Source organism: Dreissena polymorpha, chromosome 13 (genome assembly GCF_020536995.1).
Source record: "Dreissena polymorpha isolate Duluth1 chromosome 13, UMN_Dpol_1.0, whole genome shotgun sequence".
In the NCBI taxonomy this organism is placed as follows: Eukaryota; Metazoa; Mollusca; class Bivalvia; order Myida; family Dreissenidae; genus Dreissena; species Dreissena polymorpha.
In genome coordinates this window covers 7,277,805-7,396,004 of record NC_068367.1, presented here as the reverse complement: position 1 = coordinate 7,396,004, position 118,200 = coordinate 7,277,805, and the positions used below count along the sequence as shown (strand labels likewise).

Sequence of the window (118,200 nt, the reverse complement as noted above, 5' to 3'; positions counted from 1 at the left end):
TTGGCAGGCAATGATGCACATTCTGTCCAATGGATCTTCCGATCAATGTTAATTTCACCTTGGGGTTAACCTTCAAATATAAAATATAAATGTTCTTATTAATATGGGGAAAGAAATCTGTTCATAATGACAAGAAATAGGTATAAATAAATTTTAAGATGACAATAACCATAAAATACAGCCTAATAATTCAAATGGTGTTTTTTTCCTTAAAATTGCATTACATTTACTCATCCATTTACATTTCCCAGTGACAATACATAAATATGATAATGATCATAATTAATTAAATTAAAAAGAGATGCAGAAATGAAAATACAAACCTGTTACAGCTGTTCTTCAGTATTCCAAAAAAGGCAGACAGACTGCTCAAACACTGTATGCATCACTCTTTAGCAACATTTCATATTACTTTCCAAATGATATAAATACATAAGTATTTTAAGAAAGTGTTTCTAATGGAAAAACTAATGATTCTGTTTGTTAAATTTCTTTAACTTTATTTTAACAAGTTAAACCAGTACATTGTCCACCATGTTTCATGTTTCAATCTAACAGGTAAACTTTCTGTATTTGAATTCAGCCAATTAGAAAAGGCTGTTATATCTTATAACCAATAGATTTGCAGCAAACATACCCAACATCTGATGTACAACACATGCTTGGCTTATCAGATAAGATTGTTATTTGACAACCTGGACTGGCTGAGTTTGATATTGTGAAAAAAACAGTGTGTATACCACTTGGACAGGGTTAAGGAATTTAAACTTGTAGAAATTGCTTTGAAAGTCACAACTACACCTACTTCTGCAGAACTACTACTTTAATTACTATATCATCAACAACACCACCACCAACAACAACAGCAACAATAACAGCAGCAACAGCAACAACAACAGCAGCAACAACAACAGAAGCAACAGCAGCAACAACAACTGCTACTACAGCAACAACTGCTACTACTGCTACTTCTATTGCTACTACTATTGCTACAGAAACTGTTTATGCGGCTACTTCTACTTCTACTACTACCACCACAACCTCTACTGATATAAAAAACACTACTGCTACTACATCAATTACTACAACAACAACACCTACTACAACAACAACTACTACTACTACTAATACAGCTACTTCACTCTACAACTTCCACTACTACTGCTGCTGCTGCTGTCGCTACTATGAAGTCTATTTGGCTATTTGTAAGTGTAAGGTGTTCTTTATGTGTTCTTATTCCCCATTAGAACTTTTGTAGAACTGGTTTTTTAAAGCGTTCTAGATGTGTTTCTAGAACTACATTTGAAAACATTTTTAGAAATGTTTCACCATATTTTGTCCTTGAAATGTTCTAAAAAGGTTCTTGAAATATTGAAACAGTTTCAGTCCCTAAGCCATTTTCCACAAATGTTCTGAATTTATTCTAAAAAAACTGTTTTGGAACAATTCCAGAACATACGTTTTAGAACACCAAATATGGAACAGTTCCAGAACTGTTCCAATTTCTAGAACAAATTTATAATTATCTTATTGGCATTTTCTTTTAAATACAAAATACATGATGCAAATAAATTCATACATGTATTAAACTACAAATAATTTCAGACAACCAGCGAACATTTGTCTAGTTATTTTCATTGATTTCCATCCAAGAAAATGTATAAGTTATTTTCCATAACGATTTCCGTTGAAAAAAATGGCTAAGTCCATACATGGTGTTTTCCATACATCCGTGGAAATGCTGGAATTTTGTCGAGATTCGTAGAATTCCATAACAGCTTCAGATGGAAAATTGGCAAGTGGATGGAATTTCCATCAAATTCCATGGATTTCCATCGATTTCCGTAGAATTCCATAATATTTTCTATGGAATTTCATAGAAAGTGCTAATGACTATGGCAGATCCTACAGACGGGTAAGTATTAATTATCCAACACCTACGGGTTCGAAACCCAAATTTTCTTTTGTTTGTAGACAATATATTGTTTAAATAACCAATATGTTACTGACCCTCTACTGAAGAATTTTCACATGACAACCACTTTCCCAATTGATCTACTATGATTTATCGTATATAATACTGTTTGTTTGATATCTGTGTAATTATCTTATACATATGCTCACATGTTATTACAAAATGTCATTGTTTTGTAACCTGTGAAAACAAATAAAGTTCTGTTCTGTTCTACATTGTATTGTATTAAATATGACATTGCACTACATGAATATTTTTTTGAATATAATAGAACAGAACACATAGTTTATTCGAGTATACATAGCACAAAAATATAAATTACAGCAAAGCACATTTATAAACTGAATGAGTCGTAATTATTTACATTACAATATATAGCAGCACTGTTACTTTTTTAAATACGGATCTCCAAATGTTTTCACATTTCGTTTTCTACAAATGGTAAGCGCTATAGCTACCATAACTAACACCTGATTTATCACAATTACATAATGAGGGAATGAAATACATTGTTAATTTAAGACTCATGCTATTTAATTTAACGGTCAATTGCCTCAAATATATATATATATATATGACCCGCCTATAAAAGATACTCATATTAATTGATTGGATTGTGATTATGAAGTCAATGAAAAAAAATATCTTGATTTTGTATGAGTAACTACTATTATTCAACTGACTCACCTGTTTTTCACGTTCGATGCTGCCCAACCCGAGCATAAATCACATTGTACCGCGTGTTGCCGAGGACGTACTTCAGTGCTGCATCTTATGCATGGAAAATCCATGTTGCACACACTACTTCCCGTTCACAACTATTAAACTATTCACAGTTTCAAACACTATAATCTTACACTTTATAAGACAAAATGTTGAATGTTATATAAAAATCACTATTAAAAAATCATGTTTTTATAGGTCCGACACTAGATCTATGCACTGGTCTGACTTTTGACTGCATTTATTTTACATTAATATATATACTTATGGTGCTAATTGCTTTAATCACCTACCCTTTGTCGGATTATGATGCGTGATATACTTACATTATTGATTCAGGGTACTTTCTTTGATGATTATATAATGGTCACCAATTAAACTACTCAACACCTAGTGTTCCGCTAATATGGGGGAAAAACGACCAGGTGCGAAACGACCAGGGCGGAAACGTCTTGGGGGCGAAACATCCGAGGACCCTTTAACCACCCACTTTGAATCTTCTTTGCAACAAACTTATTGTTGATTTACACATTGTAGTAAATACACATGTTTTCATCACGCAATATTTCATGTGCTGAAAGAATTTCAAGACATTTGACACTAGAATTATAAGTCTTAATGTTGCTGAATTATACCTAAAAATTTAGCTCAATTTAAGTTGCTGAAACCAAATGTTTACAAAAAGAAACTTCCTGTGCTCCAAATAACTTGCTGTGCTCCAACCAATCAAAAGTGGTTTGTTTTCAAATAGATTGTGCCAGAACCAATCAAAATTCTATAAACACCCCCTTTGTTTTGGCTAGATGGAGCACTGATAGGGATTAGTGTTTATGATGCTAATCAGAGGCGTATTTAGGTGGGGGGCTAGGGGGCTAAAGCCCCCCCCCCCCCAGCTGGCTGGCTAGACACTTTTTTTTAATAAAAATGAGCCCCATACAGTTTCAAACCGATTGTGTATTTCCTGTCATTTGTCCGTAATTAAGCCATAAACAGCTGTCGATTTGTGTGATTAGCCCCCAGGCATGTGTACAGACGATCTAACCTTTGTCAGCTAAAGTGCACGTTTCATTGACTGTAAGTAATAAACTGCGCTATTTGATTGGCTGAAGAAGATACATTCAACTAATGAAATTCATCCATACATTTAGCTATAGATAAATGTTTACAAATGGCTGCCGCATGAAACTTGTGAAAAACAATCTTTCAATTTGTAGCAATTAACGAGTTTAGACGAACGCAATGGACAATCATTATTATTTTCTCAGTAATTTCTTTGATGAATTTAATTGGTATTAGCTCTTTAGAGTGATAATCCTTTTGAGTAACAAGTTATTGCCAGTGAAATTCAACTGCACACTTAATGAATGGCAATTTATTTATTTTTTATTTGTTTTTTTTTACAAATCGGGCTAACTGCTCATGTTCATCCATAGTTTTTAAAATTAAAAGACTCAAAAATAAAGAATTACTTTGCTATATGACACTAAATCATTTTCTTAAAGCGTGACAACATCGAGGCAGCAACACCCGCATTAAACTACACAAGAAACCTAACGACTCCCTTTGTTGACACTTTTGGGAACGAAATGGACACCCAATTAAATGATTTGCAGACTAAGGCAGCCATGGGATTGAAGTTTATACCTGAACAAATGTGCTCCTCTCCTGTCAGTGCTAGTGAACTTGAATGGTTCAATGATGATCTCCCTTCCCCTCAGTCCCTCCCTGCCGAGTTGCACTTTATATGGCAGGCTAGGTGGAAAGGTGTACCCAACCCACCTACTTCCCTTCAGGGCTCTGTTGCACATTGTGATTCCCAGCTGTTCCCCACCATTTACACTGTTTTGTCCATATCATGTGTGTTCCCTGTCACATCATGCGAGTGTGAAATGAGTATCAGTGCCAAAGGACTTGTTAAGACAAAACTAAGATCATCAATGGGTCAGGACAGGTTGTCCGCTGTGTGCCTGCTTTCCATTCAGAGGGACATGGACATAAACATTTTAATGCTGTACCTAAGTTGACCTAGTAGGATATCCAACAAGGTTAAATAGGAGGTCAACCCATCTAACTCCGTTAAAAAAGTTATGGATAAAGATAAAGTCTCCCACCACTTTAGTGGTTTGAGAGACATTTGATTTACCCCTGTGTGTCTGTCTGTCCGTGTGTCTGTCACACTCGATGTGTGAACTCAAGTTCTTTTTTGTTTCACATGCACTTTTATCATGCAAAATGCTGATTAGATAGCAGGAAATCGCATCATTTCAAGGTGCCATTTGAAAAAAATTTGACGACAGAAGGGGACACCCCTCCCGCACCCTCCACTGTTGAGCCCCCCCCTCTCAAAATTTTCTGGATACGCCTCTGCTAATTGATCTCTTATCTGATCCTGATCTTATCTGATATTTATTGAATAATACTCAGCATACTTAGCATATTATATTTAATTGTGAATATTTCAATATAACATACTGAATGGTGTTCGGAAATAAATATAATATTATAAATATTATTTAAATTGTCTTTTAAAATGTATGTTATTAGTCAATTAGGTAGACATTAATTCAATTGGGGTTAAATATCAGTGTAAGAAAGTTCAAATACTTGTTTTTAGCATAGGTGCGTTTACGCACCTATGCTTATGGTATATACCACATTTCAAAAATCCACATCGAATGGTTACCCTTTATGAAGCCTTACCTGATCAAAATAAGACGAAATATCTATTTAATTTAGTATATGGTCATTCTTACAATTTTTTTTTGGAAACGTTTTTCTAACGTTTTCTTCCAATAATATTGCTGACACCGTTTTTAGTGAATGTTTCTAAGACCGTTTTATGTCAAAAAATCTTCTTATAACCTAAAACAAATTTCGTTCGTAAAACAATTCTATCTGCACTATAAATCTCAATCTCCTACGCAGTGGCCTCCCTTATACTAGAAGTTACTGACCGGGCGAAGCAAGGGAAGTAACTGCTGTGAGGAGTTTCTATAAAAATCTTCATTTAGAAATCTGTATTCAGAACTCAATCTGTTGTGCACGTCTGCATCTTACGCTTACCACAAGTTTTACGACAAATTCTTGACGCAGACGAATAGGGTAGCGTCTATTTTCATTTGTGAAAACAATAGTTTGATACAGATCTGTCCGTGCTTAAATTTTGAAAGGCTTGGGTAATTATTTTTCATAAGCGTTTCAAACACTGATGTAAATGGAAAGATTATCTATTTAAATAGTCGGTAATTGTTTGAAATTATTGATTTGAGAAATTCGCGGATGGCGATATCGAACTACATTATACCACGTGACGCCATTCTTCCCTGTATCTTGCACCTATGCTTTTAACGCCATCGGCGCTCTCGTTTTATGTTGTGGAGATATAATTGATTTTGGCAAGCCCACATAATTTTTTTGACACTTTCAATATTTTTAATTATTTACCCACAGCCTGATTTAGTTGTACTTTTCCCTTTAAAAACTACTCTACTGATTCACATATTTTATGAGCAGATAAATTGCAATAATAAGACCATAAACATTATGTGAAGATAAAAAAGAATTCAGTGCAATCCTCCTATTAAACACTATATCTCTGTCCTTTAACTTCAGTTATTTGCTATAGTGTTGCTCTTTTTTATAAAGATGCACTAAAACTACACTTGTACAGAAAGAATTTTTTTTTGCAAATCAGAAGATACACTAATATGCACAAAAAATGCACTTCATTTAAAAAATGCACATATTGCATAAAAAGATGCACTTTGTCTACAGAAGATACACTTAAAGTACAGTAAAATACACTTAAAGATAATGAAAATACAGAAAAAATGCACTTAAGTGCACTTAATTATGAAAATAATGCAGAAAAAATACACTTTTCGGTAAAAATGCAGAAAAAATACACTTTTTAAAGCGTATTTTGTTTAAAAGTGTATTTCATTTTGAGAAGGGAATCAATCAGCATTTTTTTTCCATTACGGAATATATCTAAAAACAGACATTTAGTAAATGTCTGTTTTTAGATATATTCCGTAATGGAAAAAATTTTACTATTGTATGCTAGAAGCTTGATTGTAAGCTTTATTGCTGAAATAAATGTTGTTGTTGAATTTGATAGATCTCATGCTTGTTTATCTGTCTTCTTTAAAAACGCTGTGTCTAGTTTTGATACATATCGGGTATTAAAATAGTATTAAAATAATACAAGACACTAGATACAGATCGTTGAAGGTTGTATCAAAATAAGGTACATGAAAATTACTTTTGTCACAATTACTGGTAATTACTTTTACTATTACACACTAAAACTTTATATACATATATCAAATGGTAACATTTACGTTTATAATAAGTTTAATACACATAAAGTATTACATTTGCAAATTAGACAGACAGCGATTTTCCTTGTCCAATTGGGAAAAGTACCCGTACCGGTCCAATTGGGAAAAATTGAGTCGTGAAAACCTCAAAATTGGAAAAAAATCGAGTCGTGAAATCCTTAAATTGGGAAAATCGCGTCGTGAAGTTTGGGTCTTATTGAATACATCATACTTAATTGAACATACCCATTAAAAGAATCATTTGCAGGCATGCCTTAATGACCATTAAGTAATTAAGTTGAAATAAATAACAAAATATTATAAAGAACACACAAAATCAATTACAAGTTGTTTTAATCTCTTGTTAAGCAATGTCTCTGTCTTCCATTTTTTTGAAAATTTCAACAATCTTTGAAGTTTGATCATCTATCAGTTGCTGGCATACCTCTCTGCACAGCATCATTAGTGCTGTCAATGTGTCGTGTGATAGACGGTCCCGATTGTTTGTGCAAAGATTGTTCATTAGACTTAACACCCTTTTCCACAGAGGCAAGGTTACAAACCGACATAAAACAGTACGCTGGCTGCCTGACAAAAGAACCGGAAACAGTAACGACATTATTGATTGCACACGCTGAATAATAAAACCCCAAATTAATCGAGCGCGTGGTTACACACAACTATACGATTTTCTTTGTTCGCTCGCCGAAAGTTGGGTTTTGTTACGAAAATTTCAGTCGTTTTGAGAAAAAATTCAGACGTCGATTGGGATTTTTTCAGATGCCGATTTGGGAATTTGGGAATTTTTGCTTGATTGGGAAAGTACCGTTTACCGGTACTTTATAAAGAAGGAGGAAAATCGCTGACAGATAAAACATTATTTCTAGTGAACCCTAAAAAACATCAATTATCACTAATTTTACGAGGAGAATAAGAGGTTAACAAGTTGCTGGTTCCCCAACGAGCCCCAAACTTTATTTTGGTATTCCATGTTAAGTTTTCATCATTTTTGCTTATTACACTTAATTAGTGCTGTATATTTTGCAATCATATTATCTAAATTTAATAGTTGTAATTTGCCAACAAGTAAAGAAAGAGATTATACAGAGATTTGAAAGTTGAATTTATGTCATTTGTATATTAATAAATAATTCTTATTCAATTGAATAGTAAAAGCAAGTTAACGACCTATCTCACCTTCTTTTTGTCTATGTAAGTGGAAATTAATAACATTGTTTGGCCTAAATACCCATCAGAATTTCTACGAATTGTCGGAATAGTTCTATAATACAGACGTTTGTTTAATTTTATAAAACTTTTTCTATCATAAAGAGTTGTACACATTAGCGTTTAGCAATTTAATGAACTGAAATCGATAAAACGTATAATCGTACTATTTAATCGCTTAAAAGTTTCCCTACGGTTACCTTCCCAAACTTTCGATGGGCGAGTACCCTATTTATAGTAGGGGGACCTACGTACGTTCAATCATAATACAATTTTGAAACGGATATTGCAATAGTTTTTAATCACTACACACGTGCATGTGCATGTATGTATTATACATATGAAATGCCATAGCGTGTAAAATAAACTGTATTTGTAGACTAATGACTTAGGCACCACGCCTCATGTTCAGTGTTATCGTACTATTTGCCCTTCCTAGCTGTATAATCATCACTATCATTATCACCGTGATTGATATTATCATCATTATTAGTATTATCATTATCACTATCATAATCCCACCTTTATGTTACTGACCCTATACTGGAGATTTTTCATGTAACAACTCTTTTTTCACAATATCTACTTTGATTTATCATATAGACTACTGTTTGTTTGATATTTGTGACATTCTCTTATAAGTAAGCTCACAAGTTATTACAAATTGTTATTGTTTTGTAAACTGTGAACACTAATAAGATACTGTTCTATCAAGTTATTATTTAATTAACTCATTTTTACATAAAAGTTTACACCAAATGCTTTACGTTCTAAAGTAGATACATGAAGATACTTTATACCATTTCAAGTATGCCCTTATTCAATTAGTTACCATGTTTTGCTTGCCGATATACTTTGAAACTTTGAATTATATTTATTATTCCATATGAGCAACAGGAAAATGCACATTCGTAACATTTGAAATAAATATTAGCAAATACATAATGAGCCCTGCTCTGTGAAAAGGAGTTTAAATGCATGTGCGTACAGATTCGTCCCAGATTAGCCTGTGGAGTCCGCACAGTCTTATCAGGGACGACAATTTCCGCTTTTATGACATTTTTCGTTTAACGAAAGTCTCTTCTAAGCGAAAATCGAGTTTATGTGGAAAGTGTCGTCCCTAATTAGCCTGTGCGGACAGCACAATCTATTTTAGGACGACACTTTACGCACATGTACATTAAACCCCTTTTCACAGATCGAGTCTCTAGTATTTTATTAACCGGTGTATCATCATTCCAACGTTCTAATATTGATTCATTGAATAAATATATATAGACTGTCGTTTTAAACGTGCGGGGTAAGAACTATACTGCTAAAAATGTTATAATATATTATACATATATCTTATAACATAAAGCAAATTATGCTCTAACTGGAATTTAAATTCTCGTAGCTGTTCTGTTGTTTTATAGTCCTAGATGCTCGGATTCTTACCACATATTTTTTTTTAAACAAATAAATCATATTGTACGGTCATTACACACTTCCGAACAGACGGCACTTCTCTTTTTGTGTTAAGATTTTATTTTTAGTGGCTGTAAATCTAACCAATTATTTTGTTGACAGATAAATGTTATTGTGTGTGTATAAATAATGAGAAGATGTACAAGCAATGTACGTCTAACTTATTCCCGTCGGCGAGTTATATACAAAATTAATTTATGTTCTTATTTAAATAATAAATACAATGATTTACAGTTATTTATACATTTAAACTCTGTTCTTAGATACAAATCCAGTTGTTAAATAACGGCAGCATTTGCAACACATTCTTGATTATCGTCACATCAAACTGATAATTGTCGCGGAAATTGATGGACATTAATTAGCACGGGGTCTCTTAACTCCAATACTACTACTACTAATTATTATATCTTGAATGTTTGTAGTAGGCCGATTGGCTTATATTTAAGTTAATATAGTTCAACAATATATCGCGAAAAACACTCAATAGCAAAACATGCTCGGTTCTTTATACCATTTACAATCTCATAACATATTCGTTAATGTATATTTAATAAAATTGGGCCGGTGAAATCTTTGTATTGTACACATTCCCGCGCCTTTTTTTTAAATAAATATTATAGCGCAGTAATTAACGTTGCTTAAACTCGGGTCGCCCTTAATCTCATTTATGTATTTCGAGGTTTCAATTCACAAATAAAAGCACATTTAGTTATCATAGGTGTGCGCTAACGTTTCTATCTTTTATTTTATTTTAAACGGAATCGTATATAGTATACATATGCGATATATAATTATTGTGTATTTCCAAATACATGTAAATTACAAATGCTATATATATATATATATATATATATATATATATATATATATATATATATATATATATATATATAAACAGAGTTTTTAGGAAGATTCTGTATAAACAGTGACACTAATATAGTTAAAAAAATACTTACGGAAAAGAAGGGTAGCACCTCTTGGATGGCATCTTCTTTCGCGAACTCATGAGTCTTGTATCCCGGATAGGCGAATACACTGAATTCACTCTTACTGAGATAGTCGGACAAATACTTTGCCTGACTATGACCTATTACCAGAGGCATTCTTAAAGCACACAAAGTATCAACAATATATTAACTAATAAATACTCGAATAAATTTACAAAAAGGCAATATTGCTGACAATCGCAACGCAATTTTTAAACCAGGGTTTTTTCTCCACTTTTTGGGAAGATAGCCCATGGCTTTGGAATTGAGAATTTTATCGGCATTTTCATGAAATTGGGAAAATAAATTCATTAGCCTTTTTTTCTCACGAAAAGTCCACTGATTAGGGAAATACTAAATTTGATATAACTCTTTATAATCATTCAAATTAAAAGAACAAAATCATATAATACTTTTTTAGATGTAATTGAATTAAAATTGAGATAAAATACGCATAAGACACTTCTTTCTAAAAAAAAATTATTTTTTTTTGGAAATTGGGAATTTTTTGCCACATTTTGGGAAAAAAGTATACTTTTTGGGATTGGGAACATAGCCGAATTTCGGCTATAAAATCAGGCCAAAAAAAACCCTGTAAACAGTAAAGCTTTATGGGATGTTCTGAACGCAATGTACAGAATGGTTGTAATTGTACAAGTTTTGAACTGATGGAGTCCACCTTCCAGCTCTGCTGACACTTAACTTGTGTATAAAGGACAAAACGTGGAACAATTTTTTTTTGCTATAAAAACACAAGAACTGCAGAGTAAGTATATTCTACAATTCTGCTATGGTGTCGCGCAGGGGGATTGTGGATATTTTTCGAGACCAGTATAGAAAATGTTAACACCTGTTGAAGCCATATGACAAGTGTGACCGGATATTAATAATTAAGCTAGATGTTTTGTGTTGTTTTTCTTAGAACATGGATTGTGTGTGTTAATTCTTAAAAAACTGTGGAAATATATATTAGTTTTCAGCGTTATCTATATCGTTTGCGTTTTCTTGCATACGGTATGTACATAGAAGAAACACGCAAACAACAATCAAACAGCGCCGTGGCATTACCAAGGAAATAATAATTTCAGCAAATATTTATAGTTGTTTAAAGTTTTTTGTTTGTAACACAACACAAATATAAGTATTAATTTGCTTATTTTACACGTCATTTCAACACCTAAAACTTAGCATTACACCCGTATAACATTTCACGCGGACTTTAAATAAAAATCCTGCCTTCTTTTTTTTATTCACTTTCTTTAACGAGTATTATTTTTACACGACACACATTTATTTGCAATTAACAGACTAATGACTAATTTATGAATATTTCTGTAAATACGTTACATTTAAGATTTGACAATCGTGTCATTTACATAAAAACGCAGAAATACCTATATATTTCCTGTCTTTTTTAATTGTATATGAAATTGCAAAGAAAAAAAACACCCGTAACATATTACCCACTGACTTCAACCGGTTTTAAATATTTTCTTTTTTATTAAACTATCGGTTCTATGGATAATAATGGATAATAATGCTACTATATTTAATAAAATATCACATTTACAAGTGTTGCGCATCTTAGTGACGTGTTAATAATGATTTAAATCCATTTCATTAAAGCGGTATCCCGTCTGCATTTTCCTTCTTTGTCCATATCGTATGCAATTTCCTTCTTTGTTCATATCGTATGCAGTTTTTAACGTTATCTATATTGTATGCATAATCCGTAAGCGTTTTAGTGACGGCCGGATTTTAGCTATTGTTTGTGCTACAAAGTCCATGCAAAGTCACCAAGAGGACTCTGAGGACTGAGGACTCTGCCTTAAAGGCACAATTTGAACAACCTTTGTGGATGTTACATACTTAATATTGAAGCTCTGGGCCCTGTTGCAAAAGAGATTTTAAGTTATTTTACTATATGTTTATACAAAAAAATGTCCTCCCTCCCTTTATTTCTATACTTAGAAAATTTCATACAGAAATTCCTTTAAGCAAACAGCGCAGACCCTGATGAGACGCAGCATCATGCTGCGTCTCATCTGGGTCTACGCTGTTTGCCAAGGCCTTTTTCTAGACGCTAGGCATAAATGGGTTAAGCAATTAGAATTTGATTGATATCATGTAGAATGTTAAAAACAATAGCATACAGAAAATGGATTAAAAACTAGGACAATCTTTAACATCCACTCTTGAAGTGCATAATTTTTTACCTTTGATTTTTTATTGCTTAATTTATATAAATAACTTTCAAATATTGTTTTATTTAAATGGATGAATGATAAATAAAGACATTACACTTTAGAGATGATTTACTATGTATAAATTACTGTCATAAATCAGAAAAACAGCCAGCTCACACCGTAACTGCAAATCAAAGAGAACTTACCTGTGAATGGGTAAAAGGTGCCTTCCTCACATCGAAATGCAATTCCTGGTAAAAAGTTGTCACTTTCTGACGGACACCAAAAATTTCTCAAACATCCATCTGAAAACAAGGCACAGTAAAATGTGACCTGACTTTACACTATAAGAAAACCAAAAGTTTTAAACATTTAAGGGGATGATTAAAACCCTTAAGGTTAAAAACAGTTTGTTAAAACTTATGTGGTTAAAACTGTTGAAACTCAGGCCTTTTCCTTCTGCTATCTTGGTAAAAATTATGTGGTTAAAAGTGTTGAAACTCAGGCCTTTTCCTTCTGCTATCTGATCAATTGTCAGATCAGTTCCAATTACAAAATATGCATATTGTTATCTAATTCATACCAAACAATTCCAAAATGTAAAAAACATTATAGTTCAGTTTTCTCAAAAAAGCCTGTATAACTACAATTGTGCAATGCTTTACTGCAGATTTTCAGGCAGACAATACATTTGAATATCCACTAATTTAACTGTTGTTGACAAGGATGAGCATTATTTTGGCCAATTTCAAAGAAGGCACATGTTGCATTCATTCTTAATAGAAATTGCGTTACCGGATGTATGCACATTGAATGGCAATACCTGCCTGTCTATTGAATGTCACATAAAATGATATCCAAACATGGAGTTTATTATTACTTCACCTCCACGCTGTATATGTGTGTTTACGTCCATGAAATTGTTAGTAGTGTGTTTATTAAATTCTAAAAAGCATAAAAATCATTATTGGCAAGATATTCTGATTAATCTGTAAGATGCATGTGTTTTTTTTATTAGAGAATGAAGAAAAATAATGTTTTGGGCTGTAATGCCACAATGCCAATAAGTCTCAGTGCTTTATAACTTGGCATCGAGTTTTGATAAAATATTTTGATGTTTTATATTTTCTGTTGAACAGTGCAGTTGTTTTTTATTTAGGTTTTGGTGATGGGAAAGTGACAGAGAATGTCAAACGTCTAAGATGACTCCAGTATACCTGGTTGTCATTTTTAAATTAAGACAGTAGGGACCTAATACAATCCGTAATATTCGAGCAATAAAGCAGTATTCGGAAAGCATTCAGAAATGATTGGATATTTACATTGAAGTCCAGAAATAATACTTAAAACACGAAGTAAATGAGTGCATTTTAATGAAAGACCTAGAAACACAGTGTTTTTGTTTTATTTTGGAACTTAAAGTGATATTATGCACATTTTTATCGATGCTGATTCAGCATCGTCTTAGTTACCATACCATCAAAAAATTCTTCACAATGGCGACCTATGTAAAAGACCGAGCCAGTCCGATTGAGATAGCGCAGTTTTTTCTAATCAGCATAACTCGTTCATTAGAATTGATAACATTCTCTGGCAGATACTTAAACGCGGACCAGTCTGCGGACGATATACATTATAATTTATAATCTATATCGTTCGCAGATTGGTCCGCGTTTTAGTGCGACCCACGTTCTCCAGCAGAGTTGTCGTTTGTGTCTAAACGTAAAACAATGGCTGCGTTCAATTTCGTGTGAAAACTTTCATACAGCATACAACGGCTTCAGTTTGGCTATTTAGAAACTGTCACTTAGGATATATGAGTTATTTATTAACTAAATCTCGGCTTATGTCAACAATGGATTGAAATCGAAAGATATATTCGATATGAATGCAGGACTTTCTGGATCTGAAGACTTGACAGCTTGACTGGTATTTTTAGTTATCAATTTAAGTCACATTTTGCTTTGGATATTGTATTCAAGCATTTTGCGACTTATTGAATGATTATGATACCCTATATCAACATTTGCAGATCACCAAGCTGTCCTGAAAAAATTGATTACAAAGTCTTCACTCAAATTACTGATTTGTATTATTTCTTCTTTCTATTTTAGTATTTGATATCATTTTAAAGTCAAATGAAATGTGTCACAGTAAAAGAGACATTAAGGCGATTGCGGCCAGTTTGGATCTAGATCAGCCTGCAGTCGCTTGAAAGCTGTTTGCTTAAAAGCGGTTTTATGACAATAACAAATACCCTAGGTTTCCACGTATAGCGCGCAGTGTTTTACCTCCAAAATTCAAATTAAAAAGCTGGTGCGCGCTAAACATTGATACAATGCTTTCCTGGCTGCTAAATTGGTAAAAAATATGTTGTGTAATCGTAAATAATCAAAATGGCCGCTATGTTTTTTCCAGAAAACTACCACCCTATAATCGTACAGACTGAGGGGCCATTGTCGAAAGAACAAGAAGTTGCTACTGGTAGATATGAATGCGGTAGAAGAAGTTTTGGTCAAAAAAAAATTTGTTTGAATAAACTTGCGGAAATTTTGTTGTTTGTGTTTTTACACATTTCTTATTGATGAATTCCGATGGGGACTGTTGTCGACATTCCGGAGAGTAGGCAAGGGTAGGTGCGAATGAGGTCTTTTTTGCAGGTAAGGGTAGGTGTTAAAGGGGGTCATTTTGCACTCCGTAATTGGCAGATGTTATTGAGTAATATGTGCCACGACGCTAACTGACATTTGAGACACTAATTGACACTGGAGAACATGAAGATATGCAATTGCATTTTGGGTGTATAAATATTGAACGTTCAACAGCGGTGTACCTCAACAACTGTATCCCTGTCTCCCATGCGACATTCAAATTTACCGGTAATGCCCATGCTTTACCCGAGGAAAAATCACACGATGTACACTAATTCTTATTTTCTCACGTTTTTCACGAAATGCACTTGGACTGTTAATCTTTTACTAGCAAATTACAAAATTGTCAGAAAAGTATCGTGCTATGCAACCCATGCTCCTAATCATAATGTTTCCTATTTTCAATGCCCTGGATTATTGGATTGTGCAATAGTAAAATGGGGGCCATTTTCGGTCTGATTTGGTGGTTTTAATGTCTTTAAATATTTTTTTCTCCATTGTTGCATTTAAAAAAAACAGCCTGCACGCTATACACGGGAGCGCGCTATGCGTGGAAACCTACGGTAGTTTAATTGGATACTGATTAGACTGACCTTTCCCTGTGACCTGGCTCAAATAATGGTATTGTCATTAATCAAATGATTTTATTCTGAACATTTATCAAGTGGTTTTTTTTGGTCCCTCGGGATCAATGACTCCAGCACTTTCATGTTGAGAATTGAATACTGCTTAAGGCGATGCTCGGGGGCGTGAGAGATGTTGCATCTTCCATTATCTCTCATGAACTGACTCAAGAATACCGAGTCAGCAATAATTGATTAAATATTTGGTTTGGTTGCTCTGACGAGAGATCGAAAAATTTCAGTATCTTCCTAAAGGCCTAGTGGTAGAGCATCGTCTTTGATTGCAGAAGGTTGTGCTGCAGGTTTGATCCCCAGAAGCAACATTGAAAACTAGCCAACTTTGTTATCTATAAGGCTGCTAAACCTGATATACTAAGATAATGCTAATTTTCTCTCACATTGACATGATGGTCATCATTTATATAATATAAAAACTCACAGCAGTAGTTAACAATGGGACGATAATTAATGAACGCATCTTTCATTTGTCTTTGACACTTTTTAGAGTTTGACATTGCCTAGATTGAAATATGTGACTTGACTTTACCAGCACTCTTGTGACAGAGCTAAAGTGTAAATGTACCATTGAAGATCACCTAAATCCAGATTTGCTATTATAGATGTGTGGAAAGTTTTAAGCTTGTTACAAGTAAGCAAAAATGGGTCATTACCGAGAGGCCACAACTGATCTATGACTGTTTTAAAACAAGATAAATCAGTGCCCGATTTAGATTTCATTACAAAGTTAAATAAAAACTAATTTCAGAAGACTGGTAACTTTAAGTTTAACCTTAAATGTTACCATTGTGTCAGACCAGGGCCTTTATTTTGAAATCTAGGACATGCATGGTCAGATGATGTCATTAAAGATTATACAATTTTTCAAACACATACAAATGTAAACATGTATGATCTGTAACTATAAATGTAGATGTTATAAATAGTAAAAAGCACTAAGTCAGAAGGCATTTGACTGCTGGTGCATTGGCACACCAAGTGGCTCTGTTGCAATGGTTTGATGGACTGCTTGGATGTGTAGTTACATTATTAAAATGATTATATACAGTATATCAAATTGTATTATTTCACATATGTTTGCATCTAGTATACTTATATTGATAATATTTACAAAATTAATGTATATGAATGATAAACTTGACTGAAATCATTTCAATGATACTGAAATCCTGACAGTACTTTATACTGATAATTATTTAATTATGTTGCTTGATACAATCATGTACAATCATGTACATATATATCAAATGAGATCATACTGTTACTTTAGTGATGAATTTCAGTGATTAATTTAAAATGTAAGTCACCCCCATCTCTCTCTCGCAGCGCGCATACCTAAAGGTCCTGCTGTGTACCAATCCAGATCCAAAAATATTATACATAATTATGTATCATGTTTGTTTAGAGGGGATGATTTTCCCTCTGTTGTATCATTGTATTGTTTTACTTTTTTAATCAGTGTATTTAACCCTTTCCCACTTAGAAGCAAAGTGCAAATTGCTACGTGCAAACAGCATAAAACCAGAACAGCCTGCAATTAACTTGCAGTCTGTTCAGGTTTTATGCTGTTTGCTGCTCATCAGTTTCTAAGGGTTGGAAATAAAGCCTTTCAAACTTTAATCTAGTAAGAAAGGTATTGAAACAAGCGCTGTTTGTAAAACATGCATGCCCCCCATATGGGCTGTCCATTGTAGTGGCAGCCATTGTGTGAATACGATTTTTGTCACTGTGACCTTGAACTTTGACCTAGTGACCTGAAAATCAATAGGGGTCATCTGCGAGTCACGATCAATGTACCTAAGAAGTGTCATGATCCTAGGCAAAAGCGTTCTTGAGTTAATATCCGAAAATCATTTTACTATTTCAGGTCACCGTGACCTTGACCTTTGACCTTGTGACCTCAAAATCAATAGAGGTCATCTGCAAGTCATGATCAATCTACCTATTAAGTTTCATGATCCTAGGCGTATGTGTTCTTGAGTTATCATCCGAAAACCATTTTACTATTTCTGGTCACCGTGACCTTGACCTTTGACCTAGTGACCTCAAAATCAATAGGGGTCATCTGTGAGTCATGATCAATCTACCCATGACGTTTATGATCCTAGGCGTATGCGTTCTTGAGTTATCATCCGGAAACCATTTTACTATTTCAGGTCACCGTGACCTTGACCTTTGACCTAGTGACCTCAAAATCAATAGGGGTCATCTGCAAGTCATGATCAATCTACCCATGAAGTTTCATGCTCCTAGGGGTATGCGTTCTTGAGTTATCATTCAAAAACCATTTTACTATTTCTGGTCACCGTGACCTTGACCTTTGACCTAGTGACCTCAAAATCAATAGGGGTCATCTGCGAGTCATGATCAATGTACCTATGAAGTTTCATGATCCTAGGCCCAAGCATTCTTGAGTTATCGTCTGACAACCACCTGGTGGACGGACCGACCGACAGATCGACAGACCGACAGACCGACCGACAGACCGACATGAGCAAAGCAATATACCCCCTCATATTCGAAGGGGGGCATATTAAATTTAACTTTGTAAGGGACAACAAATCGTCAAAATACATATATAAGCAGGGATCTTTTTTTTTCGGTTTTGTCGGTCCTAGACCGATTGGGGTCATGAAAGACCGATTGAAAATCCCAAACAGTCGGTCCGATTCTGTTTGCTAAAGTTCCCATGTCATTACACCGTGTACATGCTAACATACCCTAATGACATTCTTATCTCTTTTATGTGTGATAAACCATTCGCTGCAGTCTCTTAACCGGTCAGGGCCGGTTTATTGCACGTGAGACAAAGAATCAAAAACTTGTGAACAGCGGATTAAAGACGCATCCAAAAAGACGCGTCTGAAAAATAGTGCTGTAACTTAACAAAACATGCCGATACATTTTCCACCAGCGTAATAATCCGGTAATATAATTATGAATGAAAGTCGCTGATCTGATCGCCAGAACAGCCGAAAGTTATTTTTATGGGCGGAACTTCACATAAAATAGTTCACAAGAAAAATGTTATGCATTGAATTAATCTTTAGTAAAACCTTGTTAGAATCGATAATAATTCGTGTACTTTATACTTTGTTGTTGATTGAATAACTCACGACCGTAAAATTAGATGCGTGGTTTCAAATGTTTTGCTCTCGCGATTAAATCCTTACACATCTAAACTATCAGCTATAATGTACACAAATACTTTCTTAATTATTTGGTGTGTTATTGTCAGTAGCTAACCTACGCACAGACATTTGTTTGGTTCAGTGCATGCTTGCAAGCTATTATGGAGTCGACAACAATTTAAAACATCGGTATAGACTAACACAGATTAAATATTGACATCGATGAAAAAGTCTGATAAAACAGCACACGAAACAACAATGAAATAGCAAATGATAAAACCAGTTGAGAAAAATTGTTCTGTTTAAAAAAATGCCTAAAGGAATTTTACTTGTACATTTATTATACCACCTTCATGTCAATGGCAAAATCAATGGTATATATTTTAACGTACTTTGTCATGATTTCGGACATAAATTTTTCGGATACTTTTTCCCAATTTATATCCGGACCGATTGATGTTGCGGGAAAATATGATCCCTGTATATAAGTGGTAAAAGGTTAAAGATTTATAAACATAGCTCCAGCATTAGAGCTTCAGGCAATGAATATTTCACCCCCTGATATTTTTTCTAATTGATATTTTAGCTAGTTCCTATATTCAATACAGTCAAATATACGTTAAGTAGTATCTGTACACATTATAAGATTAAATTTGTACATTAAATATTATTTTTTAGTGTTAAAAAGATATGGTACAAGTGTTCATGCTAGATGAATAAAGAGCCTTAGTATTGTATTGTATTGTAAACATATACACAATCATGCAGTTACATGATAGCAATAAATTATAACAAAGCCACCCATACTTTAGAGGTCATTGGCAAAGCCTATGGTAAAATATGTGAACACATAGTGTGTAATCGCCCTCTTGTGCCAGCAAAAACAACAGATTGACAGGTTGTCATTTTTGACAGTTCTACATGTACTTTAGCTTTCATTTTGTGATGTCAAACTATCAACAATTATGTGGCGGAGAAAAATATCGCCATTGCTTATTTTCTGTACATTTCTTCATTAAACTTACATTAATACATGATTTACTTCATTAATTCAAATGACAAGCTTCCACTTTGTTTACATAGTTCGCTTACATTTTGATGTGCATAGGTAGGACCGCATTACCGCTTACGAAATGTGTATGTCGTACCATTTGGGTCGAAAGTCAACAAGACCTACTTGGTGACAAGAGACATGCACTAGCTGTGACGTACAATATGTTTTTCATGTACTGTAATGTAACGGGTTATAATGGGTATATTTCAGTAAAATGTATATGCAATGTATTTTATTATTATGAGTTTATTTTATGAAAGGATAATGGGTATATTTCAGTAATATGTAACGAACAGAAAAATATAAGAATCGTGACTCGCAAAATGCATATAAACAATTAGTAGGTACATTAAGCGGGAAGAAGCGACATTCCGATAGGTATATTTCAGTAATATGTAAAGAACAGAAAAATATAAGAATCGTGACTCGCAAAATGCATATAAACAATTAGTAGGTACATTAAGCGGGAAGAAGCAACATTCCAATGCGTTTTCCAGGTGTGAATACAAATTGGAGATGTCAAATTAAATGGAGACCCGCGAGTACAGAGGCGTAAAAGTCCGGTGGGACGATATGTCATCTGTCCATGAACGCCAAGATGCACACGTTTGACGCCCATTACTTGATGACAGGCGTGGGTCACGAATTAGGCGAGTACGTAACGAAATTGGTATAAATACCTCGTCAAAATATGCAGAAAAAATCTTGCCTTCTCGTAGGAAATATTCATTTTGAGTTATTTACCTTGATTTTGAAATTATTTATTTTACTTCCACTAAGTACATAGACATTCGATTACGTGACAGTACAAAATGAAATACACTTCGAAGTATATATTTGTACGTCGAAGTACAATTTGTACTTCGACGTACAAATTTACTTAACAGCCGATCAAAACACTTGTGTCAGGGGCCGCTTTTCCTTCAGATTTATTCATAATAAATGTTTGAAGGTGCCTTTTCAGGCTTTGGTAAATTGACAAAATTGAAAAAAATTGTTTCAGATTTGCAAATTTTCCTTCAAGTTATGATATTTGTGAGGAAACAGTAAAACTGAACATTTACCATGCTCTAAAATATCCAATATGTGCATCTTTTGACGATTTAAAAACCTGAAAATTATAAAGCGCTGCAACGCGAAACAATTGAATAATTTGGAGAATTCTGTCGTTGTCATTGTTTTTTTTTACACTATGAGGATTGCATATATAAAGTAGCAAATACATTGGACATGGTACGAGAGCGGATGGTCTATTGGATAGAGCCAGTCTGCGAAATAAGCGCACGCCCGGTGGCCTGGGCGTGTAAATTATAGCTCAGGCCTATTAAAATTGCCATATTGTACGCCCGTCGGGCCAGTAGAAATTCCGTGTGTTAATGTTGTTTACATTTTTAAGTGTGATAAACGTCATTATTTTGTGAGTACTTCCCGAAGATTTCCGACAGAACTTCGTTAAACTTTGCCTAAAATACGAGATTTAAATGCGTTTCGATTGGTCCATACATTCAACTGTCATTTTCGAGTCGTAACCCAGGCCACGTGGTGAACAATTTAAACTGGTTATTTACTATTGGCATATGTCATGCCTTGTGTTTACTGCTGAAGGAAACCAATCGACGTCCGCGGCTTGCATTTCCGGAATAAACATCGCTTTACTTTGTAACCTTGTGTGTGTGTTTATTTCCAAAGTTGTAAGTCCCTACGCGCATAAGGCTACATAATGCTTAAATACGTAGTTAAAGCGAAGCCTGGCAAAAACTGCCCACTACTGATCGTAAGTCAACAAATGACTATAAAAATCACGGAAACATGAATTTCAAGAAAAGTGGTTAAAAATTAGTGATGAAGGAGAAGCTACTTCTGTAAGACAGAGTTTAGTAAGCTATGCTTAAAAACACAACATAAGAAAAAAGTCAACATGTTTGATAAAAGTATGCCATCTTATGATCTATGCCTTCACTTGTCAAGTAAACTTCTTGAAAATAACTATCAGGTTGCTTGTTTTACAGGATATGGTTTCTGACAAAGAGGATCTCCAGGATTGCATTGATGATGAGATGAACGTAGAAGTTGTTTATCACATGTTAAAGACTTATGATTAATAAAGGACATAATTAGTTAATTACCTTGACTTGTTATGTTGTGTTGCAATTGTTTCTGCAATAGGCTTTACAGTTAACATACCCTGGATACAATTTTACTTTTTAATAGATTATCTGCTATTGAAAGATGAAACCCTTTAGCAGGGTGTATATTTTAACGAATTTACTTTGGGCTAGTAATTTTGCTGCCGGGCTACTTGTCTTCACCATTCAAGTAGCCTGCATGGCTAGTGGATAAAATGAACTATCGTGAAGACTGTAGAGCGGTTGACTTTTGCTCCATGGCTCCATGGGTCACTGGTTCGAGCCACGTTGAGGGTTACTTTTTTTTTAAATTCTTTTATTGTATTTTTGTTGTTTTACTGGAGATTTTTAAACCCAATGTTAACATTTATCAATATAAAGCATTTAATGACAAATTTCAATACATGCCAAAATCTGTGAAAAGGCCCCTTTAAAATCTCTTTTTTAATCGAGGACAAAATAAATAAAAATGTCAAAATTGAAAAAAATTACATTTTACAAAGAAGTTTTTAGTATTTAGTGCATAGAAATAGATTAAATACCCATTTGAAGAAGATTCAAGGTTACCTTTTTTAAAATTAAAATTATCAAGCATATTGTGAGCATTTATTGACCATGCGGGGCTGAATATCAAGGTCCAGTGCATTACTGTGTAGGAAATTCCCAACGGTAACCAAACGATTACAGGATTAAAAATGTATAATAACCTCCCTAGTTAGGTTGTATTTTGTGTTAACCATTATTTGCATAAGTCTGAAGTTAATTCCGCCATGCCAGGTCAATAAATACGCACACTACCTATGAGTTAGCGGTCGATAGTAGCATAATTTGGTATAAATAACAAGGGCTGTTTGTAAAACACGCATTCCCCCCATATTGGCTGTCAGTTGTAGTGGCAGCAATTGTGTGAATACGTTTTTTGTCAATGTGACCTTGACTTTGACCTAGTGACCTGTGAATCAATAGGGGTCATCTGCCAGTCATGATCAATATACCTATGACGTTTCATGATCCTAGGCGTAAGAGTTCTCGAGTTATCATCAGGAAACAATTTTACTGTTTCAAGTCACTGTGACCTTGACCTTTGACCTGGTGACCTGAAAATTAATAGGGGTCATCTGCCAGTCATGATCAATGTACCTACGAAGTTTCATGATCCTAGGTGTAAGCATTCTTGAGCTATCATCCAGAAACCATTTTACTATTTCGAATCACTATGAGTTTGACCAAGTGACCTTAAAATCAACAGGGGTCATCTGCCAGTCATGAACAATGTACCTTTGAAGTTTCATGATACTAGGCGTAATCATTCTTAAGTTATCATCTGGAAACCACTTTACTATATCGAGTCACCATGACCTTTGACCTAGTGACATTTAAATCAATAGAGGTCATCTGCCAGTCAATATACCTATGAAGTTTCATGATCCTAGGCGTAAGAATTCTTGAGTTATCATAAGGAAACCATTTTACTGTTAAAAGTCACTGTGACCTTGACCTTTGACCTACTGACCTGAAAATCAATAGAGGTCATCTTCCAGTCATGATTAATGTACCTATGAAGTTTCATGATCCTAGGCCTAAGCATTCTTGTGTTATCATCAGGAAACCATTTTACTATTTTGAGTCACTGTGACCTTGACCTTTGACCTAGTGACCTGAAAATCATTAGAGGTCAACTGCAAGTGATAATCAATGTACCTATGAAGTATCATGATCCTAGGAGTAAGCGTTCTTGAGTTGTCATCCGGAAACCATCTGGTGGCCTGACCGACCGACGGACTGACCGACATGTGCAAAACAATATACCCCCTCTTCTTCGAAGGGGGGCATAATAATAATAATAATGTTCATTGTCAAATATCTATAAAAACAACAGATGTAAGGCGTCTTCTGATTGGCTTACACTCAAGGGTCAGTAAAGACTGAACGTCAAATTACAATTTTGTACGTCGAAATACAAAAAATGTACTTCAACGTACATATTGTACGTAAAAGTACATTTCTCTTTTAACCTACTAGGTCTTGTTGACTTACGACCCAAATGGTACGACATAAATGTGTATTAACAGTATTGCCTTCAAGTTACTTATCCGATGTTTGAAGGAAAGGGCCAAGAATGTGCGATTCTTTAAGTTTTACTAAAGACATATAAGCAGTCTTCACGATAGTTCATTTTATCCACTAGCCATTCGGGCTACTTGAATGGTGAAGACGTTTATCAAACTTAAAAATGTAAACAATATTGATACACGGAATTTCTACTGGCCCGACGGGCGTACGATATGGCAATTTTAATAGGCCCGATCTATAATTTACACGCCCAGGCCACCGGGCGTGCGCTTATTTCGCAGACTGTATAAGGCCTAAAAAAAGGTCAGTTTACCCCCAACTGCAACAAAAAAGGGATTTTTTTTCTTAGGTCACATTGGGGATCATCACATGATTATCAAGATGGGGACGTCCATGCCAAGGCAGGTATTTTTTGCCATTTTAAACCATTTATTACTTGTATTTATTTTTTAACTTTCGCTCACTTTCCAGCCTTATTATAAGCAAGAAAGTTACTGGCGTTTTTTTCATTGTAATACTTGCTCTATATTATATTGACTTTACACTCTGGAAATTTCTTTATTTAGGGGGCACTTATCCGGGTCATCAATTCTGACAAGAGGGAACTTCTCCGCCCCTATTTTTCAGCAGGAGGGCAGTTCTCCGCTCAATACAAATCAGTGAGGGGCTAATAACCACCACGGGATAAATCATTGAGGTGGCACTTATTCGTTATTTATAGTCATGTAAAGTTGACCGTTATGTGATTTACTGGGTTTCAATGCAAATCTACATCTTTGGAAATGCAACCCTCATTGTCTTTAAACTTGATTTTCTCATTAAATTTTAAATATTATTGAAAAACACTCACAATGAAAGTTTTAGCCAATAAAATGTCCTTTCCTGTGGTGTAAACTGTATGTTTCTACCTTTATTTATTTATAATCAGTTATAGTCATGTAAAGTTGACCGTTGTGTGTTTTACTGGGTTTTAATGCAAATCTATCTCTTTCTAACTTCTAAACTTTGAGAAGTTGTTATTTTTCCAAAATATAGTTCTTCTTTCTTGAAGAAGATATTTTTTTTTTATTTTATAGATTCATACTGCAAGCCTCTAAATTCATGTTCATTCTTATAAATTTTTGTAAATAATTATAGAAAACAGAGAATTTCTGAAACAACTTAATTCTTTTTCAAAATTAATTTAATAAATTCTAATAATTCGAAATTCCAGTTTTTAATAGCCATAGAAAATAATATATTAACATAGATATTATGATTGATTTCTTAGTTTCTTATGTTTCAAGAATTTCCATGGCTACCAGTCATTAATTGACACCAGTTACCAATGTCCCACTCTGCCCACTTGGACCTACACCATGCTATTGTTTTGATTTTATCATGTGATTATAACGGAATTGTATTTACCAATAAATTAATATAAATGTCAACACTGAAAGTATTTTATTATGAATATAAACAGGGTTTTAAGGTAGCCCACCTCTAATGATTTCCCGCGATTTCTTCGAAGGTTGAAGAGCCTACTATTAGGTGCCGTAGCCTAGTGGTTAAGGCGATAGACTAGAAATCTTTTGGGATATTCCCGCGCAAGTTCGAATCCTGCCGACGACGTATACTTTTTTGCGACGCGTTTTATTTATTTTCTAACGTAATTTGATTTAATATGGCATATAAGCTATATTTATTGTTAAATATGTTGCAATTTTTATGCACATTCTTCAATTATTAAAATTAAAACAACGTTATGGCGAAACTGGGTGATTTACTGTTGAAAATACGAACCATGCATGTTGCATTTTTATTTTTATTTCAAAAAGTAAACGGTAAATCTGTCTATTTCTTGGTATTTTTGCTGTATATAGTGTTTCTATAAAAACTAAGTTTAAAATATGACTTAAATGATACTACATTGTATTTTGAATTTTATGACACTTTGTTTTTAACCGACCCAATTTTTACTTGGCTGAAATCACTTACATTTCATGGCGCTCTTCCATAGATAAACAAGAGTTCCGCGGTCGGAGATGACCGCATTGAAGCCGGATTTTTGATTTAAATGACAGGAAAGTACCTTTCGTGTTTTTGTCAATGCAATACTTAAATTACTGAAATATTGTTCAAAGGTCAAAATGAAATGTAAGTACTTTTCAAGGCATGAGCAAACCTTGTGTTATGTTTTGAATGCATGCATATACATGAACAAGAATAACATTTAAGGTCACAAATATGAACTTGAATTGACAATTAGGAAAGTTTGATCTCAATTTTTTTATTAGCAAATTAGTAACATATTGTTTGAAGTTTCCATCAATTTCATTATCAAATGTAAGAAAATAAACTTAGATGAAATAATACTATTTATTGTTTTGCTTTCACATACCTACACAGAAATCAAATGAATGACATTGAAATGAGCAGTGGTGATCTTCTAGTACTGGCCAACCTTTATGTCAAGTTTGAAGACTCTAGGTACAAGCATACCAAAGTTATAACATGGAATAAGAACTTTAACATTTTTACCTACCAAAGTTATAAGAACTTTAACATTTTTACATTCAAGGTCACAGTGACCTTGACCTTAGAATGAATGACCTTGAAATGACCAGTGGTCATCTAAGTGTGCTTGCAAACCTTCATGTCAAGTTTGAAGACTCTATGTCCAAGCATACCAAAGTTATAACAATTTTAACATTTTAACATTTAAGGTCACAGTGACCTTGACCTTCAAATGAATGACATTGAAATGACCAGTGGTCATCTTCTAGTACTGGCCAATCTTTATTTCAAGTTTGAAGACTCTAGGTACAAGCATACCAAAGTTATAACATGAAATAAGAACTTTAACATTTTTACATTCAAGGTCACAGTGACCTTGACCTTCAAATGAATGACCTTGAAATGTCCAGTGGTTACTTACTAGTTCTGGCCAACCTTCATGTCAAGTTTCAAGACTCTAGGTCCAAGCATACCAAAGTTATAACAACTTTAACATTTTTACATTCAAGGTCACAGTGACCTTGACCTTCAAATGAATGACCTTGAAATGTCCAGTGGTTACTTACTAGTTCTGGCCAACCTTCATGTCAAGTTTCAAGACTTTAGGTCCAAGCATACCAAAGTTATAACAACTTTAACATTTTTATATTGAAGGTCACAGTGACCTTCACCTTCAAATGAATGACCTTGAAATGACCAGTGGTCATCTGTTAATCCTGGCCAACCTTCATGTCAAGTTTGAAGACTCTAGGTCCAAGCATACCAAAGTTATACCATGAAATAAGAACTTTAACATTTTTACATTCAAGGTCACAGTGACCTTGACCTTCAAATGAATGACCTTGAAATGACCAGTGGTTACTAACTAGTTATGGCCAACCTTCATGTCAAGTTTCAAGACTCTAGGTCCAAGCATACCAAAGTTATAACAACTTTAACATTTTTTATATTGAAGGTCACAGTGACCTTGACCTTCAAATGAATGACCTTGAAATGACCAGTGGTCATCTGTTAATCCTGGCCAACCTTCATGTCAAGTTTGAAGACTCTAGGTCCAAGCATACCAAAGTTATACCATGAAATAAGAACTTTAACATTTTCGAGCACGCCGCCACCCCGCCCGCCCGCCCGCCCGCCCCCCCCGCCCGCCCGACAACATCAATCTATAAGCCGAGATTTTTTCGAAAAAAATCCGGCTAAAAATTGTAAAAAATAAATGTCTGTAAAAGAATACTTATTTCATCTTGTTTAAACTTTAAACACCTTTACAGCATCTGTACACACCAACTGCATGCCCATATTTGGAAATTTGAATGAATTATGGAACTTTTATATACCCCAGGGGTGAAAATAAACTGGACAAAAGCCGAGCATTGGGGTGGTTTTGAAAAAATCGGTATATTTTTTTAAAAAGCATGGAAAGCCTACCTACAAATTTGCATGTTGTTCAGTGAAATGATGCTGAATAAGAAAATAATTAATTAGATTATATTTGGATATGTGCCCATTAGAGGTGCGCTACCTTAAATGTAAATTCATGTAGCTAGAAATATTTACATTCCAGGTTCCTTATCAGAACTGGAACCGTTCTATTTTTTTATTATTAACCAGTGTTTGTGTAACCTATTAAACAAGCTTATACTGTAGAATATTTACTTATTTTCGTGGCAATTCTTTTTTAACAACCATCCGTATCACTGAATGTGCATTCATCATTCTTTGTTTGTTTATTAAGGATGTCAAACATAAATTAAATTGGCAAAAAATGCAGTATCCAAAAATGACAATCCGAAAAAATGTACGTGTTTTGCACATGAAATAAAATTTGCATATCGTTTGAATGCCGAAAAATGAAAAACATTTACCTAATAAATACGTAAACAATATATAATTTGGTTAACATACCCGGTATTGCTTTACAATAAGCTACAAACTGCTTTACTTTGCAAAATGATCACTTTGAATATTTCATGACGGCGGACATGTGCAACGTTTCATTGACTTGTAAGATTTTCGGAAAGTAGCAACGATTTTCCGTCAGTAACAGTACTGTTCTTTGAAAATTGAAAAAAATTCAACAAATCATATTATACCCATACGGAACATTTTTGTTTTCGTGGCAATTAATTTTTAACGAGTTATTAATACGTTTTCTGAAAATATCTCAAACATTACAAAGTGCCCGATTTGGGCACATCCCGGAATGTGATTTATGCATGTTCAGATGAAATAACCTCGTCTTGACTGGATGTCATTTGCATCATAACTTTTAAAAGCAACATTACCAGATGTTTACTCGACAGTTTAAAACAAGAGATGTGTTTGTCAGAAACACAATGCCCCTTAATGCGCCGCTTTTTTTTTACCTTTGACCTTGAAGGATGATCTTGATCTTGACCTTTCACCACCCAAAATGTGCAGCTCCATGAGATACACATGCATGCCAAATATCAAGTTGCTATGTTCAATATTTCAAAAGTGATTGCAAAACTTTACTATATTAAAGTTTTTAATTTTCGACCTATGACCTTGAAGGATGACCTTGACCTTTCACCACTCAAAATGTGCAGCTCCATGAGATACACTTGCATGCCAAATATCAAGTTGATATGTTCAATATTTCAAAAGTTATTGCAAACTTTACTATATTAAAGTTTTAAATTTTCGACCTTTGACCTTAAAGGCTGACCTTGACCTTAAACTTTCACTACTCAAAATTTGCAGCTCCATGAGATACACATGCATGCCAAATATCAAGTTGCTATGTTCAATATTTCAAAAGTTATTGCAAAACTTTAATATATTAAAGTTTTAAATTTTTGACCTTTGACCCTGAAGGATGACCTTGACCTTGACCTTTCACTCAAAAATGTGCAGCTCCATGAGATACACATGAATGCAAAATATGAAGTTACTATGTTTAATATTTCAAAAGTTATTGCAAAACTTTACTGTAAAGTTTTGGGACAGAATGACACACAGGCCAAAAACAATATGCTACCGATCTATCGATCCGGGGGCATAAAAATGGTGACCGCATGTATTCATGCATTTTTCTAACACTTAAAATGTCATTTTAAGCATTAAATTGCAAATGTAATCATGCCTCGTATGTATCTGGTAATAGATAGGGTAGTAGAAATGCGTATATATGAGGTAATTGATAGAGGCGTAGAAACGGATATGACAGGGAATCGATAGGGTTGTAAAAACACGTACCTAACAGGGAAAAGGTTAAGATAAGAGTAATTTATAATGTTTAAACCTATATTTATGCCCTTGCCCTTCCTTGGAGCTTGGGGCATAAAATATAATATCATTTTTATTTATCTGAGGACTCCATAAATGGAGATGGCCCCCTAAGCTAAAACGTTGAAGTCCTTTAGATCCTTGGGGATTAAAATGTCAGTGCTGAAAAGAACATAACTTAGATCTCATCATCTGTTCAAAAGGCTGCAAATAAGTGTAGGGTAATTTTACATTTCTTGGCTTCTTCCATGCCACAATGCACATTTGCGACCATTAATTAACCATTATTTTGACATGATAATAATTCTAACACGACCTGAATTTTCCCTGTTAAAGGAATTACGGAAGAAGTGGTCTAATGGTAGGACGCTGGCTTAGGGATCGAGAGGTCCCGGGTTGGAATCCCACCCTTACCACTGGAATTTCCTTAAGCAAGAAATTAATCCCACATCTGCTCCTCTCCATCCAAGTGTATAAATGGGTACCTGAGAGGGAAATAAGCCAATGTGCTGTGGCTGCATACTGCGCCAAGATGTAAACGGACGACTAATGACCCAGTGATCAGGGAACAAGACTTGTGTAAAGCGCCTTTGAACGCACATCTCGAGTATGAAAAGGGCCCTGTATAAATGTAGTAAAAAATTATCCAAAATAGTTTTGTATTTATGATACTGGTAAAATAACGTTATTCAGAAAGAACGCATCTATGCAAAAAGTATGACTTTAATTGTATAAGGTGTACGGAAGAAACTCCCTTTGGAAGAAACCCCCTTCCCAAAAAACGGCATAGCGGAACAAACCCCCTTTCATGTTTTGCATACGCAGAATAAACCCCCTCGCTAGTTTTGCATATGCGGAATTAACCCCCTTCCATAGCGGAATTAAACCCCTTCCATAGCGGAACAAACCCCCTTCCATAAAGAAAGAATATGCACGTTTTTGTAATTTTAATTTTTAATTAAACAGACGAATTAACAACTTGTGAACTAACGACCGGTACACTTCTTTAATCAGTTTTTTGCACCTTCTTTTAAAGTGATATTATGCGCGTTTTTCACTGTTGAATTGAGATTCACAGCTTGAATATTTAATGTGTATCATTAACAACTTGTGAACAAAAGGCCGGTACACTTCTTTCATCCGATTTTCGCACATTCATTTAAAGTGATATGCGCTTTTTTCACTGTTGAATTGAGTTGAAGCTGAAAAGAAAAGAATTAACATGTCAATATACTGTCCCATAATGTCCCGAAATGATAGGTATAACAAAATTGTGTCTGTCGTATGAATGAATCTGCACTTAAACTAAATTAAGATTCACGTCGTACATCGAGTCATTTCGTCAATTGTCAAAACGAAAGTACGGTTTATATTCCAATGCATTATTTTCTATAAAATAAACAACAGTTGCGATACACACTTATAAAGTTTAAAACAGCATATGATGTTAGATGCGCATAACACTTTGATAATGGATTTTGGATACCACTTCGGAATGGGGTTTATTCCGCCTGTCTAAAAACTTGAAGGGGGTTTGTTCCGCTATGGCATTTTTAGGGAAGGGGGTTTCGTCCGCAATGGAAGGGGGTTTGTTCCGCTATGCCGTTTTTAGGGAAGGGGGTTTCTTCCGAAGGGGGTTTATTCCGGAAATCATTGTATAAACCAGATGTGTTTGTGAAACACTAGGCACCCCATATATTTGACCTTTGACCTTGAAGGATGACCTTGAACTTGACCTTTCATCACTCAAAAAGTGCAGCTCTATGAGATACACATGCATGCCAAATATCTAGTTGCTAACTTCAATATTGCCAAAGTTGCAATCTTAAAGTTTGACGCAAACCAACAAACAAATAAACCGACAAACAAAGAAACAAACAAACCAACAGACAGGGCAAAAACAATGACATAAAAAGTGAGTCTAGGATAGGCCCTCTCCCCCCCCTCCCTTGAGAGGTGCCACCTCTATGATTTTTCACTTGGCGGATATTAGCCCCTTCGATGTTTTTTATTGGGTGGAGAATTGCCCTCCTGCTAAAAAATAGGGGGCGGAGAAGTGCCCTCTTGTCAGAATTGATAAGCCGGATAAGTGACCTCAAAATGAAGAAATTTTGCAGCCAGTAAAGTCAATATCAATTGTACTGAACATCAATTTTTAACAGAATTTTTGGAATTCATGGAGAAAATTGTTTCCAACTATTCAAATCTTATGATTCTTGCAGATTTCAACTTGCATGTCAACAAAACTAACAGTGTTGTGACTGAATTTAAGAATTCTCTTGTAGCAATGGGTTTGGAACAACATGTTAATTTCAGCACACACACAGAGGGAAATACAATCGACCTAGTAAACTCTGAGGCTACAAATGGTATTGAAATCAATTCGTGTGAACCAGGCCCTTTCTTTTCCGACCATTGTGTAGTTAAAGTCGTTACCAAAGTACAAAAAGAAAATATCAAGAGTCAAACAATAAAATTTCGAAATTTTAAAAACATAGACCACTCAGCATTTACTAACGACCTCAATAAAATGTCAATTACAGCAGACAAAGTAAATACTTTTGTAGCGCAATTTGAAGATGAAATCTGTAGAATTCTTGATAAACACGCTCCATACATTGAGAAAAACAAAATTTGTGGTGCACCAAAACCATGGTTTAATGAAAACATTCTTGAACGTAAACGCAAAACACGCAAACTGGAACGCATGTGGAGAAAATACAAACAACCAGACCAATACGAACTTATAAAAAATGCCAGAAATAAATACACTTTCGAGTTGAATGCAGAGAAGCAACAATCGCTTAGTCAAAAAGTAATTGATTTTCATGGAGATTTTAAAAAACTCTACAAGTTTGTATAATAATTAACAGGAAACTGATAACCCTATGCCGGAAGGTGAAAGCGACACCGCGATAGCTGAAAATTTTGATGATCACTTCCTTGATAAAATTAACAAAATTCGAGATGCCCTTGCAAGTTTTCAAATAATTCACATCCGATCACAAGGAAGTACCATGTTTCTGTATGTTTGAGGAGCTAACCCAAGATGAAGTGAAAAAGATCATCAATCATCTTCAAACAAAATCATGCGAACTAGATGCATTGCCAGCAAGAGTACTAAAATCATTTTTAAATAAGTTACTATCGTTCGTGACAAAATTGGTTAATCTCTCTCTGAGTCAAAGAGTTTTTCCTTCAAAACTTAAACAGGCAATAGACTTCAGAAAATTGGACTAGACCTGAGTTATGCGAACTATAGACCAGTGAGCAACTTATCATTTCTATCGAAAGTGATTGAAAAGGCTGCTCTGTTTAGACTCAATATACACATAAATGAAAACAATCTCCTTCAAAAAAATCAGTCAGCCTACAGACAATTCCATTCTTGTGAATCTGCTTTACTTAGAATAGTCAATGATATACTCGATGGTATGGAGGAACAAGAGGTTACAGCACTTATCGCCATTGATTTGAGTGCTGCCTTCGATACAGTCAATCATGACATTCTACTAGACGTGTTGCAAAAACAATATGGTGCATGTGGCACGGCACTAAACTGGATAGACTCGTATCTTCGTCCAAGAAGCTGTCCAATAAGTGTTAATTCAGCTTTATTGGCGGCACGTTCTTTGGAGTGTAGTGTCCCCCAGGGTAGTTGTCTTCACACATCATCACACCTATTTACCGTACTGTAAACAATCATTAATTAAAAGAAGTTAATTGCAATTGGGGCAGTGTAAATTTACATACGGCGAGTAAGTTGTGAAAAACAAAACCCGTTAATAATTTGATGCGGTAACAAATTAAATCCAGTGCATGTATATTTTATCATGTCTATTTGTAGAACTGATTTACACCGTTTTTCTACAGCCACGTGATAATAACTATTCACTATGCATTAATTCCGGTATGCCATGTAGAACCCGTGTTATAAGAAAGAGCGCGAAATTATTGCTGTCGTCTGCAATGCCAAGTTCTACGCATGCAAAGCATGCTTTTTTTTAAACAGACGATGTGTAACTAAATATAGCCTAGCCGCTCAGTACATGCAGTATTTAAGACTTACAAATTTACCGGTACGTTTAAATAAATTATATATTGCAACTATGGAAAAATATGTCAATTCCAGAATACATTGCAGTAAATGTATTTTTAAAGAATCAAGAAGCACCAGACTACGGCAAAAATTATTGGGAGAAGGGGGGGGGGCGTATAGGAGTTACGCAAGACCCACCCAATCAAAGACGGGGGCATATCTGAAAGTTCAAACATTGTATACCGTTTATGCCAGTGCATGAAAATAAATTTAAATGAAAAATAAAAAACAAGGGCTGTTTGTAAAACATGCATGCCCCCCATATGGGCTGTCCGTTGTAGTGGCAGCCATTGTGTGAATACGATTTTTGTCACTGTGACCTTGACCTTTGACCTAGTGACCTGAAAATCAATAGGGGTCATCTGCGGGTCACGATCAATGTACCTATGAAGTGTCATGATCCTAGGCAAAAGCGTTCTTGAGTTATCATCCGAAAATCATTTTACTATTTCGGGTCACCGTGACCTTGACCTTTGACCTTGTGACCTCAAAATCAATAGGGGTAATCTGCAAGTCATGATCAATCTACCTATGAAGTTTCATGATCCTAGGCGTATGCGTTCTTGAGTTATCATCCGAAAACCATTTTTCTATTTCGGGTCACCGTAACCTTGACCTTTGACTAAGTGACCTCAAAATCAATAGGGGTCATCTGCGAGTCATGATCAATCTACCCATGAAGTTTCATGATCCTAGGCAAAAGCGTTCTTGAGTTATCATCCGGAAACCATTGTACTATTTCGGGTCACCGTGACCTTGACCTTTGACCTAGTGACCACAAAATCAATAGGGGTCATCTGCAAGTCATGATCAATCTACCCATGAAGTTTCATGATCCTAGGTGAATGCGTTCTTGAGTTATCATCCGAAAACCATTTTACTATTTTGGGTCACCGTGACCTTGACCTTTGACCTAGTGACCTCAAAATCAATAGGCGTCATCTGCGAGTCATGATCAATCTACCCATGAAGTTTCATGATCCTAGGCGTATGCGTTCTTAAGTTATTATCCGGAAACCATTTTACTATTTCGGGTCACTGTGACCTTGACCTTTGACCTAGTGACCTCAAAATCAATAGGGGTCATCTGCGAGTCATGATCAATGTACCTATGAAGTTTCATGATCCTACGCCCAAGCGTTCTTGAGTTATCGTCTGACAACCACCTGGTGGACGGACAGACCGACCGACAGACAGACCGACAGACCGACATGAGCAAAGCAATATACCCCCTCTTCTTCGAAGGGGGGCATAAAAATATGAAATTATTTGATTTCACGTAACAAATAATTTATTTAAATGTGACTTCATTGATAATTTAATACAGTCATTATTGATACCTATAGATTCATGATAATGATTATGTCGTTCATTGAGCAAATAAGGTTATAATGTGGGTCGTCATTGTAGTGCTGAAATTTGGCTACTAATTTTTTTTCCTTAGCGCCAACCTAATAAATGTACCTATTAAGTTTCATGATCCTAGGCCTAAGCGTTCTTGAGTTATCATTCGAAAACCATTTTACTATTTCAAGTCCCTGTGACCTTGCAGCGCCCTCACACTTCTTTGGGGGAAGGGGTCCGCAGCCCTTAGGAGGGGGAATTTTCACGGTGTTTCCCTTTTTGGGGGATTTTTTTAGTTACTCTCTCAGTATTACATTTGTACATGTTTGCACTATATTCATTGCATTTTTCATAATGTAGTATGTTTGCAAAGATTAAATTGAAATAGAATTGAGATATAATAATCATGAGACACATCTTCCTATATGGAATGAGTGATGTATTGGACGTCATCATTGATGACGTTCATTCGAACGAATGATAAAGGGGGCTAAGTTTCGTTAAGCTGAGGCAAATCACTGCGATTTGAGCGCCTTGAAAACTGGTCAGTTACTTTTGCTGAAATTTTGCATGTATATGGAGAAGAATGCGATCTACCTGTTGGCGTAGGCGTTATACCTGGGAAAAATCTAGTTTTTTGATTAAATCACGAAAAAGTTTCGCAAGTTTGACAAAACCGGATTTACAAAATGCGGTATGTGGATATACCGAAGTCCTACCGAAATCCCCGAAATCAAACTTTGATAAAACAATGTTTCATTAGTGATTTCAGTGTATTTCGCAACGATCTATATTAAAATACGCAGTTTTTCAATACACAATCAATATTAATGGGGATTTCGTCGGATCTCGTGGTTTTCTGCGGATTTTGGTAATTACGGGAAATTCGGTATTTCTTCACACCCGTCAAAATGGTCGACTTCGTCAGAATGAACGCTTAGAAAGTATTTACAAAAAAAATCATCTCAAACGATGTAAAGTGAACGCTACTTATCTGTTTTGTAGATAAGTATACGATCCATTGGAAAACACTAACATTTGACATAAAAAAACGCCAGTGGATATGGAAATCTTCATCGTTTGAAATAGCAGACGGCGTCGACCAAAGGCGAAAAGATCGCGAGAAAGTATTCACAAAATAACATAATTAAAAATGATGTCAAGTGCACGCTAATTCGCTGTTTTGTAGATAAGTATACGATCTATTGAAAAACCATAACATTTGACATAAAACACCCGTGGATATGCAAATCTTCTGCGTACCAAATAGCAGACATCATGCGGCGTCTAATCTGAGTCTACGCTGTTTGCCAAGGCCGATAGTATAATGAATGGAAATGCACAAACTCAGCAACTAGCAAGCATATATGCATTAGTAGATTGTTTCGTGATTATTTAGAAACGACTACATAATTCTTTTGGTTCAGCCAGTGCAACTTAACAGAAATAAGTATAATAGTTTCTACACCTGACAACAATGTGCCAACTTTATACAAGGTAAGTTGTTTACATTATTTAAAATATTTCAAGCTTACAGTATACAACAATAAACAGCTAGTACAATGTAATGTCATCGTTTTAATTTTAATAAGCCCGTGGTTAATTACCCTTTTTAATCTTATGGTTCAATGCATCTCTAACACCTTCAATTGACATTCTCGGCTCGGGTACTACTTACCGGTACATGTACCCCGGGTACTCTTAACTTTACTTACATGTAGCCCGGGTACGGTAAAGAAACTTAAACATACCCGCAAATATTAGATTGTATCCGAGTTGTATATCTGCCAAAAATCCGATGTCGTTAAACATGCTAGCGATTAAAGTAAAACAATATTGTTTACCTTAAAGAAACTTCTCTTTAAAAAAAATCTGCATCAACATGCTTTTTAGTATGAGTGTTGAGAGGACGCCGTAGGAATAATCAAGTAATCAAGAATACGTCTCTGTTTCTGCTTTTATTTCCTTCATGTATAATGACGATAAGGATTGACGACTAACATTGACGGCAATGATAACAAGCATTGAAAACTAACACTAACGACAAGGATTGGCGACTAGATGTAACATTGACGATTCTCTACAATAAATGAAATTAACAATAAAGAATGAATAATACGATTATAGTACAACAGATCTGCTATTCGAAGTATAATATGATAGCATACACTCATTAGAATAAAAGGTTTCATAAATAACAATTTGAAACATTTGCAATAAATATCGAAATATCTTATACAATATTTATTACACAGCATGAATTATTTGTTAAAACATAATATAAATACCAAATATGGTGTTCCCCATTTAACGGACCTCGCAAACCAAAAAATGTTTCTTTAAAAAAATCTATGATGGTAAAAAGTGAACGTGCGACATCGCGGAAAATATACTTGACAACGTCATACAATGACGCGACTTTAAACAATTTAAGATTTTAAATTGAATCACATTAATGATTGTAAAAATGAGTTTTGATAATACATTGTATAAATGCCATTTAACAGAAAATTGACATAAATGTAAACATAATTAATTTTTACAAAATAGCCGACAACAACCGATTTAGTGTTAAAATTCCCGGGTATGTTTTAGTATATTTACCGTACCCAGGGTACGAGCCTTACTAACTGTATTATTATTATATCTCACCGACTACCTTTACCTTGTTGTGTTTCAACCTGAAATTTATGTAAAATCCGGCTTTCTTTACTTTTATTTTTCATTCATTTGATTACGCAATTGTTGACGTATCTCGTGGAAAATTATTTGAATCTTTGGATTTTAGTGACGACAAGCTGGAAGTGTCAATTTATTTTTTACAATGAATCTAAGATGTATTTAATTTTTGTGTGTTTGTCATGCATAGTTCAGTGTTTTCCAGAAAAATTTGAGTAGCCAGTTATATGGCCGGCAACTATGCAGTAAAACCAAAGCATTTGGGACATTTACTTGATATATTTGGGAAAAGTAGCCGGCATCAAGAGTTAATGTAACCGGCAAGATCGCTAGCAGCCGGTATTTAAAGAGAACACTGATAATAGTAAACTAAATCTCTACGACGGGATTACAGCTTTGTAAAATTGTTTTTTGGGTGATAATGGTTAGTAATTCATACTAATGTTATTAAAAAATATCGGCTTTAAATTTAATTTTGAGAATGCGATGGAAGAACAGAAAATGAAGAGCATACAGGGATGGAAATAAGTGGTTTACCGTGAACCCGGGGCAAGTAGATTTTGGTCTGGGCAACTCAATTTCAAAAGTTGGTAAACTTCTTTTTTTTAAAGCTTAAAACAATTCACTGCAATAAAAATTGAAAAACAATTGATCACCATGGATCAATACTAGTTAAATAACATTCATTATTTAGGAATAGGACATGATTCAATTCAGGCTCATAATAAAACATCATGCATTGAACATGTGTTGTCAGCAAATGTATTTAATTATCTATTATTTTATTAAAAGAATGTATAATATTCACATGTTCATATTTCTGGGCTCGTTATTCTTTATCTGGGCAACCAAAATACTAAAGATGGTTGCCCACAATAGTAAACAGTTAGTTTCAATCCCTGGCATATCATTGTATCTCTATTGTTACAAGCATTGCATTAAAGTTGTGATTGAGGTTAGCCTGTTGTTTATGGTATATTTACATTTTAGCTTGACTGTTATATATGAAATATATATAGTCGAGCTATCCTACTCAACCCGGCGTCGGCTTGCGCATTGGAATGTTTGCGTACCACCTCAAATATATTTCCTATGTCCATTGACATATTGCTTTTATATTTTGCATACTTCATTACCGACATAAACCCAATCTATAAACAAGAGCAGACAACTCATTTACTGTATCAAGCATTTTAACAGAATTAGGCCCTTTTTCACTTAGAATAATATGCATATTATTGATAAATCTATGTTAAAGTTTGCATATGACCTCAAATATTTTTTATGTCCCTTGACATATTGCGTTCATACACCATGTATTTTGCTTATTAACCAACATGACCCCAATGTATAAACAAGAGCAGATAACTGTATCAAGCATTTTGTAACAATTATGGCCTTTTTAACCAGGTTTTCCGAAGGAAAAAACTGGTTATTAGATTGGCGAATGCGGGCGGGCTGGCTGGCGGGCTGGCGGAATATGTCCGGGCCATAACTATGTCGTTCATTGTCAGATTTTAAAATCATTTGGCACATTTGTTCACCATCATTGGACGGTGTGTCGCGCGAAATAATTACGTCGATATCTCCAAGGTCAAGGTCACACTTTGAGTTCAAAGGTCAAAAATGGCCATAAATGAGCTTGTCCGAGCCATAACTATGTCGTTCATCGTCAGATTTTAAAATCATTTGGCACATTTGTTCACCATCATTGGAGGGTGTGTCGCGCGAAATAATTACGTCGATATCTCCAAGGTCAAGGTCACACTTTGAGTTCAAAGTTCAAAAATGGCCATAAATGAGCTTGTCCTGGCCATAACTATGTCATTCATTGTGAGATTTTAAAATCATTTGGCACATTTGTTCACCATCATGGGACGGTGTGTCCCACGAAAGAATCACGTCAATATCTCCAATGTCAAGGCCGCCACGACTAAAAATAGATTTAAAAAAAAAAAACTTTCAAAGGGGGTTAATTTTTTTTGGTCATTTCAAAAGTTCAGTTTGAGTTTTCTCCCTTTATCAGATTTTTTTTTCACAATGAAAACCTGGTTTTGTGACAATTTTGTCCCTTGTTTTCACTTAGAATAAGCATATAATTGATAAATCTATTATTAAGTTTGCGTACCACCTTTAAATTGCCATAACTTGTTTATTATGCTCCCCCCCAAATTTTTTAGGGGGAGCATATAGTCGCCGCTTCGTCTGTCCGTCGGTGCACAAATTTGTTTCGTACCCAATTTTTTTTGTACCCAAATTTATATATGTACCCTTTTTTTTCGTACCCAAATAGTTTTTTGTACCCTAATTTTTTCGTTCCCTATAGGTTTTCATAACCAAATTTTTTTTCGTACCCAATTTTTTTTTTACACAAATTTGTTCGAACCCAAATTTCTTTGAACCCAAATTTCTTTGAACCCATTTGTTCGTACTCAAATTTTTTTCGTACCCAAATTCGTTTTGTTCCCAATTTTTTTTGTACCCAAATTTTTATTTGAACCTTTTTTTTCGTACCCAAATAGTTTTTCGTACCCTAATTTTTTTTCATAACCAATTTTTTTTTCGTACCCACATTTTTTTGTACCCAATTTTTTCGTACACAAATTTGTTCGTACCCAAATTTCTTCGTACCCATTTGTTCGTACTCATTTTTTTTTCGTACACATTTTTTCGTACCTTATTTTTTATTTGTACCCATTTTTTTCGTACCAAAATAGTTTTTTCGTTCCCTTATTTTGTTTGTACCCTTTTTATCGTACTCAAATTTGTTTTCGTACCCAAATTTGTTTTTTTTTCCTACCCGCATTTTTTTTCGTACCATTTTTTTTTAGAAATAATCGATTTTCAATTTGATTTCATCTCTCCACTCATTCCATCCCGCGAAACCCTTAAGGTGTCGCAAGTCTAGTTAAAAAAAAAAAAGATTCCCCCCAAAATGGGAAAAAAGTATACTTTTCAGGTGGGGGACTGCCGCCGAATTTCGGCGGCAGATTTAATAGATTGAGGGCCCTGCCTTGACCTTTGACCTAGTGACCTGAAAATCAATAGGGGCCATCTGCAAGTGATTATCAATGTACCTATTAAGTATCATGATCCTAGGAGTTCTTGAGTTATCATCCGGAAACCATCTGGTGGACGGACCGACCAACATGTGCAAAACAATATACCCCCTCTTCTTTGAAGGTGGGCATAAAAGTCTGATAAAGAGAGACAACTCAAAATCAAAATGTGCATTGTTAATGATTGTTCATAGTTACACAGTTGTTTCAAAATCAATCTATTTTTAGTTGTGGCGACCTTGACCTTGGATATAATGATGTAATTCTTGTGTGCGACACACCGTCCAATAATGGTGAACTAATGTGCCAAATGATTTTAAAATGTCACAATGCATGACATAGTTATGGCCCAGACAAGCTCATTTATGGCCATTTTGACCTTCAAACTCAAATTGTGACCTTGACCTTGGAGATATCGACGTAATTCATTTGCACGACACACCGTCTAATAATGGTGAACCAATGTGCCAAATGATTTTAAAATCTGACAGTGAATGACAAAGTTATGGCTCAGACAAGCTCATTTATTACCATTTTTGACTTTTAAACTCAGATTGTGAACTTGACCTTGGAGATATCAACGTAATTCTTTCGCGTGACACACCGTCTAATGATGGTGAACAAATGCAGGGTTTTTTTCCCACTTTTTGGGAAGATAGCCCATGGCTTTGGAATTGGGAATTTTATCGGCATTTTCATGAAATTGAAAAAATAAATTCATAAGCCTTTTTTTCCACACGAAAAGTCCACTGTTTAGGGAAATACTAAATTCGATTCAACTCTTTATAATCATTCAAATTAAAAGAAAAAAATCATTTAATACTTTGTTAGATGTAATTGAATTAAAATTGAGATAAAATACACATAAGACTTCTTTCTAAAAAAAAAAAAATTTTGGGAAAAAAGTATACTTTTTGGGATTGGGAACATAGCCGAATTTCGGCTATAAAATCGGGCCAAAAAAAACCCTGAAATGTGACAAATGATTTTAAAATCTGACAATGAACGACAAAGTTATAGCCCGGACAAGCTCATTTATGGCCATTTTTGACCTTCTAACTCAAATTGCAGGGGTTTTTTTTAGAGAAAGGAGAAGACGCTGGACGCTGGGTGAAAGGGGAAAAAAGAGTGCGAAAGAGACATATTAGGAGAAAAAATAAAAACTGTTCATTTCAATGTCTATAACTCATCAAAAGAGGCTTGTCTCCGTCCTTTTTGTTCTTAAACACATTTAACACGTATTAAAGTCAAAGTCCTTAATTAAGTTGCAGGTGTAGATCTAATTATGGAAAATGTTTTCAACTATATTTCTGTACTGGGGCCGGGGGACGATGTCAGTTTTGTGATTTCAATTTCATGATGAATGGGTTGACGATCTTGATCTGCTACAGTATAGGAAGGGAAAGGAGCAGCAGCTGCCGATTGTCTACTTTCACTTTCACAATGTTCGATGTTGATTACCTCAGAATCCTGATGGGTTATAACGGTTTTCGATGATTCTTTCTTAAAAAAATGCCTCGATGCGTTCAGTATCTTCCAATTCCGAATGTTTTATTTTGTTTGTGTAAGAACGCCAATTGTGAGACATTTTTTTCTGTTTTCACGTTTATATCTTGGCTTGCACATAGCCCGGATGAAAATTCGACTGGTTTCTGGTAATTTATTGACGAAACACCCTTCTCGCGCAAGACCAGTATCCAGTTAAATAGTCACATGATTATTACGATTAGTTGCCCAGTTTACATAACGTTATTTAAGAGCTATATTTAGAATAACTGGGATTCCCAGATTTTTTGTGTTCGTCTGGAGAGAGAGAGAAAGATCGTTGTACATGGTGCAAATTGGATAATTGTCGAATGCCCAAAGGAAAAATAAACATTTCTTTGAGAGAAAATATTATATTTTGGTGAAAAATGATATTTTTGGTGGGGAAATTGTATTTTGAGGGGAAAAATTCTGGTAGGGGAAGACGCCGAATATCGGCGTCACTTTATTAGTAAAAAAAAACCCTGAATTGTTACCTTAACCTTGGAGATATCGACGTAAATCTTTCGCGCAACACACGGTCTAATGATGGTGAATCAATGTGCCAAATGATTTTAAAATCTGACAATGAACAACAGAGTTATGGCCCGGACAAGCTTGTTCCGCCCGCCAGCCCACCCGCCAGCCCGCCCGCCAGCCGACATTTGCCAATCTAATAACCAGTTTTTTTCTTCGAAAAACCTGGTTAAAAACCTGTTACTTTCTTGCTAATATGTCTCTACAGTGAGCGAAATTTCAAAAATAAATACAAGTAATAAAGGGTATAAAAGGGTGAAAAATACCTGCCTCGGCATGGACATCGCTATCTTGATAATTACATGATTATACCCTCTGTGACCAAAGAAAACAAGAAACCGTCAGAGACGGGTGATGCTCCCCAAAGGTTTTTTTTATAATACGATGGATGGTTTAGCAACTTAAAAATTTCAAAGGGCCATAACTCTCTAAATAAATCATCTAACTAGAACCCACAAATAACATGCGTACCTCCTCAAGGTAGTTAAACTTCCAATAAAGCTTCATTAAATTCCAGTCAGTAGTTGTGGGGAAATTATACTAAACCCAGACAAGAATTGCACTATATATAGTTTGTATGGCATGTAAGTACAGTTTATAGAAAATTTCAAAGTGCCATAACTCTGAAAAACAAGATGTGTTTGTGAAACACAATGTCCCCCTATATGATGTTTGACCTTGAAGGATGACCTTGACCTTGTGAAGGATGACCTTGACTTTGACCTTTCACTACTCAAAATGTGCAGCTCCATGAGATACACATGCATGCCAAATATCAAGTTGCTATCTTCAATATTGCAAAAGTATTCATAAAATAAGCAATTTGGGCCACATATATTTGACCTCTGACCTTGAAGGATGACCTTGACCTTGACCTTTCACCACTCAAAATGTACAGCTCCATGAGATGCACATGCATGCCAAATATCAAGTTGCTATCTTCAATATTGCAAAAGTATTTATAAAATAAGCGATTTTGGCCACATATATTTGACCTCTGACCTTGAAGGATGACCTTGACCCAGTGCCCCAGATAAGCTGCGTATCTGCGTCTTTTACCCTATTAAAATGTTTAAAAACGCAACGAAATACAATACCATGCGTATTGAAAACGCAACAGATTTGACTTTTACGCAAATTCGTCACATTTGATGCGTACGATACAATAGCTTTCATCGAAAATGCTAGCTTTGATCGAAAATGCTTTGCTCATTTTAGGTATTTTCTCTTTGGAATTATTATCGTAATGCGGCAACGCTTTCATTCAGCAAGCGTCTTGATGATGGAGCAGGAAAACAGTCAGTTATCCAAACGCTCTGCGGACTAGATTTCATTGTTAAATAAAGCGTCTGACCAAATTATATAAGACGACATACATGCGTTTTAAATCTGAATTAATCCGTCGTTCATTGTGTATGTCTTTGTAAAGCGTCTGTAATTTTAGCTTCTATTACGATGCGTTATAAAAAGTCTATAAGAGGTCGAAAGACGTCCGCGATTGTTGCGCCAAAATATCAATCAATCGCACATGTTTTCGAATCAAGAAAGAAAATGCCAATAAGTGCCGGCTAATTCGTGTTATCATTTTCTTTTTAAGTTTAACAATTTATATTATGGACAGTTTCAAGGATTAAATGTGTTATGAAACATTCAGTTAATTAAAGTTAATGATGAGAGCTTATAGTTTTATTGAATCAATACAAGTGTGCAGCTTCAACATAAGTAAAGCGGCAATGATTTTACGATATGCATTTTTATATCTTATTTCACCCTATTTCAAGAATGAAATCACCCTATTTTTGAAAATCAATGAGTGAAAACCCTATTTCCCAAATAATTATCTGGGGCACTGCCTTGACCTTGACCTTTCACCACTAAAAATGTGCAGCTCCATGAGATACACATGCATGCCAAATATCCAGTTGCTATCTTCAATATTGCAAAAGTATTCATAAAATGAGTGATTTTGGCCACATATATTTGACCTCTGACCTTATAGGATGACTTTGACCTTGACCTTTCACCACTCAAAATGTGCAGCACCATGAGATACACATGCATGCCAAATATCCAGTTGCTATCTTCAATATTGCAAAAGTATTCATAAAATGAGTGATTTTGGCCACATATATTTGACCTCTGACCTTATAGGATGACTTTGACCTTGACCTTTCACCACTCAAAATGTGCAGCTTCATGAGATACACATGCATGCCAAATATGAAGTTGCTATCTTCAATATAGCAAAAGTTATTGCAAAATGTTAAAGTTGAAGCAAACAGACCAACAGACAGACAGGGCAAAAACAATATGTCCTCCACTACTATAGTGGGGGACATAAAAACATCCGACCATAACCGGCTGATAATATGCACATCTCCTGTTGGTAGTGAAGCTTCCCATAAAGTTTTATTGAATTCCCGTAATAAGTTGCTGAGAAATAGCTCGGACAAGAATTGCACTATATGTACAATGGAAAATTTTAAAGGGCCATAACTCTGTAAAAAATCATCCGACGAGAACCGGATGATAATATGCAAATCTCCTCTTGGTAGTGAAGCTTCCCATAAAGTTTCATTGAATTCTGGTCATTAGTTACTGAGAAATAGCCAGGTCAAGAATTGCACTATATGTACAATTAATGGAAAATTTCAAAGGGCCATAACTCTGTGAAAAATCATCCGACCAGAACCGGCTGATAATATGCACATGTCCTCTTGGTATTGAAGCTTCCTATAAAGTTTCATTGAATTCCGGTCCTTAGTTGCTGAGAAATAGCCCGGACAAGAATTGCACTATATGTACAGTTAATGGAAAATTTCAAAGGGCCCATCTGACGAGAACCGGCTGATAATATGCATATCTCCTCTTGGTAGTAAAGCTTCCCATCAAGTTTTATTGAATTCCCGACATAAGTTGCTGAGAAATAGCCCGGACAAAAATTTTGCACGGACAGACAGACAGACGCACACACACACGCACGGACAGACGAAGTGGCAACTATATGCTCCCCACAAAATTAATTTTGGGGGAGCATTAAAATCCCTTTTTTGCTTATATAAAAAAAATTTGTGGCTGAATTATTTCATATTTTCCCCGTAGTTTAAACAAGCTATTAGCATGCAATTTAATACAATCTTACGCAAGCTGAAAGCAACAATTGATTTATTTGTTTTTACCAATTACGGATTTTGACAGTTAAATATAATAAACCCATCTGTAGCTTTCTTCAAAGGTAACAAGTGCTCAATAATTTAAGTGGGTCCGGTCTCCCAATTAAAAGATGGCGGTGCTTTTCGTTAACGGTAACAAGTTCTCAGCCTGCCGTGCGTGCATGTGTGTGCATCGAGGGGTTAAAGCGAAACGACTCTGACATTTTTTCACAAAATGACTTTATATATTTTGTATTGTAACATCCATGCCCAACATGTATTAAGTTAGCCCATTTCATTCGGCATTTGAATCCATTCGTACGTACCCATTTCATTCAGGATACGAATAGACCGGTAAGTATTACTGACAGTAGGGAAACCCTGTGTATACGTTGGAAAAACGTTGTAAAACGCCATCAAAACATGTGGAAAAATACCCAGAAACGACTTCCTTTGAGCATGCGCAGATGAATCAAAACACTGCGCCAATTTTAAATAACAAGGAAGTGAATTTTGTAGAGTATTTCTGAAGCAATTTTGACAGTTTTGTTTTTCATTTTCGTCATGGCGGATAGCACGGACAATGAGAGCGATGGAAGAGATAATGAGGTGGAATTAAATAATGATTTGGACACGAATACGAGTGATTTGAATGAGCCTAGCTATGAATGTGAACAAAGGAATGATGGCGAATGGTTTCGTGTTTTTTTTTACTCCGATGGCGAAAGTGATGACGAGTTCGAAGGATTCAATGCAGAATGGAAGACTGCAAACTTCGATGGCAGAAATGAACGAAATTATAGCGAAATTGGTGGTGCTACGTTTGTTCATCCTTTCAGAAAATGTATGCTTTGCTGTAGTTTACATGAATAATGAACATAACATCAATAATTCTGTACCATACTATGTTGGTATTTTTCATTATCAATGAGACCAAATTATTTTGGCGATTTTAGTAAATTTCCCCTGGTATAGTAAAATAATAACAACTTTGGTATTTGTAGGAATATTTTAATTATTTTTTCTTTCCTATAAAGTGTATAAAATTTGGAATAATTGGTACATTGACACCTACACATTTTATATATTAGATCATCTTGATTTATTTTGTTGAAAATATTGCCACAATTGGTTTTTTATAATTTTAGTTTTATTTACTGGGTTTACAGCCTATTATTTCGTTAAATTCTGAACATAATAAAATAAAAAATATATGACTGAATTCAGAATGTTGTGTTCTATCTAAAAATGTATACATATATTAACTTCAATTACATAATAAATGTGGTACTGATCTGTATCTGACCAGACCCTCAAATGTCTGGCATGGCTTATCAGTTATTGCTCAGGTCTCAGATCTTGGGGTAATCTTATCTGGAAGGGGGGCAGAATGAAATGGGTTAAAATATCTTAGTTCCAGGCAATCAAATAAAAAGTAAAAATGAAATTTGTCCTAAAGCTCTAATTGAAATTAAATATACAATTTACAATGTATTTTTAGTGTGAAAAGGTTCTATGTGCAGTGAAGTGCTACTTAGAGCTCTTTAGCATAAAGGTTGTGTAGATGCTAAGAAAAATTCTAAATGAAACTTTTAGCAATATTTGAGGAATATATGTACAAAAAATAAAAAATAAATGTATTTTGAGAACCCCCAGAACAGATAATATTTTGTAACTGATAAAAACTAAGAAAACATATTGATACATTGTGTAATATTATTCACTTAGATTCACTTAGACCTTTTTCGCACTGAATTTGGGTATTTACACATTTTCTTTAACAACCACATTAAACAATGCCGCCTTTTCGGTTTGACCGCGAACGTGAGACAATCGATATGATAACAGGACCCCTGTTAATTGATCGATTTTGACATGTAGGGTAGTCTGCCTATTCGGGTAGGCATTGTCATGGAGACGCTGCAGATATACACAGATTGGAGGTGCAGTTAAGCCTAAGATAAGGTACATGTATATATGGATTTTGTGAATTTCCGGGACATTTGACAGATTTACAGGACAGTGGGACAAGTTCTTCATTTCCGGGACTGTCCCGGACAATCCGGGACGTATGGCATGTTTGACTTACACATTTATTTGTATCATTACCAACACCAAGCAAAGACACCATGAAAACTATAAATCAATACTTTTATGACTTCATTTGGGCAGGACCAAGCAAAATTAAAAAAAACAGTAATTGTTAAAGATTATAACGAAGGTGGGTTAAATATGGTAGATATTTGTTCTTTTGAAAATTATATGAAAATAACATGGCTTAATAGAATAGTGGCAGGAGAAGGTAATTGTTATTCACTTGCTAGATTGTTAATAGATTTAAAAATAGTATTCAATACTGGAAAAATGTATGTCGAAAAAATATGCTTGCGCTTAAAAAATAAATTCTGGCTTGATGTTTTGAAAAACTATATATTATATATTGAAAAGCTGCCATTATATTGAATAGTGCTGATATTCTGGATATGCCTCTCTTTTATAATCATAATTTTAAAATTAATAATAGCTAAATCTATATTAAATGTCTATATCAAAGAGGTATTCAGTTTGTGAGAGACATAATGGTAGAAAGAAACTGCTTTATTTAAAAAGAATCTTTGGATACACAAGTTGGAACAAACGTAAACTTCCTATTGTACCAAGGATTAATAAACATTATAAAGAAATACATTGACCATTTTGAAGACCTGGTACTTTTTGACAAAAACACTAAAGGGCCTATATTACCAACCTACATAAAAACATTAGTAACCAGCCCGAAAGAAGAGAAACATATTTATAAAACACTTATTAAAAACAATGACATTCCAGCTTGTAATACTAAATGGAATTCAGAATTTTTAAATATTGAATGGAAAAAGGTACATGCACTTGTATTCAATCTAACTAAAGAAACTTATATCAGATGGCTCCAGTGCAGAATAGTCCACAGAATATTGGGGACAAAATCCCTTATGTTCAAAATGAAAATGGTTGCAAATAATTTATGAACATTCTGTAATTTGGAAGTTGAAAATATAATGCACTTGTTCTGGTACTGTCCATATACCCAAGAAATTATTAAATTTGTTGTTGATATTGCTGTAGAAGTAGACCAAATATACCTATTCACATTACATGTCAGGATCTAGTACTTGGAATTATTAATCCAAAAATGAATGATTTAAATATAGTATGTCTAGAGCTTAAACGGTATATCTTTTATTGTCAAAGAAAAAACAGAATTCCTTCAAAATATGGACTTGTAAATAGTATGAAACAAACTTTTGAAATTTACAAAAATACAATTAAATCAGAAGAAGAATTAAAAATATGGTCTCTGGCTAAAATATTTACTGACATCTCATATAATGACATAACTAATCATAACACATAATATAAATAATGCTTATAACATATTTATTTGTTGTCATTGTAAAATCTGCATTATCAGTTTTCCGTATACAATGCAATTCAGCATTTACTATTTAACTTTCTTATGTGCAATATTTTATGTTAAAGGATACACATACTTATTTTCATCATTTATATAGTTTGTATCATACAAACTTGTGTTGTGTTGTTGTGTTTTCCTGTTTTATTTTGATGTTGTACAATACTTCAACTTTTACACAATTATAAGATTATATGAATGTATGTTGATTTTACTGCAAGTTTAATTATTATATTTATGTACGCATCAAAACAGCTATATGCATGGGTGAAAGTTGAAAAAACCCAAAATACTGAAAAAAAAAATCTGGGGGCCTGGGGGCCGATAGGGCCCCCGGTGGGGTCCAGGGCAAGGCCCTGGCCAGGGGTCCAGGGGGCCGGAGGCCCCCGGAAGCTCCTGCATTTTAGCTTATTTAAAACGAAGAAATCACTTCTCCTGAGCTTAAAGACACCTGTATTTTTAAGTTATTCAAAACAGAAAAAAACAGTTTGGGTAGAAAATATCTTTAAAATTTCATGTAGATTAACATTGATGAACATATTACAGTAATACATTTTCTTTCTTGTATTTTTATGTAATTAGTTTGAATATCTTATCTAGATATTTTTTAAAGAAATTACTGAAGCACTTAATTTGTCTTCTATCAAAAGATTAAACTTTGAAATTAAAATGAAGCATTTTGTGTAGTGTCTTTTGATCAGATAAAAATTAATTTTTGTAATAAAATAGCTTCTTAATTCTCTTAAACCATGCATTAAAAATCACATTATTTTCACTTGTTAAAACATTATTTCATGATACACCAGAAGTTCAGAACTATATCTTCTTTATTCTTTTCCACTTCCTTCCTGTTCCATCGCTACTTGTGTCCGGTTTCCTCTTAATCCCTGAATGTCTGTTCTTCAACCTTACTAACTTTGCAATTTTTTTGGCACGTTCAAGTTTCAACAGCTGAACTGAAGAGTCCAAAACTGCATCTTCTCTTTTCTTCTTTTCCTCTTTCATTTCCTTCAGATATTTCTGATAACTGGAGTAAGCAGAAATACAGGCCTTTTTCATATTTGGTGTGACTTTAAGGTCTGTACTTTTCACATTTTTTTTCCTAAGAGCGGTCTTCACAATTGCTACGGCTTCATAATTGACAACTGTCATCTTTGTCCGGTCTTTTTCAATAATGTCGTCCATGATGTTGAATGTTGATTCAATCAGTGGTCCACTAAACACAGTCAAAAGTGGCATGACTAGCTTCTTAATGGTTGGGTATCTCATTGCGCAGAAATTATTCAGGTCGAAGACTTTAACCCAGTACCCACTGTCTATACGATCATCTTCTTTATACTTTGCCTGGAGATCCTTTACCTGCAGGTCAACATTGTATATGGAAGCTTCCTGGGACAAAGCTCCAAGGTCTTCTTTAGACAGGACTTGTGGCATCTTTTTGCCAAGATTCTTCATAGCCTGTTCAACCTGACTGTGACCGACAAGTGCAGGATCCAGTACTGTCATCTGTCTGATGGTGTGATTGTTGAGGGGCATCTTCAGCATCTTTATGGCAGCCATGACATACCCAGTTCTAAGATGGCTATAGAATTTTGTGACCCAATGTTGACAGGACTTGTCCATTCTAGCTTTCTTCATGTCAACATGGGCAAACTTCCCCACACCCAAGTCTCTGTCAGCCTTCTGAATTTCACGGTCATTAACGTCTAGTTTCACCAAGTCACTCACTCTGTCAGGAATATGTTCTGGCTTAATGAACATTCCCAAGAACTGTCTGGTGACCTCCAACATTCTTGTGTGAAGTGTATGGATTAGGGGCTTCTCTGCCTGGAAAGCCTTCACATATTCCTGGAAAGTGAGGAGCAGACCCCGATATGTGTTCAACATGGCCTCCGTTTCTCTTCTATTTTGAAATAGACTGTTGATGATCCTTTCTTTCCTGTCAGAGCTTGTCTTGGATTTCTGTTGTTTCTCCTGGGACATCTGTAACAACACAATGGCTGCCTGAGCTTTGTCCAACACCTCCTTGTCTGTCAAAATCTTGCTGACAACTGTCCTGTGAAACATATTAAAATAAGTATCAAAAGCCTGTTTGATATACAATGCACTCCGGTTATGTGAAATTGGCTCATGTGAAATAGTATATGTACAGTTATTTCATGGATGCTTGGTGAACAGTCAAAACTGTTGTCTCAAGGTATCAGGGATGACTTTGGAACTGTTGCCTAAGGCCGATGAGAACAGTTCCAAATGTCAGCCCTGATACAGACAACAACAATTTTGATTGTTCACCAAGCATCCATGAAATAACTGTTTTATCACCTGATTAAATTTCAACTTTTTGACGAGAAAATAGCAAAAATAATTAATTATCATTTATATAAGGCATTAGGTAATAATGATTAAATGTTGTTTATCATTAAACTATTTCAACATAAAAGGTAAAACTATTGATAGGTCAACAATTCGAAAACATTGCAACATTACCTTTTCCTAATTCCATTTATATAAGGCATCAGGTAATAAAATTATATATTTATCATCATGTTCATAAATAATTTTTTTGTTATAAATTTTAAAATAAGTTAAATATCATTTACTGTTTAACATGTTTTAACATTAAGTAATACTTTTTCAGAGATCAATTTATTAATGTAGAAAATGAAAAAGAATGTCGATAAAGTTGAGCAAAGACCATGATGCCATACATTTCACATCAAAAAGAAATTATAATACAAAATATATTATACTGTTACAAAATACAACACAACCATCTTAAGCAGTTGAATGAAGAAAAGGCAGTCTTGTTATATGAAGCAAGGTTCACAGCATATAAGAAAGATAGTATATGTTATTGCCAATACAATTTTGCAGACAGATAATGTTTTACCACATATATAAGAAAAGACAAATTCCACAGATAGTGTAAAGATAATGATACCATGTACACCAAGCAGTAGACTATCTATATATAAATATATAACCACAAATCTAAACAACCAACACCAATACATAAAAAATAACACAGAGCCAAGCAGAATTTTTAAAAAAGGTATCTATAGAAGTAGAGCTCTAGATAAGAGGAGTGAAAGGGTCTTTACAAGTAATTAACTTGCTAATTGTTCATTTAACCCTTTGTTGTTTGTTCTCATTAGAATTATCTCATTGAGACGATTTCAATGAGTACCAGCAACAAAGGGTTTTGATCAAAAATTAAAATGTTAGCAGTGGGAAAGTCACCTTTATCTGGAGCTCTGTAGAAGTTAGTATGATATAGCTATTGAAGCAAAGCTAAATAGCAATATGTATCTATGCTATTACCATTAAACTATTATATTTACCTCTTCATCTACAACTGCAATTTTTTATAATATATATAAATGCATATGTTTGTGAAAATGATTTCTTTTGGTACGATAAATGTTAAACTTCTGAAATATTTTTATTTACAAACTAGATTTACAAAAATTAAACCAGTCCATAAAGTAACATATACATTGCCATTGATACCAAAACTCTTTGCAATTATTGATACCATAACTCTGAAATACTTACAATAGAAATTCAATTTTTAACCCATTTATGCCTAGCATCTACAAAAAGGCCTTGACCCTGATGAGAAGCTACATAATGAGATCTCAGGTTCTACACTGTTTGCTAACAAAGAAATTTCTGTAAGAAATATTCTAAAAATAGAAAAATATACCAGAAACTCCTTTAAGAGGAAATTGACTCATCTAACTATTAAGGTCAGAAGAGTCCACTATGCATAAATGGATTAACTTTAGCACAAAAATTGATTGCAATTTACATAAAGTCTCTGAATAATATATACCTATATCTGGATTTTTCTTCCTCGGACAGGAAACTGTAATAATATACAGTCAGGGGTTCTAGAAGTTCTATCACTCTGGTGGAGACGTCTAACATCTGGAGGAATCTACTTGAGATCGGCCTAATCAGATGCTTTGGAGTAGAAATATTCAGGAAGGATTGCAATTCATGGAAGATCTCTTTTACCTTTGGAGATTCCTCAATGTCATAGAACAGATCTGAACAGAAAGGCTGTATGTCTTTATCAAGGTTACTGAGTAAAGTCTTTGCCGCATTATTGATCATGTGAATACTATCACCACTGACATCTAACATATTGGGATTTTTTTCACGTGCAAGCGTTTCAACACCCCCACGCACACCTCGCATTGTGCTGCAGTTGTCCATCAACATGCTTACAACTTGCCACCACTCAATTTTATATTCTTCAAGAACACTTTCAATTGACATCATGATATCTTTTGCAGTAGCATGATTCTGTTTACGTGATCCAAGATGACGCAAGACAATTTGGTTCTCTTCCTCGTCATAGAATTGTATTAGAATGTTTACAATCTTATCGTTATTGTTATTCGTGGCCTCATCCAAATTTAGCGAAACACTTTTCCCTTTGACTTTGTCTGCCACTTCCTGTTTGAAGCTTTTTGCAAGTCCGTGGGTGATAATGTATGTGGCACTCGTCTTCGAAATTGTTGTCTTTCCCAGTGCATGCTTATCTTCACTCAGTCTCTTAGCATAGTTCAGCAAGTCCTCTGCAATACTGAATGGTAAACAGTGTTCACTAATAAAAGCAGCTGTAATAGCTCTTTGCTTGGCAACTCTGTCCTGCATAGACTCCGTTTCAGGCTTGGCTTTTGAGGACCCAGGTAGGACCTGAAATGAACAAATTAATGAGTATTTGAAGATGATTATCCCTAATCAGAGTAATAATGATAGTATGCCTAAGGTAACCAGCATAATAAACAAAAGCTCTTATATTGAACAATTCTTCAGACTGACAGGGGCAGAACAGAAATCAATTTGTAAGTGGTGTGTAACCTATATTTGATTTTAGTATTTTTATTGGGAAATTACATATTGTCACGAGAAGAATGAAGCATTTAACAAAACAATAGTGCCCATCACACAAACATGATGTAAAATAATTATTTTTATGTAGATTTGGGTAGTTTTGGGGTAGATTTGGGAAGATTTTGGTAGATTTGGGTAATTCGTGCCGCCGTTATCCAGACCTTCGCCACCGATCATTCGATACGGGTGGGAAAAAAACACAAATAAGAGATATTAAAAATATTCACCTGATTTGATTTCCACGTCCGGTAATTTTTCAAATGCGTTACATCCTCAGCGTGAGACTTGAACGCCTTCTTCCCATTAGATTTGTAGTTTATCGTTTTGAAACAAATTTCACAATAGGCGCTACCCGGAGTGTTTGGTTTTTTCAGCCAATCTCCCCATTTCTCACCAAGAGAGCCTCTTTCGTTGAGCCATTCCCATCGCCACTTGTTCTTAACACCACTTTCAAGTTCTTTGGTGTTATACCCCGGAGGTAAATACATAATTTTATCGGTTGTTTGGGTTTCGGAAAAAAGTTACTTCAACTTGTCCGCCATATGCTTTTGAGAGATATATTTTCGTAACGTTGATTTTAATTGGTTGACCGATTAACGTAAACCAATCAAAACGCGTGTTTGGAAACCGAGTCAGATTCCGATTTACTTCGAGTTATTCCGTGTTGTAAACCATTTCGTAGACATCGGAGACAAAGGAATCGTAAATTATCGGCAGATTTTGCCAGACTATTCTAATGAGGTGACGTCATGCTGTCTTCTGCACGGCGAAGGATCATTTGGCTCGTATCCGTACCAGATTCCTTTTGCAGGAGACATTTTATTTCGACTTGTAGCCGTTAAACTTCGGGTCCGATTAAAATCAAAGGTAGGGGTTACCCCCCCCCCCCCCAAAAAATATCTCCTCGGATCTGGACGATTTGGAAAAACGACCTGACTGAAGATCGAATTTACGGAAATCCGTAATAATACGGAAAACTTTCACCCATGTATATGAAATACTTTGTTTTTATTATCAAATTCATAATACTTTGTATGAATGTACACACTATTCTACATATGTATGTTTGTATGTAATATACGGAATGAATAAAATTCTGCACCCACAAAAAAAAACATAAAAAAAAAAATTATTTCATATGTTAATATTAATCAATTTCAAATATATGCCATTAAGGGAGAATTTTCAATACTTTTTCAAGTCACTAAATGTCGCTTAGAACTTTTTGCTCTTAACAAATAAGTCAGAGCTCCAGATAAGGGTCGTATTTTCGTAATTACGAATTATTTTCAAGTCCGTTACGTATTTATTTTAAAATCTTGTCGTACCATTAAGAATTACAAAATAAAGTAACGAATATTATTTTTACATCGGTTCGTATCGAGTTTTATTGAGTTATTTTCGCGAATTAAAGATCTTTGCGGTGCTTATATAGAATGGTTATCGGGTTTGTTTAACAAAGAGCATTTTTTTCCAATAAAAGCGGCGTATACAGTCTATCTGTCAAAAAACAATGGCGGCGCCCAGATAGCGTCCTAAAAAACTGCAAAGCGTTCAAAAACACGCTTTTAACATATTGTACGCAAAGTGAGCCGAAGTTAAATGTTTAGAAAGACATTATAGAAAAGATCTTATACGATGTTGTATGTTCAGTTGCCGACACAGTCGGAAAAGCTAAGGCCAAATAAAAAAATAGTCTTGGTTCAGGGAACATGGCCAGAAAAATGTAGGAGGGTAGGTAGGTTTTTCTTTTTTTTTTTTTTTTTTTTTTTACCAGTCGACTGATTTCAGGGTGAAAAAGGGTCAGTTAATGCACCCATGATTGTTTAAACACTGACCAAATGATTAACATTGCACATGTGGTATTTAGTCGTTGTATATTATTCAATATTCCTAGCTCTTTATGCACTTCTTCAAGGCTAGCGCTGGCCCAAAATTTCTTTGAGCCAACCATTTTTTTTTTGTCTGTCTGTAATAGTGTGACCTTCATATTCAAAAGTGAACAAGCCATCTTTATCAGTCTCTGGTGTTTGGGGTGTGACCTTCAGAATTTTTTTCATCATGAGACCTGACCTAGTCTCCGACAGGTGCTCAAGAGTCTGAATAGTGGCTGTCAAAAGGAGGGTAACCTCAGAATAGCACAAGTCTTTCTTCTGGTACATTTTTTTATAAAATGGCAATGGGTTTGAGCGCATCGCACAGGAAGTGAGCAGTGTACATAAATTTGAATGTTGCTATTGGTTTGTACAGGCTAAGGGCGTCACAGTACATTGATTTTGATTCATTATCAAAGCGAAGCCAATTGTTGTCAAGTTTCCATGACTCTTGGAATGCTCTAGTGTTTTGTGTTTTAATTTATTTTTTTTATGACTCTTTTTCGTCCAACGACGCTTTAAGGTTAAAGACGCCATGTTAGCGACTGTAGAGACAAAGTGGTTAATTCCATTTTTATAGTAGACTAGATGAATGACTCTTCCTATGTGTTAAAAATTATACGAAACTTTAATTACAATTAAACCGCGCGTGTTTTTCACATTTTCATTTGATTAAAATACGCTGCTGTCAGTTAGCATAGTGTGCGAGTAAAACAAACAAATTAATTAATTATCATCTTTTCATTTGATCGGAAATTGACAGAAAGTTGTAACATCATCGACATAGAACTAATTATTTAATTATCACTTTTACATTCAGATCAATAGACAGCTTGGAAATAATTAAATTATTGTCACGCTTCTTTTCATTTTTAATCTTTAATAATACGACATTTGCGACCGGCCGCTATTTTGTTTGCAGACGACAATTTTAACTGTGTATTCAAAGTGCACAGTGTCTGCGCATGAATTACCGAATATTACTCCATAGCTCCACCCATTTTTACATTTCATTCAACAACGTTATTTCATGTGTAAGCGAGCTCAATGTTGATTGGCCAGCTAGCATGCGCACTTCAATAACAATAAGGTCAAGCAATGTCTCGTAGACAGGTGCAGACCGGTTTTTGTTCACTGTTCAAATTGCGAACACTTTCATTGAAACAAAGAGAAAAATATAGAAAACCAATCCAGGTTTAAATGGTGGCTGTTTTCAATGAAATTTTACGAGATTTTAGCATTTTCGCCATCAGATATTTTTCCATGGACCAAAAAATCGTTAGGGTCGGGGGCAAAAAATAGGGTCGGTCGGGTTCCCTGAACCAAGACTTTTTTTTTTTTTGGCCTAAACAAAAACGCGACACGACATGTCCATACTTAAACACCAAAAAAAACATTGAATGAGTGGAAGGGACAAGTCCTGTGGCTAATCGTTGAAAAGATTGAAGGGGAGCAAGATTGAATTTTAAGTGTGAAATATGTAAAAATTAATTTAAGGCATGCAATCTAAGCACAGTTTATGCATATGAAGGTATTTGAAAAATAAAATTGTGTAATACTGAAAAGACACTGTTGAACTCGTATAAATAAAGTTACTAGTATGTTTATTTTGATTTTTTTTGCATGAAAATAACCATTATTATTTATTTTTAGGTCATTTAGAAAAAATAAGAATTATTTTCCAAAACTTAGTAGTAACGTTAAAAATAAAATTTCAGAGTTATGAATTCTTTTTGTATATCTGGTAGTAATTTAAGAATTTCACAAAACCTTACCTGGAGCTCTGTGAGTTTTTTCAGTGCGAAATGGTTCTAAGTGCCATTTTTAGCAATATTATTATTTTCAATATAGAAAAAGTATTTTATATACAAATAAATTCTGTAAACTGATTATTTATGTTAGGTTTAAAATCACTTAGAACTGTTTTGCTCTTAACGCCAAGTACAAAAAATGTGAAATTTCAGTGCGAAAAATGGTCTAAGTGACATTTTTAAAAATAACTTTTCGTTTGTGAAAATTCAAAAATGTTTGTTAAAAATGTGATTAGAACAGAAATATTCTCTATCAAACTTGAAAATATAAAGCCTTTTTTGTTGTTATTGTTAATATGATACAGTTTTATCCTAACGTAAACATTTTTTAAATGCACTTAGAGCTGTTTCGCTTTCACCCCTCGGTATGTATGTATGTATGTATGTATGTATTAGTGCTGCAACAATATGCCAAAAAGCGTATTGCGAAATATTGTCAGTTCAAAAATCCGTATTGCAATATATTGCAATATATTGCTTACTTGTATCAGAATTATAACTCGCCAATTACCCGATAATCCTGTATATTCCAGTTTAAAAGCAAATTCTGGTAAATGTTTACTATAAAAATGCTCAAGAATAACACAAAACACTAACATTCGCCAATTTTCTTAAATATCAAATACATTTTGGCATTGTTACTATTTAAAAATGTGATGAAATAACTTCCAATCGGGCGTTTATTTTCCCACTGAACACGCGTAAATCGCCTGACGTGATGTTCCCGTTTTATACAACACAAATACAACCACACTTTCCATGCGACGTTTTACATGTCTGTATAATTTTCGTGCGCTTTTTATTGAGAAAAAGAAAAAAGCACTTTTTTTATTGTTGCTTTAGAATTACATTTCGGAAGAGTGTTTCTGGAATTCGGATTACAAATTTTATAATGTTCAGAATCGAACGAAACATTTAGTTGTGTGTAATTAATTCAACAATAATTCGTTTAAAAGCATAGAATAAATGCTCCCATGTAACAACGCTACTCTGTATAATAGACTTTTTAGAATGCCATTTTTACGAAACAATTTATTTTTACAAAATGCCGCTTTGTTTTGTTTACCTTGATATCATTATTTTGGATGGCTTTTCTGAACGAAGTGTAGATGCATGTTTGTAAAATTTTCGTACCGGTATGACGAAAATCGTATCGCAATACAATATGCGTATTGCGATATATACCGATATACCGGTATATTGTTGCAGCACTAGTATGTATGCTATGTATGTACAGGGGACAAAAATTCCACTCGTCCGCTCGTATTGACGAGTGAAATCTTGAAAGGACGAGTGAATTTCCCTAAAGCTCTCGTCCTACAGGACGAGTGAAAAAAAACTGATGCTAAAATATGTATTTTCTGACCAGTAAGACTCTTTTTCATTAAATAAAATCATTTCTTAAAGCATATCTATTCCGAAAGTAGAACGCGAATGAACCGGAAATCGTAATTGTAAATTTCATACAGCAGGTGCGCGTTGTTATGCGAGACTGTGTCCCGAGTAAATATTGGCTTTTTGGTGTAAACTTTGCGCGTCCATGTTGACAGGGAACCATCTGACTTCATTCACTGTAAGTATTGATTTTTTTAAAGAATTATTTTACTGCAAAGTAAGGTTTTAAACCAGTCTGAATTTCATCTGAAAAATGTCTGACATACGAGCGTTCTTTAAGGGGGCAGGAGCGATGTTTAACCATCAAAAATGGAAAGCACGCAAGCATTAGAAAAAGGAAAAAACAAATTTGTCTTCATTTATTTATTTTGTGTTCCTCATAAATAAAGTAAGTTAACATTTCTTCTGTGATCAGCTGGCATGAATAACTAAGTAAGCAGCATTTTAGCAGTGATTTAGGAAACATTGTTAGTCATATCAGTCCTTTGCAATCTTTCTTTCACACATATTTGAAGGACAAGTGCATGTGTTTGCAGGACGAGTGAAAATTTTAATGCACTTGTCCTGCAGGACGAGTGCCATTTATAAATATTTTTGTCCCCTGATGTATGCTATGTATGCTATGTTATGTATGCTATGTATGTATGTATGTATGCTATGTATGTATGCTATGTATGTATGCTATGTATGTATGCTATGTATGCTATGTATGCATGTATGCATGAATGCATGTATGTATGTATGTATGTATGTATGTATGTATGTATGTATGTACGCACACACCCACGCACAGTATAATACAGATTAATGAACATGTTATAGCAATACCTTTTTCTGTCTTGTATTTTTAAGTAATTTGTTTATATATCTTATCTAGTTATTTTCTAATTATTTAATTTCCACGTTCCAGTAATTTTTCACATCACATCTCAAGTTCTCGGTGTGTGACTTGAATGCCTTTTTCCCATTTGATTGGTACTTGATCGTTTTGAAACAGATATCACTAAAGTATCACCTAAAGTATTGGCATACTTTTTCGTACGTGCGGGCCTTTCGACTTTGAGACTATCGAACCTTCAGACTTTTGGAATAGCATTCACCATTTTTACACAGTTTCGCAACACGATATATGCATTTCATTTGTATTTGCAAAATCCTTACATAACTGTGACGTTGTAGAAATGGTCATTCCAGGAATGCACTATTTGCACAGTGCAGAGACACCAAAACATCCACAACAGACCTGAAATTACAACACTTAACACAATATAACCTTGAACGGATAGTTACACTAATCCATTACTGTATTTGGGGTAATGCAGTTGGTCATTTTGGGGCTCAGCATCAATGGAGGTTTTAATGTGCTGGACATCTAAAATATAGGTCAGGAAAACTAAAAAAAGTAATGTCCAAGTTGGATAAGACTAGTGAAAAAATTCAAAGTTTTTTTCTATCATCTACCTGAACAGAAAAACGGTCAAAAGCTCAAAATAACTGGAGTTCTCAAATAAAATTTGATGTTGACATTTAAATAAATAAAGAACTAAGTATTCCGTTCCTACACACTTAACCACACTGTTGTTAAGGGAGATAAATCACATACTTTACCAAACAACACGACTGCGATAAGTTTCCTTATAGTTAATTTTCGGGCACACGAGTTTTCCTCCATAATATATGTCTCTAAATTTTTGGACAGTATATTTTACAGCGCTATTTTACCAAATTTCGGTTCTGTTTTCGATATCTTATGACCAATCATGGGGTTTTACAACCAGATTAACATCATAAAACTCGGCAGGTGCATGCCTGAGGGCAACGGACCATTACATTTGCGTTATTGGGTAAATAACCTTATAAACCGGTATTAAACAATGGTTTCGCCCGATAGCATAAGCGATATGACAATAACCAGGGTTAGTGCCAATGTACAGTTCAATTATCTACCGCAATGGTACTACCCCTTCTCAGTAAAATAACTGTGACAAATACTGAACGCTTACAAGTGGGATGCACCCTATTGCAAGTTTTTTGAACAATGGAAGGTGTTAGACAGCAACTATCGGAAATGGACAAACAAAGAATTCATAGTTTGCTTTTTTTATTGCATTAATTACAGGTTCATACTAGCGAGTATCGGTACATCACATGCTCATCTTTGAACTTGTTGGTCAAAGTACAACCATGTAGTAACTTTCTGTCAAATAAATTAAGCATTTAAAATTATTTAAAATGCAGTGCAAACATATATAACTGTTATTTATACTATATGGAATGGTATTTTACAAGCGCGTGCTATTACCGGTAGTCGTTGATACAATTGACGCTATTTTTGGACACTTCAATTTTCGACTCTAAGTTTTCAGACACCTGTAATTTCTGAATTTTTTTCGTATCTAAGTTTTCGGACACAATAAAAATAATTATTTTTAAGTGTCTGAAAACATAGAGTAATTACGGTATTTTAAATCAGTTATATTCAATACATTATATGTTTATAGATCTATAAACAACTATGTATTTTCTGTATTGTATTTGACATTTGTCATGATTCTGTAAATAAATTGCGAATAAAATGTGTGTAATTAATGTTTAAAGTGATCATGAGTGTAAAGAAAACATTATTTCGAACCTGCCATTTGTTAACGTTAAAGAGAGTATTGTATGCAGCATAGAAGATCATGAATTCTATGAAACTTGCTCTACTGCGTGGTTTCTCATTTTGCATATTTAATAAACTTTTCAAATAGAAATTACAGAGCCACATCAGTTCACATACTATGTTTGATAATTCATTTGTTTGTTGAATATTGTGTGCTGTTTTTCAACACATATTAGATCATATTGCGGAGATTAAGTTAACCTTACCATGTGTTCATGGGCGAACTTACGTATTCAAGTGCTCTTCCGACACGGGTCCGGCTATGTGTTCATACCTACTTACAAGAATCATCATGAAATTATTGCCATACTTAACAAACAAACATGCCTAAGCTTATTGAATAAGAGAAAAAACAATCAAAAGGAAAAAATTATATGTTTATGCATATGCGCATGTGAAATCACGACCGTACACATGACATTATTAACTCAGGAAAGGAAACAACAAAATATAAAGTTTAGTATGATATACATGGTGTAATTAAAGAGCATGTCAAGTTTTGAATATATTCTGCTGACACGAAATGTTATAACCCACAAACGTTTTACTGTAACAGAACAATTTTTTACGATAAGTGGTACAGAAAATACACGCCGAATATCTTTTTTAAGATATTTCTTGTTAACTTGTAAGACCAAAACGTGCAATGGAATATTTTCAGGTTTTCCCATAAAGTTTAAAATATTTTTTGAACATAGCCACACTACGTACTTTTTCGAACGATAAAATATGATTTTACATGCTGATTAATTAAATTGCTTTTGATTGGTCCACAAGAACCTCAGTTAAAATATGGATTTTCCGCCTTCCTTGTGGAAGTCAACAGATAAATATTGATGGTTGCATTGTTCCTTGCTTTTTAGCAAGAGTCAGTAAGTGTATGCCTCATGTATGTATGTGCATACATAATAGATAATTCACTACTTTTTAGAGAAAACAAAACAACAGCTGGGAGTCAGATTTAAACGAACACGCACAAACTGTAAGTGTAACAGCGATTTTGTATAGTTACAGGTGATTTTGTTTTCTTTTGTTTGAATTGAGCGATTGTATCCAGGTTAGTGTTTTTCCCAGGCCATTTTAGCGTGGCGAAAAGTCACGCCGCCCTCCCGGATCGCCACGCTGCCCTTTTCAAAGGCAAATTTCGCCACCCGCCCTTCGTTTCAAAGGCAAATTTTGCCACGCGCCCTTATCGATAACATCTTTATTGCACTCGATCTAACTTGGTCCGCAAAATCAGCGTCCTTGATTGTCTGTGACGCTCCGACTGTGCTTGTTTTCTCGAGACACATCAACGTCTAATCGACTATATTATTTGAGCAGATTTTATCTATAACAGTGCTTGATTTATAGGTAGACTGCTCCAAAGCTGTGAATTAGTCATGCGTGAATAACCCCGAGTCAGTATCAATCGATAATGCCAGAGGCTATGTTATACCAAGCGCACTTTTCGGTCGGCAATGTGTACTCCTCCACGATAAAATCGTTACTTCGGAGACTTTTGATGAAAAACTCGATGTTATTCTCGTGGCAATTATGCATTGCATGCAATATTCAGTTATATCAAAACATATATTTTTACGCATAATTACATTTAAAAACACAAACAAATTTATTCTTTATCGCTTTCGTCTTTAAGATTATTAGATCTAATTATTGAAATAATTACTGAGACGTATACTAATTTAACAAAATGCGAATCGCGTATACGATTTAACATTGCTATGCGCACCTGTCGCTTACATCATTTGACATTTGAACAACATGGCGGACTATACAGAATTAAATTGCGACTCGGCAAAAATGGTAAATAACGTCGTAAACGATCGAATTAACGATGGAGATTATACATTAAGAAGGAATTAATGAAATGTCTGTGATAATCAACGATGCATAAAAATATTTAAAATAGCAACAACATTATTTATTTAAGAACCAATTTAGTATGAATTAAAGAAAGAGATAAATTTTAATATTTAAACAAGGGCTGTTTGTAAAACATGCATGCCCCCCATATGGGCTGTCCGTTGTAGTGGCAGCCATTGTGTGAATACGATTTTTGTCACTGTGACCTTGACCTTTGACCTAGTGACCTGAAAATCAATAGGGGTCATCTGCAGGTCACGATCAATGTACCTATGAAGTGTCATGATCCTAGGCAAAAGCGTTCTTGAGTTATCATCCGAAAATCATTTTACTATTTCGGGTCACCGTGACCTTGACCTTTGACCTTGTGACCTCAAAATCAATAGGGGTAATATGCAAGTCATGCAGGGGTTTTTTTTACTAAGAAAGTGACGCCGATAATCGGCGTCTTCCCCTACCAGAATTTTTCCCCTAAAACTACCATTTCCCCTTCAAAAATATAATTTTTCACCAAAATATAATATTTTACCCTCAAAGAAATGTTTTTTTCTTTCTTTTGGGAAGTCAACACTTATCCTATTTGTACCATGTACAACGATCTCGCTCTCTCTCTCTCCCGACGAACACTCAAATCTGGGAATCCCAGTGATTCTATATATAGCTCTTAAATTACGTCATGGAAACCGGGCAACTAATCGTATTAATCATGTGACTATTTTACTGGATTCCGGTCTTGCGCAAGAAGGGTGATTCGTCAATTAATTACCGGAAACCAGTCAAGTTTTCATCCGGATTATGTGAAGCCAAGATGGGTATAAACGTTAAAACAGAAAAAAGTCTCACAATTGGCGTTCATACACGAACAAAATAAAACGTTCGGACTCGGAAAATATTAATTGCGTTGACGCTTTTTTTCAGAATGAATCATCAAAAACCGTTGAAACCCAGCAGGATTCGGAGGTACATGTAATCAACATCGATTAATACTGTCGGATTATTGTGAAAGTGAAAGTAGACAATCGGCAGCTGCCGCACCTTTCCCTTCCAATACTGTAGCAGATCTAGATCGTCAACCCATTCATCATGAAATTGAAATCACAATATTGAAATCGTTCCCCGGCCCCAGTTGAAAACATTTCCCATTATTAGATCTACCCCTGCAACTTTATTTAGGACTTTGACTTTAATATCATACTTGTTCATGTGTTTAAGAAAAAAAAAGGTCAGAGACATGTCTCTTTTTCTAAAAAAAACCTGAAGTCTGTAGGCGAGTTATAGACATTGAAATAAACAGTTTTTATTTTTTCCCCGAATATGTCTTTTTCACGCTCGATTTTCCCCTTTTACCCAGCGTCCAGCGTCTTCCCCTTTTTCTAAAAAAAAACCCTGTCATGATCAATCTACCTATGAAGTTTCATGATCCTAAGCGTAAGCATTCTTGAGTTATCATCCGGAAACCATTTTACTGTTTCAAGTCACTGTGACCTTGACCTTTGACCTAGTGACCTGAAAATCAATAGGGGTCATTTGCCAGTCATGATCAATGTTCCTATGAAGTTTAATGATCCTAGGCATAAACATTCTAGAGTTATCATCCGGAAACCATTTTACTATTTCAAGACGCTGTGACCTTAACCTTTGACCTAGTGACCTGAAAATCGATAGGGGTCATCTGCCAGTCATAATCAATGTACCTTTGAAGTTTCATGATCCTAGGCCTAAGTGTTCTTGAGTTATCATCCGGAAACCATCTGGTGGACAGACCTACCACCGACGGACCAACATGTGCAAAACAATATACCCCCTCTTCTTCGAAGGGGGCATTAAAACTTGGTAGAGAACTTTAAGATTTTAATACATACCAAATTTGGTAGAAATATGGCTCTATGGTTATGGACAAGAGTTTATAAAGTTTGCACAAAAAAGGCCCAATATAAGCATATGTTTAATTTTATAACACCTGGGGAACGGTCAAATTTGATCCCAGGGGCTTAATTTGAACAAACTTGGTAGAGGACTATTAGATGTCACTACATACCAAATTTGGTAGCCCTATGCCATACGGTTATGGACAAAAAGATTTTTAAGTTTGCAAAGAATGGGCCTTATTTAAGTGTATGTTCATTTTTGTGACCCCGAGGCAGGGTCAAATTTGAACCCAGGGGCATAATTTGCACAAACAAAGTAGAGAACTATTAAATGTCACTACATACCAAATGTGGTAGCACTAGGCCCAATGGTTATGGACGGAAAGATTTTTAAAGTTTGCACAAAATAGGCTTTATATAAGCATATGTTCAATTTATTGACCCGCCAGGACGGGGTCGAATTTGGTCCCAGGGGCATAATTTGAACAAATTTGAAAGAGGTTCACCCCAGGAAGATTTGTGAGAAGTTTTATCAGAATTGGACTTGTAGTTTAGGAGGAGAAGATGTTTAAAGAAAAAGTTAACGCATGGACGCACTGACAGACACAGGACCATGTCATAAGCCCTGCTGGCCTCTGGCCAGTGGAGCTAAAAATGAAAAGAAGCATAACAATAAATAAATTATTTCTAAGCAGATAAATTATAATTTATTTTTGAAGTTAAGAAGAAATAGAATGACGAATACACATGCTGTGATACGGACCGTGTGGTTTATAAAATTTCAAATTGTATTAACCTGAAATTGCAATTTGAAAGACTATAAAAAGGACAATTAGTAGGGGCTCTGGGTGCATTGGATGGAGGGCTCTGCCCTTTATTCCTCTTGGGTTCCTGTGCCTGCTGTTCCAAGACCCCTGGCCTAATTTTCAGGATTTCAAATTTGGGATAATCAACACTTCTGTTAAATGTACATGTATTAAATAACTTATCGTCTACTGAATGTAATAACTAGGGTAACTGACATTTTGTGAATTGTTCAGGAAAGCATATTTTCAGAGATTTTCCAAAATACAGTAAGAGCACTTACGTTATTTTTTGCACTCAATTTCAGTGTTGAAATTATGGTAACTGCTCCTTTCTTAATTTTTTTTTGTTTTAAAAAAGACATATCAATTTTGAGTTTTGTTTCGTTTTTCAAGTGTTATTATAATACCAATCAGAAAATTTGAAATACAGAAAACATGTTTATTATATAAACTATTTTTATCGAGAAAACACGTCACTTCGAGGAAAGCAATCATAAACGGGATTTAGCGGAATTCTCTTTAAAAATAGGTACTGACGTGTTTTACCAGGAAAACTGCCGGGGATTTTCTGAATTGTCGGCCTCTTTTTGATTGCAATCAGGTGGTTCCAAATATATTTCGAGATATGATCAGTTTGTTGTCTCCAACCTAACTCTGGGATTTAATTGTCATCTGATCATACTTTATTAAGATTTCTGCATCTTTGAAAAGCTTATTTAAAACACAGTTTATTGATATAGAACACATAATCCCGCCCAAAATACACACGACTGGTCGGGCATGTTCCTGGGACATTGGCTAGCCACGCTACAATTATGTTTAAAGTACGAACATGTCAACCGTAAATCTAGATTCTAAAACTCCAAAACGGTATGTTATTTGCAAAAGTTAAAGTTATAACTCGCCGGGCTGCCGAAATCAGAAGAAAAACTTAATATTTATTTATATATCTGAAAACTACGTTACGTAAGCTTTGTAATGATATAAAATTTGTCAAAATCGGCCTAGAAATGAAACTATAATTCAACAAAATACGTGAGTGGGTACATCAAATTTATAACCTCGGCGCTTCGATAGAAGATCCATAGTTACGACACGGTCACGTGACTTAGACACAACAAGATATTTGGCGTAACGGTCCCGTTTCATATCCGTGTAATCTAGAGTCCGTGGTATACTGGATAGCAACGTAAAATCGTTTATATTCGGCTAAATTTGCGAACCAATGCGCAAGTCAGTTGTTGTTCGGTGACGACTCGACAAGCTCGATCAACACTCGTTCCCCGGGTGGCTTGAATTTTAACGTTTCTTACTACGCAAGCTTTAAAATGATTATAATTGGTAAATTACCCGCAAAGACCGAAAATAAGCGAAAGTACGATTAAAAACTGGAATTTGACCATTTTTATCGATGGATCCACAGTTTTTCAGTACAAATCCGCAGTGCGTAGTTTAGCCAAATAATCCGTAGCAACTACGGCGAATCCGTAGAAGTAAACTGGTCTGATAAATAAAAACGAGCATAATGTATCTACACAAATCTGTGTAATCATACAACATCCTGTGTTGAAATTGTGGCTCTTGCTATATGGAACACTGATTATTAAGATGTTAACTTTATTTTACGAAATTCTTTACGAAAGTTTCGTTGATTTTGAGCGTTATAGAAACTTTAAAAAGTTTGAGTTTGTTGAATTTAGCAGAAAGTTCAAAATATAAGAATACGAACCTTTTACAGTTCTTTGTTTGTTTCTACTAATAAAACTTTATTACTTTACTTTATCTCATCACAACGTTCTTACCTAATTTGATTGCAATGACTATGTTCTTAAAATCATTGTTATTCTTCTTTTTAATCATTTTTATGCCACGTTGCAGACGAAATAGCGCCACGTATAATACAATGTTATAAAATTAGGTCTGAAGGTTATCATACACTAATCATCCTTCATCATTACGAACTTCTCACTGACCGTTTTACGGCTGTTTCGGTATCTAGATCAATAGTGTACTATATCGAGAATAACTTTTATGACTTTACCACAGTTATGAATTCGCACTTTAATTAATTATGGGATTTCTTTTGTAGAACGCAAGTTAAGTATGGTTTTGTAAACTTACGCACACAAAATCAAGTATACATGTGATATCTTAGGAACATTGATCATTTAGCTATACCGTCGGTTTTCATGAAATTCAAGTGCAATAATTTGTGCATATTTGCTTTTACTTATTAAAACACTAGTTGAAAACAGTGTTCATTTTATAGTATTTTTTTCATTCCACACCCTTACTTGAATCGTCGTGTCAAAGACAAACCATACATATTCTAGATGATGGGTAGAACGTCAGTTCATGATTTGATTTTTGCTTCGTACTTGATATACAGGGGCGATGTTTGCATTCCGCCAGTCGGTTGGTAGTTTGCCTTAGTCCAAGGATTTGTGGAAGATATATTGAATGGCTGGGATTAGTTTAGCTGCACAGCTGACTTCAATTTTAGATACTGTCTTTTGAAACGTTCAAACCAGAGATAAATTTCTGTACGCCTTCCTTCGTTATATAATCAAAGCGCTGAAGGCACTGGATTTTTTTTCCACGGCCGTCAATCACGCGCGCCACCTCTTTTTTGAGATGCATTAATAAATGAGCCAATTCAACTTCCGCTGTGGCGCTCAGGCCCGGGCGTTTTAAAATTTAACGGATAATTTTACAGGATGATTAGGTTTAATACGTTTGTCAACACATTTCGCAATATTGTAAAAAAATCGGCCAATGTAGTGCGATTTAACGATTATAAATAAAATTCATCTAAAATGTACAGAAATATACAATCACAACCCATTTGGAAACGAGAGGACCTTTATAAGTTTTGGCATGGCAGAATTCGTAAAAGCAAATCGATGTCGTTTGCCTATGTGATGAGCAAATGCCCTTACAATTAAATCGCTCATTACATAAAACGATTACTTTGAACCTGTACAAGTAAATGCGTGTACAGAAACATTGGCTTGTAGCTGATCTAATAGATACATTTGCATTTTTCAAAAAGAGATGGAGCCAATGACAATGAGGTGGCGCTCAGTTTAGGAGGTGGCGCCAGTGCATATTTATAGCTATTTTAAAGTGAAATATTTTATGTTATGGTTTCTATTATGTTTACAAAACTTACATTATTTTTTGTAAGTTGACTACTTCAGCGCATTTGAGTCGCGTGCGTTTTTAATTAGAAAAAGTAGTTTTTTTAAATAATGTATTGTTGGATTTAAAGATTCGTCTTTGTAAGATAACAACATTTAACATGATTCATATAAAAATGTTAACGAGAAAAAGACCGAGCTATCTTCATTTGTTTGGAGTTGATAGTGGAAAAAAACAACATAAATGTGCCTAATTAAGATTCGTTGACCTTGGCCTTTAAGTAAATTAAGCATTTGGAATAACGGCCACAAATCATAGTTTTAAGAAGAAGTGTTATCTTATACTTATTTCGTGATTTATCATACTGTTTACAAATATTGAGGTCGATGAATTATTTTGATAATGTTGAACAATTAGGTATTGGTTTGATTGAGTATTACACATTTTTGGTATACATTGTACACAAGGTTTTATTAATTTTGGTGACTTCTTAATTGAGTGAATCACTTACATATTAAAAAAAACTACATCATGTTCATTATAGATTGTGTTTATGTTCTGTAAAGATTTGGGATTTCGTATGTACGTTGAAAAATGAACAATATATAACAAAAACTACACAGACATAACGTGAGAAATGGTTGAGAAAATAACATATTGTTCGTCATATCACTTAAGTGTGAACTTTTCCGGTTTCTAATATATCTTTGTAGACGATACCAGGCGTAAGGAACACTTAAGAAAATCCAGTGATCGCACGAACATGGGCGTAATGTTTAAGTTTCATATCCTTAGAACTTAAGCCATGGTCATCGTCCGATTAAGTTTTTGTTTATGTTCATGGGATTGTGTACATGTGTTAATATACTGAAGTTAGAATTATCTTTATCCTCGATGGTTTCGAATTGTTCAACACATTTCAAGTTATTTACCATTTTGAGAAGGTGTATTTTGTGGGTAGACCAATGCGGTGGCTTCTTTAGAAAACGTTCATACAAACGCTTCTCGAGTAATAATCAAACTCGTTTCCAACCGACCACAAGACGGGCGCTATATTAGAGGCGTTTTTTTTTTAGAAAACTGGGCTTAATGCATGAGCGTAAAATGTCATCCCAGATTAGCATGTGCAGTCCGCACAGGCTAATCAGGGACGACACTTTCCGCTTTTATGGTATTTTTCGTTTAAAGGTAGTCTATTCTACACGACAATCTAGTTAAGGCGGAAAGTGTTGTCCCTGTGCGGACTGCACGGGCTAATCTGGGACGACACTTTTAGCACATGCATTATGCCCAGTTTTCTCAGAACACGACACTTATCAAATACAACACTGCGCCATTATCGTTATGCCAATTATATTGAACGATGAGACACAACGACAGTCCCACGACAAATAACATCTGGCCTTGCAAGCCGTCGACTTAGCAAATCGCAACATCATTTACTAGAAGCGTACACTGTTTTTATTATACCCCCATTACCATTGGTAATGGGGGCTATATAGGAGTCACTTTATCGGTCTGTCGGTTGGTCTGTCTGTCTGTCCCGAAAATTTCATCCGGTCTTCACCAAACTTGGTCAGAAGTTGTATCTAAATGATGTCTATGTCAAGTTTGAATATGGGTCATGCCGGATCAAAAACTAGGTCAATGGGTCACTTAGTGCGTTTTAAACTGAAAGTTTGTCCAGACCATAATTAAATCATTTATCGTTAGATTTTAAAATGACTTGTTACGTTTGTTCACCATCATGGACGATGTCTCATGCGAAAGAAGTACGTCGATATCTCCAAGGTCAAGATCACACTTGGAGTTTCTCAAAAATGAGCTAGTCTGGGCCATAACTTTGTTATTTATTGTAAGCCTTAAAATCATTTGGCACATTTGTTCACCATTATTGAACGGTGCGTCATGCGAAAGAATTACGTCGATGCCTCCAAGGTCAAGATCACACTTTGAGTTCAAAGGTCAAACATGCCCATAAATAAGCTTGTCCGGGCAATAACTATGTCGTTCATTGTGAGATTTTAAAATAATTTGGTACATTTGTTCACCATCATTGGACGGTATGTCATGCGAAAGAATTACGTCGATATCTCCAAGGTCAATGTCACACTAGTTCTAAAGTATAAAATGTCCATAAATGAGCTTGTCCGGGCCATAATTATGTCATTTATTGTGAGATTTTAAAATGACGATGTTCATTAATATTGTTCACAGTCATCGTACCCCGTGTCATGCGAAATTATTCAAGAGTTCAAAAGTCAAAATGGCCATAAATGATAATGGCAAAATAATTATTAAAAATCGACATAAATAAGCTTCTCTCGTTTTGTTGAGACAGCATGCAAAATATGTATCATGCAGCATGTGGGGGAATACGTCACGTCTGTGACAAAGCTCTAGTTGCAAGTAAAATTCCAAGTAAATACATAAAAAGGAGTTTGTAACGGGGTTGTTTAGCTGTTTATGTGAAAGTTGTATCGTATTCTTTATTGCAGAATTTAACATCAGCGCTTCAAACGGCTCTCATTGCACATAATCGGCATAGTAAAAAAAACCCATTAGGTTTCTATAAATTGGTATGCTCATTTTAAATCCGTACACTTCAATTTGTGCACTTAGAGTTTTAGAGACACCTTAACCTTGATTTTTGCGCAAATGATTGATCTATATTTAATAACAGTGACCTTTACTATAAAGATCTAACACTCAAAACTCTGAGAACCGACTCAACGCTACTGAACTTAACGACTAACGGACGCAATCAAGTTGACCGACCCTTAAACTTCTAATCAGACACAAACACATAAATCACACACAATACACTCTACATTATCCACATCAGATCATCATCACACGCTCCAGGGCACATTAAGGTCTCATTGGCCAGCGTGCACTGAACTTCTCTCAATAACGAAATCCTTTGGCGAATACCCGGGTTTCCGGGGTAAATTCGACCTACTTTGGCTAAAAATTTGCATTCTATACATAGATGGTGACGTCACTACGTTATTGTCAGTAAGACCGGTGTGTACACAATGAAAAATGAGATATTTTCCTCTGAAAGGTCACATGGGCGGGTCGGGCTACAAATACCTCGTGAAGAGGCAAGTAGGACCTGAAAATAAATTAATTGATATACACACACGACAATTAACAACACTAACCATAACCCCATAAGCAACCTACAAGTTATGATGAAGCTTCGTTCCAGTTGCTCAATGTACTATTGAGTTGTTTAGCGGAATTTAATACTCCTATATTAAGTTACATTGACTTTGACCATTAATGTTTGCATGCCACATGCAACCCTAGCGATGTCTGGAGATAAGTTATTATTATATTTAAGTTTCATAACAATAGTTCAATTTATTATTGAGTAATTGAACAAAATGTTCTTTATGTAGAAAACGTTACATTTACCCCATCTTTCACATATACATTCCAAAGCTGGTACATTTACCCCATCTTTCACATATACATTCCAAATCTGGGTCTTGATATGATATTCAAATGTTTATAAACCATAACTCAATTTGCTTATGAATCCATTTTGCTATTTTTAATAACATTGACCTTGATTGATGTACAAAGTAATAAAGCTTATATAAACGGTTCAACTTTAATAAAAAGAACATCAACCGTCCCGAAACGAAATAATTCAAATTATTTATTTATTGTTAAATTATTCGATTGTTTAAATAGCCAACGATTACGTGACATTTCAAAAGAACTTTTCAACCCCAAATGTGTGAAGAACCGACCACATCAATGAAGGTTTACAATGTTGAATAACACTCACACAGAAACTATGATGAGTTTCCATTCAGTACAGTATCGTCGAGTTTAAACGAAATGTTAGTACGGTTTTGATTGGTTATGATGCAAATACACGATTGGTTATAAATGCGTTTGCGGAATTATTAAGATGTTGAGCGACGAACTCCCGTGTGGCAGTCCCCATCGAATGAAATGTTTATATTTCCTCTGGTACGAGGAGATACTATTTTATTTATGTATTTTAATGCAATTCTAAACAATACATCTTTCCATATGATACCCCCACATTCCACTTTTGTCTCAAAACTCAACTTATGTCAACAGCAAGCTGTTTTATTGCTCGACTTTTGTGCAATTGAACTTTGATGTAGGTAGACAGATGATACACGCGCCACGTGTATCCTTGTCCGGACTGGCTTACATTTACCTTTGTGGTAGAGAGACGAGTGTAACAAACGGCCTAGGGTTTTAGGTCGCTGTGGTGTAATGGATATGGTGTCCGCCTAGCGACCGGGAGGTCACGGGTTCGATCCCCGCCGTGCGAGCGTCCTTTAGATCTCCCCCAGGGACACCAAGTACTGAGATATGAAATTAAAAGCTGTCAGAAACTAATTTGAACTGTGGCATGAAGTGTTATCTTGACCTTTGAGAAAGTTGGACCGTGTTACCATCGAAACATCGCCTTACATTTACATTTTAACAACCTTTTTCATTAAAAAAAATAATTTAATATCCGTCAATAAATTTCAAAGTTCTATATGTGCCCGGAATTTATGTACGGATATCCGAACAGCCTGAAGGACTTAGGGACGGAATATACCGCATTCTTCGAAAAAGTATTCAAAACAATTCATGAAACAACAAATGACGTTTTTAAATGGATCGACATATTTAGTGTTGACTTGTGATTTAACAGCATGCAAATGCTTTAAGATTATTTTAACTGCTGACTTCATGGATTTTAGCCTGAAATGACATAGTATTTTAATAAAAAAGGGTTGTGACAAAAACGTGTTCAAAGTTAATTTTGCAAAAGAAATTTACTGTTAGAAAAAATAAGAGAAAATTGCCACAGTACCTGAAGGAGATTTGACACGGCTTACTTCGAATATCATTAAAGTTATTTCCGTTACTTTATATTGAAATCAAAAAGGTGGTTTTCTACATTAAAAAAAATCAATTTTCCCCATATAAAGAAGCTTCACAGGAAAATTTAAATTCTCTTAAGTAAAACACATTTTACAACAAGTCAAGTCAATTGTATTGGCAAATACATAACTACAAAGCCAAACAACATACATAAGACATGTTATAGCGGTGTAAATACATGCTTATTCAACATGGTGGTTAAAGTATAAAGCAATGGGCATAAAATAATAATTAATTGGCTGTGGGAATGTTGACCATAATAACATATGAAAAGTGAAACCAACTTGCAGACAACATACTAGTAAACTAGATCAACGGCGGTGACTTTGGTTGCCGTTATACTACACACATAACAAAACAAACCAAAAAACATACAAACAATACATATATATATATATATATATATATATATATATATATATATATATATATATATATATATATATATATATATATATATATATATATATATATATATGTATTGTATATATATATGTAGTTAATAAATACTAAGTGTTACAAGATCTTAGATCGAAGGCCATTCTTGTAAATTAAGCTAGCTTTATTTATATCTGCCTATTCCAAGTAGTCATAAGTCTGAAACAAGTCAACGATAGGTTATTTCCGAAAGTGACTATGAAATAATCCGACGGGTACAGCATTTAATTGATTCAATATTTTCAAATATTTATCAATATGAAATCGTCGAATACCTCAGTAACGTACACGATACAATCCATATAATACGAAACACAAACAAAATAGTGATAATAATAAATTTGCTAGAAATGTCAAGTGTAAAATTTAAGCCAGAAAAATCTAAAACCAATGTCCAAAACACTTAAAACATTGGTTATAACCGAAGTTTTTTTAAATACAAAATCACATTAAAATTGGAAAGAGTCGAACGTTATATGATCAAAGAGAACATCGTTAGTTCAAATGTTTTCATTCGCGATTTTTCCATGTAATTTATTTCCAGACCTCACCAGGAAGGTCAAAGTTCTCCAGGAAGTGGATGATGCATTTCAGAAACCCAGACATCACAAGAACAAACGCGTCGGATTTCCCCGGAACCTTTGTACCCTCCATTTGCGCCAAGAAAAACTCAGGGACATGCTTCTTTTCCACGACAAGTGTTTGTATTTTCTTGTAGATACTCAACGCCCAGAGCACTGACTCGTTCACTTCGTCTTCACATGACACCGTTTGATCAAAAAACATCACCGGAAAGAATCGCATGGTTCCACTTGTTTGGTTCCGTATCGTTTGCAGAAAAGTTCTGTCTTGAGGACATAGCTTGTCAAAAATTCCGTATCTTCAAACAGAGCAAGGAAAGTGTCAGATGTGCCCTTTTGTACGCATGTGCGCACCATTTCTGTTGACAATGTCAGCTTTTGTTCGAAATCAAACAGCAAATGTGGACATAGCAGCTGAATGCTCTTTGCAATTTTATATCCGTTCTTTGCGCAACTTGGGGCAATTCTCATCGTTGCATGTTAAACCTGTGAAATTGAAACTTTAAATAGTAAGTTTTCCCTATGCCGTGAAACCGTTCAAGTTTGAGGAACAGACATGATATGAGCCCCGTTCTGAGAAAACTTAATACATGGGCGTAAAGTATTTCCCAGATTAGCCTGTGCAGTCCGCACATGCTTATCACGGGCGAAACTTTCCGCCTCAACTGGATATTCGTTTCGAAGATAAATTCTCTAAATTATAATTTTTATAAAAGCGGAAAGTGTCGTACCCGATCTGCATGTGCGGACTGAAGAGATAAATCTAGGACAACACTTTACGCACATGGATTAAGAAAAGATTTCTCAGAGCGAGTGTCATATTAAATTCTGTTTCTATTCTTAAATAAATCTTACTCACATTCATTGAGCAAGCGTGATTTTTATGTACTCTTTACGGATACTCCGGAGATGGACGAAGTGTTACGATGTTACGAAGCCACGTTGACCTATTTTGCTTGACTCCTCAAACGCGTTCGATATGGTTAATCATGAAAAACTACTTTATAAGCTGCACTACTATGGAATTAGAGGCCATACCCTTAAGTTGATAAAAAGTTTCCTGGACAATAGGTCCCAATCTGTAGTTGTCAATGGCTACACCTCCAGTACCATCCCTGTCTCCTCCGGTGTACCCCAGGGCTCGGTCCTCGGACCTCTCCTATTCCTTATCTACATAAATGACCTTCCTGAATATGTCCGCTCCTCTAAAATAAGACTTTTTGCTGATGATACTGCCATCTATCTTTCCCTCACTGTTGCATCTCACTCTAGCCTACTCCAACAAGATCTACAACAACTCGAACAATGGGAAACAAAGTGGGATATGCAATTCAATTCATCAAAATGCCAAGTCATCCAAATCACAAAACGCAAAACAGTCATACCAACACAATATCTATTACATAACACCATTCTAGAATCTGTCCCTCTGCTAAATACCTCGGCGTCACTTTATCCCATGACCTTATTTTCAATAATCACAACATCACAAAAAAATCAAATCAAACACTAGCTTTTCTCAGACGCAACCTAAAAGTACATTCTCCAGAACTCAAATCCACCGCATACAAAACACTGGTCAGACCCCAGCTGGAGTACAGCTCCTCTGTGTGGTCCCCGCATACAGCGACTCGCATTGAACAGCTTGAGTCAGTTCAGCGTAGGGCTGCGCGTTGGGCCAAACAGGACTTCAGTAGGCTGTCCAGTGTTACAGACATGATTTCTTCCTTAAATTGGCGACGCCTTGACCTCCGCCGTATTGACCAGCGCCTGGTTATGTTTCACAACATCTCGCATAACCAGGTAGCCATTCCTATACTTGCCCAACAAACATGCCCATATCGGCCCGATATTGGCTAAATGACGGCATGTCGGCAGAGGTTTGCCGATGTTGGGCAGACATCGGACCGACGTTTATGTTAAACAAAAATTATTTTGTTAAAAGATAAGACCCTTTTTGTAATGTTCAATGTTAGTGAATCCATCTGGTTTTATAACGTTTTAATAGGTAGCATATTATAAAATTGATATTTATAGGACAATGTCGACCCGATGTCGGCCCGTTGTTATAAACATACTTATAACTCGACAGTTTAAAGTATGATGTCGGCCCAACATAGGCCCGATATCATAATTAACACTCAAGAGAAAAGGTTACTTTGATTATTTTCGTTTTAATTACTAGTTGCATTAAATTTAATTGTATATATCTGTTTTAATTAAAAAGCGTGACTGATACTTTGTATAAAATTAAAATGTAATGGTGAGTCCAGGAAGAGTAACAGTTGTCAAAAGAAATTACCGCGGTTGTTTCCCTTGGCATTTTAAATTTGCAGTGAAGATCCAGGCGGGAGATAGCTGTATTGAATTATTTCGAAATTATCAAGGTAAAAACACTCTGCCCTGAACATTTTCCAGGTTAGGAATCAGTTTTAATTGTTTATCCACAAGATTTGACAATGTTTGTTAAAGCTTTTTTCCGAAATTGTTATCTGTCATTAAATGTCACATGTTTCTCGACTTTCTAGTGTTTGTTGTATTTCATTGCATGTCAAATGTGGTCGCCAGGCAGAATAACAGGCATGGAAAGAAACGAAAGGCAGCTGTTGGAGAACTTCGATTGTCTGTTGCTGTGCACAGTAAGTTGTCATAGTATGTGTTAAAAGACTTTGTCACAGTTCAAAATATTTATATATACAAAATTACATCCGGCTTGTTTCCTTTTTTCAGAAATAGTCTTCAGTGTAATGTAAAAAGTGTTAAAAATGTCATTGGTTAAACTGCCCAGTATCGTTAATTCTTGCAACCCTGTTTGAACATAGAATGAATATCCTAATAATATGAGCCTACATTGCATAACCATTTTCAGAAGCTGTCATGGGTTCCTTGAAACTGCAGAAGTTGAAATTGAGTGCGGGGAATAGTTTCAAACAGCCTCTGATCATGACGGTGGCAGAAAAGAAAGGGCGGACCTGAAACGTGATGAAGCGTCGTAATTTATTACAACTCGTTTGTTTAAACTGTGAATTAAGTCTTCTACTGGAATCATTTATTATGTAAAGGTTTCTTTGAACTTGTAATTACTTATTTTACACAACTTGTATGCATAATGATGGAAGCAGTGTTTTTATTATTATTATTATTTTTAGCCTTAATTACATAACTAGCTTAAATTGTGTATGTGTCACTTTTCAATATATTCGTGTTATAATCATTTTAATTTGTCTTTTTTTTAAAGAAAACTCAGTCAATTTGTCATTAAACAGTTTGTTTATAAATGTTATTTTTTTAGATGCTGTACCAGTAGAATTATATAGACTTTTTACATAATTTGTTTTACATTTGTTAGTTTTGGTATATATAAATATGTTTTACACCATTAGAATAAAAATGTTGGAATGAGTAATACAAAAGTATATTGTTTTACATTTTCAGTTAAGTTAGTAGTAGTATTAACAAATACTTTAATTGTTCCAGTTTGGTTGAATAGAATGTTAAAATAAAACTTTGTTTAAAGGAAATTTTTCTTTCATTTATTTAAGGAACTGGTTAAATGGTAGGCCCTTAACAATACCAACAACAATTACAAATAATTGAGGCCAGACAGGGACTGGAGAATGGTTAAAAGTACCAATACAATGTTGTTGTTTTTTTTGTTGCTGGATAGAAATTTGCTGAATTTGTTACAATTGTGTGTGTTTTGTATGACTAGTATGTTGTATTTTGCTGGCTAGTCTTGTTACTATTTTTTGTGTATCGTATGACTTCATTGTTGTATTTTGCTGACTAGTCTTACTTGTTTCTATTTTTTGTGTATCGTATGACTACTATGTTGTTTATGCTGACTAGTCTTACTTGTTACTACTTTTTGTGTATCGTATGACTTCATTGTTGTTTATTGCTGACTAGTCTTACGTGTTACTATTTTTTGTTTATCGTATGACTACTATGTTCAATTTTGCTGACTAGTCTTACTTGTTACTTTTTTTTGTGTATCGTATGACTACTATAATGTATTTTGCTGACTAGTCTTACTTGTTACAATGTTGTGTGTATCATATGACTAATATGTTGTATTTTGTCGACTAGTCTTACTTGTTACTATTTTTTGTGTATCGTATGACTACTATGTTGTATTTTGCTGACTAGTCTTACTTGTTTCTATTTGTTGTGTATCATATGACTATATACTATGTTGTATTTTGCTGACTAGTCTTAATTGTACCCCTACCGGTGAAACCGGGGGGGGGGACTTTTGGTTTGCACTCCGTCTGTCTTTCTGTCAGTCTGTCTGTCAGTCCGTCACACTTTTCTGGATCCTGCGATAACTTTAAAAGTTCTTCATATTTTTTTCATGAAACTTGAAACAAGGATAGATGTCAATATGGAGATTATGTTATTTCCTTTTGTTCCTACATCAAAAATTCTTGTTGCTATGACAACACATTTAAAAAAATAAGTTTTTTACTGACAAAGGTGGAGTTTCACCGGTAGGGGACCATATTGCTTGGCAATCTCTTGTTGTTACTATTTTATGTGTATCGTACACCATCCAGTTTAAAGAAATGGTTATTTTATTAATTGCCAGGGTATATAGACCAGTTTTGATAATATGGGTGATATGAGCCATTTATACATGTATGTTTGGTAATATTCCATGTATACATTATGCATGTTGGATACTTTCGTTTTTTCATAATTCTCTATTTTATTTACATTTGCTGAGCATTCTGCTACCAAAAAACAATACTCAAGTCATTTTGTCATTTAACATTTTGTTACAATATGTTACTTTTTCAGTTTCTGTACCATTAGAATTATAGTCTGTTTAAATAATTTCTTTTACATTTGTTGTAAGTCAACGTATATATTAATTAATGTTACACCATTAGAATCAAAATGTTGGAATTAGTACTAAATAAGTTTATTATTTTCATTTTCAAAACAGTAGTATAATTAGCAAATACTGTGTTCCAGTTTGGTTAAAAAGAATGTAAAAATAAAATGTTGTTTGAAGAAAATGTTCTTTCATTTATTTAAGAAACTGTTTTAATGGTAGGACCTTAACACTACCAACAACAGTTAAAAACAATTGAGGCTAGACAGGGACTGAGGAATGGTTAAAAGTATGTCGGCACCATGCTGGCTCAAGAAGGTTTCGCCGATATACATACCTATGTCGGGCCAACATCGAGCCGTGTTGCACTCCCGATCTCGGGCCGATGTAATTACCGATGTCGGGCCGATATACATACCGACGTCTCGTCAACCTAGCGTCGTGTTGCACTCCTGGTCTCGGGCCGATATAATTACCGATGTCGGGCCGATATTGAAATAAATATCGGACCGATTTGAAATGTTTGCTGGGTGACTACCTCAAACCTATCACCAGACCATCAAGAACCTCCCATACAAAAGCATTCCATAATATTCCAACCACACTGATTATCATAAGTTTTCCTTCTTTACCAGATCAATCATCCACTGGAATGCTCTACCTCCTGATATTGTCACCCTCCCTGGACCTGAGTTCAGCCTGGCTGTTAGCCGGGTTGAACATATCTCCCCATAAGAATACCTGATCTGTTTTAAACCTGTTTATAAGAAATAACACACTTCTTTCTCTCTTTAATACCTTTTTATTTCAGTCTTACTAACATTCTTGTCGGTTGACGCGCGACAGGTCTATGTCCCCAGAAGGGGTTTGACCTTACTGGAAGATAGATAGATGGATAGTTTGTTTTATTTGTGCATACATGTCAAGCAATTTACAATTCAATGCAATCAAGGCAATAAATAAAGTATAGATTGCATTATTATCATATTCAGAAACATGCATTACATGAATGGTGCCATTTATCACAGATCCAAATAAGATTACGACATGATGTATACACAGGATAACCCGCAAAGCTTAGACATGTAAACATAAAAAAGCTTATTTCCAACGGGGTCCCTGGATTTAGTCGAACAGATCTTATGAGTGACTATAAATATATTGTTTTTTTCAGTTTTAATATAAAATCGACATGATCCAACACATGATTTCTTCTACAAATTTAGTGAATCTTTCAAAAGTTGACATGATAATACACTGACACAAATAAATAACATAAAAAATAATGAATTAAATAACATAAAACAAATCTAAAAGTAAAAATACATGGAATTCTCGTCTACCTTCATATCATTTAATAGATGTGTCTTAACAAGTTTCTTAAAAGTAAATTTCGATTTGATGGACTTTATATAATCGGGTAATGCATTCCAATCCGTAATACCATTGTAGTAAAATGAAGAACTAGTAAAGCCATCAACTTGAGGTACATAAAAATTTAAGCGGGATCTATTCCCATACTGATGCACATCTGTACATTTGACAAAATTGTCTTTAATATAGCTTGGACATTTATTGTAGAAAAATCTTATGGATGTGGTTAAGCCGAAGTTGCTTGCATCTTTGCTCAACGTTCAATAAACCAATTTCTTCAAAATGCGATACAACAAGTGATGTCCTATGTTCTATAATGGGAATTGTTAATAAAACGAACCATTTTATTTTGGACTATTTGTAACTTGTGCTTAAGCTGTTTCGTGAGTCCACAATACCACAAAGAGGATACATAATCTTAATGGCATTGTATTAAAGAATTACATAAGCTTTTTCTAACACTTTTATTTAAAAAATCACGTTGTCTATATAAAAATTTAAGTCTAGAGTTAACCTTCTTGACGATATTATTTACAATAGATTGCGAGGAATTTGGGACATGGTTAATTTCCAGGCCGTAATCGTTAGTATCATATAACCATTTGCTAACTTAACAACATAATAAATTAATGCACTAACAACAAAAAAACGAACGATAAAACACGTTTATGGCCACAATATACTAAAAGATTTCCTACACAAATTCAATGTGAAAGCAATAACTTAAACAAAAAATAAAGTCAAACTTTTGCGCATAGACATCCCCATAACCATATCTTTTCTTAAAGAGCATTCCAAGCCGCAATGATTTAAACAATAAAAAAAGGGGGGGGGGGTCATACATTATGCAAGAAAGAACTCGATGCTAATCAGCGGTCACTGTTTTATGGCCATCTATTTACCGGCTCCGTACCAGTTGAGAAGGGTTTCCCGCCATCTGTCAAAATCTCATGTAGTCTCCAACCTTTAAGCAAAAGAATGAATTTCTGTTAAACATCAATGTTTTCCTTACCACATGCACATAGAAACATTCTAAAATAAAGCCATGGCAAGTGCCCCTACAGAGAATTGTGTCTTCTTACAAATGATGTTCATGTTTTTAGAGAGTATAGCACTCCAAAATATTTTAGTATATTGAAACCTTATATAAGGTATGAAAAATGTTACTTTGATGTGGTATGTCCTTAAAAGCGATAACATTTCAACCGACACAATAGGACTATCTTCCATTAAGGTCGAACCCCTTTTGAGGACATAGACCTGTCGCGCGTCGACCGACAAGAGTGTTAGTAAGTCTGAAATAAAAGGAGAATAAAAGAGAGGAATCTTGGTGGATTTGCCCTAAATCCCGTTCGCCCCCCGAGTCGTTTCGCCCTAAGTCCCGTTCGCCCTGGGTCGTTTCGCCCTAATTCCTGGGTCGTTTCGCCCTATTGTTTTATACGTATAGCGATATTAAAGGATTTATCTTAGGCTTGTCAGATGCTGAATGGGATATTGTTTAATACAGTATTATATTATCTTAATTACTGTTTATTTTGTCTTTTGAAATAGAACAAAGTACAAAGTTATTTATATTGCATATATTTTGATAGCTCTAATATAAATAATAAGAATACACATGTATAAACAAAACATTCAATACAATGTCGAAGCACACATACACAATAATTTGACATACATTTTATTTTATCTAACATAAAACAACTGAGAAAATCACATCAAAATACAGATTTCATTATATATTTATTAATAAACAAAACATTCAATCCAGTGTCGAAGCACACATACACACTAATTTGACATACATCTTATTTTACCAAACATTATGTAAAAGCCTCACGCTTATTACAGTAAATATCATTAACATGAAGATATTTATGGTTCGCCTTTACGTTTTACATAGTTTTACATAGTTTTAATTAATTTCAAATTAACAAATCTTAAAATAGCTGCTATTGTATAATGTTAGAAATGCTTAATGTTATTAAATAATATATCAAAGTAATAACAGTTTTACGAATTGCGTTAAGACCCGGTTCCCATATGCACTACGCATTTCTCACCACTAAAATTACAATAAACAGATAATCTGTCAGTCATTCAGAGCTGATGAGGGTACTGATTATCGAGGAGTAGATGAGGCTATTATTGATAGGGGTTGTCTAGAGATAAGGCTGTATTATGGAATACTTAAATAAATATTTTTTTAATTTGTTAATGCTTTACAATTTAATATTTAACTAATTAATGTAGAACCATAACTCATGTACAAATTTTAAAATGTTGGTAAATTTTATTAAAGTATTAAATAAATAAACATTTGATTTTTGTAAAAATTGTGTGATTGAGAATTATTGTAAAATTAATCATTTTTTCGTACAACCAAATACATGTAGGCATAATAAACATATGTGCGCAGTTTAAGTTTTTTTTCCTATAATTGTGTGCGCAATAAGTTTTCCATACGAAACGGGATCTTCGTTAAGTGTTTAATGACAAATTATTTACTTCTTAATAATTAATAGTTATTAATAAATATGTGCATGCATTATTTATTTGTTTATTGATTATATTTTCTATTTACTATTTGTTCATGTATTAAATATTTCTACAACTTCATAAATTACAAGCATGATTTGAACTTCCAAATGGAAAATGTGTTTACAAAATGAGTATTGCTTTGAGAAACCGCGTAAACTTCTATCTTTAAAAAAATAAATAGATCTATGTCTCATTGTGTACATATTGCAAAGCTTTGTTAATGTGTGTAAATATTGAAATAAATATTAAAAGAAAAGTATGTAGTATATATCAAAGTAATAACAGTTTTACCAATTGCGTTAAGACCCGGTTTCCATATGCACTACGCATTTTGTAAGCATGTTTTCCATTTTAAAGTCACATCATACATTTAATTCATGAAGATGTTACAATATTTAATACATGAACTAATAATAAAAAGGAGATAGAATCAATAAACAAGTAAACATAGAGATGTAAAGGAAAATTACAGTAAACAAATATCTTTAAGAGAATAAAATGGGCTGTTTACATCACCGACTTATTTAATTATTTACATATTTCATACGTCAAAGAGTGTCAGCGCTTAAAGCTAATTGAAGTTGAAATATGGTAGAAATAATATTTGTTAATAAGCCGAATCGAAGAATGGACAGAATTATTAATTATTAAACTATGGAAATCTTATTACATATAAAATTTTATGACAAACAGCGTATTTAATAACGACAACATGCAGACAAATAGCGCCGACACGAAATATAAATAAAATAGATAAGCATCTCGTACCTGTATCACATGTCCGATGTTGCCATCTGTCACATAAATCACATGTGATGGCATGTTGGCGAGGTGAGACTATCCGATCACACGAAATACACAATTTGTCTGCCATAAGAACGTGTCGAAATATAAATTCACGAATGACGCTGCCATGGCCAAGTTGCTTTTTATATACACTTTAGGAGAATATCTTGAAATCAAATGATGCAAACTGGCTTAAAGTTTTTAAAAACAATATCACGCCTTTATAATGTCTCCTTTTGATGTTTCTGTGCTAGTAATTAGTCAATCATCTGATCACACGTCTTCCGATCTAAGTGTGTTTGATAATTGTTAAATTGGTCCCGAAATTATTTTAATTGGCAAATCAATGCATCATACCTCTGCCAAACTAATTAATCGTAATACTTTACGTTTGTAACACAATGAATCATAACGTTTTCGTTAATTAATTGCAATTAAAATCAAACGGATAATTGAGCAAACATCAAATTTGTAATAATTAAATAATCTTAATTTCCCATATATGATAAACAAGTACTAAATTAAAATTGCAATTAATAATACAATTTGTATTAAAAATCTTAATTTTCCATATATGATAAACAAATACTATTCGGAGCGAAAGATTCATTTACAAAAGCCTAATATTACATAATAATTAAATAAGGGCGAAACAACCCACTTGGGCGAAATGACCCTATGCGAAACGACCCGGGGTGACAGAGGGCGAATGGGATTTAGGTTAAAACGACCCGAGACCAAAAGAGAGAATAAGAGTGTGTTAGTTATTAAAAACAGGTTAAAAACAGATCAGTAGTGCGTTCAGTTACAGCGAACGTTCGCCAATGCTCGTTCGTTTCCGATTCGGTTTTATTGAACGATAAGTTCGGCGCGAACTTTTCAAGATGGCGGCTCCCAGAAAATTGATTGCGATTTTGATGGCGTAATAACACAGAAAGTACAAACAGATATTTCAAAAATAATAAAACCTATAATAATTTGATTATAATTATAAGTGGTGTGGATGCGATAGTGTTATTTTTCATTAGCGATCGAAATTTAGTGTAAGAGGTGCATTGAATCAGTTATAAAAGAAAACCCTTAAATAGCGCAATACATTACAATCTTCAAATGTAGTTGTAATTTTCTTTTACATTGAATGAATTTTCGTTTCGTTTACATTTAATGAAAATATTAATAAATTTTAGCATTCAAATGGAAAAAAACACCTGCATATGTTGCGAATTGAACTGTCTTTGAATGTACATGTATATTGAAAACTCTTTTGTAGTGATAATGAGCGATACAAAACTTGCATTTTATTATACCATAAATCTATACATTTATTTTACCCAAGTATTTTATATCCATATAATGATCAAACGCGATTGCTTGTTTTCACGATGATGTTTCGAACACTGCAGTAACGCACGATCTTTACATTTTATTATATCGGTTTACATTTGCAGGTACCCGTTTAATACCATAATTGTGTAGCAGTAAATTTGTACAATATTTTAAATGTATTGTCATTATAAAACACTTAAGTGTTATGTTTAAACTGGCATATATATATACTTAATAGTTCCTGTTAATCCATTTCGGACAAATTTACGCCTATTTTTTAAATATGTTCAAATATTTTATTAAAACAACTGTTAAGTTTTTGGCTTAATATGCCAAGAGATGACACGGAGGTATCATAAATTGTTCTTTATGACCAGACAGATGTGGTTAATGACCCCATACTGAGTCATACAAATATAGGTCCCTGGGTTTATGACACCATGTTTTCTTAGTAATTGTCTGGACAGTATCCGATCATATCGAGATAATCGGTTTGTGATGAACAAAGGGGCAATTAAATAATGGATGGTTAAAAATGCTGAAATAAGGAGTGTCAAAATTGGTGTAAACAATTAAATAATTTTTTTTACATGTATCAAGAGGATTTAGTTAATCTGCAACAATGTAAGTTTTTACGGACATATATGTTCAAAAAGTTTCTTTATGTTATGTTATGAATCAATCATTTTGTTGTTTGTTTTCGTCCTTATTTGTGTTCATTCATTGTTTTCTATTTAATCTGAAATAATTTCACTTTCTTTTGTTGTTCTTAAAAAGGGTCCCGAATATGATTGAAACCTATTCACGATGCGGATCATCAAACGCAAACAATAGCAGAATGGCCGCAGTGTTGACGGCCAAAATTTGAGGATACGCAAACGTTGCTTCATTATCGGAATCCCCAAAACCTCCTATACACTTTGTTTATTGTTCAATTCATTTAATGTACTACAAAAAAGGAAAACATATCGAAGTAACACTGAACAAATACAACATATTTATTTGTCCGCCATCTTGGTTTCGCTAGCGAACTATAGCGAACTACCTCCCGAGAGGGTTCGCTTCGGTTTGCGAACGATCGCGGCGAACCGAGCGTTCAATAGCGAACGTTCGCGACCGTTCGCGAACTATAGCGAACGTTCGCTGTAACTGAACGCACTACAGGTATTCTATGGGGAGCCAGGCTGAACTCAGGTCCAGGGAGGTTTACAATGTCAGGAGGTGGAGCATTCCAGTGGATGATTGTTCTGGCAAAGAATGAAAACTTATGGTAATCAGTTGTGGTTTGGATGTTCTGGAAGGCTTTTGTATGTGATGGTCTAGTGATTGGTTTGAGGAAGTAAGGTATAGGAATGGCTACCTGGTTATTCCGGATGTTGTGAAACATAACCAGGCGCTGGTCAATACGGCGGAGGTCAGTTTAATGAAATTAGCATGTCTGTGACACTGGACAGCCTACTGAAATAATGTTTGGCCCAGTGGGCAGTCCTACGCTGAACTGACTCAAGCTGTTTAATGCTGGCCGCTGCATGCGGGGACCACACGGAGGAGCTGTACTCCAGCTGGGGTCTGACCAGTGTCTTGTATGCGGTGGATTTGAGTTCTGGGGAATGCACTTTGAGGTTGCGTCTGAGAAAGCCTAGTGGTTGATTTGCTTTTTGTGTGATGTTGTCGATGTGTGTGTTAAAGGAAAGGTCGTGAGATATAGTGACGCCGAGATATTTAGCAGAGGGGGCAGATTCTAGAATGGTGTTGTGTAAGAGATATTGTGTTGGTATGACTGTTTTGCGTTTTGTGATTTGGATGACTTGACATTTTGATGGATTGAATTGCATGTCCCACTGTGTTTCCCATTGTTCAAGTTGTTGTAGGTCTTGTTGGAGTAGGCTAGAGTGAGAGGCAACGGTGAGGGAGAGATAGATGGCAGTATCATAAGGACTATGATTAATGAGAGAAATTTTAAACAAACAACATTGCATTTTGTGCAGCTGAAAGTAATCTGACATTTTCCTTTATTTTCTTTAACGTTTAACATTCAAGTTCAACGACATTTGTCATTTGTTCAAAACTTATGTAATTGTAGCTCACCGGAAAACTAAGTACTTTTGGTGAGCCTTTGTGATTGCCGATTGTCTTTGGGTACCGATTGTCTTTTACCAAAGTGTAGTTCAAATATCTACACCTGCTCAGCTGCATGCCAAAAGAGAGCAAACTGTCAAATGGGTAGCAATAATTCCACTCTCAGCTTTAATTATAATCCTAGGAGTAGCTCCTATAAACGTACTCCCTTTGGGTTATGAAGCTGTGAATTGAATTATTGCAACCAACCCTAAGGGTTGCTAAAATTTGCAACATGCTGTCTATTTTCCAAAGGTGCTAAATTTGATCAGCAATGCAAGGGCTTTGGAACACTGAAATTGCAAAAACTTATCAACATTTTCCTGCCTAAATCACAAACTAATGCAAATGGTACCATTACAGCACAAAATAATTGCTCTATATTTACTTTGTTTTTCTTTTGTACTCTCTATACACCATATTTGAAAATTGTCGCAATCTTGCTGACTTCAAATGTATCATTTAGGTCTCAATACATTTGCAGATGCAGAAAATTTACACTGTTCAAGATTTCAATATAAAAATGTAAACAAGGATATTGTTTTAAAAAAATTGTCGCGTTTTTCAGGATGCATGCAAAAGATAACACCAGTAAGTTGCCATTTAGATTAATTTAACATGTTTGTGAAGTTGTTCTTTTCTTTCCTCAATGTGTTACAAAAACGTCTGTTTAGGGTTGCGCAATAATCAGCATTTGTGTTTATAAAGAGTTGCATATGGACTCCCAGAGCAGTCACATCAAAACTTGTCAAAGGCTCTGGGAGTCTGTTTGTATGGACTATCCAATTGGTTGCAATGTTTGATCAGGATAATCTGAAATTTGGAATAGAATTGCATGCTGTGCAACCTTTATTTAGTGATGGAACCTTTAAAATTTAAAGGGCAGAACTTCCCTCCATCACCTGGGCATTTGATGTATTTAATGACTTGTAACCAACTGGAAATTTCTTGAGTCAATTTTTTTTATTTGTAGCTATTGGCTTATTTGGCAAATGGCATGATATTTTTTCATGATGTCAATAATCAGTCGTGTATGTCTCAAATACTGTGAATCTGATGGAGTTGTGATTGAATGTTTTTCAAGTAATTCTAATCAATGCTCTCTGTATAAAGGTGTGCATGTTGCATGCCTTCTGTTTTAATTGCCCCTGTGCTGTTCCATCTCTTTGAATCTAAATTATTGGCCTGGATCTCACCTCATCAGTACTATAATGTTGTGCAAGTTTTGCTGGTGGGCTAGGCAGCTGTAATCCAGAAGTCTTATTCAAAATGAGGTTCCTAGCTGTACCTTAGGGTTGAGGATTGTTTCATTGCCCCCCCCACGGAGTATGCTCCCTCTTATTCTGGATTTTGTTTCTGCACTGTACCTGTTGATTCCATCTTATTATTTTGCCAAATTTGATCCTCCGTTGGTTTTGATGCTAAAGTGGATTGCTTTCTCAGAGCAAAGCTCGAATGTTTTTTTAATTTCTCTTTCAGATGTCAACCAGTTCAGAGAAGATACTGGTCGCTTTTGATTTTGACCATACACTGGTTGATGAGAACTCAGATATCAAGATAATCAAGCTGTGTCCAGGTGGTAAAGTGCCTGCAGATTTAAAGCATCAATGGAAAAAGACTGGCTGGATACCTTATATGGGAGCCATATTTGAATATTTGCATGAAAATAGTGTGACAGAGAGTGATATGAAAAATATTATAGCAAACATTCTATTTACCCCTGGAATGTCAGATTTGCTGGAATATTTACGGAATAGTTGCTTCGAGGTGATTATTATATCTGATTCCAATTCAGTGTTCATTAACACTGCCCTGGAACAGAATGGATTTAAAGATGTCGTGGATAAAGTGTACACAAATCCAGCACACTATGATGAAAATGGTTTACTGAAGATAGCATTTTATCACTTCCAGGATTGGTGTGACTTCAGCACAGAGAACATGTGAAAAGGTCATATACTTGAAGAGCATATTAGGCAATCTGACAGTAAGTACAGGTATGTCCTGTATGTTGGTGATGGAACCAATGATTTCTGCCCAGCTCTGAAGTTGAAGGAGACCGATTACGTATTTCCAAGAGAAAAATTACAGTTTATGGGAAGCACTAATCCAACCAGATGAAGGTGAGGGCTCAGACAAAGGCCAGCCAGCTGTCCAGGCTCAGATTGTTAACTGGAGTTCTGGTTTGGAAATACTCGAAGTGTGTATTAGCATGTGCAGTCTGCCCTGAGTCTGCACATGCTATTAAGATATTTCAGCTACTATGATATTCTTTATTTAAAGGAAGTTTCTTCTTAACAATAAAAAAACAGTCTATATGAACATTATCTGAAAATCTCTAATCAGCCTTTGCAGACTGCTCGAGTGTGCATGCTTATCTGGGATGACACTTAAGGGCTCACTCTGCCATTTCCCGAAGTAGCCAATGACTACATACTGACCGATATGGCTTAAAAAATGCATTTGGTTATTACTATTAACTTTTCATTTATAAGTACCCATTTAATAACCAAAATAAGGAGAAATTTACAAAACCAAGTCAAAATAAAATTTTTAGTGAAGGTAAGCCCTGCCCTTTACACGCCGGCATTAAGCCCTGTTTTCTCAGAGTGCCAATCATATCACTCAGTATCATACATATTGAATGGTTGATATTTATTTAATGGTGATCTCAGTTTTAAGTTGAATAATGGATGTAAACAATATTAATTTCTTTGTAATAATAACTCCTGTGACTGTACGACTGATTTTGTCTTCTTTATTTGAATTTTAATTTATCGGGTTTGTAAGTTGGTCTTTTATTCAAAATGCTTTACTTGCCACATTGATGTTATTTAATTATTAGGTAATATAAATACTATTTTATGCTGCTATGCATGTAACGTTTCGGTGCGTATTTGTTTGTTATTATCATGTTATGTAAAAATTGGCAGTTTTTTTTATTAAAAACGAGTTGTAATGGTTAATTTTTTATTCTTACTAGTACGGGTACACATGTATCTATATTGATACTATTTGTAAATACACATGTGAAGACAATCATGTAGTAAAGGATACATATTTTTTTTGGTTTGTGTTTGTATTTCTATTGAAAATTCTCCATGATAGTCAATCGAAAGGGCTCACATGAAAGCTTGATAGCTATGCATGTTTGTAAATCACTAAATGCATAAGAATTCCGAGCATCAGATACCCACGTAAAATACTGCTTTCATTTCAGTTGCAAACTATTCTAAAATCGTCTAAGAATATAAATATTTTTTACATATCGTAACACGTGTGTCGTTTGGAGCCATAAATGAGGTGCGTTATGGGAAAATGGGGCTTAATTCGTGTTCTTAAAGTGTAGTGCCTGATAAGCCGATGCAGTCCGCATATTCTAATCATTGACAACACTTTCCGCATTGACTTAGTTATCGTATAGAAGAAGCCTTCTTAAAAAATCCAAACAATGGGAATGTATCATCCATCTGAAACAACACTACGCACGTGCATGAAGCCCAGTTGTTCCAGAGTGCGTCTAAAAGCTCATCAGGGACGACACTTTCCGCTTTTATGACATGTTTCGTCTCTTCTTAGCAAAAATCCACTTTAGGCGGAAAGTGTCGCCCCGATAAGCCTGTGCGGATTGCACAGGCTAATCTGGGACGACAAATTACGCTAATGCATTATGCATTGTTTTCTCAGAACGCGACTCCAATCATCACCTGTACCACCGTTTGATGCGCGGCTCCCGTGTTATCTTCTGCTGCGCGGCTTCGTTGATTAATATAACACCGATAAACAACAGTACTGATAGCATTACCTTACATTTCAGCCGTACTTGATAATAAACATGTACTGAACATAACTATGCTCTATCGGTGAATTGTACAATGACTAAGTGTCCAACAGCACATCAGTAATTATCAACGTACAGATAACCACATTGTCGCGTCTATCTGGTGGATACGTGTATAACATCGTTCAGTGGAGGGGGCGTCCATTACAAAGTCCGCTTCTCACCAAAACGCATCGAGTTAGAGTGAGGAACCGCTCTGAACAATATGTATATAGTCGTCCGTGCGTTTTTTGGAGGCAGTTAATAAGGCAAATAAACCATGGTAAGCAATCTTTACATATTATATACATACAAACTATTTTAGTCTTGTGTTCAACATGCTTGAATACTTTTACATATACCGGTATATATTGATCAACGATGCTGTAAATCTTGGTATGTATAGTAGAAAGTAATTAACGTGGTCATGGTTTGTACCGTTTAATACATATATGTATACACAAAAAGAACCCTTATTTATTTGTGTTGGTTTTATTTTAAACTTTGGAACTTACCTTTAATACACATCGAACAAACAGACGAAACTAATACGCGATTTACATTAAGGATAGACTACAGGGGCGTAGATAACCTCCCAACATTCGGGGGCGGTATAGTTTCTGTACTGGGAACATAAAGAGGTTCGTTTGAGAGGGTTGTCCTCTCCCGTGGTTCCGAAAAAAATACAATTACAATTAATATGGTGCGTTTTGGGGGAACTTTCATGTTGATATAAATGTTATTATTTTCTTTCCAAAAACTCTAATTACAGCCTAATATTAAGTAAATGTTTATGTATTTTAATGACGGAGTTTAACAAGTGATATGAGAAATAAAAACATTCACATTACATTCACATTGGATATATTTTATTACTGATGGACATATTTAACACCTGAAAATGGGAGAGTGTTATAAATAACCACATGAAAATACACAACAACCAATACAATATGACATGATAAGTAAATAATGTATCCACATTTCGAGCACTATTAAAATACTGAACCAGGATGAATGAATATTATTAAATTAAGTTAAATAAACAAAAATTACGGATAATTCATTTTTATGCTTTTATGCAACAATTTATCATGCACTGTTCGCGTGATGTTAATGCCAAGTGTCACATTCTATGAAAACTTCCCGAAGATAGTTAACCGTGATTCATTCACACTGACGAACTCATTGGCAACATCTAACAAGTCCATGGCGTCGGTAGCACACCTGTGCACGTGGAGCGTCATGAGGTGGGTGAATCTCTCCTGTGTCATAGACGTCCGGAGGTACGTCTTCAGGCGTCTCAGGCCGGAGAAGGACCTCTCGCTGGTGGCGTTGGTGGCGGGCATTACGCTTTCGTCGTGCTTCCGGAACTTCTCGGTACCCGCTTTCCAGTTGGAGAAGCCGTCACTGATGAAGCTGCCGTCCACCTTCGTGTTGCCGATCTTGCCTTACTTCTTGGCCGCCATGCAGAGATGGCAGAACGCAAGGTCCCGGCTCTGAAAAGAATAACATTGTAATAAATTTTGTGTTAAATATTAATGATAATAATAATAAACATTATTAAGCAACAATTTTTTTTACAATACGAGTATTATTTGTATGTTGTGTCTTTTTTTCTAAATTTCGTTTGTATTTAGATCAACGTTAGGTTCATAAAAGATAAGAACGATCTCAAATTAAAATTTAATACTAATATAGATACCTCATCGTAGTGGAGCCATGTGAAGGAATCAAACCAACAAGATTGGAATGAACGCTGTTCTGGCTTTTTCTTCCCGAATGTACGCTTAGGAAACGCAAAATTTCGAGGCTGATTAGGAATACTCATTTTGAACATTAAACAATTACATATATGATATTGCTTCAATGATTTCTAATCAAATAATAACTGATGTACTTCGAGAACAAAAATATTTGCACACTAATTACTGTTTTTAACGCGTATATTCACTCAAAATTGTTTTAAGTGGCAGTTACCTTTGAATTAAAGCGATCAATTAAAATTAAAAGAATCGCCTGTCCCTAATCAAAACACCGACAGTGCAATCACGGAAAGAACAATAAAACAATTAACGCAATGACATTTACCCCGGCCCCTAGTTTATGACACCTGACAAGGGATATTGACACATCACTATTGGCAACCTCAGAGCAGACGGAGAGGGGACACATGGCTTCTGCACTGACGGCGCGTGATTACAAAAATACTGGTTTTGGGGCGGCGATTTTGAATGCCGGACAAACTCCTCCCGGATAAAAACCCTCCCGTCAGTTTTAAAGGGGCCGGACTAAAACCCTCCCATGAATAAACGGGGACGGACCAAAAACCCTCCAATGAAAAAAACGGGGGAGGACAAAAACCCTCCCATGAAAAAACGGGACCGGACAAAAACCCTCCCGTGAAATCCGAGCCACGAATTCAACTATCAACAATTATTAATGAATTATTAATCCGAAATCGGTAATTTCCGAATGTCATTTCCGACATGTGTATTTTGTTGTCGGTTATCCGAGATATATTTATTTTTTGTAATAGTGACTTCACTCCAGTAGGTAACATTACACTATATATTGACTAATTAAAATATTTCCGAATTCAAATGTTGTTATTTTACACCCATTTGACGTCAATTATATATGTTTGAACTAAGATTTGTATTATTACTTAATACTACGATATTCATGATTACTTAGTATGAATAACAAGTAGGGTGTTTATATAAAATATATAAAATATCGAATTGTGCGCCGGCCAGTGCATTAAGAACATCAAAGTCGTGGGGTTTTTTTTAGTCATCATCGCAAAAATAACAGAGGCGGACACAGGCTTCCTAAGACATTCTTTATTTCGTTTTATAACAAGTATTATGAAGTCTATACAGTATAATGTTACATACATTGACAAATAAGCATAATCAATTGATAAACAAAAACCAACATTGTAGTCACTTGTGTGCCTTTACACAAGCAAATTGCTTTTTATATGTTGCCGATTCACAGTATATTTTGAACAAATGTTGTCAGCATTGAGTGATTTTTTCGGATTAATGAAAGCAACATTGAGTGAAGCAAATACATTTGTCGGCGTTTAATTGCTTTTAATTGATTCTGTGATTAAACTACTTAAAAACTAAAAGAAGTTGCAGATTCACAGTTTGCTATTTTGAGTAAATTTTGCGGATTATGAATGCAACAATGTGTGAAGCAATTACATTTGTCGGTGTTTAATTGCTTTCACGGGAGGGTTTTTGTCCGCAGTTGCAGATTCACAGTTTGCCATTTTGATACATATTATTGTATGCCATTAACTGGTTAATTGTAATGATTAGCTTATTAGTGGGCCTAAATAACCGAATCATTGACATATTTGACAATACAGTATGCTTTATATATTGTCTGCAAAAATGCAATTGAAAACGTTACAGTCAAAGCTAAATTAAATAAGTAATTAAGACAAATTATTTACATGCTAATGAATTGTTAGTTGTTAACAGATTTTACTTTCATTTTCGCACAGTTTTCAGAAACTTCCCGGAAAGCACATTTTTTGCATGAATGAGCGTATGACGCGATTAAACAGAACAGAACAGAACAGATATTTTATTTGATTTGTACATAGTACATCATCATAAACACATATTATTATATGATAATTTATAACATCACGTATATAAGTATAATATATAAACACGAATTAATGGACATTTCGATATAACATAACACAGCATGTAAAGAGGATGATCAGTTTTCGTTTACATTTGTAATTTCGTTTCTAATTTCCAAGCTTTCTTTAATATATTTTGCAAGTTTAATCAATACAGATTTGTTTTCAGTTTTCAATAGCTCAATAAATTTGAACATTGATGGTCGCACATAATAATGTTTCTTAATATATTTCTTACGTATATTGCTAAAACAAGGACAAATAAGAGTGAAATGGTACTCGTCTTCAATATCGACGGAGTTACAACATTGACAGTATCGCTCATTTCTTGGTATTCTATTCCTACCGAATCTACCAGTTTGAACTCTTAAGGAATGTGCAGATAATCTTATTCTAGTGACAAAGAACCTTAAACTACTTGGCAATACATTTAGATAAAGTTCATATGACAGAGAATCTTTACAATTTTGTAACAAATCTAATACACTACTATTTTCAACAGAACTATGCCAGTCTTGTTTATAAGTATCAATCAATCTTTGTTTAAATATATGTGGACATGTTTTACAATCAAGATTATCACCATTTATAAAGCAATCAGCAAAGCCATATGTTTCTAACAATTGTTTAACATTTGATACCCATTTATTATAACCTTTTGAACAATCAGATATACTTTGTCGATAAATAGTTTTCATAATAATATTATCAGTATTTAACAATTTACACCAATACTTTATTATCCTAATATATCGAGTAATATATAACGGGTACCTTCCTAAGTCACCATATACACCAGCGTTACAAGTACTCATTCTGACCTTTAAAACACTTTTACAAAATGTGAGGTGTATACGCTCTATTTCTTTAGATTTAGTTGCGCCCCATACCTCGGCAGCATAATTCAATATTGAACCTATAAAGGAATCGAAGAGCTGGCATTGTAATTTGGGTTTAATATAATATTTTCTACAATTATACATAAGTAATTTCAATGCTTTTAATGATTTACCAATTAAATGCTCTTGATTCATAGCGAAATTGCCAGTGTAATTAAAAATTGTACCGAGATAGTTGAAGTTATCTACAGTTTCTAACAAGTTCCCATGGTAACTCCACTTCTCATTTGGAAGTACTCTGCCTCTTTTTCTAAAAACCATAACCTTGTTTTTTTGGGTGTTTACCTCAAGACTCCAACAGTTACAATAATCATATAAACTATCTAAGCTATTTTTTTAAGTCTTCTGGTGTTTTACCCAAAATTGCCATATCATCAGCAAATAACAATAATATTAACAACATATCCTCAAAATATAAACCTGAATCTAATTTACTTTGTAAATGTAGTTCTAGGTCTTCCACGAATAAAGAAAAAAGCAGAGGCGAAATTACCTCCCCTTGACGTAGTCCAACAGCGTAGCTAAAAAAGTCTGAGTACGTATTACAACTGCGAACGCAAGACTTAACATTACAACTGCGAACGCAAGACTTAACCTTTTCATACATATCCTTAACAATACGTAATAATTTACCTTGAATACCACATTTGTATAATTTAAGCCAAAGGCAATTTCTGTTAATACTATCAAAACAAGATTTTAAATCAATAAAACCAACATACAGACGCTTGTTATTATTTATATAGTGTTGTATTACTGAGTGGAGAATAAATATCGCATCAACAGTTGATTTCCCTTTTCTAAAACCGAATTGGGCATCAGATATAACATTATTATTTTCACAAAACGTTTCAATTCTTTTATTTAAAATAGTTGTAAAAAGTTTAGAAAAACAACTAACTAGTGTTATTCCCCTGTAATTCTGTGTATTTTTTGTATCGCCTTTCTTATGTACAGGAACGATAACTCCTTCTATCCATTTGTCGGGAAAGAAACCAGACTCTAATATGGCATTTAATAAATCACACAGGTGAACACACAAGATGTCTATACTTTCAGTAAAATACTCATTTAAAAGGAAGTCTGGCCCTACAGCTTTGCCTTTTTTGAGAGATTTAACAGCACATAAAACTTCATCAGCAGTAATAGGAATATTTAACTCATCAAAGGGGCAATCATCATTATCAAAATTATTTTCTTGGCAAAACACATTTGCTTCTGCATTATTACATACAAATACATCGTTACATAATGATGAGAAGTATTTACAAAAGTCATCTACAGAAACATCATTTCCAACAGATTTCTTATTCTTTTTAAAATAACTCCAAAATTGTTTCGGTTTACAAAACCTAAGTTTTTCCATTTCAGAGCATCAGAGCATTTCTTTTTAAAGTAAGAATTCTTCTTTTTTCGTACTAATAATTTGTATTCTTTTTTACATTTACAAAAATATTCTCAACTAACTTTCGTTTTACATGTATTATAAGCATACCGTGAATCTAAATAGATTGTTCTTAAATTTTTAAACGCTGCACTGTATCGTATTGCATTCAATCTAAATTTAAATTCACTTGTCTATAAATGGCCTCATTTTATGTTTTAATTGATGTTGTTATTATATTGGATTATCGGACATATATGCACATTAGAAAACGGTATGTTTACAGTTAATGGATACACATTTTCTTTCAATTTAACACCCCTAAAAACACAATACACAATACACACAATGGGTAATTTTTTCGGATTAATGAATGCAACACTAAGTGTTTCTTTAACGGGAGGGTTTTTGTCCGGTCCCGTTTTTTCATGGGAGGGTTTTTGTCCTCCCCCGTTTTTTTCATGGGAGGGTTTTTGCCCGCCCATGTTTATTCTTGGGAGGGTTTTCGTCCGCCCCCTATGAAAATGACGGGAGGGTTTTTATCCGGGAGGGGTTTTGTCCGTATTCCGGCGATTTTTTGGGGATTTTACGCTTATTTATATAACGATGACTAGCCGAAATATTGAGGGGGGGGGGGCGGTTTATACCAAGTGTAGGCCTCGTATTTCAAAACATCGACCCATCTGACGAAACTGCTTACCATTCTCTATGCGCCTCTCCCCTCCTATTTGTTTTAATATTAATACAAATAAAATTTAATTCTGTGCCATACAAACTTGAGAATTATGAAACGAAACATTCAAACCATCTGTTGATTCGTTGTGTAATACGTGATACTAAAAGTACAGAAACCGGTCCTTGATAAATTACATTGAAGAGATTACATGCCGTTTTCGTACCCTACCATATCCGCCGCCTACGGTCACTAACAAAATTACATATATACCATACGCTTATAAAAATGTATCAGTCCACCCTTTGCAGCGTGAAGTCATCAGCATTCATGTGGGTCAAGCCGGGGTACAGATAGGCAATGCGTGCTGGGAACTCTACTGTCTCGAGCACGGGATCTCGCCAGATGGACGCCTTGACTCCGAGAAGTCTGCCGTGAGCAGGGGAGACGACTCGTTCAACACGTTTTTCAGCGAGACCGGAAATGGAAAGCACGTACCAAGGTCTCTGTTCGTCGATCTGGAGCCGTCTGTAGTCGGTTGGTTTGTTAGTTTCACCCTTGGAGATTCGATTTTCACAGTCTGCCACGTTTCTTATTCATAAATATGAAGTATGAAATACGAAAAATATATGGGACGTGCTCTTCGAAAACGGGACCTTAAGCATGTGTGCAAAGTGTCGTTCCATATTAGTCTGTCCAGACAGCGCATGCTAATCAGGGACGATACGTTTGGCTTTGACAGGATGTTTGCTAAGAATATACTTCCTTTAAACGAAACTTACCATAATAGCTGTAATAAGTGTAGTCAAGGTTACGCATGTTCTGACTGCACAGGCTAATTTGGGACGCCACTACGCAAACGATTAAGATTCGTTTTCCCAGAGCGAAGGTTTAATTAAATTTGTCAAAAGAAAGAAAGCAATAATAAACACCATTACTGATGAAGTTTTAGTCCTAATATTATATATTGAACAGCTTCAAGTTTATTGTCAAAACGCTGACAGCGAAAACAGACCGTCAACAAGACTACACAGTATCGCCGATAGCAATTGTCGTTGTTTGAGAATCATATGATTGGATATTTGGGTTAATCCCTTTCCTCCATAAGAAGCAAAGTCAAAATGGCTTTTGCAACCAGCATAAAACCATTAACTCGCAGTCTGTTCAGGTTTTATGCTGTTTGCTGCTCAACAGTAATTAAAGGGGCCTTTTCACAGATGTTGGCATATTTTGAAGTTTGTCATTAAATGCTTTATATTGATAAATGTAAACATTGGATCTTAAAAGCTCCAGTAAAATTAAAAAAAGGAAAAAAAAGTAGCCGATACCAGGGCTCGAACCAGTGACCCCCGGAGTCCTGGAATAAGTCTGACGTAAAAACGCATTAGCCCTCTCGGTTATTCCGCCGCGCATACACAGTTTAAGTATTGTATACCTTATATAAGCAATCTTCGTAGTTTCGTAAATTTAAACGACAACAACAGAACTCTCCAAATTATTCAATCGTTTCGCGTTGCAACGATTTAAAAATTTTAGGTGTTTAAATCGTCAAAAGAAACATATAATGGCTATATTGGACTATGGTAAATGTTCAGTAATACTGTTTCCTCACAAATATCATAACTAAAACAAAAATTTGCGAATCTGAAACAACTTTTTTCAATTTGTCAATTTACCAAACCGTGTAAAGATCCCTTTAAGGGTTGGAAATGAAGCCTTTAAAACTTGAAGAAAGGTATTTAAATAAATGTAACTTTCTAAGGGACTACAAATACGTCAAAATACGTGTCTAAGTGGAAGAGGGTTAAGACGTTATTTGTTGGTGTCTAGAACGCACAAACGATAAACCGAAGAACGCTCCACAAGCAGTGCGCACGAATGCAAATATATCAGCCACGCTCTGTGAAAACTGGACTCTATTCATGTGCGTTAAGTGTCGTCCCAGATCCGTCTGTCCAGTCCGAATAGGTTCATTACGGCTTGTATGGTATTTTTCGTTTTAAGGGAGTCTCTTATTAGCGAAAATCCAGCTAAGGCGGAATTTTTCGTTCCGGATCAGCCTAGCCTGGGCCGAAACTTTACGCACATGCATTAAGCTCCGTTTTCCGAGAGCGAGGCGCATAAAGATACTGCAGAGTAAAGAAGCCTTTCCCGTACGACGGATTTGTTACATGTATCTTCGCAATCTGGCTAGATCGGGTCATCTGTCTACAAATATTCGATTGCTGTAAACACATACATGTTACATTTTTTTATTTGCGAGTATTACTGCTGTACACATTATTCCACGTGTGTTACAGACGATATTCACACAGGCTATTCAGGGGGAGGGGTGACACTTTCCGCTGTTATTGAATTTTTCGTTTGAACAGAGAATCTTCTAAACGAAAATCAATCAAAGGCGGAAAGTGTCGTCCTTGATTAGCCTCTGCGAACTACACATGCTAATCTGGGATGACACTATACGCATATGTATTAAACATACAGACGAAGTGCGCACGGGCAAGTATCGCCAGCTGTACCACCCCGAGCAGCAAGGAGGACGCCGCAAACAACTACGCTAGGGGACACTTCACCGTCGGCAAGGTGCAAATTGACCTTGGTAACCTCTCTATCCGGTCTCTTTTGGTATTGCTTGTGGCCACTGTGTAAAAATTAAATTTTGAAAAAACGTAAACTCAACTTGTCATTGTTGTTTACGTCATGTTTGAAACATGTATATACTGTCTTATAGATAAACAATTGTTTTCTGTGTGTTAGCAACTGGGGAAAAAAACGCTTGTCATACGTGTTTACGTCATGAAACTTTTATTTTTTTCATTCATGTTATAACACATAATCACACCGAAAACAAACAAAGATTCATTATTGTAGTATTTTAGAAAATGAATATTACCTTCCTTATTTGACATGCGACTCTATTTCAACGACCATGTATCTGGAAGAGATTTCATGATAACTAATCAGGGACGACACTTTCCGCCTAAACTTGATTTTTGGGAAGGAGTGACTTCATTGAAACTAAAAATACCATAAAAGCGGAAAGTGTCGTCCCTGATTAGCCTGTCCGGACTGCACAGGCTAATCCGGGACGACACTTTACGCACATGCATAAAGCCCAGTTTTCTCAGAACAAGACACATATAATAATAGTTCAAGCGTGATACCAATAGTTGCACTGGGCCTGTCTCTTGCTCCCTTCACAGTGGCGGACCGGATGCGCAATATGGCGGACAATTGTTCGGGGCTTCAGGGTTTCCTCTTGTTCCACAGCTTCGGCGGCGGCACTGGTTCCGGTTTCGCGTCGCTGCTGATGGAGAGGCTCAGCGTTGACTACAGCAAGAAGTGTAAGCTGGAGTTCGCCGTTTATCCTGCACCACAGGTACGGAAATAGCATGTCGCCCAGACATGGCCTTGTCCCATAATTGCAAAAAGATGGTTCACCCGTCTCCTGGATTTGTCGAGTTTGATTACTCACGAATGCAAATACAATTGAGCCGTGCTCTGTGAAAAGGGGGCCTGTGTTGTCCGCACAGGCTAATCAGCGACGACACTTTCCGCCTAAACTGGATTTGGGCTAAGAAGAGACTTTCCTTAATCAGAAAAAATCATAAAAGCGGAAAGTGTCGTCCCTGATTAGCCTGTGTGGACTGTACATGCTAAGCTGGGACGACACTTTACGCACACGCATTTAACCCCTTTTTCTCAGAGCACAGCCCAATAATAATAATAGAAGCCACGTCATGCACAAATGAGTCTTGTCTTATATGCTATCATAGCTCCACACCAGGCGCTTTAATGACGCGGTCTGGGAAGCGGCTACGCTGTCCGCTATAAAGACACGCAAAATTTCGTGGTCTCATTAATGGACATGGTACCTTGACGAGACAGCGCGCATGCGCAGGCTGGTCTTAAACTTCTCTGGCCGGAAATCTCATTAGACGCATTTTCGGATTAGACTATTAAATAGTGTACAAAGACATTTTTGTGAAATCGAAAATATTTAATTTCTTTCTAACAGATATATTCAAACATTTGATTTAAATAAACGACAACGGGTTTTCTTTGGCAGTCATATTTCGCATCAATTAGATGAACACATGAACTAGTGTTAAATTGTTAAAATCACATTTATAATTTGACAGCCCATTTTGCTGAAACTTAGAACACATTTTGTAAATAAAAAGAAAACAAATATTTTCATTTTGATTCCCACATACATTTCTATGATACAAAGATCATAAAAATACATTATGTACATCACATCTTAATAGTTCTATCGCTCAATACATTTCTCTGAAACAATCAATACATCTTACGTACAAACAAACATGCAAAATACATGCACCTCGCATCCGAATGGTTTTATCGCCCCATACATTCTACTGAAATATTGAACATTCATGTATCTTCGAAACAAACAGACAAACAAAATACATCACACCAAAATAGTCAATATTATAGCATCATACATTTTGCTGAAACAATTAACACATTTTAAAAAGAAACAAACAAAATCCAAATATATCACATCTAAATAGATATATAGCCACATACATTTTGCTAAAACAATCAACCCATCAACTCATCTTCAAAACAGAGACACAAGAAAAAAACATCACATCTAAATAGATATATAGTCACATACATTTCGCTGTAAAAAATGGACATATATTTAAAACAAACAAACAAGCGAAATACATCGAGGGCTGAACGGAAAACTGCAGTATCTCTTTCTTTATTTTACATGAGTTACAAAAGTCTTCCGTTCACCCCTCGACATGTACATCACATCTTAATGAACCTCGCTCTGGAGAGATAATGTTTGTGCTTCAATTTTCGTTCCAGATTAGCCTGTGCAATCCTCACAGGTTAATCAGGGACGACACTTTCTGCTTAAATTGAATTTTTCGTTTCAAAGAAATCTCTTCTAAACGAAAATCCAGTCTTGGTGGAAAGTGTTGTCTCTGATTAGACTGTGCGGATTGCACAGGCTTATCTGAGTGGACAATGTACGCACCTGCATTAAGCCCAGTTTTCCCCGAACTAGGCTCAACTAGTTCTATAGCCCCATACATATCGCGCCTGTCCGCTATGTGGCCACGTTATAGAGACCCATACTTTCCTCGCCTGTCTGCTATGTGGTCACGTTCTATAGCCCCATACATATCGCGCCTGTCCGCTAGGTGGCCACGTTATAGAGCCCCATGCATATCGCGTTTGTCCGCTATGTGGCCATGTTATTCAGCCCCATACATTTCTCGCCTGACAGCTAGGTGGCCACGTTACATAGCCCCATACATTTCTCGCCTGCCCGCTAGGTGGCCACGTTATATAGCCCCATACATATCGCGCCTGTCTGCTAGGTGGCCACGTTATATATCCTCATACATTTTCTCGCCTGTCCGCTAGGTGGCCACTTAATATATCCTCATACATTTTCTCGGCTGTCTAGGTGGCCACGGCCGTTGTGGAGCCGTACAACGCTGTGCTCACCACCCACACGACGCTGGAGCACACGGACTGCGCCTTCATGGTTGACAACGAGGCACTGTTCGACATCTGCCGGAACGCCTGGACGTGGAGCGCCCATCCTACTCGAACCTGAACCGCCTGATCGGCCAGATCGTCAGCGCAATTACCGCCTCGCTGCGGTTTGACGGCGCCCTAAATGTCGACCTGACGGAGTTCCAGGTTTGAGAGACTATAGACTGCATTATGATGGTGCTTGTTTTGATCTGGTGCTTCCGATGTTGCTGCTTTTGTTGTTGCTGTTGACAACGACGACGATGATGATTATGATGAAGATCAGTATAATGATGGTTATGAATTATGATGATGGCGATGGTGATGGTGTTGGTGTTGATGATGATGATGATGATGATGATGATGATAAGGGGGAGGAGGAGGATGGTTGTGGTGATGGTGGTGGTGGTGGTGGTGATGATGATGATGATGATGATGCTGATGATGATGATGATGATGATGATGATGATGATGATGATGATGATGATGATGATGATGATGATGATGATGATGATGATGATGATCATGATGATGATCATGATGATCATGATGATAATCATGATGATAATCATAATGATAATCATGATGATGATGATGATGATGATGATGATGATGATGATGATGATGATGATGATGATGATGATGATGATTATGATGATGATTATGATGATGATGATGATGATGATGATGATGATGATGATGATGATTATGATGATGATGATCATGATGAAGATGATGAACATTTTTCCGTTGCAGACCAACTTGGTGCCGTTCCCGCGTATCCACTTCCCCCTGACTACTTACGCGCCGCTGATCTCCGCCGAGAAGGCGTACAGGTATCGGTATATTGAACAATGGATACGTGGAGTTCTATATAATCTGAAAAAAATCATAAAGAGTTACTGGAATGAATGTTTTTAGTTAATGCTACTCGTTTTGTTATAATTTTCTCGACCTGTGTGCAGAGTAAGCATTGATCTACAGTAAGAATCACTTTTATTTTTATACTTGGAGACTACAGCAGAAAACTTGCGTTAGGGTGGGTAACAATAAAAAAAAACACTAAAAGGTAGCCTAAAAACCAACGTTAAAAAGCAGTGAACTTTTGTTCGCGTCAAGTTCTGTCTTACATATCGCATGGCATACCTTTTTATTTCTTAAATGCAATGAGCTTATAAATTTCTTGTATGTGCAAAATGCTGACTAAAATTGAAGGTTTTATATTAAATGACATACATTTGAATTCAATATATATTGTGATCTACAGCGAGCAGCTGTCCGTGGCCCAGTTGGCCAACGAATGCTTTGACTCCGCCAACCAGATGGTCAAGTGCGACCTCCGGAACGGCAAGTTCATGGCCTGCTGTATGCTCTACCGCGGCGACGTGGTGAGTGAGAGAGGGTGTGGCGGGTCGGAGGGGGTCGCATGGCATACCTTTTTATTTCTTAAATGCAATGAGCTTATAAATTTCTTGTATGTGCAAAATGCTGACTAAAATTGAAGGTTTTACATTAAATTACATAAATTTGAATTCAATATATATTGTGACCTACAGCGAGCAGCTGTCCGTGGCCCAGTTGGCCAACGAATGCTTTGACTCCGCCAACCAGATGGTCAAGTGCGACCTCCGGAACGGCAAGTTCATGGCCTGCTGTATGCTCTACCGTGGCGACGTGGTGAGTGAGAGAGGGTGTGGCGGGTCGGAGGGGGTTGCGGGGCGGGTGTAATAGGGGGGGGGGGGTGAGGTTGGTGGGGTGGGTAATGTTGGTGTGGTGGGGGAGGGGGCTGAAGCGTGGTAGATTAGGTGAGTTTTTGGATGAAGTGTAGGTGTGGCCAAGTAGGTAATATATGTTAGGGGCGCATGTTGAGATATGAAAAGCGCTAGCGATTGAAAAGTTAATTGTTTTTTTTCGCCACAACTGCCAAAAAAAACATAAATATATGTGTCCCATAGTGGATTTACATGACTATTTAGTATTTACAGTTATATATTTTGGAACATTCTCCATAAGATCCATACCAGTGACTTATATCAATTTCTTATCTCAGTCTGGTCTATGTTATGCCTATGTTATTATATATTCCCAATAAAGCAAGTTTCAACTAACTTGTGGAAGCTAAAAAAACACACCAAAAAGGAGAGAACAAAACAAAAAATAAAATTTACCTTGGTTAAAATGCATATGCTGAAAAATGCATTTCTCGTCAATCTTAATGTAGGTTCCCAAAGACGTGAACGCCGCTATCGCTGCCATTAAGACCAAACGACTGATCCAGTTTGTGGACTGGTGCCCGACCGGGTTCAAGATCGGCATCAACTACCAGCCTCCCACCGTGGTTCCCGGCGGCGAACTGGCCAAGGTGCCACGTGCCGTCTGCATGCTGAGCAACACGACCGCCATTGGTGAGGCGTGGGCGCGTCTGGACCACAAGTTCGACCTGATGTTCGCCAAAAGAGCCTTCGTTCATTGGTGAGTACAAAACATTCAGCCTCGTTTAGGACTAACCGGGCTTTATTCACGTGTGTGAAGTGTTGTCCCAGATCGGCCTGTACAATCCTTATCGACTAATCAGGGACGATACTTCCCGCTTATTTGGATTTTCGGGATAAAAGGAAGTCTCTTCTGAAAAAAAATCAATCTATGCTGACCATGCATTAAATCCTATTTTCCCAGAATGAGGCTCGTTATATGTTGTGTCTTTTGCTGGTACGTGGGAGAGGGTATGGTGCAGAGAGAGTTCAACAAGGCGAACGTAGACCTGGTTACCATTGATACTATGTATTGTATGTTGTGTATATTGCAGGTACGTGGGGGAGGGGATGGAGGAGGGAGAGTTCAACGAAGCGAGAGAAGACCTGGCCGTTCTTGAGAAGGACTATGAGGAGGTCGGAACTGATTCCGTACAGGACACGGGGAATGAGCATCAAGAGGAGGAATACTAGAGCGATGGGGAGGGGGGGGGGGTATGAGACACGTGTGGGGATTGTGTGTGCTAATATGGAGAATTCAAGCTGCTTAATTCAGTCTCGCTCTGGGGAGACGGGGTTTAGGGGACGTGCGTTAAGTGTCGTCCCAGATTACCTTGTGCAGTCCGCACAGGCTCATTAGGCTTGACACTTTCCGCTGTTATGTTTTTTGTGTGTAAAGGAGGTCTTTGTCCCAGAACATGGCTTATATCAATACGGTCGGATACAAGTGGGATGGGGGGATACATGGCATATATCAATACGATAGGATACAAGTGGGATGGGGGATAAGCTGATTGTGAATCTTATATCAATACGGTAGGATACACGTGGGATGGGGGGATAAGCTGATTGTGAATCTATTATCAATACGGTAGGATACACGTGGGATGGGGGATAAGCTGATTGTGAATCTTTTATCAATACGGTAGGATGCAAGTGGAATGGGGAGATAAGCTGATTGTGAATCTTGCGCGTGAAGGTACGAAGTCGTTCGGTTATAAGAGGGTATACCAGCGTTTGTGTGTAATTAACTTAATCGATCGCTGTATATCAGAATTTTACCAAAAATACTGAGACCTTTTAGAAACACTCGCAATAGTAATTTTTAAGTCCATTTAAGAAGGTTTCATGCGTAATGCCAAACAAACATTGCGACCTATCCTGTACGTACGGGAGGCGGACAACTACAACGGGCGAGGCATGGTAATGTTATGCGCATGCGTCAACGGGGTACTTTAAATAGATTCTGGAAATTTATGTTTATAAATAAAGCGGTCAAAGTATAGCCTGGTTTATTTTTAGCTGTGTGAAATGCACATGGTTTTGGCTGCATTTTCGCGCGATGGAAACAATGTGGAACAAACTTTTCTCATGGAAAGATAACATTTTTTTCGGACGTTGTCTATCTTTAAGCGACTGTGAAGATAGAATTGATTAGTTAGACTATTGTACATGCACATCGTTTGTACAAGTGCGGTCATCGAAGAATTTTGGGAGTTTTGATTTCTCAGGTAATTATAAATGTATGATGCATGCTGATAACTGCATATTATGATATAACTGTATCTGGTAGTTTAAAGTTAGTTTTAAGTGTATTTAACATTAAAAAATGATCAAATAACGCTGAAATTAAACAAACGTAAAAGTAGTATTGCGGGAATCAGTTTTTTGAACATATGTTTTTAGCAAATTGATGCCATAGTTTGTGACTGAGCTTAATCATTAAAACCAAGCATCCATTCGCATAACCAAAATGAACATGGCCCCGGCGACAACGTATCATTTATGTAAATTTAGAAAAACGTCGCCAGATTTTCACACTATGTTAGGCCAACATTTTTTATTAAAATGATTTTCGGATTTTTTTTTTCTAAAAGTGTCGGGTAGGAGGACGGAAAAAAAGATGGGTGACCAAATATGCACTCATTTTCAAAGTGTTATGGTATAAAGTTCTTTTTACTAAGCAACCACAGTGATTTTTTCAAACATGTTGATGTGCAAAATGATCATTATCAGACTGTAGGTCTTAATTTGCAGTGTTTAAATTAGTTAATTTTAAAAATATCTTAACTATATAGATATATGTTCAAAAGTTATGCAATCTTTTCACTTTTCTATAATAAACTTTTTGGTAATTTTTTTTTTATGTTTTTTTTTTTCACAAGGAATCCATATGTTGCATTAAAAATACTTTATCTCCACAAACAACCAATAAGCTATTGAGGTTTAAAAGAAACATTTATAGTTTATTGTTCAGTAAAAATCAATACCGAGGACAAATACAAATAGCATAATTAAACGCTTTTCAGGGGTTTCACTGGCCCAAAAAAAGTTGTCGCCACTTTATCGCGGTGTGAAATACGCCCGTAATTCAAACTTAATCAATAAGGACAATCATTTAAGGAACCTTACTACATTAATGAATAATGGCATTTTCTATATTTTTATTACTCTGAGAAGTATGTTAATACATAAATAACAATAAGCACCTTCATAAGACTTAATATTAAAAGCTTTATTTTTATATAAATAACATTTTTTCCACTTGATAAACCAGATAACCAACATAATATCATAACGTTAACAATTATGTAACAGTATGCTGCATAAATGTTTCAGAATTATTTATTAAACCTAGAATCACACAAATATATATCATCTGAAAGGAAAAATAAATCAAACATCAGAAAATTAAGCATCTCAATTCAAATTGTTAAACAGTTTATACATTTGGTCATTTGGACATGATATACATCAATTTCTGTTTATTGTCAAATTTCACAAATTCTAAAACAACAACTTTTAATAAAAGGTTTTCTGTAAGTTGGGGTGGTCGATTTCCAGGTTCAATTAAATATTTTTTCACATCCATTTCTTGACAGAAAGACCCAGGATAATTGCCACCATCCATTCTTGTTGTCTGAAATAACACAAAACATATTTGTACAAACTATATACAACAAATCAACACATAAATGTCACTATCTTTATGTATGTCCGAATTTTAACATACCCGAAATATAGTACATCGAGTGAAGGACCTACTTTTGATTTCAGAAAAAGTTGGTATCTTAATTAAAATATATCTTTCCCAGAACATTTAAATAATGGAACTGTTAAACACAAAATGCCTGTTGAAACAAGTTAACATTTGTTTTTGTCACGGTATTGATTAAAGAAATAGCGTCCATAATAATCGTTATAATAATTGATCTTCGTGACAGTTTATCCCAGGATAACATTATTGATAGTTCAATGTCATAAAGGAGCTGTTAATCCGATAATAACCCCCATAAACTTGACTATTTTATTTGGACATTCATGGTTTGAAATCGTTTTAGAAACTGTTGATTTTGCGATTTTTGAACTTTTGGTACGAACCAGTTTGGAACAAAACCAAAGTTTCGTACCCGTTGAAAATAACGAAAAAAACAAATATTATATGCACAAATTCGTCACTACAACTACATTAAACAACACATAAAATTTTATTGTCTAAAATATGACCGTATTTGTGCGTAAAATATGGAATGTTTAAAGTTGATAGGCGTAAATGGGTTTCGCATTTCTAGCACCTGTTGAATTAAAATCGTTCTTTTTTTATTGCTTTCATAATATTTGTTTAGTCTTTTTAATACTATCAATTTTATAAAATTGTAAAGAAATAATAAAATATTTACTAACAAATCGATTGCATTCAGGATTTTATTTGACGGTTGCATAATTATTGGGAAATTAGCAGACTTTGCTAATGAAAGCGTTGTAGCGTTCATCAACTTCTTGCACAAACAATGATGGCGTAGCTGTTGGGAAATTCCAGCACATGTACACGATGAAGGAGGTTCGCGTATTAATGTGGGTAATTAAAACTGGGTTTATAATGATGATTTATAACTCATGTGAACTTGTTCTAAAACCCGGCAAGCGTTTCATGTTTAAAAGCCACCTTTTGGCATCCGAAAAAAAAAGAGTTTACTTTTTTTTTTGGTTTCGTCAAAACTTGGAGTCGGCAGGTCCGAAAATCATTTTATTAAAAAATTCTGGCCTTACTAGCAAAAAAACACACCATAATATACATCAACATGACTTGATTACATGTGTGTGATTATTTAGTAGGACATATTGCTATCATAAAGGAAAATGTTGAAAAACTTCGAGATACTACTTGCTATCAAGAATTACCAGTTCCTTTATTATACTTGCCACCATCAGTTTTCGTTCATTCTTAAATAAAAATTATTATGTAGTATTTGACTGGTTAAAATTATATAGAAATTGCTTTCAATTTACTTAGTATGATTCTTCGAATGTTGTTATGAGCGAAATAACAACAGGAATATCATTGTCTGTGCTTTAAGAATAGAATACCACCTACATGAACTGATGTCATCAACGTCAACTAGCAGGTAGAGGATTATTTTATTAAATGATATATGTTGACAATAAAAAAACATGCCTTTGCTGTTGTTATGAGCGTATAACAACATGAGCATGTTCTATATGTTGATAATAGAATACCATGTATTGACTGCTGTCATGAACATATATCAACAGGCGTGGCATGGTCTATATGGCAACACTAAAATATCCTGCCTTGACAGTTGTAATAAACATATTACAACATTAAGAGCATGTTTTATATGAAAACTATAGAATACTATGCATTGACTGTTGTTGTGAACATAAAACAACAGGCGTAGCATGGTCTATATGGCAGCAATAGATTACCCTGCATTGACTGCTGTCATGAATATATAACAACAGTAAGAGAATGTTCTATGTGTAAACAATATAATACTATGCATGGCCTGTTGTTATGAACGCATAACAAGAGGCGGAGCAAGTTTTATATGTTGACAATAGGAAACCGTGCCTTTACCGTTGTCATGAACATATAACAACAGGAAGAGCATTTTGTATAAGTTGATAATAGCGTACCATGCTTAGACTGTTGTAATGAACATATAACAACAGGCAGAGCATGTTCTATATGTTCACAATGGAATACCATGTCTTGTCTGTTGTCATGAACATATAACAACAGGCGTAGCATGGTCTATATGGCAGCAATAAAATATCCTGCCTTGACTGCTGTCATGAATATATAACAACAGTAAGAGAATGTTCTATATGTAAACAATATAATACCGTGCATGGCCTGTTGTTATGAACGCATAACAACAGGCAGAGTATGTTTTATATGTTGACAATAGGAAACCGTGCCTTTACCGTTTTCATGAACATATAACAACAGGCAGAGCATGCTGTATCAGTTGATAATAGCGTACCATGCCTAGACTGTTGTAATGAACGTATAACAACAGGCAGAGCATGTTCTATATGTTAACAATGGAATACCATGTTTTGATTATTGTCATGAACATATTACATCATTAAGAGCAATGTCTATATGTGAACAATATAATACTATGCATTGACTATTGTTATGAACACATAACAACAGGCAAAGTATGTTTTCATGTTGACAATATGAAACCGTGCCTTTACCGTTGTCATGAACATATAACAACATGCGTAGCATGGTCTATATGGCAGCAATAGAATACCCTGCCTTGACTGCTGTCATGACTATATAACAACAGTAAGAGGATGTTCTATATGTAAACAATATAAAGCTATGCATTGATTGTTTTAATGAACGCATAACAACAGGCGGAGCATGTTCTATAAGTTGTACATATAACAAAAGGCAAAGAATGTTGACAAAATAATATTCTGCCTTGACTGTTGTTATGAGCGTTTGACAACAGACAGAACATGTTCTATATGTTCACAATATAATATAATGCATTGTCTATTGTCACGAACGCATATCAACAGGCTGAGCATGTTCTATATGCTGACAAAATAATATCCTGCATTGACGTTTGCCATGAACGTTAAGCAACAGGCGGAGCATGCTTTATATGTTCACAATAGAATACCATGCCTTTGATGTGGTCATGGACATATAACGTCAGGCGGAGTATGTTTTGCCTTGGTTGGTTTTATGTGATGACATCAGAAGATGCATATTCTACATGTTGAAAATAGAATACCATGCTTTTGATGGTGTCATGTACATATATCAACAGGCGGAGCATGTTGTATTCTTTGGCATTAGAATGTCATGCACTGACAGTATTGGAACAGCAACAATCAAAGCCTGGGCTGTGTGATGGCAATATAGTGCCATGCTTGTATTGTTGTTATGAACGTATAACATTAGGAAGAACATAATGTATATGTTGATAATGGAATACAATATTTGAAGAATTTAAACGAGCGAACAGCGACAAGCGGTGCACTGGTCTCGTATTATGTTTTATGATAACTTCACTATATGCTGTCAATCATTACAGGTTCTCACCGAATCCGCTTCAAGGATGACACACGTGTCAAAAAAGGAAGTCTAATACCATCTACTGGTGCACCATTTGTGATTGTCGGCTCTCGGTTACTTGAATGCCACCAAGGTCCCGACCATAGGAAACAGGCCAACGAGAGTACAAATGAGCTCGTAAATATCAATGTTCTAAATATTAATGGTTTGCTTATATTCTTTAGTTGCGTGAAGGATGTTGCACCTTTCATTATGTCTCACGAAACGACTCAATATAACTGAGTTTGCCATGTTTTACTTTGATATTTTGGTTTGGTTGCTCTCGACGGATCGACAACTTCGAGTGTGTTTTTTACATTATAACTGTATTTTTTTTCGGTAAGTTATAACTTCTCACAATGTCATTTTCAATTTGCAGGTCTTTAGATCTCATTATATTAAAGCACAAAGAAAATTACTTTTTATACAATATGTTCCACTTTCTTGTCCAATTAAAGGTTTAAATTAATTGCGTCAATATGTAGGAGAGAGTGCGTGTAGGAGATCAGGCAGATTCAGTCGGTAGAGCATTTGCCCTTTAAGTGAAGGTTCTCGGGTTGGAGCCCCGGTCAAGCTGCCTACTTTTCTCACCCTGTGACATACTATAAAATATATAATACGTATATAAATATGTGTATCAGGCCAGATTTTCATACTATTGAATAAATACACTCCCTACACGCCGCGAGTCGCGAGTATGTCTCTTAAAATAAAATGTCGTTGTAGAACTGTAACTGAACTCGTTGGACTGTCACAGAACTCCGTCGAGGAACGATTTACTGATTAAAGTAAAGTTCCAAGGGAGTAATATATTTTTGGTTATATTCGACGACACTTTGCAAGCTTTTACTAACGATAACATAGCTGCTCATTGATGCATCGGAAGAACTTCAGCTCGCATTAGCTTTATTATAATTATTCTGTTATATATATTAAGTGTCAACATTATAATATAATTATTATCTTATATAGTAAGTGCCAAAATTATTAAAGTGAACTTAATTCAGTGTTGTCATATTTTCTACATACCGATTTCAACCGGGTCTACTATAATGTTCTTTTGGTTGCATTCTAATGATTTATATTGATATTATATTAAATGCTGTATCTGTGTATTTAGAGGTTGATACCGGCGATCACAACTATAGGCAAATGGCCTTTAAAAAGAGAGTCACGGTCTCGAAAAAGCTGTGATGCACAGCCTCAATATTACTGAGGGAGTGCATTAGATTCCCAGATTATAAGGTACACTCAAACAAACACACACACACGCACACGCACGCACGCACACGCACGCGCACCTACACACACACACACACACACACACACACACACACACACACACGCACACACACACACACCACACACACACATACACACACACACACACGCACGCACGCACGCACGCACGCACGCACGCACGCACGCATGCACGAACGCACGCACATACACACACACACACACACAAATGCTACAAATGTTCCTCTGTAATTATAGCTTTCGTTGAATCCAAGCATATAAACCCTAATATATGTTTTCTGCTTATGCAGAATGTGAAACGGTCGAAATGGCGGATCCGGGGTTGGTGGCGGTGGCGGAATGTTTGGTGGTGGTGCAGGTGGTGGAGGTGGTGGTGGCGGCGGTCATAAGGTCATTTCTGGACAAAGATCTTACGCTGTTGGCGTGATCATTGAATCAAACTCAAGACTCTGGACCGACGTGCTTCCTTTGGGAATTGGTGGTAAGTTGTTGAATGTTGTGTATTAAGTTCTATAAGAATTACACACCAACCAACCATGGTTACGTGATGCTGTGCTTCATGTTATCTCAACACAGATTTAGTAAAAAAAATCAGCTTGAAGAACCTTTATCATCTTGTACTGTAGTAACGTTATGTCATATCGAGCACGAATTATGGTAGCTTGATGCTGTTTTGGTGAATTTTCAGGGAATCAAGGGAATGGAAATGACGATGGACCGCCAAAACGCTAGTTCCTCACCTGACAATTCATGTTCAGTCAGCGTTTGACCGATGTTGATCTCTGAAATCAAACGGCATCAAATATTTATAGAAGAACATACATATACACAGGACTTACTCAATTCTAAGAATGTTTGGTACATTATTCATACCTGTTATGTTGCTTACTCCATCATACAAGTTGGTTTCCTAAATTATATATGTAATAAATATTACAAAATAATATGTGCGCTTTTGTGTTGCATTTGATATTTTAAAGTTGCGTACACTACCACAAGTTTGTCTAAGGTTATAACGAACTCATGGCTGGTTGTCGTGAAAAAATTGTGACTTTTCTCATGCTTCGAAAGTCTTTGACAGAGATTATTAACAGCAAACAATAAACTATAATTTTCACGTGTATATTTTGTTCAATTCAGTTATGCGAAAGTCCATTGATAGCGCATGTGTTTTATTCAATGTTTTGTATCAATAAGGAAGATGCCCATGAACATGTGATCCTATGAGAGTATAGCCAATTATAAAAAGTGGGTTGCGAATTGTTGAAAAAAAACTCAAAGAATGGAAAGATACTCGATGTAAAAGTAAAGGACTAATTATAAGATCAAGTCGTTATAATATATGATGCATGTAGGAAGCTTTAAAAGACGTGCGAATCTGTGTCGTCATTCTCGTTTAATCAAATAAAAAAATATTTAATCGGAATCAACGAAGTAAGACACATTAACGCAGACAAGTATTGTCAAGTTTAATTTCCATGTCATAAAAATATTATGTTATTTACAATGTCAACATGGGCAGATCGAAAATGAAATTGCAATAGAAAGTCACTCAAACACAATCATTACATTATCGACTTCTGTTTGCCATTGTAAATTTTTAATTGCAAATCAGAACTTTAAAAAACCATTAACGAATAGCTGGTACATAGCTAGTGTCAATTCATATAAGGGTATGAGTTCACGTGAGCTACAGTCAGGTTATCTTCCACTATTGTTTGCCAGTGAAGCAAGGCGTAGCACGAGCTAAATGTATGGTGATGTCGGCGAATGACTTTTAAGCTATGCTAATTATGTAGCCAACGAATAAGACGAGTGCATGTTTTAGATAATTATATAATTACAGTTTGGGCTGTTCTCCAGAATAAACATATTACACAAACCCCGTTATGACATGTTTATAAATATACCTTTAAGAGTCCGCAAACATTATATTGTTCACCCTATAAACGACGCAAACCAAGTTCACTGTTTAAATATTCTTATCTCAAGCGTATCCTTTGTCGATGAACCGATGTGTATCTCGTCTAAAACATTCCTCACTCGGTATGCATGCATAATTTATTCGCAGATAGGATAATTTAAAACTATTTTAACCATTATTGTTTTATGCGAACATAAACATCGCCTCGGACACAGTATTGCATTCGCCTTTATCGTCTCATAACATCTCCTATGAATTACTGGTGCATGCCTTTTTAGCATTTAACATAAATTTACAACCAAACGGTTTAAAAGGTTAAAAAATATATATAACCATATCTACAACCAACACCTACTGTCTTTGGGACTGAAGATAAGTTTTCAGTCAATCAGTCTCACTTTTATGGAAAGCTGTCCGGTTTGGTCAGTGGTTGGAAGCGCTTCTAAACGAAGGACGCTCATTTCCCCGGGTATTCTTACATGTAAGTATACTTCAATTTATAATTGGTACCGAGCATACTGTTAAAGGAATATGGACGTACTCTGGTGTACTATTTAGTGTTTTTGTCCTTACGACTGGTGCGTTTGTAGTATAGAGTACCCGGGATACTTAAAATGAGTACCTGAGCCGACCGACATAACCAATCGTGTTTGTCTGCCGATCAGGTACTTATTTAAAGTACCCTACCCGAACCGTTCTCTTAAGTATATTAACCGAAACGTACAACGGATACGGAAAATATACTTAACTGCATCCGTCAAAACTAACGGGGTACGTTTAA

General features: G+C 35.3%; 1 protein-coding gene and 2 pseudogenes across 1 annotated transcript; 2 read left to right on the top strand and 1 right to left on the bottom strand.

The window, feature by feature from the left end:
* The first annotated feature begins 36,366 nt into the window (after positions 1 to 36,366).
* LOC127855897 (pyridoxal phosphate phosphatase PHOSPHO2-like) lies at positions 36,367 to 91,643 on the top strand (annotated as a pseudogene).
* On the bottom strand, positions 50,424 to 56,048 carry LOC127854798 (uncharacterized). The gene is made up of 3 exons (XM_052389846.1): positions 55,288 to 56,048; positions 53,991 to 54,862; positions 50,424 to 52,211 (listed from the first exon to the last, which is right to left on the bottom strand). The coding sequence occupies exons 1-3, from the start codon at positions 55,546 to 55,548 to the stop codon at positions 50,972 to 50,974; spliced, it is 2,373 nt and encodes a 790-aa protein (XP_052245806.1). The 5' UTR covers positions 55,549 to 56,048; the 3' UTR covers positions 50,424 to 50,971.
* A 1,571-nt stretch (positions 91,644 to 93,214) lies between the features above and the next one.
* LOC127854799 (tubulin alpha-8 chain-like) lies at positions 93,215 to 116,436 on the top strand (annotated as a pseudogene).
* Positions 116,437 to 118,200: the final 1,764 nt, after the last annotated feature.

What these genes read in the sequence shown, in the direction of transcription:
- LOC127854798 (XM_052389846.1), bottom strand. Translation starts at nt 55,548, where the DNA reads ATGTATTTACCTCCGGGGTATAACACCAAAGAACTTGAAAGTGGTGTT. An exon ending in GGACGTGGAAATCAAATCAG is followed by an intron (nt 54,863 to 55,287) that starts GTGAATATTTTT and finishes TGTTCATTTCAG; the next exon opens with GTCCTACCTGGGTCCTCAAA. An exon ending in GAAGAAAAATCCAGATATAG is followed by an intron (nt 52,212 to 53,990) that starts GTATATATTATT and finishes TATGTTTCACAG; the next exon opens with GACAGTTGTCAGCAAGATTT.